The 101,048-nt window shown below is 43.9% G+C and overlaps 1 protein-coding gene and 1 pseudogene across 1 annotated transcript; both read left to right on the top strand.

Annotated features, from left to right (window-relative positions):
* Positions 1–10,092: 10,092 nt before the first annotated feature.
* LOC116592088 lies at positions 10,093–10,308 on the top strand (annotated as a pseudogene).
* A 6,333-nt stretch (positions 10,309–16,641) lies between these two features.
* Positions 16,642–86,698, top strand: CHSY1 (chondroitin sulfate synthase 1). Its single transcript, XM_032342220.1, has 3 exons — positions 16,642–16,995; positions 31,712–32,207; positions 83,703–86,698. The coding sequence occupies exons 1-3, from the start codon at positions 16,682–16,684 to the stop codon at positions 85,290–85,292; spliced, it is 2,400 nt and encodes a 799-aa protein (XP_032198111.1). The 5' UTR covers positions 16,642–16,681; the 3' UTR covers positions 85,293–86,698.
* The last annotated feature ends 14,350 nt before the right edge of the window (positions 86,699–101,048 follow it).

Raw genomic sequence — 101,048 nt, 5'->3', positions numbered from 1 at the left:
CCATTCATGTACCATGTATCCAATGGGGCAAGCCTACTCCTTCATTTACTTGGGGAGGTGGGGTGCATCATGTCAGCAACTCCTGGAAGTTAGGCTGCATCAATGTGAAATGACTGGCCTTGGTAACAAGTGCAGTTCATGAGACATCGGGTTAGTAATTAGGCACTCCTCTGCTGTATGTAAGTGTGTCTTTTCTGTAAGGGCACAGGTACTCTAAGCTTTGCTGAACATGTCCTACTTTTATCCTCCTATTGACAGGGAGGTTCCTATCATTATGGAAAAGTCAGTTAGTCTTTCTGTCTATTGCCATGCAAGATACACAGCTCCTAGTTATTTCTCAATGACACTGTACCTGGTTTCTGTTCCCTTCCATAATTAAGACCAGAATCCTAATAGGATTTGTTTCCCATTTTATCATTGCCACAAGTCCCAGCCAAATCCTTCTGGATATGAATTTATGTCTAATTCACAACTCACATCTGGTATCAATATCCCCAGGGCCTCTATTTGTTTAACTACCATTTTTGCCTTCAAGAAAGCTTCCTTTTGGTTAACACCCCAATCCCCTATGCTTCCCTTCTAAACCAAGGCATATAAAAGTCTTAATATCTGTGCAAAGGGGGAATAAAAGATCTCCAGTAACCCAATAAACCAACAAAAGCCGTAATTCCTTTTCCACTTTAGCGACTAGGAAGGCTTGTATTTTATCAGTGGCCACCTCTGGGATCACTTCCGCCTCACCTGCCCAGACGATGCCCCCAGAACTTTACTGATTGACCCCGTCCTGGGATCTTGTCGGTACTTACATGCCATCCTCATGACTTTAAGTCTGCCTATAATGACGCAGCTGCTTGAGGCAGGGAGGACTAGTTATCACAAATTAATATAACATCATCTATATAATGATAAAGTATCATGTCCTCTGGCAATATCCATTTTTTTCAATCCACCATCCCATGACAAATGTGGAACTATGGAGATGCCCTTGGGGAGATGCCTTCTATAGGCTTAGCAAGACCCAATTGAGTTCTTTGTCTATATTTCCTCTTGGCATTCCAGATAATACTAGATATTGCCACAATTATTTATGAGAGAACTTGATGGGCCCTCTTTCTGCCATTCTATCATCGGCAGGATCCTTTGTTTTTGTCTGTTTTTAACCCCTCTATTTCCCTGACAAATTCTTTCAATTTCATTAAATCAGCCATCATAGTGGCTACTGTAGCAATGGGTTGGTTTAACCACAGGGGCAAGGACAGATACTAAAGTCCCATACCATGCTTCCAGGGCTGACTCTAAGATACAGTCTTCTATACGAGGGGAAGATAATTCTTCATCTGGGCCTCTGAAATGCTGGGCATAAATGGCATGTTGTATTCCCAGTTCACATATAATTTCTTGTAGTTCTTCCATAGAGGTCCAGTGTAATAGGGGCAGTGGGTAGGGAGAAGGGAACATCCCCTTTGTTATGCCAGGTTATGCAAGCGTTTATCCAATCCATCAAATTAGCTAAATGCCTGCGACTCTCACCCATGCCTGCAGTGTATATCTTTGGCACAAGGTAAATTAAACTGTGATGGAGGCCATTTTTGATGTCTCAAACCCATTTAATATTATGTCATCCCCTCCAATATTCCAGTTGTAACTTCCAAGCTGCCACCCTTTTTGGCCTTTTTGCTTAAAGAGGCCAGTTAATGCTACTAATTCAGGGTTGATTATTCCCTCACCGTCATTTCCTGATGCCTGGGAATTTTTCTTGGTCATCCCCAGGCTTATGAGTGAACTGGGTCTTTGAATTGAAGGGTGTGCCTGTGAGTCATTTTCCTCCTCTATGATAATATCCTCCTCATCAGAGAAGTCATCCTCCTGGGGAATCCCATGCTTTAGGTCCCAAATCTGATATAATAGTTTCTCACTTTAGTGCATGGTGGTCTGTACCCACTATCCATGCATCTTTAACATCTTACACGCCATGGTTTCTAAGTGTTCCTCCTGCTGTTGGATTCTTTTGGACCTAATTGTTCCAGGATTTCTTTTCCTTTAGTGTCCAGGGTTCTTGGTCACGCCACTTCAAATAAAGAAGAGGTAGACCAGATGAAGAGTGGTGGGCAGCAAAGCAAAATTTGTGGAACAGTAGTACAGAGCTCCCAAAGAGGGAGTAGATCCCAGAAGGTTGCCTTTGGAGTTTCTAAGTCTAGGGGTTTTTATGGGACTGCTGGAGGGCTGTTTTTTTGTTTGTTTGTTTGTTATTTTGTTTTGTTTTGTTTGTTTTCAGGAGGGCTGTTGTAATCTGATTAGCCCTCCATGTGCCAGTCATCCAATCAGGTTTTAACCACCCCCTCATCTGGTGGAGGCCTCTGTCCAGGGTGGTGTAGAAGAGCAGGATGCGGTCTTTTTTCCTTTTATGGGTAGTTTCCTCTTAGGACGGGGCCCCTTACCCCCTGCCTTCCTTTCTTCCAACTATTCTCCATTATAATGTTCATCTTAGATGAATATGCTGCTCCTATATTCTTTTCTAAAGCCTACACTTCTCTGGTATGTTCTAATTCTCTCCTTACAGGGAAATCCCTTTTGTAATGTCTCCTATTGCATAGATCAATGGCCAAGCTGGGGCTGCAACTACTTGTTCACTTTCCCTTCTCTGTTTCTTTTCCACCACCTTGTATAGGATAGTAAACAATCCCACGGGAGTTTTGGAGGCCTCCCCGTGTTCATGCACTGGTCTAAAACGCTCAGAAAACCTGGCTCCCTACATAGAGGTGGTTGGCCTCCCTGAACTTTCTCCCATGGATGTCCGGCTTCCCCCCAGCCCAGTCCCTTCACCATGCTTGTTTCGTTTTTGATCTGCCAGCTTATTAATTAATAGAAGGTGGAGGAGGGACAGCAAAGGGTCCTCCAGACTGAGAGCCCTCTGAGACTGTAAAACATCACTCCCTACTGTTCACACAGAGTTGTATTCACAGTAATCTATTGACAGGGGGTGATCAGGTGGACAATGTTCCAGATGCTACGTAGCCCTTCTCCATCCCCATCTGGACCCTTATTCACCCGTTTTACAGAGTGAGGGGATCATGGTGGTGAGGTCAAAGGGTAGTTATCTAAAGTGGTACGTTCTGTGTGTCACCTTAGGAAAGATCAGAACAAGCCTTCCTTAATTCTGGTCAGGGCATACACTCATCTCTAAGGGACCTGGAGGACATAGCCTCAAGGGAGGTCATTGTGTGGGCAAGATGGAGGGCTAAAGGTGGAGTCAATGTTGTCAGCCCTCCTACAAGTTGTTCAATATTCACAAATTGATCAACACGATATGTCATATTAATAAGAGAAAAGATAAAAACTGTATGATCCTCTCCATGAATGCAGAAAAAACTTTTGACAAAGTCCAACATCTATTCACAATAAAAACTCTCAAAAAGTAGGTTGAGAGGGAACATACCTGAACATAATAAAGACGATATATGTAAAACCCACAGCTAATATCATCCTTAATGGGGGAAGCCTGAGAGCTTCTCCTCTTAGGTCAGGAACAAGACATGGATGTCCACGGTCACCACTTTTATTAAACATAGTGCTGGAAGTCCTAGCTGCAGCAATCAGACAGAAAAAGGAATAAAATGCATCCAAACTGGTAAGAGAGAAATAAAATTTTCACTATTTGCAGATAACATGATGCCATATATTGAAAGCCTTAGATTCCACCAAAAAACTACTAGATCTGATAAATGATTCAGAAAGGTTGCAGGATACAAAAATTAATATACAGAAACCAGTTGCAATTCCATAGACTAATAATGAAGGAGCAAAAAGAGCAATTAAGAAAATAATCCCATTTATAGTTGCATCAATAAGAATAAGATACCTAGAAATAAATTTAGCCAGGGAGCTGAAAGCCAATTAAGAAAAGAAGAAAAGAGGGGCGCCTGGGTGGCTCAGTGGGTTAAGCCACTGCCTTCGGCTCAGGTCATGATCCCAGGGTCCTGGGATCGAGTCCCGCATCGGGCTCTCTGCTTGGCAGGGAGCCTGCTTCCCTTTCTCTCTCTGCCTGCCTCTCTGCCTACTTGTGATCTCTGTCTGTCAAATAAACAAATAAAATCTTTAAAAAAAAAAAAGAAGAAAAGAAAGAAAGAAAAAAGGAAAAACAACCCCTAATATTTTAAATAGGCATAAGCTTTAAACAGTTCACCAAGAAAACCTATAGTTGGCCAATAAGCACATGAAAAGATGCTCACCATCATTAGCCATGAGGAAAATGCAAATTAAAACCACCATGAGATTCTACTGCACACTTATTGGAAAGGCTAGAAAGACCTTGGACCGTATTCCAAGTATTGGCAAGGATATGGAAGAACTGGAATTCTCACACAGTGCTGGTAGGAGTATAAAATGGAAAATGGTTTGAAAGGTCCTTAAAAAGTTAACTCACACCTATCATAGGACCCAGCCATTCCACTCGTAAGTACTTGCCCAAGGATAGTGAGAGCATATGTCCGTACAAAGACTTGCATGTGAATGTTCATAACAGCTTTATGTGTAACAGTGCAAATCTCAGTGAGTGCAAATGTCCATCAACAGTTGGATGGATACGCAGTGGTATGTTTGTGGAATGGAATGTTACCCGGTAATAAAATGGAATGAACAATTAGCATGCACAGCGACAAGGATACATTTTAAAATAACTAGTGTGTATGTGTGAAAGAAGCCAGATGAGGAAAGTACATACTGTATGATTCCACTTATATAAAGCTCTGGAGAATATACACTGGCCTACAGTGATAGAGGGCAGGTCAGGGGTTGCCTGAGATGGAGGCTTGGGGCAGGGACAGAGTCACTTTCGAGGGGGATAGATAAGTCTTGACTTACAGCCTTAACTGTAGTTGTCTTAGTCCATTTGAGCTGCTATAACAAAATACGATCTGGATGCCAGCAAGGCTGGCTGAGGGTCCACATCCACATCTCAGCCCTCTTGATAACATCCTAACATGTCCTCCCCTGGATGGGAGGGAGCTCTGGGGGGTCCCTATTATAAAGACATTGATCCCACTCAAGAGAGCTCCACCCTCGTGACAGAATCACCTCCCAAAGGCCCCGCCTCCTAACACCTCATCTTGGAGATTAGGATTTCAACATACGGATTCGGTGTTGGCAGGGACACAAACATTCACACCATAGCACTGATATGATATGATTGGATAATATGTGCAGCAAAACTTATCAAATTGTACATTTAGAACAAATATCAATAGACCTCAATAGAACTGTTTACAGAAATTCTTTTTTGTTCAAACAACAGGCCAGTTTTCTGGCCCCTGACTGGCCCCTGATGGCACAGGTGGTCCTGGGCAGGATCAGAGCTCTCTGTGGGATCTTTGAGTTTCTGTCAGCTTTGCTCTCTTGACATCACAAAATTTCACGAAGGATTAAGACAGAGGTGATTTGGGCGTGGTATATGTTCCAGGCAAATGTCACAGCTTCTCACCCTTGCCTCTGATGTTTGCGCTCTTTTAACCCAAGCACTTGGCTCTATTACTAAGGAATAAAATTTAGAAATAGAACGGATTTTGCAATGGCATAGGTTTTTTTCTTATTTAATGAAATAACATTTAGTGGAAAATGTCAGGAAACCCGAACACGTAGAAAAGAAAACAAATTATACTAGGTCAGTAGAGTTTCCTCATTATTTTCCTTTTCTTTTAAGATTTTATTTATTTATTTATTTATTTGTCAGAGAGAGCAAGTGAGCCCAAGCAAGGGGAGAGGCAGAAGGAGAGGGAGAATCAGGCTCCCTGCTGAGCAGAGAGCCCGATGTGGGGCCCGATCCCAGAACCCTGAGCAAAAAGCAGACGTCTAACTGACTGAGCCACCCAGGTGCCTCTCCCCAATATTTCCAGCTTCACAGAAACGATTGAACTATTCTGTCTGACAGCAGGGCTAGTTGAAACTTAAGACCGTTTCTAGACTACAAATGACTCATTTCAGGCCAAATGATACCTACAGATTGAAAGTGAAGGGGTGGAGAAACACTGACTATGAAAATGGATGCCAAAGAAAGGGTAGCAATCCTTATATGGACAAAATAGACTTTGAAACAAAGACTGTCACAAGAAACAAGGAAGGACACTATTTAATAGTAAAGGGGACAGTCCAACAGGAAGATTTAATAATTGTAAATATTTATGCACCTAACATGGAGCACCCAAATACATAAAACAATTAATGATAAACATAAAAGAAATAATTGGTAGTAATATAACAACAGTAGGGGACATCAACACCCCCCCCTTATATTGATGGACAGATCACCCAAACAGAAACCAAGGAAACAGTGGCTTTGAATGACACACTGGACCAGAGATTTAACAGACATATTCACAACATTCCATCCTAAAACAACAGAGTACACATTCTTTTCAAGTGGACATTGAACATTTTCCAGAATAGATCACATGTTAGGCCACAGAACAAGCCCCAACACATTCAAAAGCATCGAAGTCATGCCGTGCATCTTTTCTGACCACAACGCAATGAAACTAGAAATCAACTACCAGAAAAAAACCCTGGAAAGACCATAAATATATGGAGGTTAAATAACATGGCACTAAATGATGAATGAACAGGTTAGCCAGGGAATCAAAGAAGAAATAAAAACTTACATGGAAACAAATGAAAATGAAAACGAAATGCTCCAGAATCTTTGGGTTGCAGCAAAAGGAGTTCTAAGAGGGAAGTTTATAGGAACACAGGCTTACCTCAAAAAAGCAAGAAAGATCTCAATGAAACAACGTGAACTTACAGCTAAAGAAGCTAGAAAGAGAAGAACAAAATCCAAACCCAGGAAAAGGAAGGAAATAGTGGAGATGAGAGAGGAAACAAATGATATGGGAATTAAAAACAACAACAACAACAACAATAGAATAGATCAATGAAGCCTGGAGCTGGTTCTTTGAAAAAAAAAAAAAATTGATAAACCTCTAGCAAGAATCATTCTTACAAAAATGTGAGAGGACACAAATAAACAAAATTACTGATGAAAGAGGAGAAAACAACCAACACCACAGAAACACAAACAATTGTAATGGGATATTGGAAAACCGACATGCCAACAAATTGGACGACTTAGAAGAAATGGGCAAATTTCTATAAGTAGAAATAGAAAATCTGAACAGACCAATCACCAGTAAAGGAATTGAGACAATAATTAAAAACTCCCAACAGACAAAAGTCAAGGACCAGGTGGCTTCACAGGGACATTCTACCGAACATTTTAAGAAGAGTTGCTACCCATTTTTCTCAAACTATTCCGAAGATTACAAGAGGAAGGAAAACTCCTAAGTTCATTCTATGAGGCCAGTATCACCCTGATTCCAAAACCAGATAAGGACACACAAAGAAAGAGAACTACAGACCAGTAACTCTCATGAATCAAGATTCAAAAATCCTCAACAAGCTATCTAGGAAACCAAATCCAACAATATATTAAAAAGAATCACACACCATAGTCAAGTGGGATTTATTCCCAGAAGCAGGGTGGCTTAACATTCACAAAATGATCAGTGTGATACATCACATCAAGAAGAGAAAAGATAAAAACCTTACGATCGGGGTTGCTCGGTGGCTCAGTCGTTAAGCGTCTGCCTTCGGCTCAGCTCATGGTCCTGGAGTCCTTGCATCCAGCTCTGTGTCAGGTTCCCTCCTCGGTGGGAGGTCTGCTTCTCCCTTTCTTGCTTCCTCTTGTTTGTGTTCCCTCTCTCGTTGTCTCTCTCTGTCAGATAAATAAATAAAATAAAAAAAGAGAGAACACCCTACCATCATGTTCATAGATACAGAAAAAGCATTTGACAAAGTACAACATCCATTCATGATAAAAACCCTCAACAAAGTAGGTTTAGAGGAAACATACTTCAACATAATAAAGGGCATATATGACAAACCCACACCTAACATCATAGTCAATGGTGAAAAACTGAGAGTCTTTCCCCTAATACCAGGAACAAGACAGTGATGTCCACTCTCACCACTTCTATTCAACATAGTACTGGAAGTCCTAGCCATAGCAGTCAGACAACATAAAGAAATGGAAAGCATCTGAATTGGTAAAGAAGAAGCAAAACACTCACTATTCGCAGATGATATAATAATATATATAGGAAATACTAAAGACTCTACCAAAACACTATTAAAACTAATAAACGAGTTCAGTAAATTTGCAGGATACAGACTCAATGAGCAGGAATCTGTTGTATTCCTATACACTAACAATGAAGCACCAGAAAGTGAAAATTAAGAAAATCCCATTTATTGCTGCACCAGAACCAATAAAGTATCTAGAAATAAACTTAACCAAAGAGGTGAAAGACCTGTCTTCTGAAAACTATAGACCACTGATAAAAGAAACTCAAGATGACATAAAGAAATGTGAAGACATTCCAGGCTCGTGGATTGGAAAAAGAAATATTGTTAAAATGTCCATACAACCCAAAGCACTCTACAAATTTAATGAAATCCCTATCAAAATACCAGCAGCATTTTTCAGAGAACTAGAATGAACAGTCCTAAAATCTGTATGGAACCACAGAAGACCTTGAATAGTCAAAGCAATCTTGAAAAATAAAAATAAAAGTGGAGGTATCACAACTCCAGATTTCAAGTTATATTGCACAGTGGTAGTAATTAAAACAGTATGGTACTGGCATGAAAACAGACACATGGATCTATAGAATAGAACACGGAACCCAGATTATATGAGTTAATTTTTGCAGCAATTATATGAGTTAATTTTTGACAAAGGAGGAATAGCTAACGGGGGAAAAGACAGTCTCTTCAAAAATGGTGTTGGGAAAACTGATCAGTTACGTGCAAAGGAATGAAACTGGACCACTTTTTCACACTACATACGAAAATGAACTCAAAATGGGTTCAAGACCTGAAATGATGTGAGACCTGAAACCATAAAAATCCTAGAAGAGAGCTCAGGCAGCAATCTCTCCAACACTGGCTGTAGCAAGATTTTTCTAGCTATGTCTCCTGAGGTTCCCAGAAGGGAGGTGGGTAGGAGGATGAGGAAAATAGGAAATGGGGATTCTAGAGTAACTTGTCATGATGGAAACAAATGATATTTAAAAAGACCACTTCTAGCTTGTGATAATAAAGCATACTAGCTTTGAGTCTCCTCCTGCACTTGCCAGGTGGGAGGGCACATTTTCAGACTGCCCTCTGAGTTCAGGTGTGGGTGGGGGGCCTTTCTTGTGGGGGACACAACAAAGGCAAACATGAGCAGATGACCACATCACCCACAGTTCATACGAGTGCAAATGTGTGGTGGTGTTTGGAGGAGAATTGTGAAGACGAGGTTTGGACCTCAAACATCGGCTTCAAGGGCCGGCAGATGAGCTTCTCCGGTATGAACTCCTCTGCAGCTGTGATCCCAGGCAGATGCAGGAGAAAGCTCCTCCCTTAGCATCTACTACCACGTGCAATCCGTTTACATTGGCTCGTCGTTATCATGGTGGGTGAAATCGACCCATTTCCCACATGAAAGCAGAGATCCCTGGCTCTCAAAATTCTCTGAGTAACAAAATCTCATGGGGGAGCTCGTTAAAACAGACACCAGTCACACTTCCCATTTCTCATTCAGCTTCAGGATGCAAGGGGTCGATCCTAACTGGCCCTTTAGCTCAACTCCTCTCATGTCACAGTTTCACCAAATGGTTGGACACAAATACAAGACCGGGGTATCTCCTTGGAAGATTCTGGTAAAGTCAGGTCATTAGAAACAGGTTATTAGTAACCATAAAATAAAAAATCTGACTATTCTCTTTGGATCCAAGATTACAGATCTGCACTTACCAGGAATAGCCATACACCACAAGAGGGCGCCATTGTCACAATGTTCTGATAATGCCCGACCCCCCCCTTTTGTTGTGTTTAAGACTGTGTTAGTCCAAAATAATTTGGACAGATTGATTCTTTTGAATGCTTAAAGGTACACACACACAAAGGACAAGGCACTAAGCCCTAAGATTATAGAAGAACCAGGAATAAAATACAAGATGGAACTAGGATTTAAAAAAAAGTGGAGAAATAGATTCTGAAAGAATATAGGCGCAGTGGCAGTATCGTAGCCAATGAGGTTTATCCGAGGCGCGATTATTGCTAATTGAAAGAATATAGGCATTTTGATGGTTTGAGTAGGCTCTTAATGACTTTTCCATGCTGATACAACACTTGCAATGATGTTAGGGAAAGCTGCCTAGTAAAATTTTGGTTAGCTCTCTGAAATTTCCATTTTAACTGATCCTTAAGTGGTGAGAGACGAAACTTGGGGGTATTTTTGCCTAGAATCTGAGACATTCTGGCCTGGGGTATTGGCTAATAGGCTGGTGGTGGCCCCCACAGAGCTAACCTGGTTTCATCTCTCTGGGTGCCTGGTCCCACTTCCATTAAACAAGGGCGGTTGCACCAAATCAGGTGTCAGAGAGAACCCAGGGTCTTTGGTCATCAGTGCTCTGCTAACATCATCTTCGGGCTTCAACTGGTGGGAAATTGGTACCTTTCCTTGGAGGGTTTGAGAGATCATACAATCACGTAACAAAAAAACAGATGAAAATTTAAGTCCCCGCTGGGAAATCTCACTCCCTTTTTTTCCTTTCAACCACCAAGCCCCACACTTGGAGGGTGTTTTTGTTTTGTTTTGTTTTTTAATTAAAAAAAAAGATTTATTTATTTGTTAATTTAATGGAGGAAGAGAGTAAGCATGTGAGCGGGGCAGGGGGATACAGAGGGAGAGAAACTCAAGCTGATTCCCTGCCAACGCAGGGCTTGATCTCAAGACCCAGGGAGCATGATCTGAGCCAAAATCAAGAGTTGGACACTCAGTGGATTGAGCCATCCAGGTACCCCCAAACCTGCAGGTTTCATTCTCTTCTGGTGTTTTGTTATGAAAACCCTACAAAAATTCCTATTCTGTTTGCTCTTTGTTCTGTCCCTCTCCCCTCTTGGGGGGAAAGAGTGCTTCCTTGCTCTGTTTGACATCGGCAGATGATTTCATTCTCTGGGTTGTTGTTTCTTTGTCTATTCCCCATGAAATGAAACGGACACTTGGGTCTCATCTTTTAGTGCCACAAACACTGCGGCAGAGAATAACTATGGACAAGGGTCATTTTGTACTTGTATGGCGGGAGAACAAATTCCCAGAAGTGGCATTGCTGGGTCAAAACTCAATGAACTCATAACTTGCCATTTTGACCAAATCGCTCTCTAAGTGGGTATGACTTCGCTCCCAGACTGTCAGAAAGTGTCTTCCTCCAGACTCTCCAACAGAGTGCATCACGTACCATTTTTATTTCGAACTCCTGTAGAGACCTTAATACCAGGTCTGGATAATCACCCTTCTAACTCATCAGATGGGCATGGGAGTGTTTATGACCCTGGCGTGGGCGTGACCCCAGGGTGTGTGCAAGGTCAACGGCATGGGATCATTTGAGCTGGTGGATGTTTTCCCATTCTTGCTTTGCCCTTCGTGTGTTTGTGGATCTGAATTTCTGCTGCCTCCATTCAGAGCTCAAACCTTCTCCTGCAGCTTGAATATTTTATTTCCCAAGCAATTTTATGCTTCATTAGGCCATGAGTAAAACAGAGAAGAGTCCAAACTGCACGTTGATGGAACATTTCCGCGAGGCGCTCAGGCCTGACCACTGTATGCGGTCCTCAGGTGGTGATGCTGCTGGCTAGCTGACCAGTGACTGGGTTCTGGTGGTGGGTGGGGGCGTGACACTCCCTCCCCCCAGTGGAATGGAAGCTTTGTCTTTGTGCAAACTTTCCAGCTGTGGAAACTCTGGCACCGCTCTGAAGATAAATGGCATTTCTTGGCAATGGATGGGAAAGGCAAACTTCTCTGCTATTCAGGGATTAAGTCTTAGCCTAGAAGCAAACTGTCCCCAGCCTCTGTGGGGAGGTTATCTTCCAGAGAACATTCAGGCAGTTTCTCAATAGCAGCCTGTGCTGGCGTCAGCCAATGTTTTCTAGTTAGTGAGATTACATCCCATCCGGCCAGCACACAGAGTCGTGCTGAATTTCTTCTGTCTCTCAAACACACACATAATGACTCAGTATCTGACAGAAGGAATGGACAAAGCTGATAAGCAGACCAAAGAAGCATGAAGAACATTCTAACATGACCAGTGTCGGATCCACTCCCATCTGGAAGCCAGAACATAAGCCACAGTCGATTGCCCTTTCCTGCGTCTGCCTGGAAATGCTGCAAACAGAAGGAAATATTGAGCAAAGTAATTAGCTAATGAGGACCTTAAATGCCCGTTTAATAGTGGCATTAATAATAAAGCAAAGTTTTATTGGGTTAATAGAGGTTAAGTGGCAATCTTAGTAAAATGGTCATTATAGATTTTCTTCTTTGCAGGGACTGAACAGAACTTCTGAAAAGACGGATTATTACAACTCCCTCGCCTGCATTTGCTCCTTCTCAAAAGAGGTATTTCTAAAGGTTTTAAAAATGATTACCACCCTTTTTTGCAGGGCCCCCTGTCTGCGGCAGGAGTCCAGGGGCTGCGTCTTTAAAGAAGCCCTTACAGGGAACTCTGTCAGTTGCTCAAGGCTTGCTGCCAACAGACAATTGAGGTATTTACCAAGGGTTTCCAAGAAATTGCTGCAAATTATATGAAATGTTATACCTGTTACAGGCGTTCAATGTATTAGCAACAGAAAAAAATGTAACGCGTGTGGAGACAGAGTTCCAATTTGTGAGAAAGTGTTCAGGAACGTAGGTGGAGATGAATTTTAATTACATGTCATAGAGAATCACACTGCATGAAAGCAGACAGGAAGTTAGATCATGTGGCGTTTTTTGAGCAAATTTCTAAATGTCAGTTGAGAATCACTGAGAAAGAACTTTTAAAACGAGATCCGTGGAAAGACCCGTTGGGACACCAGAACACTGAGACCCTGAGTGGGGACACAGCGAGTCCCGATGGGACTTCCTCACACAGAAGGAAGACCGGAACGCCCACTCTGTACTTGACCCAGCCCCGGCCCCCATCTCAGGTGGGGTGTATGCAGCGGGGAGACGTCATCCTTTAATAACTCTCTGGTTTGGGGTTTCCCTTACAAGTTTTTCTGATTGTGGTTAACACTGCCCCCCCTTTTTTTCTTTTTAAATATTTCATTTATTTATTTGAGAGAGAGCGAGAGAGAGCGAGCGCGCGCACCAGTAGGGGGAGGAGCGGAGGGAGAAGCAGACTCCCCACTTAGCAGGGAACCCCCTTCCCAAGGCTTGGTCTCAGGAACCTGAGATGGTGACCTGAGCGGAAGGTCGATGTTAAACTGTCTTAGCCACCCGCGTGCCCCACCACTACCTCTTTTTTGTTTTTTAAAGGTTTTATCTATTCATTCGGAAGATATACAGACACACACACAGAGGGGGAGAGAGAGAGAGAGCACAAGCAGGGGGAGAGGCAGAGGGAGAAGCAGTCTCCCCGCTGAGCTGGGAGCCAGACATGAGGCTCGATTCCAGGGCCTGGGGATCATGACCTGAGCCAAAGGCAGACGCTTAAGTATCTTAGCCACCCAAGGTGCCCCACTACCCCCTTTTTAAATGAGAAAAATGGTCAATGAGTCCCTTAAATTAAGAGGGCTCCTGGTACTGTGAAATTGAGAAATCGTTCCTCCCTCAGTTTACTGAGGCAAAATGCCTATGAAACCCCATCTCCCTAGATCCTTGCCGGTAATGATGGTGCAGGGACTGGCAGGGCTGGTATCTAACAGGCAGGCTTCCATACTGGACTTACCGACCCTCTTTGGCCCTTTGGGTCTTTGGCTGTCACTGAAGTCCTTGGTTCCAGGCATTGGCCTCCGGCTATGAAATCCCCACCCAGGATAGCTCTGCCTCCTGATTCAGGCCTCAAAGGGGGCCCTTGATGGGTAGGACACCTTTAGAAGCTTCCCCAGGAAAATTGCCTCAGCAATTCAGCTGCTGCTTCCCCTCTCTGTCCCCAGTATGGAGGTGTGCCCTGACCCAGTATGGAGGGAAGTGGCCCCTGACCCAGTATGGAGGCTCCTGGGGTCCCTGGCTGACTTACAGGTCCTTGGCTCCTCCCTCCCACCATCCCCTGGACTGGCATTCCTCTGCTTTTCCTTGGAGGAATTCACCTGTGTCCTATTTTCCCAGTCCAGGCTGCTCTACCTTCAGGGCCAGGCTTTATGGAGAACAGGGAGTCTTCTAAATCATGAAGGAGACACTTCCATTGAGACCCCAGATGAGGCAGGTGACGTTATTGATCTAGGGGGCACAGGGACAAGTAGGAACCAAGGAATCGAGGAGGACAAAACATTCCACATCCTTACAACGTTAAGTTTCATCACATGTTTATGTACTTTTCATCAGATTTCAGTCTAGAAGAGGACATACAGAGACGTTTAAAGCAGGTTAGAAAATATTGAACTCATTCAGTATGTCACCAGATCGAACATCTGTGTCTTGCCAGATTCCTGCTTTATGGAAATCATTGTGAATTATGGGGCTGTTGCTGAATTTGGGGCATCTGGTGACTACTTGGCATTTGTGGCTTATGGTCTTACTGGAAACCCCTTTGGATGGTTTTTGAGCCTATAATTCATGGTTATATGTTCTGTATTTTTCCCGAGACTACTGCTGGAGTCCTGTGTTCACTGCATAATGAGTATTTTATTTTTAGATGTGGATCACCTCTTAGGGAGGGAGTCTGTGGGGAAGGTGGGTAATGGACTATTTTTGACATAAATAATAAGTGCCAAAGAATGTGGTAATATCCAAGGAATAAAACAACAGTGACCGCCATTCAGTTGCAGAGATTGTGTCTGTATCTCCCACAACTTACCAAGTTCAGCTGTGTATTATCTCAAACATTTGGTCATATTAACAACAAGGAAAGATCCAAAGGATTACCCCCAAGCATGCTTACTTTCTGTCCCTAATTCCTGGATTCATTTGGGGGAAATGAAGGGGACCTCTCAGGCCCAGGAAAACACTTTGCTCTCCAGGAGTTTCATTAGAAAACCCCGACGTATTGGCGACTAGGTAACAAGACTAATATTTGCTCTATACAAACATTTGTTGTATGGACACTTTCTCAGCTTTTGTAGCTTTAGCTGAGTTTTTTTGTACCCCCTAAAGAGGAAATGTATAAAATTTAAACTCCATCCTAGAGAATCCGTTATTCAAAACCTGTCTTAGAAATCCACTGCATTTTTATGGATGAACTGTGTAAAAATATTGACAAAGATTCAGGTAGGTTTGGGGTGCTAACCGACTATCTGCCCACAAAGAATGTAAATAAAAGTAGTGTTTACCATCCACAGGATTAACATCACCTACCATTTCTCCAACATCCATTAAATGCTAGCACTGTTAGGAGCTTGGACATTAAATATGGCCTTTTTTTTTTTTTTTTTTTTTTTTTTTTTTTTTTTTTTTTAACTTAGAAACTAGGGACAGGGAACAGGTAAGTGAATTCACGGTTCACTCTCCAAGCATGCACGTCTCAAACGGCTCCTGAACTGTTTATTCTATATGCGCTCGCTCCTGCCCACAGAACGGCGGGAACAAAGGTACAGTGTGAATCGGGAAGACGCGGACAAGGTAGACGCTCAGGTCCGCCTGGCTGAAGGGCAGGGCGTGGGGAGCGGGGTTTATCTGAGGACAGTTTCAGAGAGGGCACGAGCGCTTCGTGCCGAGTTCGGGGACCAAGAAGCCCCTTCTTCAAAGATCCCTCTTCAGCTTCGCGCTGGCAGTGCATCTCTCAGGATGGGGCCGCCTGGCGGGCACGGTCCCCGGGAGGGGACACCCTGGGGCCGGTGCTGGGCGCCGCCGCCAGGAGCCCGAGCGCGGACCGGCGGGGGCGTGGTCGCCGGGCGGATAACGGGCTGCAGGGCGCCGCGGTCCGGGCCCCCGCCCGCGCCCAGCCCGGCCCCACGCCCCCTCCACCCCCGCGGCCGAGCCGCAGACCGTGCGGGCGGGGCGGAGCGGGGCGGGGGCCGCGCGCGCCGGGAGGCTTTTTTTTTTTTTTTTTTGTCAAACTTTGGCCACGTGAACCGCCCCCCATTCACTTTTGCGCCAATCCGGCGGCGCGGACGGATCCCGAGAGGGGCCAGGCTCCGCCGCCGCTGGGGCCCCTTCATAACGCGCCGTGCGTGACGTGAGGGGCTCCTGTTGCAATGGCGAGCTAAGCCGGAGGATGTGCAGCTGCGGCGGCGGCGCCGGCCACGAAGAGGACGGGGGCGGGCGCAGCGCTAGCGGAGCCGAGCCAGCCGAGAGACGCGGGCGGGGCGGGACGGGGGTGCGGACTCCGCTGCCACAGCGGTCGCCGTCGCGCTGGCCCCGCGCCCTCGCGCGCGAGCGGGAAGAGCCGCCGCCGCGTCGCGCTCGAGCCGCCACCGGCGCGCGCTGGGCATGGTCCCCTCTTAAAGGCGCAGGCCGAGGCGGTGGGGGTGGGCGTGCGGAACAAAGCGGCGGCGTGGGGCCTACGGACGGCTCGGGGGCCACGATGGGCGCGGCGGGCCCGCGGCGGCCGCGGCGCTGCCCGGGCCGGGCCTCGAGGCGCTAGGGCGGGCTGGCCTCCGCGGGCGGGGGCGGCGGGCTGAGGGCGCGCGGAGCCTGCGGCGGCGGCGGCGGCCCGGCGGGCAGAGCGGCACGGGCATGGCCGCGCGCGGCCGGCGCGCCTGGCTCAGCGTGCTGCTCGGGCTCGTGCTGGGCTTCGTGCTGGCCTCGCGGCTCGTCCTGCCCCGCGCCTCTGAGCTGAAGCGAGCGGGCCCGCGGCGCCGAGCCAGCCCCGAGGGCTGCCGGCCAGGGCAGGCGGCGGCGGCGGCTTCCCAGGCCAGCGGGGCGCGCGGGGCGCAGCTCTGGCCTCACGGCCCGGCCTCGGATGGCGGCCCGCGCGACAGTAACTTTCTCTTCGTGGGAGTCATGACCGCCCAGAAATACCTGCAGACCCGCGCCGTGGCCGCCTACAGGTGAGTGAGTCCCTGCTGCTTGGACTCCGACTCCTGTATTCAGCATCCCGGTGGGCGGCCCTGCCGGTACTCTCTTGGCTTGAGCCTCTTCCTGCTTTCCAGACCGCAAGCTCCCGGGGTTCGTGTGGGATCGGGGTGCCCCTTGGGCTATGGTTGTCAGACATTGGAAACAGAGGTCAGAGGCGGGATGGTGAATGCGACGCCCAAGAGTATGGGCTTTGGGGTCAGGTGGACCAGGTTGGCTCCCGTGGGTGTGGTCCTCAGCCTGACTTTGTGTAAGGCACTTCAGCTTTCTCCGTCCAAGCCGCCTTCTTTGTTAAATAGGTCTGACTGAACATACCTCCCTCGAAAGGTTGTTGGGAAACTCTTAGGACACAGTATCTGTGATAGTAGTGGCAGTGATGGTTATCGTTTGATTCTCTGAAATAGGTACCTTTGCTCTTGCAGAGCGAGAGGGGAGGTAAGTTAATGTAGTTAGAGCTCTAACATAGCATACTTGTAGATATCAAGGGGCTGCCAGCTACATACTCGATCCACCAGTCTGTTGAGTTAATGGAAAGAGAACCTTGGGAAAAGTAGTTCTTGGCCCATGGTAGATTCGGGCTTAACTATCTCCGTTTGGGGATGTGTGTGTGTTATCCAGTATCTGGGTCCTTGTTGGCCATATGAGTCATAAAAGTGACTGGAATCATGTTCAGGATTAACAGAGGGATTAACCAAAGTAACCTTTAGAAGGGTGATGATTTTGGAATGGCAGATTTGTGCTGGAGTGAATTTGAGGTAGGAGAAGGGTGTGGGTCCAGTAAAGGGATTTAATGGAACCTTGTATGTGTAAAGTACAGAAATGCTCTCCATGTGGAGAAGATTTGGGATTCATCCAGCCACAGAACAAACCAACGCAGGGAGGTCCTCTGAGAAGGAACTTTAGAGCCCTCAGCGCTGAGCAAGGCCAAGCTGGTTGCTCTTGGTTCTTTTTTTTTCTTTTTTTTTTTTAAGATTTTATTTATTTATTTGACAGACAGAGAACACAGGCAGAGAGGCAGGCAGAGAGAGAGAGAGAGGAGGAAGCAGGCTTCCTGCTGAGCAGAGAGCCCCGATGCAGGGCTCAATCCCAGGACTCTGAGATCATGACCTGAGCTGAATGCAGAGGCTTTAACCCACTGAGCCAACCAGGTGCCCCGGTTCCTATTGGTTCTTAATTTATAACCAATCCTTTGAAACTTTGGCTTTTAAATTTAATCCTGGTCTAAATGTGCAGGCATTAGATATGAGGGGAAAAACATATATGGATCTTTATTCCTCTAAGGGAAGAAGTACAAGATTGAAAAAGAAGACAAAGAGCAATGGAGAATGGCAGCACTCTCAGTGCATTGACTCCCCATTCCTGCATCTTTCTGTGAGGATCATATTTAAGTCCAGAGCCTAGGTTCTGCCGGGAAGGATACTGAGTGCCTGAAAAACCTTAGAATGTAGTCACTTAGTATAAAATTAGACTGTGTTAGTGATTTAGGAGTCCTCAGGTGAAGATTTACTCCCAGATCCTCCATGAATTACCTGGAATTTTATGCAGATGGTTCTTTTTGCCAAGAGAAATGGCTACATCTGAAATCAGGGATGGGCTGTATAAATTGTTCAGAGAATGGTTTTGAAATGTAAGCCCACATGACTGCCATTGGGTGACAAGCCCTGCGAACTTGCAACTCTGGAGATGATTATCAAAGTAGTTTGGACAAATATTATATTGCCCACCAAACAGATATATTTTCATGGATTCAGAGTCAGTATAGACAAACCAGTAGGGGTCCTGGTACACCAGCAGTACTCAGAAAATGTAACACAAACTGGACCTACTCTTCTACACTTGGAGATGATCTTTTCCCTAAGCCCACGCTTGACACTCTGATTTTTGGTCTCCTTTTCCAAGTCTCCTACCTCATCTTTTTTGGATGCAGGATTTTTATCTCATTGTTTATTTTCTTTTGGACACTTAATGGAAAGTAGACACACAATTTGCCATCTGGCCCCAGTTCTTCCTCCTTTGTGACAACTCTGCCTTTCTGATAAAGGGAAAACCCTTATGAGGAAACAGTTTATCCTACCCAGGCATCTGTCAGCTTTCCTGCAGCTCTTTCATCTTTTGATCTCAAAAAGTCCCATTACTTGAAGCTTGGGGGTGGACTTAGCTTTCCCATTAAGATCCTCTGCCTCAAGCCTCTGTTTAGGCCATTTGCAGGAGATGGCCCAATGCAGTTTTAGTCTTAAGGAACTTTGGGGGAAGGCCTGAATTGGGATGGAGGTTACAGTGTGTAACTTATGATTATGGCTCTGCTGTGCTTTGCAACCCAGGCCGAAACTCCACACTCAGCTCTTAAAATGGAAGTTGCACGCTGTTTGGCATAAAAGTCGGTTTGAATCTTAACAGGTAGAACTGTAGTTTGGCACTGGGTGTGCTCAGTTCTAACTTCTCTCCTAAGAGGCAAATTCATTCTATACCTTTAGAAAAACTTGAATGTTTTTTAGTCTAATTTTTTTTTTCTTTTCAAAGAAAATTAGTTTGGCTTTATGGATGTAAGGAGATGCTGGCATTTTTAGTAATCTTATGCTAAGGTACTGAAAATATCAGAATTTAGGTCTGGCTACTAGTAATTGTTCGAGGTCCAGAAGGGAAATCTAAAGCCTTTGGGAAATTCAATGAGCTATACCTGTCTGCACTAAAGTTAGTGCATTTTAATGATGGAACAGCCCTATCATTGCAGACTTGTACTTTCTCGACCTGCCAAATGCTTGAAGTGGGGAGAAGGGCCACCAAGGAATGTTAGCAGTGCAGCAACGGCTGATAGCATGCAAGAAACAGCTTCTATATATGTGTGTATATACATATATATATATATATATATATATATATATATATAATTTATTTATTTATTTGACAGAGAGAGACAGCCAGAGACAGAACACAAGCAGCAGGGAGAGAGAGAGAGAAGCAGGCTTCCTGCTGAGAAGGGAGCCCGCTGAGCAGGGAATCTCCTTCGGGACTTGATCCCAGGACCCTGGGGTCATGACCTGAGCCAAAGGCAAAGGCTTACCTACTGAGCCACCCAGGTGCCCCAAGAAACAGCTTTTAAAAACCAGGCACAACAAACCTCAAAGTGTAGCTGATCAGAGTCTGACCAGGGCTAGTTTCTTCCATAGGCCCTGAGCAGACACCATAGCTGTTAAGTTCATAGGAGTGATCCTGGTTCCTAAAAGTACTCAGTTACACTTAAGATTCATCCCTTTATTCAACAAATACATACATGGGTCCTCTGTGTCGAGACTCTGTCGAGGACACAATGGTGAAGATGCTTGTTCTCGTGGCGCTTCTGTATTAGTGGGAACCAAGATGCTGAAAGAGTTAATGATGGGCACTATGGAGAAAATAAAATGGTAAGGAAAGAGTGGGGTGGTGTCTAGAGAACTTAGGATTTGGGCTGCAGTCTGGTGGTGAGGAACTTGTTGTGTGAGTATCACTGAGGAGCAGGGGAGCAGAGGGAAGAGCTGATAGGTTACAGACAACAACCACCTTGGAAGGGAATAAAAGAAGGGAAATAAAAGAAAGCGGATGAGGCCTGATAATGTCTGGTCTCCTGGAATATTTCCTAGGTGAATTAGAAAGCCTTTGGAGGGTTTAGACAGGAAAGGGAGGTGATGGCGTTATGTTCTAAAAGTTAATTCTGCCCATTGTGTGGAGATCGGATTGTAGAGAAGCAGGAGATTTTAGGAGGTGGTCTGGCTGGAGGTGGTGGTGGCAGGGGGCGGCTGTGGTGGCTGTGGCCATGGAAAGATGTGGAGAATTCCAGGGGATCTGCTGGAGCAGAGCTCAGATGTGCTGACTGAACGCGGGTTGAGTGGTGAGGCATCAATAGTGCCTTCCAGGGTCTTGCCTTGAAAGACAAGTGTGAGTGGTTGTATTACTTACTGAGCTGGGTAAGGACGTGAGTCAACAGGTCTAGTTTTGCACAGGAAAAGTTTGAAGAAGGCCTTTAGACATGCAGGTGGATGTATCCTTAGCTTTGTAAATGCAGTGAATTTATGAAGAGATTGAGAAAAGATTTACATCTGAGGTGGCTATGGTGCTGGAGCTCTGAAGCTTGCCGGAGGCCTCTGGGTTGCTGGGGTTCTGCAAATGCATCAGGAAAGTTGTTTGGACTCATCAGAGTATTTGTATTCTCGGTCATTTCACTTCGGAATGGTACCTGATTCCTCCAGAGGGATGTATTGTGCCAGGTAGTAACAGATCATCAGATCCCCTGTGTTCCTTGTGTCTTTTGTTACTAGCTACAGTTCATATTATTTCTGTATTTTTTCCTTTGTTCTTAGTTTGATAGAAATTCATGTAGTTCAGTTTTTACTTTTCTGATTTTGGGGTTCCCCCCACCCTTCCCTGTCCCAAGCTCAAAAAATTAATGCCCTGGAGAGATTTTTTTTTAAAGATTTTTTTAATAATTTGAGAGGGAGAGGCAGAGAGATCACAAGCATGGGGAAAAGCAGAGGGAGAGGGAGAAGAGGGAGAAGCAGGCTCCCCGCCAACCTGGGAGCCCGATGTGGGGCTCCATTCCAGAACCTGGAGAACATGACCTGAGGTGAAGGCAGGCACTCAACCATCTGAGCCACCCAGGTGTCCTCCTGGAGAGATTTAAAAAGCAATATTTTTTTCCCCCTGATTCTAGAAAGGGTAGAAATCATCTCAATCTCATTTCCCCCCCAAACAGTACATTGTCTTAGCAGCATCTGTTTAATAAGCTCCCTTTTCCCTACCAGTATGAAATGCCATCTTCATCATACTCAAAATTCCTGGGTATGTTTTGGACTTCTTATTCTGTTCCAGTGATCTTTCCCTCTGTTCTTATGCCAGTACCACCCTTTGAAATTATTGGAAGTCGAATAATTTTTTAATATCCGGTAGACAAGTTCCTCTTTGTTCCTCTTCTGTTTCAAACATTTCTTGGCTACACTTACCTGTTCTTGCCGGGAGAGTTTTGATACCATTTGGATTTTCTTTTTAATTAATGGTTTGATAAAAAAGAGAAAACATGCATACTTTGCTTTTTAGTCCTTTCTTTTGCCCAGAACTCTAAGCTAATCCAACACCTTATATTTGTCTTGGTTTTTACCTCCCCTGGGCTGAAGATGGGGAACCGTTTTGTTCTTTCTCCACTTTCTCAGAGGAAAGCGGTGGATGGTTTCCCTTCTTTGCCCTGGGAGTGATAAAGGGCACCATTAAAGATTAGCATCAGTCTGTAGGGAACTGTGGGAAGAAAGTTTGAGAAACACTAGCTGTAGCTATAGGAATCTTGTTGCAAGATGTTGTAGTAGTTAATGGCCTCTTCCGAATGCTTTCAGTGAAGGCACACTGTTCTTTTACCAACCTTAATGAGCAAACCTGAGTCCCTTTTCTTACTCTTGAACTCAGTAAACCATGCTTATCTTGAAACAGTTTAGAGTAATACTTTCTCAGCTAGAATTCAGTTTGGCAAAAACTCACTGCCTTCTATAATCCAGATAACTGACCTGTAAATGAACTTTTGAGCACAACCCCTTTCACATTGTGAATTACCTGTCTAAGGTGACTGGAGGACTCTGCAAGCCCTGAACGTGAGTTTAGCTTTTTATGTCATGGTTCCAGATCTTGGTGCCCTCAAATAGTTAGAATATTGCAAGGATAGCTGTGGTTGTCAGCAGAAGTTTATACACGGTTGTGTTTTCATCACATGGCTAGTTTCACTTCCCTTTTCCCTTCATTAAGCTGCTCTGTATTGAAAACAGATTAATAGTTCTATCCTGGCAGGGTGTGTCTTCTAGGGAGGGAAAGAAATGGTAATACTGATGAGGAGGGCCTACGGGGTGCCTGAACCTTAACTGCTGTGGGGACAACAGCACAAAGAGGCCTGCACTGATTATGAAGGGGATCAGGAAGGGCCTTGCCCACACACTCCTGCCCCCTTTCCCTCACTTAGTCTTGAAGGAGTTTTCAAGGCAGAGACAACAGGTTCCTGGAAATGTGGAAGAGCAGGAAGTAGTGAAGGCTGCTCCTTCACAGACTGAGGCTGGAGCAGGGAGCCTGATGCGGGGCTCCATCCCAGGACCCTGGATGATGACCTGAGCCGAAGGCAGACACTTAATGACTGAGCCACCCAGGCGCCCGGAAATTTCAATGTCTTTGGTGTCCTGCATTAGGAACTGTGGACCATAATTGATTTTGCTGATTTATCCATATTGTGACCCACTTCTCTAGCCACAAAAACGATGTGGCTGAAATATGTGTTCTGAAATGAAGAGCGATTCACAATATATTTAAATTAAGCAAGACTAGGGTATAAAATTATATTCTGGGTATGAAGCCACTCTTGTTTAAAATCAAAGAAAATAATCTGTATGTGTAGTATAGAAAAGAAAATGTGACAGAATGTATACACAGTGATGTTCAGTGATTTTTCATATTCTTCTTGGCCCTTTTGAGTTTTTCTGCAGTGAACACTTACTTTGTAGTAAAGCTACAGAACTAGAGCATAAAAAAAAAAAAAAAAAAAGAGGAGGAGAGGACAGCTCTTGGAAGGGAATGGAAGTGCAGTTTTGAGTGTGTTGAATTGTAGGTGCCTGCAGTGGTGCTGGGCACAGGTGGTGCCCTGGGCTTGGGTCTGAGATCATTCTGGTTTCAGTAAGTAGCAGTTAATCCTGTCCTGATAAAGTATTCGGATACTGTAACTGTATTTACCTTAGTTCCGTAACTTCACAATTCCAGGTAGTGCTTGGGAGAATCAGGTGACAGAATTTTTAATGTGAGGGCCCTGGCTTCCACACACGAATGTAAATATTCAGTGTCTCCATCTGTCCTGCATGTGGGTGGAATTGGGGGAACAAGAAATTTAGTTACGATTTAAAGTAATGAAGCTCTCCCATCTACTCATCTTAACTAGGTGTCATTTCTAAAACCTCTGTAGTTGTGATATTTGTTCTGTAACCAAGTACCTTGGTTTGTGGATGATTAAAAAGAAGAAGGTATGGGGCTTCTGGGTGGCTCAGTCAGTTAAGTGTCTGCCTTTGGCTCAGGTCATGATCCTGGGGTCCTGGGATCGAGCCTCGCCTATGTGGAGCCTGCTTCTTCCTCTCCCTTTGCCCTCCCCTGCAAAATGGTTCCCCCTCTCCTCCCCCATCCAAATAAATAAATAAAAAGTTTTGTGGGTTTTTTTTAAAGGTGTATTCTGCTGATTTGGTGTCGACCCTGGGTTTGCAAACCCAGCATCTGAGGATTGTTGAAAATATATTTGTCCGTGGCATTAAAACAATTGCTTTGTAAGTTGAGCCTAGGTGTGAGGGCTGCTTTTGTGTTGGGATTTTCTTCTGTTTCCAGCCTACTGAAAGTGATCTGGCAGGATTTACAGTAGTGAAGGGACCCAAACGGAATGAGGCTTTCAGAAGCTACCTTCAGAGTAGAGTCTTCTGACTGACTTTCAACTAATCCAGCTCAGACTCTGAAGAGGTGTCCTCAGTGGACAGGTTTCTGCCAGGCAGACGCAGTGGAAGTGGCTGAAGTGGGTGTAAGGTTGCCCTCCTTTTCTGGGATGACTGTTTTCTCAGCCTTCTCAATGGAGGAGGGACTGCAAAGAAAATGTGGGTGATAACCTGGAAAAAAGTGTGCGGGATGAAGGCGGCAGCAGAGGCTTTGGAATCAGACCCCATTTGAGTTCTGGCTTCAACATTTATTAGCTCTATGATCACGGGAAGTTATTTACCTAGCCTTGCGCCCCAGTTTCATCATCTGTGAAATGTGGGTAACGGTACCGCACACTGCATAGAATTGTCACAGGCTGAGTTTCTCATGCCCGCAGCGCAGTGCCCTGCACCAGGTGACTGCTTGGCTGAAGGGTGGCTGTGGGCTGCTGTTCAGCGGGTTGATACCAGGAAGTGCCTTGGTACAGGAGACTGACTTGCAAAAGCGGTCGGCCAAAGTGGGTTCAGGGTGGTTTTATTGTTTGTGTCGAAGAACACTTTTTGTTGCTGCTGTTTTTTGTGTGGCTTTGTTTGCTTAGATTTAAATTTGAAATGAATTTTTTTCATGTGTGATTAAGAATTAGTTGCATATTTACACTTTTAAATGTACGGTGGCAAAACAAACCATCTAAGGTCGCTCTCCAACATTTGAAGCTTTGGAAATGTATCATGAGACCAGAATTCGCCTTCTATTATTAACACTCCGAATTTTAATTCTTAGGTTTCAAAGAGGGCGTTTTTGTGGTCTGTGCTGAAGAGTATTTCCATTGTTTGCTGTGAACCTGGGCTCAAAGGACAGGTTGCTGGTAGCCCTTAATATCTTGGAACTGCCTCCTGGGCTAGTGCCCAGGCCATTGTTGAGGTGGAAAGCTGTAATCCACCCGGCAGGAGGAAAAAAAGTCTTAATGCTTCTTTTCACCTTAGGCCCACTTTTTAGGATTAGTGGTAAAGAGTATAATTTGATTTGTCTTAAAAAAAATTTTTTTTCCCACTGTTTTATGATTTCTGTTCTCTTTCCCCACCTACTTCCAAAAGAATTGAGATTGCTCACGTCATAAGTTTACGCAGTAAGGCAGTTAGAGACTTTAAAAGAGGAAGCCATGTATCCGGAAACCACATAAGAAGAAGAGAAACCAGCTCAGTATGCTCCATCCTCATACCCGCACAGGACAGAGATAATGGACTGAGTAATGCTTACAGCATCCGGCCCGAGGGCATTCCTTCAGCTCCAGGAGAGGCCTTGAGTTACCACTTGGTAGCTTTGGAAGACCTCTGAGTTTTCCCAAGGTCTGATCAAGTTCAAGTGCATGGCTGCTCTGACTGGCAGCAAAGAATTGCCCTCCATGTACTTTTTTGGGAGGGTGAGCTCAGACTGCTGCTCCATCAAACTTGTGCTTCCTATAAGGACACTCACTACCTGTGACTTCCTTTCCCTCCCCTGGACCCTGCGGGACAAGTTTCTGTCAGGTCTTAGTGTCTGGAATATCCCTCTTACTTAACCCTGAGCAGTGGGACAGAGTCCTGCAACATCTCTTGGTTGCCTGCTGGTTGGGACCCACCATTATCAGACAGAGAGACCATGTGATGGCAGTTGGTCTCACCACGTGGGCTCCCCCTTCAGGGTGGCATCTTTTCAGAGGACTCCAGTTGGTTCCCTGTTTCCCACGGGCATAGAGCTGAGTAGGCAGCCCCTACCAGGATTTCGCCATCCCTGGTACCAGTACTGGTACCCCGCTCTGACTACTTTTGTTTTTCTTTGGCTTTATTTTCTTGCTCTTGTTTTCATGCTGTATTCCTTTTGGTTAAGTTATTAAATTTCTTCTGTTATAGGAAAGAATATAAACATATGCCTTTAATTCCTATTATCTATCAGTTCTATAAGGGGAAAAAATGATGTTCTCCCTTCCATGACTCCAAATTCTGAGATGATTTGATCAATATGAGTCCTTTCAAACTTACCACTATAACTGTCTGGCAATGTATTTAGTTGTCCTTTTGGGGAAATCACAGAAGATCTCCCCTTTTTACTTGTAAAAATTACTGTAGCTATTAAAATTTTAAAGATGTGAAAGTACTCAATCTCACTCCATTTTTCTTTTAGTTTTTGTCCATTCTATATAAAAATGTTTATTACAAAAGTAGCATTTTCTGATGTCAAATCTTTTCATTTCTGTGGATGCTTTCTAGCTTAAAGTTTTTTTCCAGATTTAAACAAAAAACAAAAAACTTTCCCCCCAGCTCTGACTATACTTATTTGTTGCAGAAAATTTAGAAAATGTAGAAAATATGAAGAAAATTAAATGTCTTCTGATCCTCCATCCAAAAATAACCACAGTAAACACTCTGGGGTAAAATTGTAAAATATTTTATTTTTGTATGTGTACTTTTGTTCCCTTAATAGTACACATCACAGGGATGTACCCTTGCCTGCTTGTTAAATTTACCCATGTATTATGAATGTGAACTTAGGATGGGAGTTACGCTGTGGATGCAGTTTTGTACACAAATGTATTTTATGTAGTTTTTCTTAAAATGATAACAGAAAGGAAGACTATGAAGTCCTGAGTCAGCAAAGGCATTCCTTAGCGAAGCTAATATTGTCCAGCTGCATCACTTAACTGTGATTTAACTCGGTGTAGGGATAGTGTTTAGAGGCCCGGAGGAAAAGATGATAGCTTACTTGGCTCTCTCCAGTTTCAGTTGTTGTATCTGTGCTTTAGCAAGAGTTGGTTATCCGTGCATTGAAAATTGAGCTTGCTGGCAAGGACCTCTGCAAATGTTCTGTGGTTTCAATTAAGGGAGCATTCTTTGCTCCTGGTAACAAACTCGTCGATGGCAAAGTTGACATTTGCTTATGAAAATAAGGAGCTTGACCTGTTTCTGTCTCGGAAGGAGGGCCAGCTTGCTTCCTCAGCAGTGTCTCCTTTACTTCTTTCCCATCACTAAGGCACCCCGCCCCTCCCCCAGGTCCCCCAGGATGGTGAATCATGATTCCCGTTCCAGAACACTCGATCTTTCCTGAGCTCTTGAAGCCAAAGATACCCTCAATGAAAAGATCATACTTTCTTAAGGTTGGAGGATTTACAGAAACTTTTTGAGAGATTTCTCTCCAACCACCAGTCATTTAGAACAGAAAAGGGCAGCCTGAGGTTTTTCCCTGGGTTACCTAAAAAGGAAAAGATAATAATTGGGTGGAGTTACCATAAAACTGCAGAGAGGCTTTTAAGGATGGTTTGAGGTTAGATTGTCTGTTTTTAAAATTAATTGGTTTCTCTTCTTGGACAAATTACATGATTTCAAGTCATGGTATAGGCGTTAATCGCCTCAGCGAGGGTGGTTCTCGAGAGAGGCTGGCGCTTGCTGTCCGTGTTCTGTGTGCTGCAGCAGGTAGGAGCCCAGACGCAAAGGCACTCTGATGCTCGGGCTAATAGGAAGGATTCTGGCGTTTCAGAAGTGAAAACACTTTTAAAAGTTAAAGTCTCAGTAGGCTTCTACCCTAACGCTGTCTAAGATTGACAGTAAAGTGGAATTCTCCTAGATCGCTCGAGTGTCAGGTTTTTAGCCAGAAGTGTGAGGGGTGGCGTTTTCCATAATGTCTGCACACTGGTTGTCGTCCTGTAACTGATTGCAGCATGTTCAGCCCACACTCCCCTGTGCCCTTCATTTTCTCTTTCACTGTCTTACTTTATTTGCACACTCCTGGCTTCCCTAATAAGTCGCACTTACATAATGCTTCCTGCGTGCTGGGCAGACGTGAGCACTTTAGGTCGAAGAATCCACCGGCCCTCACAGCAACCCTATGAGGCAGGTAGTGTTATTATCCCCAGCTTATAGACAAGGAAGGGGAGGCATACTGTGCCTTATCCCAAAGTGGAGCCAGGACTCTCACCCCAGGAACCTGATTCTAGAACTCACGCTCTGAACCTGTGTGTTGTCTCTTGAGGAGGTGGTTCCTTTGGAGGCAGACATTGTCTTACCCTCCCCATGTCTCCGGTAATGTCGTGGTGCTTTAGTATCTTAATGGCTTCTGGGGTTGGCTCCTTCTGCACTTAACATTTCGAACTTGGTCTGTTTTATTAATCACATTGTAGTTCAGAAGCAATGGGGTGGAAGCTAAAGTTAGGTTGATTTTATTCACTATTCATGTATAATCGATTATGAGATAATGCAGAGTGTTTATAACTTAAATTTCAGAAGTACTGTGAATGGTAGTGTATTTTAACTCCATTACGCCTGTGAATTTTACCTCTTAATTGTTTTCTGGTTGTGGCTTGAGTAAGTCAGGCTCTTTTTCAGCGTGTAGGGATGGTAGTAGATAGTAGTGTGTGTCTTATGGAAAGTGACACTTTAAGTCACTTTTTTCATGCAAGTGAGCAGGATGTATTGACTTCTTTTATGTGCCAACTACCGAAATTAATTACTTTTTCAAAGAATTGTTGTGACTGCCAAACAAAAATCATTTCTACTGAAGGAAGGAATCGGGGCTCCTTGACCGGTTGGGGGTCCTCTTAGTACATCTTCATTGTCACCAAGTTCCTGGGGTTGGGAAGCCGTCTGCCCTCTAGATACCACGTCGGAAGGGGGTCTTCAGGGTATCATACATTCTGGGTTGGTTGTAGTTCATTCTCATTTTTGAAAGAGACTTGTCTCTTTATGGAAAGGGTGGGTTTCTTTTTTAATTAGTTGCCTTGCTCCGGCCACGTTCACTTTTCATCCTTTTTTTTAGGAGCTTATGTGAAAATTTGTGGAAATGCAGTACAGTCCCTGTGACAGCGTCTAGAGTCCATATATGCCGAATTCTTTGTTAAAGAATTTTGTAAATGGCCTAAGACTCTATAGGTCCATTTTAAATCCATAGGCATAAAGGGAAAAACATTACTGCTACTGTTAAGACTGCTACTGTCTTAACAGTAGCAGTAATGTTTTTCCCTTAAACATCATTCTGAGATGTACATTTCCCTGTCCCCATATTTTAACATCGCTGAAATCAGGATGCATTTTACAGTTGCATCATGTGATTAAGAATGTCACCTTTTTTCTTTGTTACTGGTACAAAAAACAGTGGTGTATCTTATAGTCGAATCCTAGTTTTAATGAAAAACGATGTATGTGTAGTCCTCAGATTTTTTGAGAAGCATGTTTGACAGAAAGTTCATTTGAAGTCATTTTGTATTCCTTACAATTTGGGTTAGGAATTGAATTTAAAAACCAGTAACTTCTTTTTAAGTGCATCATTGTAGATTGTTTATAAAATTACAAAAATAATACTGTGCTTTAGAAATTTAGTTTTGTAGCTGAAAAAGTTCTGGAGGCAGAGGGTGGTGATGCTGAAGTATGTTGGGGATGTGTTTAATGCTCCACTGAACATTACTCTTAAAAAATGGTTAAGATGGTAAATTTCAAGTTACGTGTATTTTATCACAGTTAACATTTTTTCCAAAAAAAGTAATATTATGCTTATAAAAAGTTTCCTCCATTTAGAGAGATACAGAATAAAGAAAGTTTTCTTTATCCCTTCCCCCATCCTTCTCATTTCCCTACTTCTGTACCCCTTCACCAGAGGTTTGGTGTGTACCTTTTTCGACTATTTCTCTCCCTAAGATTTTCCATTTAAGATGTGTAATTTTCGTTGACCCGTCAAGTTCACTTTTCACCACCACAATACATATAAGTGTAACAGATAAGTAAAATAAAAACATATTGGGGAGACAGTCACCTGGGAGGGGTCCTTTTTTTTTTTTCATCTTATTAGGGCTATATTGACTGCTTCATTCACATACTGTGATGTTTTTCCTAGAAGTGATCTATGTAAGTGTATTTTGTAGCTGGACTGCTTCTAGTATAAAGAAGGCACAGGGACAGATGTAACATGGTGGCCTTAAATCAGTTGTTCAGCAGCAGGAGTCCTGACTTTTTCCTTCTGCAGTGGGTGGAACAGTTAGCCCTGATGACACCATGTCTAGGTGGCTGTAGCAGTTCTCTGCTGGTGGCCTCAGCTGGCTCCTCCACCCCTGAGGACTGCGGGAAGCCCAGCTTTCATCCGTGTCTGGTCTGCCCCATTCTTTCGGTAGCTGGTACTGTTGAGGGGCCCCAGCTCTAGGGGGCCTGCTCCCCTCGTGGCAACCTGCCCTGTCCCCACGTGCCACTTCCTGGGCCTGTTTCTCATCCTCGGTGTTCACTTGGGTCTTGGGGAAGCGATCTGTGCACTGTATGTCTACTTTGTGTTCTTTCTGTATGCTCTTCACGGCTGTGCACCTTTCTTTCGGGGTGCTGGTTTTAATTCATACCAGTAAGCCCATTGGTGTGTGACTGCCTTGATAAACGTCTATCTCTCCTGATGACAGCTCTGTGAGTTGGCCGTCGGTGTTATGCTCGCTCACTGTGCATCACCCTGGCTTTGCACAGACTTGGCACTTGATGTGCATTCAAAGAAGCTTTGTTGAATGAAGAATTTGATTTTTTTTTAAATTTAATTTTACTTAAATTCAATTTAGCTAACATGTAGTGTATTATTAGTTTTAGAGGTAGAGTGTAAGGATTCATCAGTTGTATATAACACCCAGTGCTCATTGCATCAAGTGCCCTCCTTAATGCCCATCACCCAGTTACCCCACCTCCCCTGCAGCAATTCTCAGTCTGTTTTCTATAGTTAAGAGTCTCTTGTGGTTTGTCTTCCTCTCTGATTCCTTCTTATTTTACTATCTAAGCGAAAAAAAAATCAATTAGAGAAAGACGGTTATCATATGATTTTATCATATGTGGAATTTAAGAAATAAAACCAGAGGATCATAGGGGAAGAGAGGAAAAAAAGGAATTTGATTTTTGATTATCTTACAGAGTGGAGAAGTTTGTGGGTAAGGGCTTGGTAAGTATCAGAAAATTTACAGGGAGATCTAGACCTCAGTGCCCTGCCAATTTGGTTTTCAGACACAGCTAAAACTTATTTATCCTGGAACTATTTGAACACTTCATCGTTTTTTTTTTTGTTGGAATTCTTTTGAAAATGAATTTGGGCTTTGCAATACCCTCTAGCCTGGGTTTCTTTCAAGGGGAGGCAAACAGATCAAGTAGTTTTTTATCATTCCTTTTGAACACACAGTCATTTAGCATGAGTAGATATGTGAATTTCTGGAAATGAGAAGCTTGAAATAAACTGTTCTCTCACTGATACTTATTTTAATTCCAGAACATGGTCCAAGACAATTCCTGGGAAAGTCGAATTCTTCTCTAGTGAGGGTTCAGACACATCGATACCAATCCCAATAGTGCCACTACGGGGCGTGGACGACTCCTACCCACCCCAGAAGAAGTCTTTCATGATGCTCAAGTACATGCATGACCACTACTTGGACAAGTATGAATGGTTTATGAGAGCAGATGATGACGTGTATATCAAAGGAGACCGTCTGGAGAATTTTCTGAGGAGTTTGAATAGCAGTGAGCCCCTCTTTCTCGGGCAGACAGGACTGGGCACCACGGAAGAAATGGGGAAACTTGCCCTGGAACCCGGTGAGAACTTCTGCATGGGGGGGCCCGGTGTGATCATGAGCCGGGAGGTTCTCCGGAGAATGGTACCGCACATTGGAAAGTGTCTCCGGGAAATGTACACTACTCACGAGGACGTGGAGGTGGGAAGATGTGTCCGGAGGTTTGCGGGGGTGCAGTGTGTCTGGTCTTATGAGGTAAGAACAGAAAAAAAAAAAAAATCTGTTAATTTCATCATTAGTTCTGAACCAATCCTAGGAAATGAGTGATATCTTCTTTAAGGCTCAGAGTTGGTATGAGGGTATTATACATTTTTACCCAAGTTTTTAAAATTTGAATTCCTTCTTTGTATCTTTTATCCTTCATTTTTAGAACATACTTTCTATTCTTTGACCTGATACCTTAGTGAATAAATAATGGCATTTGGAGCCCAAAGAAATGATATGGTTTACTGTAGGTAACAGCAATATTTTTATGATTATCCAGAACATTCATTTAATCTGACTTCCTCTGATTCTGCCGGTGTGATTCTAAGTGTGTCAAGGTTCCCTTTCTCTCTTCTCCTGAAGGCCTGACTTTTCTGTTCATGTTGACCCACACAATTTTGAAACTCAGCATGTTTAGAATTCATAAAAATGAGTAATGATTTAAAAAAAAAAAAAGCCAATTGCATTTGACTTTACATTTATTTAAAACCTTGACTTTTTAGACAATATTTGTGACCTGGAAGTTTGCAATATGGTTGTTCTCTTCCGAATAGTTGGTAGGCAGTCTCGGAGTTATCTTGACACACAAGTGCAATTTTTGGTAGGAAGTCTACTTGTAGAGGTTTTGTCTTTAAATGTTCTCGAGAACATGAGTTCGCTTTTGACTTTTCTTTGTTTTTATTGGCAGATGTGCACCTCTTGCCTGCAGTTACAGGATCTGATATTAGTCAGAGTGGAAAAAATTATTTAGGTTGTGTTGTGTTTAGATTGATAAACTACCCATAGTTGTGAGGAACAGAGGGAACTTGTAGACCTTTGCCCAAGAAAAAGAAACACACTTTCTGATGTAAACTGTTAGCTTTTGTTATGAGTTAATTGTCTAAAGTGCTTGAGTGAAGAAAGAGTATTCTTGCCCGTACTTGTCTCCCCCCCAGACTTGCTGTTAAAGGTTTCCTAATAACTGTTTCTTTCGTTTGAACTCTTAGGGAAGTGGACATTTTCAAGAAGACAGGAAGTAGTTTTCATGTTCATTTCTAATTATAAAAGATACATTTTAAATCTCAACTGTGATTGGAGTGAAACCTCTGATCTTTGTGGGTCTCCCCCCCACCTTGCATGCAGGGAGGATTGGTCACTGGATCTAGGGGGGAGGTCTCTGTGGTCATGAATTTTTGCAGCGAGGAAGCCTCTTTAGGGATGTCTTGCAGTTTCCAGCAGAATACAGAAGGCAGTGTTTCTGCATTTTCCCCATTCTTAGTTTAGTAGTTACAACCTTAGCATGTTTCATTATGGTTAAAACATGTAGTGCCTTGTGTAGTTTGGGATGTTTTATGCTATTCCTGATCTCTGAGAACCTAGCCTTCCTGCTGGAATTGTGGAGGATAGGCCTACTTTTGAGAGAGAATTTTTAAAAATACCTGTCTTATAATCTGTCACTTAACAACGGTTACTTGTAAATACAGTAATTTGGTTTTTTTTTTTTTTTAAAGATTTTATTTATTTATTAGAGAGAGAGAGAGAGGGAGAGCAAGCACAGGCAGACAGAATGGCAGGCAGAGGCAGAGGGAGAAGCAGGCTCCCCGCTGAGCAAGGAGCCCGATGTGGGACTCGATCCCAGAACGCCGGGATCATGACCTGAGCCGAAGGCAGCTGCTTAACCAACTGAGCCACCCAGGCGTCCCAGTAATTTGTTTTAAAATTAAAAGCACCACTTTTACTCATGTCCTTTCTTCAATACTCAATTATTCTATCATTTTGGCAGTGCAGAATTACATTAAACACTTACACAGTTTACAAATTTCACTATGTAAATTCCCTCAGATATTTCAAGGTACATGAAAACAATTAGTCTACTTTTCTTAAACATTCAAAATACCTACATCTCAACCTAGACAACAAATGTTTCCTATTACTTACAAAACTTTTAAGTTTAATAAATTATATATATATAAAAAATACTTGTCTTAGTGTTGTAGTGCTGTTGTATCTTACGTGCTGCTAGATAGACAGCCGCAGAGCCAGTACCTTGTTATCAAGAACTCTAACCTAGTGTTAGTGCGAAGACATTAGAAAGTATTGTCCTGGGGGGCTGCAGGGATTGAGAGATAGTTCAGCACTTTTTCCCCCATTATCTTGTAAGAACCAAAATTCTCTCGGGCCCGAAGTTGGGGTGCTGGAAATTGTCCCTTCTGGATGCTGGGAGCCACCTCTTTGACCAGAAGCACCTGGCAAAGGGATCTGGTGGAGGAGGAAGCTCCCTCCCTGGGTGGTTCCCCATCCCTGCCTAGGATCCCTGAGGAGTGGAATGTGGAGGCCTGTGGGCAGTGTGGGGGTGGTGTCCCTGCTGCTTTTCTTGTGTTTAAGTGTCTGATGATGACAGAGCTTTTCCTAGGTACTGCCCTTCTGTGAGCTCCTTTTATGGGAGATTATCTTCTCCCAGAATATGGCTTGTCTTTTCACTTTAAATGTGATACTCAGCATACAAATTGTGAATTTTAAGTGTAGTCTAGTTTCTTTCTTTTCCTGTATGGTTTGTGTTTTCTGTGCCTTGTGTAAGAAAGCCTTCACTTCCTTGGGTGGCAGGAATGTCTTCTACATATTTTTCTGCAGATTGGAAGTTTTGTGTTTTATGTACAGTTCTTCATCTTTTTCTTTTTTTAAGAATTACATTTGTGGGCACATGTACCATTTTATTAGACCTTAAGTTTCTTTAGGCCTTTTTGTTTTGGTAGTGCTTTAAGTCCTCTTAACGTAAGTTATTATTAGGATTTATCATTGTGTTCACCACTCAGGCGAGAATAATCCCTCATGTGGATGAGAACTTTTATTAAACTTCCTGTAAATGTAGTTTCTCCATCAAGGCTCACATTATGAGAAATGATTGAGGTGGAGTCTTACGTTAAAGATGATTACGTTAAGCTTTGGGTCTCAGAAGGTGCTTATTTAGCTCTTACAAATCTAGATGGAGGGTGTACATTTTTTTTTTTTTTTTTGGCAAGTTTGAAATAATGCCTTGGGATTACACTTAATTAAAATGACTCACAAGAAACAACTGTTACAATCAAAATCCAGATTCATTTCTAAGCTTGTTTTCATTTTTATTCTTGTTTATAGACTTGTTTTGATTTTTATTGGTGTTTATTAATATATGGCTTTAAAAAACTTTATTTGGAAATAATTTTAATTTTACGGAAAAACAAAATAGCACAAAGCACATCTGTACGCCTTACGCTCAGATTAACCTGTTAACATTTTACACCACTTGCATTATCATTTCCCTCTGTTCCTGAGTGTATTCCCCCAATCCTGCGTACAGGGACATAGGGCTGTTCCTCATTTAAGATTAACTAAACATTGTGGCTTTTAACTTGAACTAACATCGATGTATTTTGACTAAGAATAGGGAAATGCTCTCATGTAACCATAAGTACAAATGGAAACTTTAACCTAGTGTTGATACTCTGATTTTACCTGCTGATGAGGTACAGTCCCACATCACAGGACCCAGCCCAGGGCGAGGGATTGCATTTGATTGTTGTCGTGGCTCTAAAGCCTCCATTAGTCCTGACCCTTTGCACAAGTCTCTTTCTTAATCCCTTGTGACTTTGGCATTTTCGATAAGTGGCTTTAAATACTTTATTTTCATAATAAAAAATGTGTTACCGTAAGGTGATCTTTAGTAATGCTCCTCAATGCTTACTGAAACCTCCCAGCCCAGAATGAGAATGTGGGCCGTGAGGCTGTTAACAGTATTGGCAAAGTGGAGCAGGCAAACCTGGTTCCCCCTTGTCTCATGGGGGCTCGGCCTTACAACTCAAGTTACATGGGATTTTTTGAAGAAGTGTTATTATTATTATTATTATTATTATTCAAGATTTTATTTATTTGAGAGGGGGAACAAGTGAGAGAAAGAAGGAGTGGAGGAAGGAGCAGAAGGAGAGGGAGAAGCAGACTCCTCGCTGAGCAGAGAAACAGGGATGTGGCGAGATTGCAGAACTCCAGGACCATGACCTGAGCTGAAGGCAGGTGCTTAACAACTGAACCACCCAGGTGCCTTTGAGGAATTATTGAAAAATTTGAAACAATTTACTTAGGCAAATAAATGAAATACCATACAACTCTTTTAATAAGGGAATAAAAAGACAATTGATCTAAATAATCTTTTCATTTTTCTTTTGACTTTTTATTGAAGTGTATATTATACCTATGGAGAAGTGCACAGATCATCAGTAAGTGTAGAGCTCAGTGGATTTTCTTAAACAGAACACGGCTAGCTAACCAGCAACCGGATCTTGACTTTTTTAATTGTAATTCAACATTTGACTAGTGGTGAAGGTATTTCGAGTAGAAAATAATTGTTAGTAATGAAAGTGGGAGCTCGGCATAGGAAGATTTGGCAACTTTAAAAGATTTATTTCATGCTATCACATGGCTGAAAATTCAGAAGCTGAAAGAGTTTATCAGGACAAGTTTTCTCATCTCTGTCCACCAGGTTCCCCTCAGAGTCCATCACGGTGGTGCAGCCTTAACAGGTGTGCCATGTGAAGATAAAAGCCACAAAGTCTATATATCCTCCCGCATGTGTTGCTTATTATCCGTATCTTGCTGGTTTTCACTCCCAAGTCTTACGATTTTCCAGTTGCTACGTAAGAATCTTCGTCTTTTTTTTTTTTTTTTTAATGGACATTCAAACTCTTTTCAGTTCTTTTCAGCAGTGTTTCTAATCAGTCCCTTAACCCAGTGTTTTCCGGCCTTTTTCACATCATGATACACACACTGAGGTATGTGGGGCCCCACAGGGCTCCTGCTACCCCACCCTCTACCCACGGCACTCCTCGACCCAGACCTGAAGGGATTGTCATCTTGGCCCAACTATAGTGTCTGGGATACACCAGTATATATGGAGACACACCAGCGTGATGCTCTGAGTTAGCCAATATTCATTAAGCAAGCATTAGTGAGCCCAGTACTGGCTTTCTAAACAGGTTGGAAACTACAAAAGCACAAAACACAAATGGCCGTTTTTTCTCTTTCAGGGCTGTCATCTAATTGAGGAGACTAAAATATTTATGAAATGGTTGAGAAAAATGTAAACGTGTAAAAACCCTGTGATAGTGATCTTAAAACAGTACAGGGAAGGGGTAAGATCAGTGATGTGCTTTTTAAGGAAGGCATATCATCAAGGGAAACTGGGAGTTTAGAGCAAAATATGTAAAAAGAGAAGGTTTTCTTTGTTAGTCTGACTGGCTTAGAAAGGAATGTTGAATATCTTTGTATCAGAAGCCTGGGAATTTTTTCCTTTAATGATGGAAGGGATAATGTTTCAGCTGCTGGTTGTCATGGAGCTGGTTTGTGTCTAGTGGTGCCTTCTTCACACCTTTAGGCTGCTTGTTACCCTTACCTGGCTGAGAACCAGGCAGGGCCCTAAATAGCTAGAATAGATGCTCCAAATACAGATCACTGTCACTGGCTGTTCTTTGAGGCAAAGCTCCTGTGTGGTTTTATACAGAGCCTTTTGTTCTGGCGTGAGGGTTCAATCTCCAAGCTCTTAATAGATCATAAGGGCAAATTGTCATCCAAAAAGGGCGCTGCCATAAAAGACTGTATCAGCAGTGAGTGGGAAGGATGTGAAGAAGATGTGAAAAATAAGATGAAATGAGACTATGAACAGCACAGAAGTCTAAGACCCACCATTGTGTTAATGATTTTTAATTTCATTCCATATGGTTGGAGAACATACACGTTGTATTGTTTCAGTTCTTTTAAATTTATTGAGACTTTTTATGACCTACATATGGTTACCCTGGAGAGTGTTGCGTGTGTACTTGAGAAGAGTGTGTTGTACTGTTGAGTGTTCTACGGATGTCTCTTTGGTCTAGTTGATTTGTATGTTAATTGTCCTTTTCCCTGGTCATCTCTTTGTCCTACCCATTATTGAAAGTGGGATAGTGAAGTCTCTGATACTTCTGGATTGTCAGTTTCTCCCTCTCAGTTGTGTTGTTTTTTGCTTCATGTATTTTGGGGCTCTATTGTTAGGTGCATATGTGCTTTTATCATTATAAAACGCCTTCTTTGTCTTCAGTGACAATTTTTGTCTTGAAGTTTATTTGGTCTGATAGTATAACCATTCCAGTACCTTGTAGTTACTATCATGTGCTTTATCTTTTTTCGTACTTTTGCTTTTAGCCCATTTGTGTCTTTTTTTTTTTTTTTTTTTAAGATTTTATTTTGGTGAGAGAGAGAGAGAGGTGTGTGCATGGAAGGAGGGGCAGAGGGAGAGGAAGAGGGAGAAAGGGAATCCCCAGCAGACTCTGCACTGAGCGCCAAATCCGATGTAGAGCTCTACCTCATGACCCTGAGATCATGACCTGAGCAGAAATCAAGAGTCAGATGCTTAACTGACTGAGCCACCCAGGCACCAGTGTCTTTGTTTTTAAGATTTTACTTAATTATTAGAGAGAGAGAGAATGAATGAGATGGGGGGAGGAGCAGAGGAAGAAGCAGACTTCTCCACTGAGCTGGGAGCCAGACGTGGGGCTCGATCCCAGGACCCTGGGATCATGACCTGAGCTGAAGGCAGTCACCTAACTGACTGAGCCATCCAGGCACCCCGTTGGTGTCTGTGAATTTAAAGTGTGTCTCTTGTAGATAGCATGCAGTTGGATCAGTTTTAAATTGGGGTCTTTAATCCATTTACATTTAATGTCATTACTGATAGGGTAGGATTTGTGTCTGTCATTTTGCTCCTCCTTTCCTAGGTCGTCATGTCTGTTTTGTTTCTCTGTTCCTGCAATGCTGCCTTCTTTTGTGTTAAGTGATTTTTGTACATTTTCACTCTTTTGTCATTTCTTTTATTTTTTAAGAAGCTACCCTAAGTATTACAGTAAACATCTTAACTGATAAACAAGAAGTTTGGATTAATGCCAGCTTAATAACTATAGTATACAAAATCTTGGGCTTTGATAAAGCTCCATTTTCTTCTTATTCCTTCCTATTATTGTCACACAAGTTATATCTTATATGTGATAGGGCAGTCAACACTGATTTGTAATTACTGCTTTGTGTAGTTGTCTTTTAAATCAGATTAGAGGAAAAAATGTTAACAATATATTTATATTTTTATAAAATTTTTAAAAAGATCTTATTTATTTAATTTTCAGAGAGAGCGAGTAAGCGAGCATGCACACACAAGCAGGCAGAGTAGCAGGCAGAGGCAGAGAGAGAAGCAGGCTCCCTGCCGAGCAAGGAGCCCGATTTGGGACTTGATCCCAGGACCCTGGGATCATGACCTGAGCCGAAGGCAGTGGCTTAATCAACTGAGCCTGAGCCACCCAGGCATCCCAATTTTTATAAATATTTTTATAAATTTTCTGTTTGCTTATGTAGCTTCCCTTATTGGGCTCTTTATTCACATGTGTTTGAGTTAATGTCATGTGTCCTTTCCTTTCAGTCTAAAAAGCCTCCTTTAATATTTCTCATAGGACAGGTTTGCTTGTAACAGATTCTCTCAGGTTTTTTTTTTCTTTCTTTCTTTTTTTTTTTTGTATCTGGGAATGTGCTAATTTCTCCTTCACTTTTGAAAGATGGTTTTGTTGGTAGAGAATTCTTGGTTGACAGTCTTTTTCTTTCAGCACTTTGGATCGAAGCTCTCTGCTTTCCATGGCTTCTGGTGAGAAATCAGTTGTTCATCTCACTGAGATCTCTCATATGCGAAGAGTCTCTTCTCTTGTTGCTCTTGAGACTCTGGCTTTCAGTGGTTTGATTACGATGTGTCAAGGTGTGGCTCTCTGAGCTTATTGTACTTGCAGTTCATTGAGCTTCTTGGGTGTGTGGATTGTTTCTCATCAAATTTGGTCATTTTTCAGCAGTTATTTCTTCAGAGGTTTTTGTCCTTTTCTCTTTATTGTTCTTCTCATTATACAACTGCCATATGCATATGCTTGGTTCTGTTTATTTTTCTTTTCTTTATTCTTTTTTCTTTCTCTCCCTTCAGACTGCATAATCTCAACTGACCTGTCTTCAAGTTTACTAATCCTTTATTTCACCAGTTCAAATTTGTTGTGACTTTTTTGTTCCAAGTATTGTGACTTTCAACTCCAGAATTTCTACTTGGTTCTTTTTTTTTTTTTTTACAATTTCTACTTCTTTATTGGCTGCTCCCCTCCCGCTTTGTATGTCTCATAATTTTTTGTTGGAAACAAGACATTTAAAATAATATAGCAACTCTGGAAATCAGATTCTGCCCCCTCCCCAGGGTTTGATGATGTGGCTGTTATTTTGTTAGTGATTTTGGGGGGCAGGAATTTTGTAAAGTCTGTATTTGTGTGTGTGTGTAACTACTAAAATCTGCTTGGTTTGCTTTGTGGTCAGCTAATGATTGGACAAAGATGTCCTCAGAGACCTGGAACTAAGAACTCTCCCTGTCTTTGGTTAAGGGCTTTGTGTACTTGTTGGTGCTTGCCTGCAACGCTCACTGTGCAGTTTTCAACTCTCAGCCTCACTTCTTGCTTGTGCAGAACCTCACAGTCAACCAGACGTGAGAGCTTAGGGCCTTCTCTGATTTTCCCTGGGCATGTGCACAGGTTCCCACAAATATATTGAAACTCTTCAAAGCCCCTTATGGACATGCCATACCCCGACTTTTCTTTTTAAGCTTTTTGGTTAGCCTGTGTTTTACCCACACTGTTAGCCACCTCCTGAGGCAGCATGATATTCAACAATTGCCTATGATCATTTTTAACAAATATTTCCTCCCTTCCCCACCAACAGCTTTTTTGGAAAAGGAGGGCTCTGAATCAGGACAAATAAAGACAGCCTTATAAATAGGGTCTTCTAAGAAACCACTAGGCAGGTCAGATAATAACAGTTCTCTGGGAATGGGGCTTTGAAGGAGCTCCAGTCTTGCTCTGTCCCCTTCCAGTGGCTGTCAGGCTGCTGGCTTTCACCATGATTGTGGACTGTTGGTTTTCAAGGTTACCACATTGCTCTGGGCAGCAGGGAAGAGGAATGGGCAAGTTAAAATGCCACAGGATTCACTATTCCTACTAAAATTTCACTGTTTTTCTTGCATAAACACTTCCTGGGTTACTCTAAGCCTTTGGCTAATATCCAGGTCCTGAAAAGGTTGCCTGAAGCTGTTTTTTGCCCATGTTCTCTTTGCTTTTATGGGGGGGAGAATTTTTGGATGTCTATACTTCATCATTTTCATTGATGTCACCTATGACCATCAGTAATGGAGCCTCAGGGGTGCCTGGGTGGCTCAGTGGGTTAAAGCCTCTGCCTTTGGCTCAGGTCATGATCCCGGGGTCCTAGGATCGAGCCCCACATCGGGCTGTCTGCTCAGCAGGGAGCCTGCTTCCTCCTCTCTCTGACTGCCTCTCTGCCTACTTGTAATCTCTGTCTGTCAAATAAATAAGTAAAATCTTAAAAAAAAAAAAATAGTGGAGCCTTAGCTTCACAGCTTAAAATTTGCCTTTTCCAATTGTATAAATCACTCTGAATATCCTCATCTTCTGCTTATGAAGTCAGGGAATTGTGCTCTAAAAATTAGAAAAACTTTCAACCAATCAGAATATTCATATGTATTTATTTTTCAAATAAATTTTGAACATCCGGTAAGATCAAGACACTCTTCTATTTGGGGGCCCAACAGTTCAGAAAGGAGGCCTATTCTCTCCTATTCTGTTGGGGCTGGGCTGGGCTGGGCTGCAAAGGGACAGAGAGTAAAGTGTAATGTGTGAGATGTTTAAGACATAGCAAGGGGACAAGTGTTGGAATAGGGTAAAGCAAGGGACAAGAGGTGTTAAGATGATGCCAGGTGGCACACATGTTGAGGAAAACGGGAGTGAGTGGTGAGGACGTGCCCTAGGACACAGTAGGCCTGGTTTTGAATCTCCACAAATCATTCATCATTCTTCACCAGCTGTGTGATCCCAGGCAACAAGCTGTATAACTTCTCTGGACCCTTACCTCCTTGCAAAAATGGCATAAGAAATTTCCTACCTTGTAGGAACGTTTCAAGGATACATTGAGATGCTGCATATTAATCCGAGCTAGTGCTTGGCACAGAGCGAGGGCTTATGAAATACTTCAAGTATCTGAAAAGCTAAGCTGTTCAGAGCCCATTCCGTGAGGACTTTGCATAGGTTTTGACCTGTATAAACAGGTACTTGAATATGACTTGTAGGAACACTGGGGTGTTGGACTCCTTGGTTTTTGCTTTTAAAATTTAGAGAAGAATATTCTGACAGAACCAGTCAAGGTTGACCGAAAATGGAGAAGTTAGTTGCTTTGGACCTGTAATAACTGGCAAAACAAAACCCTCCGTAAGTACGTCAACATCTCTGAAGTGGTTTCTCTGTTTGGGCTATGAGTCTTGTGCTTGCAAGGGAGGAGGTGTGGATCTAAAGGCAAAGGGCTCAGTCTTCACCAAGTTCAAATTTGGTAGGAATGTGTTAAAGATGTTCTAGGTTTTACATGTTAGTCCCCTTTCTTGTGATAAGGCTGCGGCTAGACATGTTATTGAGTTGACAGGAGAGGGCTCCTTAGCCATGTTATCAGGAGGTGGGATCAGTATATCATTTTCTTTATCTTAAGCTAATAGCTGAATAGTATTTTCTGTATAGTTGGAAAGATTGAGATCACATATGTCATCAGCTCATTTCCTGTGATAAACTGACAGTCTACTTTTTAAATCACGTTAGTATTCATAGTGCTGTATGAGCCATTTTGAGGTAATAAGAGTAAAATGAGCTTTAAGGACTTGCTATCAGTATGTGAAAGTGGACAAATGTATATGAAAAATACTGTACTACCTCATAATAGTAAACCAGCAAACCAGGGTGGAATAGTGTGAGCAACACAAGTCAGTGTGGAGGGCTGGGGAGCCACTGGGATGGGTGGGTAGGGAGGAGAGTGCACAGGAGGCTTGCATTATCTGGGTCACCCCCGTCTCTAAAAGTGACTGGATTTCTGGACTGTTCTGCACAATGAAGATGGTATCCCTTCACATTTGTAAGAGGTTGAGGGATGGCAACAACAAAGCTTTGTAAAATTTTTAATTCCAGTAATTAATTGTCCTTGTTGAACTGAACCGGTAAGACCATCTGGCACCGGCAGAGTGACCAGTGAGGGAACAAAGGCAAGAATGAACCCGATGGTAGCCATGTGGTCTGGGTCAGGAAGAGACAGTCAGAGGTGAAGCTCCTTCAGGCGTAAGAGGGTGTGTGGAACGTCAGTTTTCCAGACTTAGTGACGGGAATATGTGTGTGTGAGTGTGTACTCCAAGCATTAACATGGTCCAAAGGTCTTCTGCTAGGCTGCTCTTTTTCAAAGGGAAGCTGTTTATACAAGAATCACTTGAGGTGTTTGCTGTAGAGCAGGTTTCCAGGCCCAAACTGAGAACCAGACTCTTGGTGGGTAGATTCCAACGATCTAGGCTTCTCCGATAGTTCTTCCTGCTCGTCTTTGAGAACCATAGATGCCATGAATACTCAGCAACACTTCTTATGATCCAGTGACACTTTGGTACTAGGTAGAGACTGGAGTTATGTTTTGGTTAATTGGCATCTCATTTAGCTCCTGTCCTATGCGGAGCATTGCCCTGGTAGTGGAGAAGACAGAAAAGGGAGTTTGGACTGTGGTCTTTCCAGTATGAGACTTAGTCCAGGGGGCAGGGAACAAACTTGGCATCTCCCTCCTCATATGTTTGACAGACTAATGCTTTATAATCTTTCTTCCTTTCTTCTCTTCTTTAAGCCATGTTAATTGCAGTGAGTTGTGTAGCCGGATGAAAGTCCATGAGGGTTGAATGCTGGTCAGCAGTAAATCTTGAGTAATGACAAGGGAAGAAGTTCTATTTGATGTGATGACGAAAACAGAGAACTTTTGGCCAGAGATTAAACTGAAAAACACTTTAAAGCTAAAACCAAATGATATTTTTGAAGATCTTTTTTGTCTCTGCAATTGATGATTTAACAAATGTCTGTTTATGTGGTCTGGTTATAAATCTTCCTTGAGCCTTAGCTTGCCTTTTTTCTTTATCCTCAGCTTTTGCCTTGAACCATAACTTGCGATTTGTTTAATCAAACAAATGTCAGTTAAAAAAAAAAAAAGAAGGAGTTACAAAGTCTTTATTAATTACTGTGGTGGTTTTAACATTCACAGGTTGTTTGGAATAATCTTCTCTTCTGGTGGTGGAGCTAAATTTCCCTCCCCTTGACTGTAGGCTGTACTCATTTTTAATGAATGGAGTAGGGAATAGGAAGGATAGTAACTTCTAGAAAACCTGGAAGACACCCACTTGATATCAGCAGTATTAAAGTAGTCATATTTATATCATGTACTCCCAAATGTGATGGGATGAGATGGCTCTTCACCTGTGCCTTAGACCTCCCCAAGCCGTAACTCCAGTCTGGTCATGAGAAAACGTCAGATGTCTACAAAATACCTGATCATTGCCCTTCCAAGTGCTGAGGTAATGAAAAGCGAGGAAAGACTGAGGGACTGTCACAGATGGACAGAGACTGAGGAGACAAGACAGCTGAAAGCATTACAGGGTCCTGAATTGGAAGAGAAGAGGCATTCATGGAAAAACTGATGAAATCTGAATAAAGCCTATGGTTTAATTAATAGCATGCGAATGTCTGTTTCTTAGTTTTAATATGCATAGTGTAGAGTGTAGTTACATAAGATGTTGACATTAGGGAAGTTGGGTCAAGAGATGGGATCTCTCTCTCTACAGCTCTGCTATTAACCTGAAATTATTTCAAAATAAAAAGTAGTTAGACCCCACAGATGATCTAATCGGACACACAGAAGTGGAGTGTATGGTGTTGACCGCTTGGTGCCCTGGGGAACCGGGGTGAAGCCACGGAAGACTGGATCTTCTGTGAGTCTAAGTGGATATTGTGCAGGATGTGATTTTTAGCTTATTGACTTCTAGGAAATCCGAGACAGAAAGGTCTTTGTTTGAGAGGGTTTGCAGACTTCTAACCCTCATAAAGAGCTTATCATTTGAGCAGGCTTATAATGTACCGTGTTATTACTGTAAGAAATTTGTAATGGTACCATGACAGCAAAACTTTTCCCCTGCTAAAAAGAATCTTTCAGCATTCACTCAGCAATTTAATGCTAGTGCTCTTACTAACGTCATCATGCTTAACCCTATCATGTTTTGTTCCTGGGTTTTCTCTCAGTGAGCCCTTGTGAGGATAAGAAATCGGTACAAGCTTGTTTTCTTTGCTGTCTGGCACTTATTTTCAAAGACTTTGCTTCTGAAAAATACTGTAGGTGCTACTTTTCCTTTTGTATACGTTAGCCCCTGCTTTCCCCTTCAACAGAATATTCAATTTAAAGACTGAAGACTTTTATTTATAATTATGTGGTTTACTTAAGGCAGAAAGATGAGTTCATTCTTGTTTTTTACCACCAAAGGAATGCCTGTTTACTTTTTATATTTTGAATTGATTCTGCAATAATTTAGAATTCTGGTTGTTTTGTTATGGGTATGGAAATCGAAGTATCCCAAATGATATAAAAACACTTAAATTTTTAAAATGGTTAACTCCTTAAATGAGCCACCTGTATGCCTGCCCTCTGACAGGCCCCACTCTAGACACGGGCTACAGCAGTGAGCACAACAAAGCTTTCTTTCTTTCTTTTTTTTAAAGATTTATTTATTTGAGATAGAGAGACAGTGACAGAGATAGTGACAGAGAGCATTAGCGGGAAAGAGAGGGAAAAGCAGGCTCCTGCTGAGCAAGAAACCTGATGTGGGGCTCAGTCCCACAACCCTGGGACCATGACCCGAGCCGAAGCAGACACTTCAGTGACTGAGCCACCCAGGTGCCCCAAAGCTTGCTCCCTTGATGCATTTACTTCTTTATGGGGACGTGAGAAGAGACGAGTGTATACTGGAGGTGGTACTAAGCTCTCTGAAGAAATACAGCATGGTAAGGGGATAGAATGCTAGAGGGGTTGGGGAGTGCCAGCCCAGCTGGGAAAGTGTAAGTGAACCAGGGATGATCATCTCTAGCACAGGGAACTGGGAATGCAAAGGCCTGGAGGCAGGAAGTGTGTGGGTGTGTGTGATGAGGACAGCAAGGAGTCTGGGTGGCTGGGGCACAGAAGTGGAAGGGGCCAGATCCTATAAGGCCTGTCCCCAGTGAAGGCCCTGGGTTCTGTGCTGAGTAAGCTGGGCAGGCACCAGGGGATTAGGACAGTGGAGTCCAGGGAGCTGTTTCAAAAGGACCACTCTGGTTGGTGTGTGGAGAACCCTGTAGGGGAGCAGGAGTGGGGAGGAGGGAGACTGGCGAGCAAGCACTTCTGGGAACTCAGAGAGAGAGGTAGCTGGTGCGGGCGGCAGCCGTGGGAGTGATGAGAAGTGATTAGCCTGTGGATGAGTTTTCAAGGTAGAGCTGATACGACTTGTTGAGCAATGATATGTGGGAGATAGGAAGGCTGCCTGAGCCGTCAGAGGGATGGAGTTACAGGGATGGGGGAAGACAAGGAAGTTCAGGCTAGAGATAGCAGTGTGAGTCAACTGCATTTATTTCCATGGTACTTAAAGCCAGAGGAGCAATGACATCACCGAGGGAGTTAGTGGAGATAGAGAAAAAGTCTAGGGCTGAGCTCAGGGCTTCCAGGGGCTAGAAGTCAGAGATGAAGAGGAATCCAGCAAAGGAGACTGAGCCAGGGAGGCCAGGAAATAGGAGGAAGGCCTTACCTTTGGTTGACTTTAGCAGCTTAGTTTGAACTTGAAAGTATTTGAACACTCACTATTCAGACTTTTCAATCTCCTGATGACTGATGCTTGGGAATACTTCTTAAAAGTGATAAAGCTCAGGGGGGGAGCCAAGGACTGGTGGGCCACAGATGACTGGTGGGCCACAGTTGGGCAGAGGCTGGAATATTGTTTGCTTGGAGTAAGAAGCAGTGGGGCTTGTGTCCCTGTGATACAGAGGTCATATTTATCATGGAGTTTGATATTCTGGTACGTTCATTTAAATCTGCATGGTTTTGCTTATTTTGAAAAAAGATAAGCCAATCACTCCGTAGAGATGCATGCATCGAGCAGCTGTTTCATATCTGTAACTAACTGATAGAGAAATACACCAGAGATGTAGCCTTTCTGGTATAATCTTTGACGTATGAAATTCCTAATAGACAAAGAGCTTGCTGATTACCAAGTGATCTAACGTATAAAATTCCTAATAGACAAAGAGCTTGCTGATTACCAAGTGATCTAAGTCACTTTGTAATAGTTACAGTAGATTAATAAAGTTTCTAAGTGGGCACTTACCAGGAGGGCAGAAATTACTGTTAATTTCAGGAGAAAGTTATAATTGAACATCGATTCAGTTAAGCCTTTGTAGTAAATAGTTTGGTTTTGGAGAGGATGAGGGTTGAAGGACATCCTGCACTTTTGCTGTGTCTAAATGTGTCTAAACTGTGCTCTCCCAAGCCTTGGTTACCCTTTTCTCTGAAAACAGGTTGTTGGATGCATCCTGGATTGTACAGATGCTAATGTGCCCAATTCAGAATTTGAATCCAGGCGGTCTAACTGCGAGCCTACCATCTAACTCTAATGCAATTCTGTTTTCTTTTTCTGTATCAGACTGCACTGTACTCTACCTTTTTATTGTAAGTGTTGCCAGGAGTCGTTTGAAAAGAACCAGTAACGTTCAGTTGTTGACAATTTTAGACAAAGGGAAAACTTCCATGCTTCATGCATTTCTTTGGTAGGATATTTTCAGTATACTCATCTGTTTAAGATGATTTTCAGCGGGCAGTAGTTAGACCCCATCGTACTCTGTAAGTTTGATTTGTTAGACCCTTGCCAAGCTAGTGTAAATGTCTAGCTGGAAACCACTGGTTTAAGTGGGTTTGAAGTGGTAGACCTCAACCCATGAACCAACAAAAAAAGTGCTTGCTCTCCAGTCCCTAGATTTAGGAAGTTTTTAATGCAAAAGACAGGAGCAGAGCAAATACTCCTGGATCAGTTTCTTGGATCTTTAAGATAGTCTTAAAATTTCTCAAAAGTTACTTTAAAGATGCTGGTTGATCAGTCTTCTGAAACAAGTCCTCTGAATTCTCTGGCCTTGATGAAGGTGTTTATTAATGGTATAATTGAATTTTTAGGTAGTAGAAAAGATGGTAATATTCTGCATTCAGAGTTGATTTGATGTGGTATTCTGTGGCCATCCCTCTAGGAAGAAAAATAGTGCCAGATCTTTGATTAGAAGTCTTCATTCTCGGCTATAATTTTGTAGGGGAAATCCACTGATGTCATCTTGACTTAGAGTATGTGTAGTAGATTGAGTAATGGCCACCCAAAGATACCAAATCCTGATCCCTTTAATTAGTAAATACTATCTTATTTGGAAAAAGGGTCTTTGCAGATGGATTTAAACTAAGAATTTTAAGATGAGGTTAACCAGTTGGGTCCTAAATGCCATTGTTAGAGTCCATATAAGAGAGAAGCAAAGAAAAATAACACGGACACCGAGGAGAAGATAGGCAGAAACTAGAGCATTGTGGCCACAGGCCCAGAAAGCCAGTAGCCATCAGAAGCAGGAAGAGGTGAGGGGCGCAGTCTTCCCTAGAGGGAACACGGCCCTGTGGGATTTCAGACTTGCAGCCTCCAGAAGGTTGAGAGAATGAATTTCTGTTGCTCTAAGCCGCCTGGTTTGCAATGGTGTGTTCCAGCTGTTCAGATGAGTACAGTCTGTAACCCAGACATGTAGCCCCTGGAGAGAGCAGGACAGAAGCTCCACAGTCCCATCATGTCGCTGTGGCCCGAGGGAGACCCCTCTCTTTCTCTAGTGTGGGGGTGTTTCTTACAGTCATGTTGCGGTAAGTACTTCACAGATGGTAAGCATTCGCTAATGGCCATTCTTAGTGCTTGGTTTGTCCTCACCTGGTTCTGAAGTCCCACCCATCAGAAATCAGAACTTCTGTGCAGATAATTATACGTTACCATGTAGCAGAGGCACCTGAGGGGCTAAAACACAGGCTATTGAGCCCCATCCCTGGACCCGATCCAGCCCATCTGGGGCAGGGCCTGAAAACTGGCATTTCTAACAAGTTGCCAGGCGGTTCTGATGCTGCTGGTCCAGGAACCACACTTTGAGAATCACTGGGCTAAGGTTTGGCGTGGTTTACAGAACAGTGAGGAGAGAGAGATTTAGGTTTGTTTGTTTTGTTTTAAAATAAACTTTGCCTTTGGGAGAGTTTTGGATTTATATATCTTTATCATGAAGATAAAAGCCATACTTTATGTTTTTAGTCTATACCTGCTGTCCTTTTTTTTTTTTTAATTTTAATCATTGCATCTCCTTAGACCCCTCTGGTCTGTGACCGTTTCTTCTGCTTTCTTTGTTTTTGATGACCTTGACATTTTTGAGGAATACTGGTTAGATATTTTGTAAAAAGTCCCTCTTTAGGATTTATCTGACGCTTTTCTTGTGATCAGACTGGGGTTATGGAGTTTGAGAGGAAGACCAGAGAGGTGAAGTGCCATTCTCTGCACATCGTGTCAGGAATAATACCGTCAAGGCGACTTAGCACTGCTGACGTTAGGACAAGTGGTTGAGGGAGTGTTAGGTTTCTCCTCTGTAAAAACTCTCCTCCCCTTCCCCGAGTATGCCTTCTGGAAGGAAGGCATTAAGCACAGTCCACACTAAGGAGTGAGGAGTTATGCTCCCACAACCTGAGGTTGGACTGACTACATGTATTATTTAGAATTCTGCACAGATTTGTCTGTTCTTGCCCATTCATCTATTCAACTGTTCATTTGTATCAGTGAGGACTCACAGATGTTTATTTTACATTTCAGGTTACACACTACTTAATTTGGTTGCTAAAATTACTCCACCCTGTCCATTGGGAATTATTTCAGTTAGATTCCCCCCACCTTTTCCTTCCCCTTCTCCCCCTCCCCCTGTTCCCTTCCTCTCTCGAGCACTTCCCTAGTCTCTGGCACTAGAAGATACTGTAGGCTCATCTTGTAAATTTTTTGCTGAAGTCCTGGAATCAGCCCTTTTTTTCAAGGAGCCCACTCTCCTATTGGAAAATGGCACTAGAAACCAAGATCTGGATACTCGGTGTACTTGTTGCTGTTGGGGTGTCAGTTGCTTCTAGGTCCATTCGTATGACAGAGCCAGGAGGCTTGTGTGTGTACTGGCCCACATGTATGCACAAATGTGTAACCATTTCTGAGTGTGATCTCCTGGATCTACATACTAGGCATGCGACGTCTCTAGGTCAGATCGTCAGCACATGGGGTGTTCCGGCCCCCTCCTTTTGCTTTACTGTAATCTCCTGCTTGAGCAGTGAGAACCCTGTCTGTCTCCACTCACCATCCCTTTAGTTAATTGTTCAATCCCAGTGTTCATGTAGAGTGGTTTCTGAATCTAACATGTGTCCCCATGAGAAACCTTATCAGACACAGTGCTCTTGGACAGTTTCATTTTCCCTTAGTCTTAGTTTCTACTCATTTCCAAACTTAGGTCAGCAACCCCCCCCCCCCCCGCCCGCCCTCCCCTTGGTGTGATTGTCTCATACATTTGTAGAACAGTTTCTTTTGTCATTGGCTGCATTCCATCCTGGAGTCCCCTCTCCTCTTAAATGACTTAAAAAATTTGTTTATGTTAAGGTTCACTGTTTGTGCTATAAAATTCTCTGGGTTTTGATCAGTATGTACCCATCATTCTCGTGTACACTGTGTGCAGTATAACGTGTCCATCCCTGTGTCCACAGTGTCCTGTGCCCCTCTTGACCGTGTCATACAGAACAGTTTCCCTGAACTACAAGATCCCAGGGTTCTCAGTGCTCCTTCCCTGCACCTTCCACCCTCATAAGTCCTTGGCAGCCTCTGATCTTTTAACTGTCTCTGCAGCTTTGCTTTTTCCAGAATGTCATAAGATTGGAATCATACAGTATGCAGTTTTTTGGGGACTGGCTTCTTTCATTAGGAGTGTGCATTTCAGTTTCATCCACCTCTTTTGTGGCTTGATAACTCATTTCTTTTTATTACCCAATAACACTCCATTGCCTGGATGTTCTACGGTCTGTTCATCTCTCGCAGGACATTTTGATTGCTTCTGGTTTTGGCAATTACGAATAAAGCTTCTATAAAACATTCGCGTGCATGATTTTGTGTGGGCATACGTTGTTAGTCGTTTGGGTAAATATTTGGAATTGTGATTGCTGGACGGACGGTAATAGTGTGTTTAGCTTTGTGAGAAGCTGCCGCCCTCTCCCAGAGTGGTTCTTCCGCGCTGCCTTCCCTCCAGCAATGAATGGGAGTTTCTGCCGCTCTTAGGCTCTCAAGCACTTGGTGTCGTCAGTGTTCTGGATTTAGCCATTTTAATAGGTGTGTTGTGGTCAAGGAGGAGGTTTTTGTACCCTACTTAATGGTTAGTCCAGGCTTATGTGCTTTTATTTGGTACTGTTCTAACCGTTTGTAATCTGGGCAAGGGGCTCTTTCCATTTTTGTATTTTAATAATATTAAACTTGGGCAGGTTTGTGCTTGACTATAATGAGGATATGGAAAATTGTTGAATTGATCTTCTCTGAGGTTGGGTTTGATTTTTTTTTTCTTTCCCTCCATGTTCTTTTTTTGGTTGTTCATGTGCCTTAGGCATCTAGAATATTAATGCAGAGCACTTAACCTTAATGGTAATGGCAAAAGTTTTCAGAACAAGTCTGAACAGCTTAACAGAAGATGAACACATTCTGTGTTTCATACCGAGGTGAATATTAACAAAAGATGAGAGTGATTTTGAAGAGATGTACATGAATTGTTCATCATTTGTTCATTCATCAGTTAATTAATAAATGCCTCCCAGGAGATGGTGGTGTGGTAAAGCAGGGGTACCAAGCTGAGTAAACCTGTACCCATCCTTGCTGTTGTGGAATTTTCTAAAGGGAGAGACAGAAAATATATAAACATCTGTGATTCATTCAACACTTAGCAAAAAGTTGTGTGCTTCCTGTGTGCCTGACACTGGGAAGTCAGGGGTGAGCAATGGGGAGGTCCCTGCACCACAGAGCATACGTCTGTGCAAATGCACTATTGCATTCTTTACAGCGTGGGTTCTCCGTAGTACGAAGACAAAGTACAGAGGGCTGTTAGCAAGAAGAGCAGGAAGGTCTGACCTAGGCTGGTGGGGCAGGGCCGCCTCTGTGAGGGAGTGTCTGAAGGATGAGTTACGAATTCAGTAGGTTCAGACTAGGAGGTGGAGGATGAGGAAGGTAAGAAGTAGAAGGAGCCAAGTTGAGCGTATTCAGATAGTCGTGCCTGGGATGTTCTTAGAATCAGCTTGCTTTCATCCTGATGATTTTCTCCCAGCAAGCAGTGTTACAGTGCTCAAACCCCAACTCTCTTCATAGGTAAATAAGAGTGCCCAGTGGAGTAATTCAGAGTACTTCTCGCAGAGACTAGCTTTTTTTAGATGCCATTTTTACCACCTGATAGAAACAGCACAGACTAATGCGCGAGTAAAAAGCATTCCCCTTCTTTTAGCCAGGCAGCAGAGTAAAGATGAAAAAGACAAGAACCTTACTTTCAAGGAGCCTCTAGTCCTTCAGGGGAGGGATGGTGTATAATCCCACATCTCTCAGAGAGGTGGTACCAGCAGAGCCACGGACAGGGTGTTCTAGGAAACCAGTGACAGACTCTGGGGGTGGAGGAGTGGGTGGCATGGAGAAGTCCGCATAAGGTGGGACTCTTACCCAAAGCCTTGTTGACGGACTCCAGAGGATGGCCAAGGTCATACAGCAGTCTCTTAGAAGCATGTAATAAAAATGCTGGCATCAGAGAGGCACCTGGATAGTTCAGTTGGTTAAGCACCTGCCTTCAGCTTAGGTCATGATTCTGGGATCCAGGGATCAAGCCCCATATTGGGCTTTTTACTCAATAGGGAGTCTGCTCTTCCCTCTGCCTCTGCCCCTTCCCCTGAGCGCGCTCTCTGTCTCTGTCATGCTCTCTCTCAAATAAATAAATAAAATCTTTTTTAAAAAAATGCTGGCACAAGAACACTCTAAATCTGTTTACAGTTGGAAATTATTTTGATTTGAGCAATTATTTTGAAAGAGTTTACTTGCCTCTATATTTTATGTGAGAGTCTGTGCCCTGGCAGCCCCTTGTAAGTCTTACTCAGTAGCCACTAAAGATTCTATACATACCCCTTCATTTTTTTAATGGCCTTTCAAACTTCAGTTTGCTCTGATTGTAGGCTTAGTATACTCCAAGAAAATCTTTTAAATCATTGGCTACATGAGTGATGGTCTTCACCTAGTATTTTCAGCCCTTCATACATCGTTTAATGTACCAAAGTACATAAAAATTTATTAAAATTTTAGAGGATGTACTGACTGAAAATAGTCTTTTTTTTTTTTTTAAGATTTTGTTTATTTATTTGACAGAGATCACAAGTAGGCAGAGCAGCAGGCAGAGAGAGAGGTAAGCAGGCTCCCCGCTGAGCAGAGAACCCAATGTGGGGGCTCGATCCCAGGACCCTGGGATCATGACCTGAGCAGAGGCTTTAACCCACTGAGCCACCCAGGTGCCCCAGTCATATTTTTTTTTTTTTTAAGATGGTGGATAGAGATATAAGGAACTTGTGGGCTGAGGCTGATGCAGACCTTGCTATGGTCAGTGTCTCCCCAAAAAAGGGATGTAAAAATGATAGTGTTTTATGATACAAATAGGCCTGGTAAGTCTGTGTCCAGTACCTGTGGGGACAGGGGAAGTATGAGGTGCCTGGTGACGTGAAGTTGCCACTCTCCACCGCGCCCCCGTGTCTGACATGAGGGGCTCCTCCGTCTCTCCCCCGTCTCGCTGCTGCAGTCTTCCTCCTTACCGTGATATTTTTATTACAACTTCGGTCTGAGTTTGTCGGTACTCACAGTAGCTACTTCTGATTTTTAAACTTAAGAGGATTTGAGATTTCAAAGCAGCACACATGTAGGTATCTCGGTATCACTGCTAGGCTGTTACAACAGAGTGCATTTTTCTGGCAATTGCAGTGTTTTTGCAGGGACAAGTACAGTTTCCAGAGGTTGGTGTCAGGTGTGGTAGAGCCTTCAGCCTCTTGGCCTCCTGAGCTTTCTGCTGTGCGATCTTACCATTCCATTGTGCCTGTGGCCACATGTTTCAAAGCCCTGACCAAAAAAAGGTACCGTCTAATCGCAAACTGTTTAATGAGTAATTACAGTCAAATCTTAACTCCAGCGTTAAAAAGAGAGCTCGGTTTTGAGTCTCCCCCTCCCCGCCGCCCCTGCTCCAATCCTTTTTTTCCTTTGCATGGTTTTTACCAGAAGCATTCAGAGAGTTTTTCCAGGGCTAGTGGGTAGGTGGGGGAAGAGAAATACTAGACCAAGAGTCAAAGACAAGTGCTTGGAGAAGCTTGATCGGCATTTTAACAGCACTAAACCTGTAGGAATCTTAAAGAGTCGAAATTATAAAGTTGAAGGCACTTTTTATATTTTCTGTGTTGGTCTTGCCATTTAAGTTGTTTTAGTGCAGATCAATCACGTGCCAGTAACCTTGTTTGTAACATAGCCCTGTATCTGCCCAGCCTTCCCATAAGCTAGAGCATGCTACTGTGTGCATCTTAAACAAACACGTCTGGTGGAGCACAGCTGATCCTGGAAATTTAGCACAGAAAATACAGAAAATTTCTTTGCACTGCCTTTTCTTCTCCTTTGTTGACTTCATGCAAACATATTTCATTATTGTTGCATAGCAACTGACTTTGTGTTTATGATTTTTGTTTAGCAGTTTTTTTCCTATGGAACGCTGAATTTGTATAACAATTTCCAGTCTCGAAGCCTCAGTGATGAAGGTTTTTAACTTAACCCTTTTTCCTTGAAACAGAAAAACCTACATGGCATTCCGGGTATGTATCCCTTTGTCATGTCTCTAAAGTTTGTATGAATTGAGGTTCTGTTAAAATAGATGGCATTTTCAGTGCTCTGAATGTTCTCTTTAGTCACCTCCAATCTGAAATAGTTCTGCAGCCTTTCTTGCCTTGATGTTTAGACCTTGACACTCTGGGGGATTACAAGCCGGTGGAGTGTTTAGCCGTTTGGATTTGTTTATTGTGTCCTCCTGATTAGATCCAAGTTGTGCATTTTGGGCAGGAATATTACCAAAGCAATGCTGTGCTCATCTTTTATTCCAGCAGGTCATGATTTTGATTTGTTCTGTTATTGCTGGTATTAACACCGATCACTTGATTGAGGTGGTATCTTCCAGCTTTTTACTGTAAAGTAACTTTCTTTTTCTCATTAAGAAATGTCCTGTGGAGAGATACTTTAAGGCTGTGTAAATATCCTGTTCCTCATCAAAATCACAGCTGCTAGTTTTAGCAACCCTTGATGTCTCTTGGCTGAATACAATATTATTATAATGATTGCCAAATGGTGCTTTTCTATTTCCCTTCTTTCTGCTTTTATTAGTTGCAAGTAAGGAAAAGCTTGTTTTTCCCATATATCTATTCATGTGTGTGTTTGTGTGAGTATAGACTCATTTATTCCTCATTTATTCAGTGGGTTACAATGCTTTATTCATTTATTTATTTATTACTATTTCACCCTGCCTTCTTACTCACCTCCCTTCTGGCAACCTCCAGTTTGCTCTCTGTATTTAAAAGTCTGATTTTTTTTGTTTGTGTCTTTTTTTTTTCCCCCTTTGTTTTATTTCTTAAATTTCATATATGAATGAAATCATAATGGTATTTGTCTTTCTCTGACTTATTTCACTTAGCACAATACTCTCTAGCTCCATCTGTGTTGTTGCAAATGTCAAGATTTCATTCTTTTTTATGGCTGAATAATCTTCCATTGGATTTATATACTACATCTTTATCCACTCATCAAATCAGTGGACACTTGGGTTGCTTCCATATCTTGGCTCTTGGGTTATAATCTTTTACTATTAGTTTTCTGTGTTTAAATCATCCCAGATTCATCCAGTGACAGACAGCCCTTTCTTGCCAGTTTCTGTGTCTTTCTGATGTGTCTCTGTCATTCTTGGGCGATTTCTTGCTTTCTGGCACAGCAGAATATCTCAGGCTTTTATATTTTTCTCTGCCACAGCTTTACAGTCTGCCATTTCTCTAAGAGACCCTAGTTCCTCTTCATGAAAAATGTCTAGAAGCCTAGGCCTCTAGGCTCTAGGTGTGCTCAGTGCTGTTGGGGTATTGCTGCTCCCAGCGCTGTTCAGTGAACTAAACCAGACCAAGTGTGTGTGTGTGTGTGTGTATCTGTGAGTTCATACTGATACCCCAAATCCCATTTCAGCACTAAAGAATTTATTCCTATTATCTTCCTTCTCATATTTTTATCTCCTTTCTTTGACAGTTGAGTCATCTAAGTCCCATTATCCTCAGATATAGTTACTCATTGGATTAATTTGCATTGTACATGGCCAGTCCACTATTTCTGTGACACTCGTGAACACATAGGTACCTTACCTTCAGGGCTCCAGCACCCATTACTGGGCCACTGTGCCTGGCAGCCCTCTCCCCATGATGGGACCCTGTTTTGCTCAATCCCACTGACCACTTTTACTTTTTACTTATACTCCAAGAAAAAGGGGGCGGGTGGGCAGGAAGTCTAAATCCATCTTGAGATAGCCTTGTATAATTATAGTTCCTTTGGGTAATACCTGCCCATGTTACAGAGCAGCATAGTCCTCCTTTTAAGAGGATTTCTACAACTATTGGTAAATTTAGTAAAACAGTCTTCCTGTTTTGATAATATGGTCCTTGAAGTTCAAATTTCTTTGAGTGTTTCTTTGCACCAATGTTTGACTTGTTTTTTTTCCCCTGGTAGATTGGGTCTTGTCTTAACCATTTCTGTATTCTTCTAAGAGGCTTCTGCATTAGACACTTAGATGTTTGATAAATTAGCATGGATAGGGAATATGATAGAGGTACCTTGAGGTTTAAGAAAAGTATTCTGTTAACATTGAAATTGAAATATTGTATAAAGTACTAGGGTCTATAGCTGTTGGCGGCCAGCCAGCATCATGAGTTGTACTCTCAAAACTGGAATGAATAATTTTTAAAATACTGTTGTTAGTTGGCAAACTTGAGAAGCACTTGGTGATACTAATTCTTCCCATTCTGAAGTTTTATATGGGTGTAACTCTTTCCTCTTCTTTTAGCCAAAGATTCTTTTTTTGTTGTTGTTTCCAAAAAATGAGGTATAGAAGAAAAGCCTTTTATTCCCATTTTAGGTAGTGAGTGGTTTCTTTTTCTTTTTGACTCTAAATGCTTGTTAATATGAAAAACAGTTGTCAGGAGTCGACTGTTTTTGAGAAATGTACTAGACAAATTTGTTTCAGAAAGCCCATTTAAGACCTCACCCCTCCTCAAATTTTGTCTCTTTGTTTTTGGTTTTGTTTTGTTTTGTCTGGTCTTGTTGCTTTTGACATATAATTTTAATTTTGGAATCAGGTTTCTCCAAAATGGTATCTAGGTATGTGCTGATCTATGCCAGTAGCCAGAGGATAAATGTGGCCTAAGACCCCAGAACACTGTGATGCGTCAGGATTGGGAGAGAGAGAGACATTTCACAGTGACACAGACATGGGTATCAGAGAGTATAATGCAAACTTGTATGCGTTTTTTTTTTTTTTTTTTTTTTGAGCAGTTACCTGTAGTTTTTTTTGTTTGTTTGTTTGATTTTTTACTTAATTTTATTAACATATAATGTATCATTTGCTTCAGGGGTACAGGTCTGTGAATCATCAGTCTTAAACAATTCACAGCACTCACCATAGCATATACCCTCTCCAGTGTCCATCACCCAGCCACCCCATCCCTCCCCCACCAGCCCCCTAGCAACCCTTAATTTGTTTCCTGAGATTAAGAGTCCTTTATGGTTTGTCTCCCTCCCTGGTCCCATCTTATTTCATTCCCCCCTGCCCCCGCCTCTCAGTTTCCTCGTATCAGAGAGATCATATAATTGTTTTTCTCTGATTGACTTACTTTGCTTAGCATAACACCCTCTAGTTCCATCCAGTCATTGCAGATTGTAAGATTTTGGGGTTTTGATGGCTGCATAGTATTCCATTACACACACACACACACACACACACACACACACATACATACATACCACATCTTCTTTATCCATTCATCTGTTGATGGACATCTAGGCTCTTTCCATGGTTTGACTATTGTGGACATTGCTGCTATAATCATTGGGGTACACCTGCCCCTGCGGATCACTACATTTGTATCTTTAGGGTAAATATCAGTAGTGCGATCGCTGGGTTGCAGGGTAGCTCTGTTTTCAACTTTTTGAGGCACTTCCATACTGTTTTCCAGAGTGGTTGTACCAGCTTGCCTTGTATGCATTTTTAAGAGTAAAAATGAACAAAGAAATTTAATATTTATCAGAGGACCATTTAGGCTATGCCTTTAAATTGTGGGAGTATGCATTCATTCTACCCCACCCTTGGGGTCCTTCATTGTGCAAAAAAAATGAAAAAACTGCACTTGTTTTCTCATAGGTCTTATAGCACTGTTTTAATCCTTGCTTCTCTTCTGTAGCTGGTTTACTGATGTGGTCTAACTCTGCTTTCATTTATAGCTTCCATAGCACCTAACTTATGTAGGGCACCATACTCTGCCAGTGAATACTGTGATAACTTTATTTTCTGAAGTGTTACTTGAATGCAGTTGGCACACAGAAGTGCTTTGTTCCAGACCATTTTTGTAGGAAACCAGTCTCAGCTGTGACCCAGCAGTTAGCTTAACTTTGTCTTCAGAGCCGGGGATGCGGAGCTGCTTATTCACTGCCCCCTGTGTCACGAGGTGTCCTCCACCCCACTCCTGTCCCCCACCCTGTCTCCGTGGCTTAGTTGCTTTCTTTCATGGACTACATCATGGACTCTTTAAAGACAATCACCCGGGAATTGGTGCTCCTGCTGCTTTGAGGCCAGTTAAGTTTTCCATTTTCTGTCTATAAGCTCATGCCTGGCATGTGGGCCTGACCATGCCCCTGTGGCCTTGGTCTGTTTCCTGGATTGTACCTCTTTGCCCAGAGACTGCCTGTAGGACTGAAAGGAGGACAGGCTTGGGTTTGGCTTTGAAGTTAAACTTCTCATTTCATCATGCAAACACTGTGTCATAACCATCAAAAATGAAATGCCCTTAAACACTATTATTTTAGCAGTGGAACATATTACTAGTTATAGGTACTTGAAATAGAAAACAAAACCATGTCTCCCGACAGGGGAGACAACAAATTATTAGGAAGCTGTCATCAAAATTAAAGTTCTTCACTTTGAGCAGAGTAAGCGTATATGGGTCTTTGAGCAGAGTAAGTGTATGTGGGTTTGTGTATCTGAATATTGGAGTGGCTGATACTAATATTCCTCACTAGAAATGTCAGATTCCTAATGTTTTGTAGTTATAGGACCCTTTAGGTTTGAATATGTATCTTTCAGCAAGTAGCTAAAATAGGATCTGGTAGAGCTATATATACTTTTTTCTACTTATCAGGAAACTTTGTAGAATGCATGTAGATTGATGGCTACTTTATATTAAGGGGAAATGTAAGAACCAGTCTTTTTCTTGAACAGCTGATGAATGTGCTAGTTCTAGTAGTACATTCTGGGTTTTTTTCCCCCTTTGAATCATCAGTGTGTATGGTGGTAATTTAGTGACTAGGAGGTACTTTAAATTATTGGTTATAATAAATTGATGTCATGCTCACAACACAGCAGGCAAAAAAGGATGAATTAGAGACAGAAATAGTAACAGGTTTTTGTCCAGGAAACCTCAAAGAATGTAATGAAGTATTGCCATGTTGATTATTTTTAAAAAAAGGAGAAGGGAAAAAAGATCCAAGGTAAAATACTGGAACCTTTGGCTTACTAAAACAGATTATATAGATCAAAAGGTTCTTGCTTTAACTGCTAAAAATTTCTTTGAACTGCTAAGGAACGCTTAAGAAATCTTTTTCCATAGTTTGTGATTTTTATTTGGGTGGATAGAGTATGTAGAATTGCAGAAAACCATCACTATCATTTTTACCTCTCTCCTTGGTATTTTTTTTTTAGATTTTGAAATAATTTTAGCCTTACAACAGTTTCAAGAACAGTACAAAGAACTCTGATATGTCCATCATCCAAGTTCCCTGATAGTTAACATTTTCTGCATCAGCCTTAACCGTTTTTCTCTATCTGTGTATATTCTTTCTTGAGCCGTTTGAGAGTAATTTGTAGACATAATACTCTTTTTTGCCCCTAAATACTTGTGTGTATTTTCTAAGAAGGATACTGATTTATATAAACACAGTGTGATCGTCAGAGCCAGGACATTAACATTGACATAATACTGTTTCCTAATCCACAGACTATATATCACTAGTGTCCTAATAACATCCTTGATAGCAAAAATAAAAACAAACTAAAAACAAACAAAAAATACCATCCAGAGTGTAGTTCAGGGTCACATAAAGCATTCACTCAACATGTCTCTTAGGTGTCCTTTAATTTTGACCTTGCCTTTGACATTTATGACCTTGACATTGTCAAAAAAGTACTGTCCAGTTATCTTGCAGCATCCCTCAGTTTGGGTTTATAGGCTAGGTCCCTGGCTGTGACATGTGTTCTCCTTGGGGCGTCATATCAGGGTGCATACAATGTCATTATGACTCCATGGGCACAATTAACTGGTCTTTTGCTAAGTCTCCACTGTAAGATTACTGTTTCCCCATTTAATTAATACATATTTTATTGGGAGATCTTTTGAGAACCATCCTTTTCTTCCTCTAGTGGCCATCCACTAATTTTAGCATCCATTGATGATTCTTAACCTGAATTGATTACTCTGTTTGTCAAATGGTGGTATTCTTAACTTCATCAGACAGTAGTTTTCATGCCCAGCAGCTTTATATGGGGGGCTTTGGGAAATTGTTTACTTTCTTAGAAGTAGTTTGAGTGACTCTAAATTTTAGAAGCCTTTGTATTGAAATTAAGTGGTGTCTGTGTCTGTCCTGTCCTCTGTTGTTTTGTTCTCTTCGGTGTATGTCCTCCATCTGTAGAACTGGTGGATGGTGTGTGGCTGAGGGGACTGTTGACAGGATTTCCGAGTGCCCCTAGGTGCCTGCTCTGCTGTTCCATATTCTGCCCCCCTCCCCCGCCCCACCACTTCCCTCTTTCAGGGGCTTATGGCTCTGGAATCCAGCACATTCAACTTTAAAGCTCGGTTTTGGGAATACAGTTCTTACTACAGTTGATCTGTGGCTGTTTTCTTGTTTTCTTTACCTGAAAATAGCTGTTATTGAATCCTTTTATCACATATTTTTAAATTTTTATATGTTAAGTGATGCTATTAATGTTTTCTTCTAGAAAGAAGTAGCCAAGTGGCCTTTCTATGTAGTGCAAAATAGATTAAAAAAAAAAAAAAGGAATCTAGGTCTATGTATAATGTAAACGCAGACCATGGCATTTCCTCCGTGAATTATAGCTGGTTCGTGCTTGTAGGAAAAAAGCCATCTAAAACACAAAAACAACCTGTGCCACCTTTTTTTTCCTTTTTTGATTTCCTTCTTTTTTAGCTTCTTCTTAATTACTGGTCCTCATTTTATAATCTTTATTGTTTAATCTTAACTACCTCTCCAAAATTCCCAAACATGCGAACTATTTATAAATAAACCTTTTTAAAGTATTAAAAAAAATTTTAACAAAAAAACAACAGCCTAATTTGGGATCACCTTGTCCCATCTGTACCGGTGAGTGCTGCCAGCAGTCCCCGATGCCCTGGTCCTTCACTGCAGACCATACCTGACCCCACCGCCCCCCTTCCAGACCTCTGCCTCCTTCTTCCCTGGCAGGCTAGGTAGGAGAACTTGTCAGAAGCAGTCTCTGGAGTTGCTAAAGCTCACGGAATGCTGTCTGGCCCATCACATTGGCTCAGATGGAAAGCTCCAAGGCAAGTAGTCTTGTCCTCCACTGCAGTGGTGGGCCTGGCTGGATTGCTGCTGACTTGAGATCACGGCCAACCCATCACATCACTGGCAGGCAGGCATGAAGGCAGTTCTCTCCTGGGCTCAGCTCAGGAGAGGTGGAAGGTGACAGTCCTCCTTTCCTTCCTTTTCATCGGATTAGCCTGGTCTCCCTGAGAATACATACATCCCTCATATGAAAAAAAAGGGGTAGTCCCTCCCAGCCCAGGGCCACCAGAGCTGCCAGGGAACGCCCGTCTGCGTTTCTTCCCCGCCGTTGATACTTCTGACCTCTTGTAATCTCTCCATCCCGTGACTCACAGCTCTAACCTTGAGCTGAGATTTAGCTCCTCTGATTTGGTGCCTTCTTGCCAGCCCTCCCCACTTGCCCCGTGGTCTGCTGGAAAGGAGCCCCACTTCTCCACTCATTAAATGCAGCAGGTCGGCCCCAAAAGGACGCTAAGGATTGCAGCTGCGATTGCTAACCAACAGCGTCTTTCTTATGTAGTGCTTTCTAACTCTGTTCCCCACCTTCTTCCATAGGACTCGAGAGATGGTCCTTCCTGCCAGAGTGCCTCTTTGTTGGTATTCATGGGAGGGGTAGGGGGAGGAATAGGCCGCTCTTCCTGAGGTCCCTTTGTCCAGACGCCAGCCTCATTATATCTTTATGTGGTGGGTTTTGCCAGGGATGTGCCTCGGAATTCCAGGTGGTGGAGAGTCATGCTGTTTGCTGTAAGACGCACACAGGAGACTGATCTTCTGTCTTTCCTCGTAAGCTCTCCTGACACACACAGCTCCCTTGTAGGTACACCTAGGGGATCCTGGGAGGGAATGGCATATTGTGTGACAGAAAGTGCACAGGCCCTCTGCGGCCCACAGACCCGGGCTGAGGGAAGGGCTGAGTCCCAGGGAGGCTGACCATGCCTGGAAACTGACCTGTATGGAGAGTAGGAACCTGCTTGGCCCAGTCACAGAGCTGCCACGGAATTGGGCCTGGCGGTGGTGGGGGCTAGAATGTGAGGAGACCTAGGGGTTACCCAGAGGAGCCCTTTCGGTGGATTGAATTATTCCCAGCAAGATGCAACATGACTGAGGTTCTGTATTTGCTAGAGCACCCCAGCAGGCATGGGGGACGGTAAGGTCAGGAGCGGGGAGGACAGAAGGTTTGGGCTGTAGCCGGGTGAGTAAAAAGGAGGGTCAGAATGAACTAAGAGCCTTGCTGGTGGGTTGTGGGAGGATGGATGCTTTGGAAGGACTTGGGCTGCATTGCCCAGAGTCTGGTCACTGACTGATTTGGGGGTGCAGGTGGAGGCAGGGAGCGGCCAGTTGTCCTTATCAATGCCTGTTTTATTGTACTAGAGAACTGTCTTCAAATGATCTTTCAAATCTTGTCTGTACTATTAATTTGCCCTAGATTGTAACCCTGAAAGGGATTTTCATGTTTAGACCCCTTATCTCCCAGTTAAACTGGGACTTGCTTAAGGTCAAACTGCCTGTGGTACAGAGCAAGCTCTGGTCTCAGTGCTTGCCACACATCATACTTAACCATTGCATTTGCCATTACAGCATGGCAAACCCTAATAATCTTAATTTTGTGGCAGGGGTGGGGTCACAGGTTTTTTTTTTTCCCATTGAACTCTACATCAAAAACCAATGTAGGGCGCCTGGGTGGCTCAGTGGGTTAAGCCGCTGCCTTCGGCTCAGGTCATGATCTCAGGGTCCTGGGATCGAGCCCCGCATCGGGCTCTCTGCTCAGCGGGGAGCCTGCTTCCCTCTCTCTCTCTCTGCCTGCCTCTCAGTCTACTTGTGATTTCTCTCTGTCAAATAAATAAATAAAATCTTTAAAAAAAAAAAAAAAACCAATGTAGTCTTCCTTTTTTGTTGAAATGTCTCACTTTTTTTTTTTTAACCTTGAAACTCATAAAAATCAAAATAAAAAATGAATTCTGGAAGTAAGTTGGCTCATGAAATGACTCCAAGTGGTGAAAGCACTGTATCTTATTCAACCTAGCTTGTCACCTGAGTGATGATGAGTATTTGGAATTCAAAATAGTTACTTCAGGCTACAGAGTGTTGGACGACTATACAGCTTTGCCTGGTGTGTGGTGAGTAGACAGGAAGGACTTGTATGAAATGAATTGTGTGTATGAAGTCAGTTTTTCTTGTACCTTATTCACAGTGATGCTTCCGAGAGCTTTTGTGACTCATTCATATCCAGTTGCTGATGCAGCTGGAAAGCTGGTTAGAAATAGGGATAAAATGAACATACTCTGCTGGTTCGCAGTCTTTGAGGGTTCTATTTTGGGGAGCGCTGTGTCTGTTTTTAGTTTCTTGAAACTGCCTTTTATGCGCAGAACTGAAGTAGAATGATTGTATACCACAAAGTATAAGGCATGCAGAATTTGATTCATTGTGTTTTCTGTTTCTGGTGTTATTACTTTCAGGTTTTTAATTTAGCTTGAATCAAATATGTTGGTTTTTGAACAACTTACATAAAATTTTAAGTTTGAAATTACTTTTTTTTTTTTTTTAAGGAGTCTTGTTAGCACCAAAAGGTAGGAAACCAGAGGTGTTGGGTTCCACAGACGTAACACGGTGTGCTGGGGAGACACAACACAACCTAATGCTGGTCGAGAGTGGGAGGTCTGGGGTCAGGGAGCAGAGAGCAAGGACACGTCAGCTGTACGTGGGAAGGGGAATCAGGTGGGGAGAACACTGCATCTAGAAACGTGTTTTGTTTAGACAGTCTGCACGTGCCTGGACTTTATCCACTGGTGGAGGTGCTGTCATGGTGAATGGGCCTGGGTCAGGGCTCAGTGGGCTTTTTCTGTCAAGGGCCAGGCAGTAACTGTTTTAGGCTTTGGTGGGACATAAAGTCTCTGTCTCCACGAAAGCATCCAGAGACAAAAGCTAAGCAAAGGTGCAAAGCCATGTTCCAGCAAAACTTCTAACAAGTAGCAGGCCAATTTTCAGAGTTGGCCTGGGGATGGGAGTTGTTGACCTCTGCTCTGGTTGTAGACCTGAGGGTTTTGGTGCCTGGCTCTGCTCTTAACTCTGTTCCTTCGTCAGTTCAGCCACTTTCTTAAAGCCCCTTTTACGCTTTGTAAAACGGGAATAATACATTTGACCTTTAAACAATACAGTTGGTTCGGGGCACCCTAGCTGTCCAAAATCCACGTGCTGTTGAAAAGACAACTTTTAACTCCCCCGGAACTTACCTGTTCGCACCCTGCTCTTGATGAGAAGTCTCACCTAAATAGTCGATTAACACTTATTTTGTATGTTATGTGTTGTATGTTATATGTATTATTTACTGTATTCTTAAAATAGAGTAAGCTAGAGGGCAGAAAATGTTAAAAACCATCAGGAAGAGATAATATACTTATAGGACTGTTCTCTGTTTATTGAAAAAATCTGCGTGTAAGTGGAGCCAGGCAGACCAGACCCATGTTGTTTGTAGGTCACCTGTACCCGGGCTGGCATGAGAGAATATGAGATAATATGTAAGCTCATACTCAGAGGATAGTAGCAGTTGCCCTGAGTCCTGTGTGAGATGTCATCCTGTCAAGTTCATATAAAGCATAGTTTATTCATTGGCTCATGCATTGACTCCAGAGGCAAATTTATAACTTCTGTGACTTGCAAAAGGGCCAGCCACTGTAACAGGGGTTACAGTGAGGAATGCAGCAGAGAGAGACGCTGATTTCTTTCTTGAGGAACAGTCGCTGTTCGAGGGGAGCAGGGACTCTGTTCCTTATGGTCATTTAGGGAATGGGGTTCTGCTACTGCTTCTCTGCTGTCGCCCGTGGCATCATCCTCAACTGCATGGTTACGCTGCTCTGGGGACCAGAGCCGCAGGAGGAGGGGACAAGAGCCTGGGGGGACAGAGCCAGGCCTTGAGGAGGCACAGGCTGGAAGGCGAGCCCATGGCTTCCATTCGCACTCTGCAGAAGAGGACTTGGATGTGTGGTCACGCCCAAGTAGCTGGGCTGGCGGCCGGACCCAGCCACAAGCTTCTCACCACGGTGGAAGGGAGGACGGTCCCAGCAGTCAGTTCACAGTTGGTGCCACGGGACCCAAAGCAGACTTCACATATCGTCCCAAACCTCTTCATCCAGGGTACACCCTTCTGCGGGTTTGGGTTGTAGGCGCAAGGCGATGGACTATTGCTGGTGGAAACTGTGGCCATGTACAGAGGCCAGACGTTGAAGAGCTAGAGTTGGGCAGCACAGTTTAGTTTTTAACTTTTACATTAAAGAGCTCCTAATAGGAGGGGCACCTGGGTGGCTCAGTGGGTTAAGCCTCTGCCTTCGGCTCAGGTCATGATCTCAGGTTTCTGGGATCGAGCCCTGCATCGGCTCTCTGCTCAGCAGGGAGCCTGCTTCCTCCTCTCTCTCTGCCTGCCTGTCTGCCTACTTGTGATCTCTATCTGTCAAATAAATAAAATCTTTAAAAAAAAATAAAAAAGCTCCTAATAGGAGATCCAAATAGGAAATAGTCTTCTCTCAGGCATTTCTATTGGCAAGAGTCATTGCCTGTTACAAATTGGTCATCAGTAAATTTTGTCATTGTGGTTTTATGTTTGGTGTATTGTGTGGTGCTCTTATAATTTAACTTTATTTAAATGCCCTCTTTGGGGTGTCGGTGGATATTTCACCTAAATTTTTCTCTCCTGAAAAATCATTCTGGCTGTAATGGTAAGGCTAGAAGGACCTGGGAGTATTCTCAAAATACAGTATCAAACCAGCAAATCAGTCCAAATGGGCAAGTTTCCCTTAGGGTGTCTCCTTTTAAATTTACAGTATATTGCTCTTAGCTTTGGCCCTACCATAACATGGAGACTGGGAATGTTTGTGATTAAATTTGCATTTGGGGAATGTGGAAATGCCTTGCTGATAGTTATCACAGCTTACCCTGATGTTTAAAGAAGGAATATAATTAACGGGCTTGCAGTCAAATTGATCAATAAGTAAGGAAAATCTCTAATTGGATTAATGCCACCTTCTGTGGGAAGAAATAAATCAAATTTTATGATTCTTCCGTATTTGTTTAGTTACATACTTGTGAGTAAGGTAAAACAGAGAGTAAAAGAATTAAAAGTAAACATGTATTGCTCTTTTGTATTTTAGGAATTGTCCTGTTGTTCCCTGGGAATTGCCAGGCGTACATACACCCAGTGCAACACTGTAGCACTAGCCGACTAATGCATTTGAAAAGAAACTGGAACATTCACATTTAAATTTATTTTGACATCACTTGGAACTTAAGATAGGAATAGTGGTAGGGCTGGGGATCAAGAATAGAATTCTTGTTTCATTTTACCTCTCGGAGTTTTCCTGGTTTTGAGCAGTGAACATGGGCTGTGTAATAAACGTCACTCTTCTCCTTTTTTATTTTTTATTTTATTTTACTTTTTTGTTGTTGCACTGGCACAGTATACTCTATACTCTGACACCTAGCCCTAACATCAGTATGGAATACCAGAAAATGCCTGACCAAGAGTCTGGGAAAGAAGGTGATTTTCATCTTCCAGTGCAATTTCGTATTTATGGAGTTTGACAAGGAATATATTGTTTAGTTCGGAGTGTGCTTATGTCACATATGCATCTGTTTTGTATATTTCTAGGTAATTTATTTTGACTAACTTGGGTCAAGATAATATGCAACTTGAATTTGCTTCTATGTGAAATTCTCGTTACCCACCCTCCCTTTAAGAAAAAAATTGTACTTCTACCCTTCAGTCGACATACGATTTATTCCTTTACATCAATCTTCAGGCTTTCTCACTTTTGTGAAATGTTTGTTTTTCTTGTAGCTTATGACTTTAGTGTCTCTTTCTCTTTGGTTAAAAAGTTCTGATTGACAAATAGTAGGATAGCTTGATTTTATTTTATTTTTTATTAAAGATTTATTTATTTGGGAGGGGGCAAGAGCTTGAATGTGGGGTAGTCTTCCAACAGACTCCCTGCTGAATGCAGAGCCTGATGTGGGGCTCGATCCCGTGACCATGAGCTCATGACCTGAGCGGAAATAGAGTTTGAGGCTCAACCTACAGAGCCACATAGGCGCCTCTTAATTTTAGTTAGCAGTTAGTGTTGTTAACTGTTTCAGAAAAATAAGATGTTCCAAAGTAGAATTATTACTTAGATAGGCTATACTTTTAAATATATACATACTGTACAGTTTACAGAGTATATTTGGTTCTCTTGCCTTGTATATGTGCATTGGAACAAATATTTTTCAAATATCCCCGAGTAGGTTTATAAGTGACTCTCCCTCCTTTCAGTATTTTATAATGAATGTATACTGCTTTATAATAGTAAAAAAAAAGGGGGGGCGGGAGTGTAAAAGTAGTAATCATAGGTGATTTAAGCATTTCTGTAGGATGGCATTTTAAGAATCCCACGGCTCCTGGCACAGACAGGAAATACTGTGCACATGACTGCGCTTCATTCACGAAGTCCCCCTTTATTTCCTTGTACTTGTCTTTATTATAAGGTATATACTGTGGAATCTGATGGAAAGTTTGGGCAAAGAAGTAGATGAGATCTTATCTTTCTGTCATCCTTTTCAGAAGTGCACTTTTGAAAACAGAATTTTGACCTTCAGAGCCCCCAGTGGTCATCCTCCCACCCCCCTCCCATCATGGCTCTCACTGCGTCTCCTTTCCCCAACTAAACACAGGTCCACACAGGGGCAGGGGTTGCGATTTGATTTAGAAGTGGAGGCAAGGTATGAAAATGAGGGTGTGCAGAGACTTGGGGACTGGGCGTGTGCAGTGGGGTCTAGCCGGAGTCGAAAGTTCTGGGCGTGACTGATTAATACCAGTGCCTTTGACCTGTAGAATTAGATCTCCCCTCCTCTTTCTAGCACTGGATTATTGGTTATTTAATAGTGCAGGATATTAGACTGGAAACAAGGACTCGAGGGGCATGAATGACCGCTGGATAGTTGTGTTGGCCAAAGAACTCAGAGCCAAGTTAACTTAGCCATTATGGTTTAAAATGCAGTGGTAAAAATGTATCATTTTGAAATACTTTAAAGTGTTACCTACCCTGCTTGACACTTTCTTGCTGAGGTACTCCCCACAAAACCTGTTTGTCAATATGAACAGGCAGGAAGGGGTAGCAGAGTAGGCCATTTAAATTAGTTGAGGTAGGGTTACCTTACATGAGCTTTTTCTTTCTTTCCTTTTTTTTAAAGATCTTATTTATTTATTTATTTTATTATTTTTATTTTATTTTATTTTTAAAGATTTTATTTATTTATTTGACAGACAGATCACAAGTAGGCAGAGAGGCAGGCAGAGAGAGAGAGGGGGAAGCAGGCTCCCCACTGAGCAGAGAGCCCGACGTGGGGCTTGATCCCAGGACTCTGGGATCATGACCTGAGCCGAAGTCAGAGGCTTTAACCCACTGAGCCACCCAGGCGCCCTTACCTGAGCTTCTTCATTCTGTTTCCTTTCAGCTTAGAGTGCTGGAGGCCCATGTGAAAATAAATGTCAATAATAAAATGGGTTAGCCATTCTTATTTTTAGGAGTGGTTTTTATTTTCATTTTTCTAAATTCCAGATCACTTGAGGACATCACTGTCCTCATGTCCACATGGCTTTCCTGCTAGAAAAACGGTAGCTACATCCAGAGGGCCAAGCGGGCATGGGGGCGTGGGGGGTGAAGGGGGTGGCAAAAGCTGCTTAGTCCTTTCGAGGCTCTTCCACTTTAAAAGACAGCTGGGCTGGCATTTGGAGTGGATCCCAGTTCGTTCTGGTGCTGGGCCAGGCAGGGCAGGGCGGTGAGCAGCTGCCGGTAAGTGAGGGAGGAAGTGGGTGGAGAGAGAGGTGTGGAAATCGTGCTGAGTGCGAGCGACACTGCCCCGTGGAAGGGTTGTCCCTCTCCTGGCGCCCCTCCCCCATTGCTGAGACTCAGTGCCTCCGTCCACTGACAGCGTGAAAACGATCCTGTTGTGCTCTGTTTTGCCAAGAGAGTGGGTTTTCTTAGAAAGTGAAGGTTCCTGAAGGTTGACATCATCTTGGTGTGGGGGAGACTGGTGCTGTCATTGATCTTCCCTAGCACCAGGAATGTTGGCGCTGTTGCTTCTCCACTCTTGTTTGCTCTTAGGCTTCATCTGACCAAAATTCGATTCCATGGAGTTTACTTACATGGTCAGAAAGTCTGGGGTGGCTTTGAAGCCTTATTGATGATCCCGTTAAAATGCCTCCCCTGCCACACACGCATTCCCTTTCCTAAACCCAGGCTTATGAGCCCCACCGCACACATGAATGAGTCTTGCCATGAGCCGCCATGGAGAGGCTGGTGTGGAATGAGTAGTTTGGGAGGGTACCTGCCATCCTGGCTCAAGAACTCCAGGGTGGATGGTCAGGCCAGGTGGCCCTGTCACGGTTCCTGCTATTTGCTCCCAGATGCGGCCCTTGCACAGAGGAGGTGAGTCCTATTTGCTGAAGAAATGGGCGTTCTAGAGGGAGTAGCGTGTATCCTGGAGTCTCTGACCCAAGGTGCCCTATGGAGCACTTCCCTCCTCCTCGCTTCTGTCAGGTCTCTGCTTTGGACGATTTCCCCCGGTCAGAGAGGCCTTCCCCTACCCATGCCTGTGAGATCTCACCCCTCCCCTCTCCCCTGCCTCCCCCCTCCCCACCCTGGGGGTTTCTTCAGGGCTCTGGTCCTAGGCTCCCATGTTCCCCTCCCGTCCTACCTCTGGAGCATGAGCTGCAGGAGAAGGGGGCCCGCCACCCCCTGACCTCTGCATGTGCCCTGTGCCCAGAGTGGTGCCTGCAGGAGGGCACTCTGCTTGTCACGTTACTAGCCTTCAGGCGGCTGTGACAGCAGGGCGCCCGGTGAGCTGCTGCACATGAGTCTCCTGGTTGGCACACGTGGACACTGAGGGCACCACCTCGCAGGCTTCAGTGAGTGAGTGCGCGGGAAGTGCCCACAGAGCTTCCGAGAGATGTCGCTCATCAGGGTCGTAAAATCAGAAACTATAACTTCCACTTGGGATTGGTGGTTATAAGGATTAAAAAAAAATCAGGTACCTCTGAAGGGTTAAAGGACAAGCTTTCCATTCAAACATGTTGCCTAACATTTAACCAACGGAAAGGTTATGTTGACGGTTGTGTAAGTTGGGTAGGTTATTTTGGAAATATAGGATGATTATCTGTTCAGTACACCAAAATGCTCTGTTACTAACATTTTATCCTTTGAGTAAATGTTTATTGAGCGAATCGGTTGTGTGCCAGGCTCTGCTGGAGCCGCAGGAACATGGGTGAGGTCTTCCTTCCAGGGCCCTTGGTCCAGTGGAGCCTGATAGTAAGTGAAGTTTTTGAGAATTCTAGATGATTCTCTTATATGGATGCTTTTCCTCTTTCATGTCTCTGAAGATAGAATCTGTATTTTAGAGGCCTGTTTCGTGAGGTCTTGCTGCCATATCTGTTGGGAGTTGGGGAACCGGGTGGAAGCTGACAGGGTGTCAGCCTTGGGCTGGTCTGCCCTGGAGTATGAGGGGCAGGGTTGGGGTTGGGGAGTGGGGGCAAGGGCTACCTTTACTTGGTGGACAGCTGTGGTACGCTGAACGTGTTCTTTTTTCTAAAGTTTTGTTAGCTCTTCTGTGGAGTGTGGTGCTTCTCTTTCATTGTGATGTTTAAATACTGTTTGGAGCCACTTACAGTGTTAAGTGATTCATCCTTTGGTCCTTGCTCTCAAAATGGGAGAAATAATACTCATTTGTTCAGCAAGTACTTATTGGGCAATTACTTATGTCAGGCTCCTAGAACAAAAGTAGGTTTTGCCCTTAAGGGGTTTAAAATTGTGAGGATTCAATGTGTGTGTGCTTGGGTCAGGGGAAGGAGGCATGAGAGGGAGAAGGGGAGAAGGGCAAGAAAGGTCTCATGGTAGATGCTCAAAGACTCAAAAGAAAAAAATCTCTTCTCCTTTTTATCCCTTGGCTTTTTACTTGACTGTCTTAAAGACCAAAAAAATCTTACTCATTGTGAATTGTTCATCACTTCTGCTTTGTTTCTACCCATTTCTTTGCACAAAGGATATGACGTTTAGAGTATTTTATATATTCCTCTAAAGGTTTGGTTTTGCTTAGAGCAGGGAGCTGATAGATGAGTGAAGGGAAGAACAAAAGGATTGATCATAAATAACAAGTCAGAGAAAAGGGATTAATTAACTGTTTTCCTCTAGAATCTACTTCAACATAAATAATTTGAGCGTTTTTCTCCTAATAGGTTGCCCATGGGCTTTTAAAAATTAACTTTTTTTTTTTTAAAGAATTTATTTGACAGACAGAGATCACAAGTATGCAGGGAGAGAGGAGGAAGCAGGCTCCCTGCTAAGCAGGAGCCCGATGTGGGACTTGATCCCAGGATGCTGGGATCATGACCTGAGCCTAAGGCAGAGGCTTTAAACCACTGAGGCACCCAGGTGCCCCCACAATTAACTATTTTTTAGAGCAGATTAGGTTTAAAGCGAGATTAAGCGGACGGTACAGCGTTCCCGTGTACCCCTTCTCTCCCCTCCATCACCCATGCTACCAGCATCCCCACAGAGCAGTACTTTTGTTACAGTCTACGGACCCCCACAAACACATCAGCATCACCCAGGTCCTGAACTTACATTGGCATTCCCTCTTGGCATTGCACGTTCTTCGGCTTGGACAGATTTCTAGTGTCTCGTATCCACCATTACAGTGTGTTGAGTAGTTTCCCCGCCCTGAAAACCCTCTGTACTCCTCCACTGATCTTGTTACTGTCTCCCTGGTTTTGCCTTTTCCAGAATGTCCTATAGCTGGAGTCCTACAGTCTGTAGCCCTTTCAGACTGGCTTCTTTCACTCAGCAATATATATGTGAGGTTCCTCTGGGTCTTTGCTTGGCGTGATAGCTCCCTTTCTTTTTAGTTGTGAATAAGTTTCTACTGTCTGGATGTACTGCACTTTACGCATTCACCTACCAGAAGGACATACTGGTTGATTCTGAGTTTGGGAATTTATGAATAAAGCTGCTCTAAACATCTGTGTGCAGGTTTTTGTATAAACAGATGTTTTCAGTTTAGTTGGGTAAATACCAAGGAATACAGTTGCTAGATCTTAATGTAGAAGTACATTTCGTTTTGTAAGAAACTGCCAACTGTCTTTAGAGGATGTGCTATTTGCCTTCCCACCATGTATGAGGGAGAGGTCCTCTTGATCCATATCCTCGCCAACAGTTGGTTTTGTCAGTATTTTAGATTTTGGCCATTTTAGTCGTTGTGTAGTGGTGGCTGGTTTTAATTTGCACTTCTTTAATGTCATATCGATGTTGAACATCTTTTCACATGTTTTCTTGGACATCTGTGTATCTTCTATGGTGAGCTCTCTGTGAAGGTCTTTTGTTCATGTTTTAAATCAGGTTGCTTATGTTATTATTGTTGAGTAAGTTCTTAATACATTTTGGACAACAGTTGTTTATCCAAGATGTCTTTTGCAAACATTTTCTCCCAGTCTACGGATTTTCTTTTCATTCTCCTGACAGTGTCTTTTTCAGAGCAGAAGTTTTTGATTTTAATGAAGTTCAGCTTCAGTTATTTCTTTCGTGGATCATGCCTTTGGTGTTTTATCTAAAAAGTCCTCTCCATACCCAGGGTGGTCTAGGTGTCTCCTGTTATCTCCGAGGACTTTCATAGTTTTGTGTTTTACATTTAGATGTGTGATCCATCTTGAGTTAATTTTTGTGAAGTATTCAAAGTCGAGGTCCAGGTTGATTTTTGTGTGTTTTTGCACGTGACTGTTCAGTTGTTTTGGCAGCATTTGCTGAAAAGACTGTCTTTCCTTCATTGTATTTTCTCTTTTGTTGGTTGCCTGTGTTTAGACACTGTTTATTTCTATCACTTCTCTAGAAACCGATACTATGGAGATTTTTTTTTAAGATTTTATTTATTTATTTGAGGGAGAGTGAGGAGAGCACATGGGGGAGGGGCAGAGGAAGAAGCAGACTCCCCGTTAAGCAGGGAGCCCCCTTCGCAAAGCTTGATCCCGGGGACATGAGATCATGACCTGAGCCAAAGGCAGAGGCTTAACCAACTGAGTCACCCAGGAGTCCCAGTACTCCCCCCCAAACATTTCCTTTTCTTCCATTTTTCCCTTTTCTTAAAAAAAGCTTTGAAGAACTCAAGCCTTTGTGTGATAATCGTGGAGTGAGAGTCACTTCTCAGACTTCCACGGGGTGAACTGCAGGATTAGTAAACCAGGGTATCCAAAACCCGCTCCGTCCTCATCCCTGCGCCAGACTCCCTCACCTTCATTGGGTTGGACGTTCTGAGGCTTGGGTGGACAGGAATTGGGCTGTGCTCTTGTTTCGCCTCATCACTGACCTTGCTGCCCTTCGCTGGTGGCCGTACCTTGTGACCACAGCTCCAGTGGGCTGCCCTAACTCAGTAGACCTTCATCATTCGAAGCCTGCTTGGATCTTTAGCGAGTATGTGGGTGTACGATATTATTAGATAGACATGGTAAGTGAAAATGGTTCAAAATGTGTTTATTTAGAATGAGATTCCACAGCAAATCAGGAATCTTGACTAAAAAAACCCAGAAGAAAATGAGTTTATAGGCCGTATTTGGCCCACAGATTTGGCTCATATTTCTCTGTCTCTCATTCTAAAATTTGGGTTAGTTTCTAACATTTAGAAATTAGGAGGCTCTACACAAAAATAGCCCTCTTCCTCACGTTTCTTTAAAAATCAGAAGATCTGACCCCACTGGGCCTGGATTCCTGTGTCCCTCCCCAGCCTGGTACACTTCCCCCATATTGCCCCTGAAAGTTTGTTTTTAGCTTTGTTCTTGTTTTGGTTTGTTCTTTGGTGATCCCTTAGACTGCAGTTCACGTCGGTTTTGCTGTGGATTGTAGCTCCAGTGTGAGAGCTGGATGTGTTCACGTTGACTAGCATTAGTAAGGAGCGCCGTGAGGGGCCGCGACTGTGGTGGCCTGCCGTGAGCGTACCCGGACACCTGCTACGAAACACCTTTAGAGAGAGCCCTTCCCATCCTTCCCCTCCCTTCCCCCACGAGCAGGCCCAGGACTGGGCTTGTCCCGCTGCCCACTCAGTGCTTTATCTTTGTGTGCAAGCTTATCTTCTCTTTGTACTTGACCTTTTAGATGTTCCCTGCCTGGTAGAGTGCCTTTAATGTGAGTGTTCAGTAAGTCTTTGGAGCCACATTTACGTAAGACTTTGTTCATTTGAAGATAGGTGTGCACACATTCATTCTTCCTAACCCTGCCACGTTTACTTCTTTATCTGGGGGAGCAGAAAGGGGATGTCTGGAAAGCTTAATTGACTCGTGCAAGGTCAAATGTTATTAAAGGGCAGCAAATGGGAGTTTAGATCATTTTCTGACTGCAGATAAGGGTGTTCTCTTTCCACGGTTGCTGTTGACCGTTCACGCTGCCAGCTGTCCACCGCAGACTCTTGATTTCAGTGGGATCACTTTGCTTAATAAGTCTTACATACAAGGGTCAAATTACTACCAACAGTTTTTGCCATACTTTGCCAAGCTTAATTCCCAGTTCTTTTGAAATGCATCCGACTTCTCAAAAAGGTGTTTAGATTTCAGATTTCGACACTGCTGGTTTGAGACACAAACATACAGCTCTCATTTTTTACTACCAGAGGCCCAGCGTAATTCCCATGAAAAATCTGCTTTTTTAAATGGACTCTAAAATATGAAGCACCTAATCCTCGAACTTAATTGGATGAAAGTCAGCAAAGCCTATACAAAACAAATTAGGAGAGAGACCTAATATGGATTGTAGTGGACCATATGCCCTGAGAGCCAGTGCCAGGCCAGTATATGCCCCCGATCTTGGCCTAATTATTAACAGATTTTCTCTTTCATCTCAAAAGGCCCTGCCCCAGACAATAAATTCTCTGGAAACCCTACTTCTAGGTATATGAGAATGTTAATTTAAATATTTAAAACTTGTGAATAAGATTATTTTGAAACTATTATCAGGTATGGTCTCTTGATATTTAGCAACCCATATTTTCTGTGAAGCATTTTTCAGCACAAAAGGATACAAAAAATCATCTGCGGAGAATTGAAACACTGCACAAATCAGAATTAAGAGATAACTATCAATCTGGAGCAATGACTGTTGATGTGGCTGAAATACATTTTTAATGATAGACATTAATGTGAACAGTTACTGGGAAGAACCATGACTTAATGAGAATGTTGGCCTTCATTGCAGAGGACGCCGAGGACATTTGCTAATGCAGATCATAGACCATAGACCGTGTTCGTTAACTGAGGATTAGATGTGGATAGTTGATGGTTATTCCCAGCTGGACTGGAGGTTCCTGGGAATAGCGTGACCTTGATATTTATTAGCCCCTCTCAGATTTACCATGGAATGAGTCACAGTCCTGAAGCATGTCACAGTGCAGGAGATGGCTTTTCTGGAGTCCAGGATTATGGGGGTACTTTTTAGAACAAAGATTAGGGGCTGTTCTAGGGACACTGGAAATTAAATGAAACCACAGGGGTACTGTATGCATCTTAAAAGGGCTTCCTTGGTGTTTTTTAGCCAAGGAATGACCTTGTAATTATAAAATAACCCATATGCACACCAATTTTGTGTTTTCTTCTGCAGTACTTTTTAACTTCCCATTTTATAATATTCTTTAAGAGAATGTACCAAATTATAGATTATTGAAATACTTTAACGAAGTCCTTTTAAAATTCAAATTTGTTGACATTCAAAATATTCTTTTTTATTTTTTTAAAGATTTTGTTTATTTATTTGACAGAGATCAGAAGTAGGCAGAGAGGCAGGCAGGGAGAGGGGAAGGGAAGCAGGCTCCCTTCTGAGCAGAGAGCCCGATGTGGGGATCGATCCCAGGACCCCAGGACCATGACCTGAGCCGAAGGCAGAGGCTTTAACCCACTGAGCCACCCAGGCACCCCTCGAAATATTCTTTATAACAAAAATACCTCCTTATTTGCCACTCATGGAATTACTAAAATGAACCATTACAAATCTCCTATCCTTAACTTTTTTTATTTATAGCAGAATTGGAAGTTTGTTTTTATAAGATGAGAAAAGTTAACAGGGTGCAATGTGGTGGTCTCTTCTAATGCTCCAAACACAGTTTGACTCAGTGAGGGTAGGAGCCTGTAACATTTGAATACTGTATCTTTGACCACATCAGAGTGAGTGGGTAGAAGAACATTAGGGCATGATTTTAGAATTATATGTGACTGTTTTATAAAACTAGCATATAAAATTTTTTTAAAACATAAGTTTTATAAAACTAGCATGTAAGATTACATAGTATCTTAGAATTCTTCACGTTGAAGGAACCTCTTGTATGATATAGTCATTTTATAAACAGGAAAACTTGAGATCCAACAAATTCAAGTGACTCCCCCAAGACCTTACAACTTACTGGTAGCATTAAGTCAGTAAATGTCTCCGTATAGTCTTATTTCTTAATGTTTATTTTACATTGTTACATTCTGTACTTTCTCCCAGGGAAATAGCAGCTTTAACTTGATAAACACTTACTTTAGACATGCAATTATACCTCTTACGGGTGTAGGGGACTTCATTCCTGTTGAATCTGGGAAATTGCCCAAAGTCCAGAAATTAAATCTTACCTTCATCTTACTTGCTTAATGGGGAACATTGTAGTGAATAGAAAATTGGCTCTAATGTGGAGAAAAGAGGTATAATGGACAGAATATAGAGACGTTCAGCATAATGATCCAGCTATTTCTCACTCAAGAGCCCAAAGCAGAGTGGTCCAACTTCTTCTCACCTTCAGTGTACACACCTTCTTAAATGCAACAGCCATCTTTAAAGGGAAAAAAAGAAAAGGTAGCCGAAGTCTAAATAATAGCAAGGAAGCTAGGAACCAGTCAAGATAAAAACAAGGATGATTTGAGGAGAACTTTGCAAAGGATTTGAAAAACAAAAGCAAATGCCTACAATACTACAAAGGCAGAAATGAGATGCAGAAGCACTAAGATCACTTGATGTGAACAGGTGGAAAAGGTGATTTGGGGTAAAAGTGGAGGAGGGATAGCTGGTGGCTGGGGAAGGTGTTGTGAGCTCTTGCCCAGAACCCGGCCCATTGGGATGTGGACACAGAAGTCTGATCAGTGGGACCAGCACCCAGCTTTCCCTTCTGGTGTTTTCCCTCCCCATCTCTGTGGCAGGAACCGCAGATGATTTCTGGATCATTTGTCTCTAACTTAGCCTTAGTGTCTGCTTCATTGAAATTTTTGCTTCGAATTACACTATATTCCCTGTTCTAAATTCTGAAGGTGCTTTGTGACTCATATTCATATTTAAAAAAAAAGTTTCCTTGAAATCTGCATTTCCCCCTTTCTCTCCCCACTGCACTGAGGGTAAAAAGAAAAAGTTTCCTGACCTCTCCACCAAAACCATTTATAATAAGGCTTTGTATAGACACTGATGGGGATTGGTCAATGTGCTGAATGACTGAAAAGGTACCACTAGAAACTGACTTGGGCAGGGTCTTTGTTTCACTATTAATACCATTATGTGGAGGTGCATGGCTTCGCCTCTTCGGTACCTCTGTCCACATCTGCCCTTTCGGAAGAGGAGCTGTTCATTGGCATTTATTGAGATTTTTCTTAGGATCATAGCAGGTGCGTGGCTTCTTTGTTGAAAATGTTTATTTTGTAGTGATATTAGGGTGATGCAGGAGGGGAGGGCACCAGCTAGTCTGGACATAGACTTGGCCTTATTTTTAACAAAACAAGTGCTTTCCCCCAAACGCACACGTGCTTGCACTCGCGTACGCCTTTCTCTCGTCTTGCAAAAGATTTCATTAAAAAAAAAAAAAAAAAAGGATATAACATTCATTCAGACTGGTGGAGGTTAGCCAGAAGGTGCCTACAACAGCTTTACTACAGTTCACGATCTTGGTCTCTAATGGCTCCAGGGGGTTTAAGGCTTTCATAAAACCCGGTTAGTCATTGTCAGCAATTTTCTTTTCTTTGTGTTTATCCCTTTAGCACACACATGCTGTGTTTCCAGTAAAGCTTACCTAAACGTCAGTTACTGTGAAAGTCGTGGCCTCAGACAGCTTCTAAAAGATGTTTAGAGGGGCACCTGGGTGGCTCAGTGGGTTAAAGCCTCTGCTTTTGGCTCAGGTCATGATCTCAGGGTCCTGGGATCAAGTCCCGCATCGGGCTCTGTGCTCAGCAGCAAGCCTGCTTCCTCCTCTCATTCTCTCTGTCTGCCTCTCTGTCTACTTGTGATCTCTGCCTGTCAAGTTAAAAAAAAAAAAAAAAAGACGTTGAGAAACATAGTCCTGAAAAATGCTTGGGGTTGTGGTGTCCTGGGAGTGGGTAAGAAGAACCAGTGACACATGGCAGACCCTGCACTCCACACCAGACCTTGGAGCTCGCTTGCCGCCAGTGGGGTTTTGATAGCCGAGAGTAAGATGTGCAGTTATCTGTTTGGTTTTCTAGAGAGTAAAGGACAAATAACAACTACATCCTTTATCTGGAAGGATATTTATTTTTCCTCAAATATACTGCTGATTTTTGCATTTAAAAATATATTCTAGCCAAAGGACCCCAGCCCTGTCCCGGTATATTAGTTACCACTTAGTTATCCTATCTGTCAGTCTTCATCAGCTGTGCTCTTCTGCATTGAAATCATGCAGCATTTTCTTGATACCTGCTGTGCTAAAGACTTTACTGTTTGCCATAAGTTCACCAAATACCTGCCGAGCGTCTCGTGTCAGGCCTGAGCTAGACTCTGAACATAAAGGTCGTGAGCGTGCGTGCGCTGGTTCCCTCGGCCCGCTCTGGAGCCCTCTGCCTCTCCTGTCTGTTCGGGCTGCCAGAACGAAAGTTCGGTGGACAGGGTGGCCGATGCAGCAGACGTGCATTTCTCCCCGTGCTGGGGGCTGGACGTCCGAGGTGGAGGCGTCCCTAGGGTCAGGGTCTGGGAAGGACCCTCTGCCTGGTTTACAGAGCTGCTTTCTTGCTGCATCCTGCCATGGTGGGGAGAGAGTGCTCTGGTGCCGTCTCGAAGCCCTATCTGGCCCCCATCCCACCGTGGGAGCCCCCCCTACAGCCTCTTCTCAACTCAGTTCCCTTCCAAGGGCCACACCACACACCCTCACACTGAGAGCGCCTCAGTGTGTGAGTCTGGGGCGTGCGGACATCCCAGGCCACTATACTCTCCTTGTGGGACCTCCTTGCATTGTCGTTCTAGGCGCTCTTTCTTCTCTGTCGTAGCCCTTGTTTCCAGGATGCTGTGTGATCATCCTTTCCGATATATTCCCTCATTCTAGAAGGGCACATCCTTCCAGAGCTGGGAAAGGCTGAGTACAAGGTAGGACCGTCCTCCACTGCCTGAAAATCTCTCTTCTGCCCTCCTGCTTCATGGATCATTTGGTTAAGAGGAGAATTGTACGTTGGGAATAATTTTCACTCCCTCTTATTTCTAGATGGCCTTTTTTTCTTATCTTGGGAAGTTTTCAGAGTGCTTTCTTTGTGGTGTTCTGAATTTGTATTCTTTCTACCAGGTGGTTGGGGTTTAATTCAGGCAACTAGTTCTTTTATTCTGAACCCATTTTCTGTATTGTTATTTTCTCCCCCGGTGTACTTTCTTGTGGTAGAATGAATACTTTTCTGTTTTCTGGTTTTGTTATCATTTTTGTTTTCTGGGATATTCTTTAACTTTATTTTCAAATTTTACTCTTCTTTTTTTGTGCTGCTAGTTTATGTTGATTTTCAAGAGCCTTTTTGGTTTTCTGATTTTCTTATAGTATTCGGTTTTGGTTGCATGGGTGTATTATCTTCTGTGTGGATGCCTTCTAGGTTTGTCTTTTGTTTCTCTTGTTGGGCTGGGTGGGCTGTTCTGACCTAATTTTGAAAAGCAACCTGTAAGGTTCAGTGTGTTCACATTCTTGGAAATGGAGGGACCTTTAAAACAAGTCATGGTCCTTCATGCTCACTGTTAGAAATTTGGAAATTATAAGCAGACCAAATGAAAATAATATGTAATTATAACAAATATCTATAAAACTATTACGTAGCCCTCCATCATCTTGCATGCAGTAGTTATTTTACTGGTTCTAGTCGTGGAGCCTTGAGCTGGTGCTGATTTCTTGGCTGTGGCCTTTGCATAGTCTGTTCGCTGCAGCGCACCCCCCCCCACACCCCACCGCACCCAGGCCGTGTCTCAGGCAGGTTTGGGGATCAGATAGCACACCCGCTGTGGGATGCACGTCCTGAAGGCTGACCTTGTGAAAACTGGAAGAAGGGCCTCCAGGCTCCTGTTGGGGCATGCGGTCATGCAGGGGGTAAAGGGTGGGACCTTAGAACCTGCGGGCAGATTTCATTTCTCCTGGCTTGGCAACCTCACGGGACACTCACTTGTCCCCTTGCAGCCATTCAGTTGGCACCCAGGAGGCAGTCTGGCTGGAAGATGAATGTGAACTCCTGGGGCAGGAAGTTCCTGAAACCTCTTTTGTTGTCACCCATATAAAAAGAAAGGCACATGATCAGGTTCTTGTCCAGCCCCTGTCATGGGGTATTTACGTTACTGTAGTTTTTCTCCGTGCTCATGTCTGTGGCCTTATAGCCAGGCCTTGGAGGAGCTCAGACCTCCCTTGCTTCACACTTTCCCAACTAAGCAAACCCCAGACTGCTGCTTTGCTTCGGGCTGTCCTGCAGTTCCTGTAGATAGAGGTGTGGGGAGGCGCCACCCCTGCTGGCTGCCCTCCGCTGGGAACAGAGGCCAAGAGCAGCCCCTGCACGGGGGTCGTGCGCATCCTGCGTTTGCCCTTTGCCTCCAGGCACGCTGAGAGGCGGGGCTGTTCTCCAGGGCTGGATGTGCTGCGCTTCCGTTCTTTTTTTAAACTTTGACTGCCTTTTCTAATTAATTGCAAAATTTAGAAATGATTTGAGTGGCTAATTCCATGTCTCCATGTCCTGTGTTGATCACAGACCATGTGGGAAGCAAAGTTGAAAAGAGTGAGGGCCTTTCTGAGATGTTGGCATTCCATGCCAAGTCCTAGTCTGTGGACAGACCTCGCAGGTGTCCAGGAGAGGAGAGAGCTGACCTTGAGAAGGTCAGCTTTCGCCAGACTCTCAGGTCCCTGAGAATGAAGCGAGCAAGTGGATGTGGCTGGAGGCCTCGCACAGAACCTGGCGTGCATTCCTCTGTCTATCTCGTTCCTTGAAGTGTTTCACTTCTTTTTATTCTTACTGGCTTTATTTAGTGGTAGCCTGTAGTATTGCATAGAAGAAAATGGGATGTAAAAATGCTAACCTGCGCTTTTCTGTTACGGTGATTGCTGTGTGTCGGGAAAGAAAAAAGTAAAAAAATAGGACTTTCCAAAGGTAAATAAGTAAACTGCCTGGTTCAAATACATATCACCCTATCAAGAGTTAGTATTTAGCAATGTGAACAAAACCCAAAAATGAACCACAAATGCAACGGGACTCATTGTAATGATTTTTGTAGATTTTTATTCTTTCTTCTAGAAGGTGTTGTAGACATTCACCAATCATCTTGTTGCTCGGATGTACAAGGGAATTAAGTATGTTCCCTGTCTGACTTGAGGGAACATGCCCCCGTTGGGGCTGATGGACTGCCACCCTTTGTCCTCCCTGCCCCCAAACCTGTATCGTAGGACAGGGGGCGAGATGGTGGAATAATGAGTCCCCTCCCATTGCCTGCCTCTTACTCAACACTCTGAGCCTGTGGCTGTGCTGGTGCTGAGCACAGAGGACACACCCCTCGCCCCCAACCCCAACCCTCCACCAGTGCCTACACAGAGGCTGCGGGGGAGGGGCGCACTTGACACAGGAACTTGCAGGCATTTGAAAGGATTTTCAGCACGTCTTGGTGTCACAGATGGCATCCCCCTCCTGGCAGGCCTCTTCTCTTTCCTTCTCTTTAGCTCACTGGCAGCGGCACTAATCCTGGGTCAGGTCGTATTCCGGGAGCTTTCCTTTTCACTCTGTCAGTGCAGTTTATTCCTACAGCGCGCCGCTGCAGGGTCTGCTGTTCCAGAAGGACGGCGGCTCCTGTTGGGTGCCAGCCTTCAGTGAGGGGAGGGGGCCTTGGCGCTTGGGTTCCTTGCAGGGGCTTGGTGGGGACGCAGAGGGCCTTTCCTCCAGGTGCGTGCACTCGGTGCCCTGCAGTCTCAGGATCACCCTTTTCCTGTAAGAAAACTTTCTCACACTTCTGTTTGCCCACAGAATTCTGTCGGCCAGCTCTGCTTATCAATGAGCCTTCTTTCTTGAAGCAGTTTGCATTTCTTTTTCTTCTCATCTCATTGGACTGCGGGAGACCTGGCTTTTACCTCAGGCCTCCGGTATGCTGTGGCTCATTTGCAAAGATTTCTGATATTGAGAGTTCCGGTTTTTTTTTTAAAGACCATGCAGGTGTGTAAGGAACAGTAGAAATAGAGGGACAGAGTCACATAACACTAAAACAGCCATATTTCTGTGTTTATTCTCTTAACAGATGCAGCAGCTTTTTTATGAGAATTACGAACAGAACAAGAAGGGCTACATTCGGGATCTCCATAACAGTAAAATCCACCGAGCCATCACCCTGCACCCCAACAAAAGCCCGCCCTACCAGTACCGGCTGCATAGTTATGTGCTGAGCCGCAGGATCGCCGAGCTGCGCCACCGCACGGTCCAGCTGCACCGGGAGGTCGTGCTCATGGGCCGGTACAGCAACACTCAGGTTCCCAAGGAGGACCTCCAGCTGGGGATCCCGCCTTCCTTCATGCGCTTCCAGCCCCGCCAGCGGGAGGAGATTCTGGAGTGGGAGTTTCTGACCGGCAAGTACTTGTACTCGGCGGCCGAGGGCCAGCCCCCTCGCAGAGGCATGGACTCCGCCCAGCGGGAGGCCCTGGATGACATCGTCATGCAGGTCATGGAGATGATCAACGCCAATGCCAAGACCAGAGGGCGCATCATCGACTTCAAGGAGATACAGTACGGCTACCGCCGGGTGAACCCCATGTATGGGGCTGAGTATGTCCTGGACCTGCTGCTCCTCTACAGGAAGCACAAGGGGAAGAAGATGACCGTGCCCGTGCGGAGACACGCGTACCTGCAGCAGACCTTCAGCAGGATCCAGTTCGTGGAGCATGAGGAGCTGGACGCCGCGGAGCTGGCCAGCAAGATCAATCAGGAGTCCGGGTCCTTGTCCTTTCTCTCCAATTCCCTCAAGAAGCTCGTGCCCTTTCAGCTCTCTGGGTCAAAGAACGAGCACAAAGAACCCAAAGAGAAAAAGATAAATATCTTGATTCCGTTGTCCGGGCGTTTCGACATGTTTGTGAGATTTATGGGAAACTTTGAGAAGACGTGTCTCATTCCCAATCAGAACGTCAAGCTCGTGGTTCTGCTTTTCAATTCTGACTCCAACCCCGACAAGGCCAAACAAGTCGAACTCATGAGAGATTATCGCATCAAGTACCCCAAAGCGGACATGCAGATTCTGCCCGTGTCTGGAGAGTTTTCGAGAGCTCTGGCCCTTGAAGTGGGGTCTTCCCAGTTCAATAACGAATCTTTGCTGTTTTTCTGTGACGTTGACCTCGTGTTTACTACAGAGTTCCTTCAGCGGTGTCGAGCAAATACAGTTCTGGGCCAACAAATCTATTTTCCAATCATCTTTAGCCAGTACGATCCAAAGATTGTTTATAGTGGGAAAGCTCCCAGCGATAACCATTTTGCCTTCACTCAGAAAACTGGCTTCTGGAGAAACTATGGGTTTGGCATTACTTGCATTTACAAGGGCGATCTTGTCCGAGTCGGTGGCTTTGACATTTCCATCCAGGGCTGGGGGCTCGAGGATGTGGACCTTTTCAACAAGGTTGTCCAGGCAGGTTTGAAGACATTCAGAAGCCAAGAAGTAGGAGTGGTCCATGTCCACCATCCCGTCTTTTGTGATCCCAATCTCGATCCCAAACAGTACAAAATGTGTTTGGGGTCCAAAGCGTCCACATATGGGTCCACGCAGCAGCTAGCTGAGATGTGGCTGGAAAAACATGACCCAAGTTACAGTAAAAACAGCAATAATGGCTCCATGAGGACAGCCTAACGTCTAGCTCTGCTGGAAGAGACGTTTTTAATTATCTAATTTATTTTTCAAAAATTTTTTTGTATGATCAGTTTTTGAAGTCCATACAAGGATATATTTTACACATGATTTTCTTACAAAGGACTCCTTGATGATTGAGCTTTTTGAACAAAAATGTGATCATGTTTGCCTTTGAACACATTTTTTTGCTGAACATTGTGTAGCAGACCTGCTTAATGATGACTTGAAATGTACCTGATGAACAAAACTTGTTTGGTTTTGTTCTTTTACGCATTTCCTTTTCAGACGACTCCCCCACCCCCCGACCAGCCCTCTGGCAGAAAACATGACCGTTCTGCAAAGTATTATTGTAACAGAACACTGTAACTCTGGTAAATGTTTTGTTGTAACTGTTAACATTGCACAGATTCTACCTTTTGTCTTTTTTTTTTTTATGACAATTATTTTTTTCCCCAAGCCGTTTTGTGTTCCAATTGTAAAATAACGAAGTGTGATTAATAGCCGTATCATCACCATCGGGAGAGCGTTCCGAAATTGATTCTTTCCCCCAAACTTGTGCTCATCATGGTCACGTATTGTTTTAAAAGCAGGGGGAGAAGGAGCGGCACAGTTAGATGTGTGGCTGTTCTTGTGGTCTTTCGTGTGGCTTAACGGACCTGGCATTCAATTCCAAGAAGGATTTGTTGTCTTTTTTGTTTTGTTTTGTTTTGTTTCCTCCTCCTGACCCTTGTCTTTAAAAGGTAAACTATTCTTAATATTCAGAATGACAAAGAAGAATTATTGTAATAAATCTAACGTACACAAGCTAAAACAGAAACAAAAACCCGCCCTAATGGAAGCATTGGGGGAAAATGTATTTTGGTTTTGTTCACTTCATCTTGTCTGTGTTACATTATTGGTGGAGATGGTTGTTTCATTCTTTAATTACTGTTTTGTTTTATTCTTTGTATCCGAAATACCTTTAATTTATTTAATATCCATTGTTTAGAGCTCTGTCATTTCTCCAGTACCTGTTAGTTATTAGTATTTATGTGTATCAGGAGTGTGTTTAGTGTTCTTTTATTTGCAGTAAACTGATCTCCAAAGATTTCCTTTTGAAAACGCTTTTTCCCTCCTCAATTTTTACATTCCTTCCTGTTTTACTAAATACTAAGTGTTCTTTGACAATTTCGGTGCTCGCATGTTTTGGGGACAAAAGTGAAACGAAGTCTGTCTTGACACCAGAACCTTTTGTTTGTTTTCAACTCACGGATCAAATGTGCCTTAATAAATTTTTTTTTTTCATTTAGATTTCAGTCAGTAATAGACTTGCCATTTTAATGCACATCGTTGGAGATCTGCTCATTTGTAAATAGTCTATTTCTCATTCGGGAAAATAAACCAGTGAACAGTATTTTTCTATTGTACTTTTCAGGACCATTTTGTCTCATTACTCCCGTTTTAGCTAAAGAATTGTATTACATTTGGAGAGTAAAAAACTGAAACACTGATTTCTAAAGGTTTCCAAGTTATTTGAGGGAATATTTTGTGTAGACTGCAGTTTGGGTGTGGAATGAATCTTCCAAGTGCCTCTTCCTCTGTTTTCCCGTGGAATGAATTTGTCCCATGTTCCTCCTCAGCTTGCCGAATCTGTGTTCCCTAGAACAAGGGTCTTCAAACCCACTCTCAGCCTCATCTGGCTTCTTTGTACGCTTGCGCCTTCCTGCCCCCAGGGTGGGCCTGGCTGGGCCCATTAGAGCCGGCATCGTAACAGCCGCCCACGTGAGGCTGTGTGCTTGAAAGCTCTCGGGGCTTTAGGATAGATCTAACTACCGGATAAATTGTGTACAGTGATATATAATCCAAGAATCAAAAAAAGTAAGACCTTTGATGTCAAGGTAGCAGGCTTCGTGGAAGCCAGTCCCCCTTCCAGGACAGCTACTTACCGTGTAATGACAGTTGAGGCCCAGTATAATAACATCGTGCTCTCAGTAGGAATTGCTGTCATTCAGCCTAATTGTCATTTACTTGGTGGGATTGTTTAGTTTTTCTTTGGAAAGAAGCACATTTTTATTCCTCAGTAAGAAGAACACAGTATACACCTTGCTGACAAAGTAATTTAAATTCTCTATCATAATAGCCAGCCGTCGGGATTTAGGACGGGGTGTGTATGAGCCGTGGCCTTGTCGAGCTTGAATGTCTGTCCAGCATCATGGTGATGCTTTGTTAAAGTTCACCATTTCCTTCCTACTCCCACTCTTGCTCGTCTGTTCCTCTTCCTGATGCCATGTGGATATTTATGGAGGTGTTGCCCTCCCTTCCTCAAGATTCCGCTGAGGGGCACCGGGGTGGCTCATTCGGTTAAGCATCTGCCTTCAGCTCAGGTCATGATCTCGGGGTGGAGCCCTACATTGGGCTCCCCGCTCAGGGGGCAGTCTGCTTGTTCTTCGCCTTCAACCTTTCACCCCTGCATGCTCCCTCTCTCTCTCCCCTCTCTCAAATAAATAAATGGAGTCTTAAAAAAAAAAAAAAAAAATAGAAAGGCTGCTGAACCCTTTCCTTCTGGTCCCCTCCCCTGGTCCTGCCACACTTGGGCTCTGCGCCCACTGTTCTCCTGGTTCCCTTTCCTCCTGGCCTCTCCTCGTTCAGCTGGGCCAGGGTCCCTGAATGCCTTCCTGCCCAGAAAGCGGGCCCTGGAGGCCCCCTCCTCAGGAACCCCCTCCAACCAAACCGGGCTCCCGAGTTCATGGGGACATCAGGGTCTTTCCTGCTCAGACCTCAGTCTGGAACTCTCCCTGCACACCACTCTGCTGGCCTACTGGACTGATACTCCAGGAGCCAACTGAAACTCTCCCATCATCCACACTGGTGCCTCCCCGGACCCTTTCAGTGCAGAGGTGACATGGCAGGACTTAATTCTGTGGTCATGTGATCACGTCTTCATCACTGGACTCTTCCCCTGGTCCCCAGGCATGTCGAGCCCTCTTGTCTAGGATGACCATGTCCTCCACTGTCCCCAGCCTTGGCATTAGCGCACACCTCTCCATCTTGTGTGTTCCTTGCAGTGGAAAGTCCACGTGGCCCGCCTCCCTGCCACTGCGTTCACTGTGGCCATGTGGCCCACGCACACTCGTGACCTTGAAATAATGGCTGCTTCTCCCAAAGCTCTGAAGGCTTTCCGGTTGTGCTCTTTGTTTCACTTGTTACTTTATACTTCGTGTGCATTACTGTATTTTAAATACAGAAAAGTATTGAAAGGGCCCATAACCCCACAAACCAGATAACTCCTGTTAATGCCCTTAAAAAGGAAGACTCCTGGGGAGCATGGTTGGAAGGGGGAAGGTCACGCAGGTGCAGAGGAGCGAAATGGAGCCTTCCTGCTCCCTCCAGCCACCCAGCCCTGGGGGCCCTCCCACGAAGAACTACCAGGTCTGTGTGGCCTGGTGGAGAAGGGGCAAGGTAAACCCTAGATGAGCTAGGTCGGTAGCATTTTAAACCATTTATGCAAATGAGGACCACATGCTTGTTTGCTTGTTCAGGAGGGCCCCAGTGAGCCTCTTGCTGCTGGACAGAGGGACCTGGAGCTCTGATGACCTGGCAGACATGTTTCTGGAGAGCAAGGCGGGGCCGAGTGGGCTTCCCAAGCCTTGTGGGTGTGCGCATGGCGTGGGAGCCCTGCCTGATGGGAGTAGGAGAGCCCTGTCTCGCAGAGTAGACGTGGAGTGCACCTCTCCTCTGGGAGATGGGATCGCTTTCCCAGCACTGCTCTTCTGGGCCAACATGAGGCCACAGTATGCACACAAACCCTAGCATTCCAGGACTTTGATGTTTGGAGACAGGGCTGCAGTCACAAAGTACACGTCATGGGACAGTCCCCCTTTGGCTGCAAAGCTGGCAGCCTGGGAGTGAGGGAGGTGCGTTCCCTCTTGCCAAATGCTGAGAGCAGAAGGGGCAGGTGCTGCTGGCGCACCACAGCTGGGACCCTTCCTGAGTTCAGGGCACAGAAGTAGCCCTGACCCTCCAAAATGGCTTTCTTTAGTCTCCCGAGCTCCACCAGCCCAGTGGGTCAAGTTCTCCATCTCTGTGCCCCCTTCCTGCCCAGCCTTTTGACCTGTTCTCTCCACGAAGCTCACCAAGCCTCAGCCCTGGCTCAGCGGGCTTGTGCTTTATCTGCCACAGGTGCAGGGGACACGGCTAACATGAGTCTTCAGTCCCCACAGACAAGGGACGTGGACCCTTTGTCGTGTGTGATCGAGCATGACAGTCACAGTTTGCCTCAATCCTGTGCCCTTGAAGGGTCAGCTGGAGGAGGACAACAGGGAAGGGGAATGGTGGGTTTTCAGAGGCCTGCTGATGCCAGCGTCTTCCTCCAGGAAGGCGAACGCCTGCGGGACTGCCTGCCCACCGGACTCTCTCAGCTGCCCAGGGGAGCTGCGCTGGCCCCAGATTTCCGCCTCTCCTCCTTGTGCTTTCTTGTAATGGAGGGAAATGATGGCCAGCCCTCCTGCACCTGCGCCAGAGTCTGCCCTGGGGGATTAGGCTGTGTCACTGCGTACAAATTGCTGTAATCTCTGCTGCAAAGGAGCTTATGTGCCCCAGTGACTGGGGGCCTGCGGGGGGTGGGGGATCTGTCTGCTAACGTGGCTGCACAGAGCTCTCTGCGTACCTCGGTAGGTCCCACTATGCTTTCCCAAGCCCTCGAAGGATGGGCTTCTGTTCCACTTGAAGGAAAAGGCTGCTCCTACCAAACCTGCTTAGTCAAACTGGTTATAAATGCAGCGAAAGTGTCAATGTTGCAATGCTTCAGATCAGATTACAACAACTCGTTTTCTATGACTTCTGTTCGTGAAAACCTCCTGTTAGTTTTGCTGTGCTTCAGGGTTTGGAGCTTTTTGCAGGGATGCATGGGGCTGGTGGAGGGATAGGGAGGTGGGAATGGAAACATCTCCAACCAGAAACCAAAAGGCCAGTGAGATTAGGGACTGGTTTGCCATGAGGGCAGCAAAATCACTTACGTGCCTGTCGTCAGATACTTTTTCAGTGCATTAATTTGCCATGTATTATATTCCGGTTATGACGGTTTTCCTGTCTTACTACGACAATCAAAATCCAAATTTTGTCCTTTAAAGAACGTTCTAGCTGCATTTCCTTTAAAACAAGTTGTTATGCCTGACTGATTTCTAATGAGAAAATGTAACAAGAAATTCATCAAGTCATTTAATAATGCAAATTAGACAAGCTCTGGAATCTGTTTAAAGGGGGCCGAGGCATCTGTGATGAATTTCTCTCCATCCAGCAGTTTGTCACAATTAAGCCAGCGACACCTCTGGGCTACCACCTTTCCTTTCCTCTTGCTGATTTACCGGGGATCACCACCCGAATTGGGCCACAGCTCGCCTCGTGCCTAGCTCGATGCGGCCCACACGTTCCCACTGGAGAAAGGAAAACACTTTTAGCCAAATCTCAAAGATACCTTTATGTGTATATAATTCTGAATGAGGTTCAGGTATATAGGCAAAGGCTCACTTCCTGCTACAGAACTAAAGGGGAACTCTTATTCACAGTCTCCAAATGCCCTCTGAAAGCTAGACATTTCCTAAATTGCACATTCAAGGAGCTGGAAAGGAAGCATTTTGTATTTTTTAAGTCCATCTCCTGTGTGAATAACCGTGTCATTAATCATTGTATGAAAATATGCATACTGAGAAGTTGAGTCAAGAAGGAAAGAACTTCCTCTCCCACCATCCTGTTCCCGCTTTGGCAAATTCCTCTGGGGTTTTTGTAACATAGATTTTTGAGGCCACAGTGTGCATGCAGTGTAGCAACTTGCTCCTGCTCCTCCATCGCACCCTTAAAACCCCTCTTTCGGTCCTTGGAAATTATCATCAATGGCTGCTGTCTCCGGTAGAGTTGAGAACTTTCCCAATGTCGACCACATCGAGTGCCCCGTATTCTATCCACAATAACAAACAATGCAGGCAGCATTGCTGGCACACAGCCCGTTTTGTCCTTGGACCATCATACTTGCAGATTTCCAGAAGTGGGACATCTACCTCTAGGGGTGAAGGACCAGGTGTTTGGCTATTTCTGACTTAACACGAAGCTATTTGGTATGGGACGTGGTGAACCTTGACATTTTGTATAAATAAAACCTTAAATAAATAAATAAAACCAATAAAACCTTTAAAAAAAAAAAAAAAAAAACTTGAACTCAGCGAAATGACCTTTAAGAAAGACTAAGGGAACGTCGCACCCGGAATCTTAGTTCCACCATCCCGTGAGAACTGAAGGACCACAAACCCAACTTGGTGACTGCCCCGCTGAGTCACTCCAAAGAGAGAGAAAAGGCAGACGGATTTAGGGATGAATCAGTGGCTGAAGGGAGGCGAGCCCCAGACGGATGGCCTGTTTGGGAACAAGGTACATTTCTCCATCTCCCGGGCCACAGGCTTTCTTCCCAGGGGACCAGAGGGCAGGGGTCAGGAAGGGGCCTGGCTGGCTTGTGATAAGAGCGGCCCTTTGAAGACTTCACAAGCCGGTGGGAGGTGTGGACGTGACCTGAGACACCAAGCCTCCCTCTGCACATGCGGCTGGAAGGGAGTCTGCATTTTGGGGAGGGGGGCAGCGTGTACGTTTGAATCCGTTTCAGTGTTCAAAGATGAAGCCACCAAGCACTCTTCCATGTTCTGAGCAGGTTCGGAGCACTCGTTATGTATTGTCATAAATACAATTTATTGTCACTTGGCAACTGGGGTGCTTGGAAGCCAAAGCTCACCACTAGATTTGAAGGTGGTACTGGCCATGGGCTGGTTTAGGGCCTGGGCTTGGAAAGCCGGAGATGAAGGGAGATGTGCGTGTGGCGTCTCCTAGTTAGCGAAGGAGAGCGGGAGACCCCTCTCTGTCAGCCCCAGTGAGCCAGAGATCTCTGAGAACCGGTCTTGGGCTCAAGGAAGGCTTGTCCCCGGGCTGGAGAGGACAGAGGGCTGAGGTGGCTCACCATACAGTCATTGGCAATGAGCAGCTGAGGTCGTGATTTATGGGCCTTCTTTTAAAATTAGATTTGGAGATGGGCCTTTCCTGCTCCCCAAAGGACGTGCCTTCCGGCAAAAACTCGTCAGGCCCAGTTTCTCTGAGCCGGTGATTAGGGCTGTCCCTGGCTGGGCCACAGCCTCAAGAGGATGGGACATTTACGGCCTGCCCGCCTGGCAGGATAGGAGAGCCCTGTCCAGCCCCAGATTTGTGATCTCTGTCTGTCAAATAAATAAATAAAATCTTTTAAAAATTTTATTTATTTATTTATTTGACAGAGATCACAAGTAGGCAGAGAGGCAGGCAGAGGGGGGGGGGGGAAGCAGGCTCCCTGCTGAGCAGAGAGCCCGATGTGGGACTCGATCCCAGGACCCTGAGATCATGGTCCGAGCCAAAGGCAGAGGCTTTAACCCACTGAACCATCCAGGTGCCCCATAAATAAAATCTTCAAAAAAATAAAAAAAAAAAGACAAACCATATCTGTCCTCTTCTGCTTGGAGGCAACCCCAGTCCCGGTTCCGGTCCAGACATCAAGGCCTGATTGCTCCACGGCAGCAGCTGTGCCTGGCTGGCCTCTCCTCTGTCTTTCCAGCTTTTTCTGAGCTCAGCAATCCCTGCCCCCATCACCACGCCTCCCTACCCAAGAGGAGACAGGAAATTGCTCTTAAAAGGGCCAGTTGGCCCAAATGGCTTTCTGTGCTTGGAAATCCTGCCCCGTCTCTGGCAAATGTGCGGGTTCTGTGACGGTGCGGCCCTCGGGCTTGGGCCTGTCTGGTCCCCTTAGGTGGAGCTCCCTCCTGCCCCTGCACCCATCCGAGGCCCCTTTTACCCACCTTTGTAGTCCCTGGCTCCTCGCTGGGGGCTTCTGGTCTGCCGCTGCCGGTCGTCTGGCTCCCGCAGCAGACTGGCCCAGACCGAGGCTCGCTCACCTTTGTGAGTCACCAGGGGCCCGGCCGGTCGTGTGGTGTAGCCAGCGACCGTTTCCCTTGACTTCTATTCTAGGCTCTTGGCTGGCTTATTTGCCAAAGGGAATTAACAACCGAGATGAAGTATTTCTATGCAGACAGCCTGGAACATTCAGTTTTTAGGTGAAAACAATCAAACAGCTTTCAGTAAGAACTGTAAGAACAAGAACCTTACTTCAGAGACGTGGAATGCTTTCCCTCTTGAATCATGAAACGGACATTTATGGAAGAGTTACTAAGTGCCAGGCACTTTATATGTTACTTCCTTGGCTGTTCCCTCAATCCCTGTGACTCAGTATTCTGACCTCAGTTTATAGGGGAGGAATGGAAGCTCAGAGAGTTTAGGGGACATTGCCCAAGGTCACCGAGCTAATAAATGGCGGATCCAAAATTCACACCAGATCAGCCTTTTTTTTCAAAAGCCACGTCTCAGGGGGTGGGGAGGGAGGGGAAGGCAGTGTATCTCCTCGTCAGGGAATGTACGGTGCTTAATTTAGAGTACCAGGATGTGGGAACCCACTGAATGAGGGTGTTTTCAGAACCACAGAAAAGGGCAGAATGCATAAATACTTTATCTTTTGCTTTTTCTCTACCTTTTTAAATGCTGAATTTTTTTAAGATTCCCCAAATACACAATTCAACACAGATACAGTAAAAACTTCTCTCTCTCTCTCTCTCTCTCTTTTTTTCAAAATACACAGTATTCAGAAGAATGAAAGGTCCAGTAATGGTGGAGTGCCTTGTATCAGACTCACTCTCCCAGTGATAGTGATGACAAACTATGGACAAAGTAGCAAACATACACACACACACACACATATGTACACACACACATGTGCACACACATGCACACAAGCAGAAAAAATATTTAAAGATTTGAAGGCACTAGAGTGACAAAAATCAGGCAGAAGAGACCAGAAGAGATTTGCCTTTTAAATGACAAGAACTACATATTGTTATAATTACACATGTTATTTTATCCTGCTCTTTCTGGAGGGCTTCCTTCTGGCCATGGCCTGGGGGAGGGAAAAGGGGAGGTGGGATAGGGATTCAGAAAGTTCAGCTGTTATTGGCTTGAGGTGTCAGAGGATGGAGTTTAGAGTTGATAGAACAGCTGGCAGTGGAAGAAGGAAATCCCAGGAAGCAGGGAGATGTGGAGGAGGGAAGCCCCAAATCCACACATCAACTCTGTTCCCAGAGTTAACTCCTCCTGGACTGTGCTTGCAGTGGAATACGGTGTAGGGCAACAGTTGTCAGGCAGGAAAAGCTAATGGAAAATTGCAGCTGCTTCTCACTGCAGTGGAGGCAGAGTTTGGAGTTAGAATCCCACTTATTGAAGGAGCCTCACAAACGCCTGGGTATTTTCATCAAACCCCCAAATGGGACTGTGTATTCGGAGCAAAGACTATGTCTCAGAGTTATCCTAAGACAAAATCAAAATATATTTTGGTTTAAAATCAAAGTGGCAAAATCAAAATATATTTCTCCCAATAAGTGTGAAAAACAAGCCTCTACAAAATCGAGATGATCAGCGAGGAATGTAACAGTCAGGTAGTCAAAAAGATCAACACTCTTCAGAGGAAGATAACAGACTCCAGAGTTTGTACAATGTCATATATGAGGTCTAGAATTTCTCTCTTAGTCAAATCTTTCCTAGTGCCTTGGGCAGAATTTTAGGTCTGGCTCCCCATTCCCATTCTGAACCCCCTTTGCACCACACCCTGCTGAGTTCTAATACTTAACTGGGAGCTTCTTATCAAGATCTAATGGTTGTCTGGCTGCCACACCAGACTGGTAACTTTTGATTAGGAGATATATGTGAAACAAACAAACAAACAAAAAAACCAGAAGAGTGACCTATGGTCAAGAGAAAATTCAGGCTGTAGAAATAGCCCTGAAATAAGCCAGATATAAAATATCTGGCTTATTATCAGATACGTCTTTAATGCAGCAAGTATAAAATATTAAAGGGATGACTATATGGAGAATCTTAATTGAGAAATAGAAAATAGAAAAAATAATTTCATGGGTATGCTGAAAAATATAACATCTGAAGGAAAAATTCACTGGAAAGATTTAATAGCATATTGAAAATTACAAAAAGTTTTGGTTTTTTTTTTAAGATTAAAGAAATTAACAAACAACTGCAAAACTGATCAAGAAAATAAGATAACAAAACACAATTTACCAATATTAGAAAGGAAAGAGAGGCTGTCACTACAGATCCTACAGCTATTAAAAGAGGAATAAGAGAATAGTAACTTTATGCTAATAAATTCAATAACAAAGATGAAATGGACACATTTAAAAAACACAACCAAAATTGATGTGAGATGAATAGTCTTTCATCCCATAGGAAATTTAGTTTGTAACTAAAAACCTGGCCAGAGGAAAAAACTCCAGGCCAGATGGCTTCCCTGGTGAAATATATCAATATTTTATAAAGAAATGATAACCACGATGTGAATGGTGTAAGCCTGATGAATCACAGACCTGTTCCCCTAAAACAAATAATACATTATATGTTTTTTTTTTAAAGATTTTATTTCTTGGACAGACAGAGATCACAAGTAGGCAGAGAGGCAGGCAGGAAGAGAGAGGAGGAAGTAGGCTCCCCACCAAGCAGAGAGCCCAATGCGGGGCTCGATCCCAATGACCCTAGCCAAAGGCAGAGGCTTTAACCCACTGAGCTACCCAGGCGCCCCTATATTATATGTTTTAAAAAATAAAGAAAATAAAAAATAAAGAAAAATTTTAAAAAATTTTTAAAAATAAAGCCTGTTGGTAAGCATTAAAAAAAATGCAATGATAACCAAGCTCACAGAAACAATTAGGAGAGAGGAGGAACCCAATTTCATTTTTAAGGCCAGCATAACCCCCATACCAAAACCTGACAAATATATAGGAGGTTTTATAGAGCAGAATGTCCCCTGAGGTGTCCCGGCCACTGGACTCTGGCTGTGGGCCCCCCTCTTGTGTCCTTCACTGTGAGGCCTCCCTTCATGGGACACCCTTTCTCAGTCTGATTGTGCCACTTGCCATATTCAGGAAACCATTTTCAGGTCACATATTGGTGACCTTCTGGGCCTCTTCTTTTAAAAAATGTATTTATTCGTTTTATTTATTTTTTTAAAGGGTTTTTTTTGTTTTTGTTTTTTGTTTTTATTTATTTGACAGACAGAGATCACAATCAGGCAGAGAAGCAGGCAGAGAAAGAGAAAGGGAAGCAGGCTCCCCACTGAGCAGAGAGTCTGATGCGGAGCTTGATCCCAGGACCCAGGGATCATGACCTGAGCTGAAGGCAGAGGCTTTAACTCACTGAGCCACCCAGGTGCCCCATATTTATTCATTTTAGAGAGAGAGTGTGTGGAGGACAGGGCAGAGGGATCAGTAGAGCCTCAAGCAGATTCTGCACTCGAGGCATATCTCACAACCTCCCAATCATGACCTGAGCCAAAATCAAGGGTTGGACACTGCTCAATCACTGCACCACCCAGGCGTCCCCAAGCCTCTCAGCTTCACTGTTCCAACATTGCCAGGTAGAAGGATATTGCTAATATCCCCAGTCCTACTTTGGATGGGGGCATTGGTTCCCTCTGCTCTTAGAGTCCCAAGAAATTAAGGGTTCAAGAGAGACGGTGCTCAGGCAGGAAGCGCACTCCAATGTCTGCTCTGCCCCTTACTCCTCCTCTTCCTCATCTAAGGGAGATTTATGTCATCCCACAGGCATGAGATACTGGCTCTGACTTATCTGCATCCTTTCCAAAACGAAAAGTCAAGAACCTTGGCTGTTTATCATCTATGTTCTGTTGCAACAACCATCCTTTGAGGAAATGGATGTCTCATAGGCCTGCTGTGTGAATGAGGGAACAACTTGGGATAACCAGAAATAGTGGTGTAGGAGGAAACACTTGTCTTCAGAACATGATTCTGCCATATTTTCCTGCAATAGGTACTGTTTAAGTAAAGCCTGGGCAGACAGATAGATCATTAGGATGGACTAAACAGCTCAGAAGCAGGTCTGCGCACATGGGCACAGGAATTGTTACAGTGTGACCTGCAGATCTGCAGGAAAGGACTGACTTCACAACAAATGGTGCCAGGACAGTTGAGTAGAATGAGACCCCAAACTTTTGCCCTAGGCAGAATGGATTAAAAACCTGAATGTGAAAAGCGAGATCATACAACTTTTAAAGAAAGTAACATGGGAGAATATCTTCTGGATCTTGGGGCTAAGAAGGGTTTCTTAAACAAGATCCTAAGAACGTACTTACCATAAAGGCAAAGCCTAATAAACTCATTGAAATGAAAAGGCATCATAAAAGGAACAGAAAGATAAGCCATAGACCAAGAGAGGATATTTGCAACACATGTAAATGACAAAATACTTATATTAGAATACATAAAGCACTCCTATAAGCCAATAAGAACAAGACAGGCAACCCATAGCAAATGGGAGAAAGATCTCAATAGGAATTCTACCATGAAGGGAATTCAAAGGGCCAATAAGCATGAAAAGACACCCAGTTTGTAGTAAACAGGAGTACCCAAACTAAAGCCACAATGAGATACTCTGACACACCATTACAGGAATAAAACATTTGCAAATCTAATGAATGATACCTAGTGTTGGTGAACACAGGGAGGAATGAGGGCTGAGCCACCGTTGACAGCAATGTATATTGGGACAAACACGTTGGAAACAAGTCTGGCATTATCTCATCAAGTTGTTGACACACATATTGTCTTAGGAGCAACTCTTCTCATAGCTCCATACCCAGAAGAAATGCGTGTGCGCGCTAGGATTCATATACAAGAATTCTCACTATAATGTTCATTGTTCACGGTAGTCAATATTGGAAATAACTCCAAGGTTTCCAAATAATAAACGTAGATGAAAAGAGTAGTATATATGGAGATAAGGAATACTATCTAGCAAAAAAAGCTAATAAACTATTGTCACATGCAGCCCTAGACCAATCCACCAAGGAATGAAAAGTCAGCACGAGGACATTACTGTATGTTTCCACTCACATAAAATTCAAAAAGTGGCCAAATTAAACAATGTTGTCTGGAGATGAATTCAAACATGGTAAAACTACTAAGCATAAAAGGGAAAGAAATACCTTAAAGATAGGCTGGTTGTTGAATCTGTTAAGAAAAGGATCTCTGGGGTGCTGTATAGATTCTGTTGCTTTATCTGAGTATTCAAATTATAATTACTATTTAAATGTATATATGCTAATGACCTCTTTTATATTTATTAACCATCTTACAAAAGAAATAGTGAAAAGAAGAAATGACCCATGGCCCTATATGCTCTATCCATTAAAACTCATGGTTCAGTCAGTGAAGTGGCTGCCTTCGGCTTGAGTCATGATCCCAGGGTCCTGGGATGGAGCCCTGCATTGGGCTCTCTGCTCAGCAGGGTGTCTGCTTCTCCTTCTCCCTTTGTCTGCTGCTCTGCCTACTTGTGCTCTCTCTCTCTCTTAAATAAATAAATAAAATCTTAAAAAAAAAAAAACCCTCATTTTCCACAACATGGGACATGGTTCATATATTAATAAGAATAGGAAGCAAGTTACAAAGCCATATGCACCACATGAGCGCAGCTTAGAAGGGGGTGTATATATTCCCAGAGAAAAGATCTAATGGGAAAACCTCAAAGAAAATGAGATCAGCAATTCCTTTCCTTTGTATGCTCTTAGTGATACCCAAATTTTCACAATGAACAGGTGTTAATTTTTCTAGTTTTAGAAAACCAATATATGTTGTGTAAATTCTTTGCAGAAATGTCTGACATGTGACTGACCGTGTTACTTCTATCAATTGGGATCTAGTGTGGGAAACGGAAGCCCTTCAAGGCATTTCCGGGAAAGGTATTGAATAGAGGGGATTAGGTGTCTGCTATGCTCTGGGAAGGCAGGAGGAGCTAGAGGCTCTCCCCAGATGGATTTGTGGGAGGGCACACCACTGTAGCTTTGATTCCAAAGTCATGTCCAGGCCACCACAGCCACGTGCACATCCCACACTCATGAAGCATCTCTCGATACTGCCGTGGATTGCCGGAGGCCACGGACAGCTACAGCCTCGTGTCTGCCAGCAGCAAGAGCAGCCCCATGCTGGCCTCCATCTCAGTCTCCGTAGATTGCACGTAGATGCCTCTCATCAGTGAGCCCAGGGGTAGGAGTCTGGGGGTTCTGCTCAAGGGGGTTAGAATAGAGGTGGCTGAGAGAGCCAGCTTTCCCTTTGTACTTTATACCCTGTGGATGTAAAGTCGGGGCTCCCTACTATAGACTGGGCAGCTTAACCAACAGAAATGTATCATCTCAGCCCTGGAAGCTTTAAGTCCAAGATCAAGGCATCTCAGCAGCTTTGGTCCTTTCTGAAGCCATCTAGGGAGACTCTGTTCCGAGCCTCTCTCATAGGATTATAGACGGCTGTGGCCTCCCTGGCTCTTTCCACTGTGCGTATATCTGCATCCACACTTCCTGTTTTATAAGGACACTGGTCCTCTGGATCAGCAGCCGCTCACTCCGGTGTGACCTCATCTTAACTAATGACACCTACAATGACCCTGTTTCCACACCAGCTCACACTCTGACATACTGGGGATCAGGACACCGGAGTCGGGGAGGGGGACACGATTCAGCCCATAACCATACATTCAAGTTTCTTACAAAAAGCACGTCTAATGGAGGGAAAAGGGAAACCCAGCATTCCCTGCGGATGGCTCGTGGAGACGTTGACAATGCGTTGCTCTGGGACGGGCCTTGTGGAGGCTGGGACACTGGGGAAATGCGCGAGGCCCAAGGCCACAGATGTCAGCCTTCGGAGAATGTTCTTCCAGGTGATCGCTTTGTCGGCAGCAGAAGGCAGGAACTGACCGAAAACCCCATCTGCCTTCTGCACCAGCGAGGGGTTTTATCTTGTGTGGGAGGACCCCCTACACTGTCCTGTCTCTTTTTACCTTCTCTGGTAGAATCCAGCTGTCATCTGGCTGGACTCACCTTGGAGGGGGAGGAAGGGGCCAGTCCCCGGGGCCCAGAGCTCCTACTCCCCTTTATTATTCTGGGTCTGGCGCTGAGCCTAGGAAAGCTTCCGAAGAGCAGGCAGAGGCCCTGTGAGAATCCTGCATCCTCCATCTGATCTGGCAGAGACCCGGCCTCGGAGTGGGGACACAGGCCTGCCTTCCTCATAGAGCTGTCAGAGTGTCGCTGCTCCAGGGGCAGTGGGAATGGGTCCCGAGAGGCCAGCCTCGGAAGGGCCCGGCCTCCCTCCACCCCGCTGGGATCATGCCCTTGAATGATAAGCGGTCATCCCCGGCCGCAGGGTCAGAGCAGAGCCTTGTGGCTCCCAGCGAGAGTTTTGTGTTTCCCTTCCAGCGGGTGTTGGCCAGGACAGCATTAATGCCTTTGTCCCTGCTGGTTGCTCCAGAACTTGGATTCCATCCCTGGCCCGGCCCGAGATGCCGGCTGGTTTTCTCTAGCGGAAGAAGCCGTTCTTTCTGTGTTGCAAGTAGTGCGGTCGGGGCGGCTCTGGAAGGGCAAGCTGGAACGAGCGGACGTTCCCCTTCCTGGGAGAGGGTGCTGCTGGCTGCAGTGGAAATGGCCTTGGGGTGAGTGGGGATCTGTTCATCACCTCTTTGGGGATTGTACACCCTGTTCCCTCCATGCCTTGCGTCTCTCTCTTCCTCCTCTTTCCTCCTCCGAGCCGTATGGACACAACCACACAGCCTTCCACTTGCCTCCTGCGCAGCCCTGCTCCAAAAGCTTTGACGGCT

This window comes from Mustela erminea, chromosome 5 (genome assembly GCF_009829155.1).
Source record: "Mustela erminea isolate mMusErm1 chromosome 5, mMusErm1.Pri, whole genome shotgun sequence".
NCBI lineage: Eukaryota > Metazoa > Chordata > Mammalia > Carnivora > Mustelidae > Mustela > Mustela erminea.
Note: the sequence above shows the minus strand (reverse complement) of the source record. Positions and strands in the feature narration are given on the sequence as shown.

What these genes read in the sequence shown, in the direction of transcription:
- CHSY1 (XM_032342220.1), top strand. Translation starts at nt 16,682, where the DNA reads ATGGCCGCGCGCGGCCGGCGCGCCTGGCTCAGCGTGCTGCTCGGGCTC. An exon ending in CGCGCCGTGGCCGCCTACAG is followed by an intron (nt 16,996 to 31,711) that starts GTGAGTGAGTCC and finishes TTTTAATTCCAG; the next exon opens with AACATGGTCCAAGACAATTC. An exon ending in AGTGTGTCTGGTCTTATGAG is followed by an intron (nt 32,208 to 83,702) that starts GTAAGAACAGAA and finishes TTCTCTTAACAG; the next exon opens with ATGCAGCAGCTTTTTTATGA.